Raw genomic sequence first — 137416 nt, 5'->3', positions numbered from 1 at the left:
TTGAGCCACCAACCTTTCGTGGGCTACCGCGGGGCGCGAGAGCTGTCGGAACGGAAGTTGGTGCGGAATGTGCGGCGCAGGGGTGACGTGTACTTCAACACCGGCGACGTGCTGACCATGGACGAAGAAGGCTTCCTTTACTTTCGCGACCGCCTCGGGGACACCTTCCGGTCGGGTCCCGGCCGGGACTGGGAGAGCGGGTGGCAGGGGCTTCCTGGTCCTTTGAGGGAGCCGGGCTGAAGAGGCGGGACTTCCGGGCCCGGGGGCGTGGCCTCTCGAGCCTGAAGGGGCCGGAGTTGGGCAGAACCACCTATCAGATCTTGCAGGGGGAGGGGCTTGGCGGGCAAGAGGCGGGGCCTCCGCTTTGCCACGGTTGCGTTCACTAGCATTGGATTCGACCACACAGATGGAAAGGTGAGAACGTGTCCACGCGGGAGGTGGAGAGCGTTTTGTCACTCGTGGACTTCCTGCAGGAGGTGAACGTCTACGGTGTGTCTGTACCAGGTGTGGAGGATCTGCCTCATCTTAAACCTCCAACGGCTTTGTGGGCAGAGGGGTGTTACCCAGATTTTACAGGTGGGGGAGCTGTTGGGGTACAGCCAGTGAGCAGAGGTGGGCCAAGTGAGAGGGTCAGCCATGGGCACCGTGAGTTGGGTGATCCGAGAATGACTGGCGTGTTCCCCAGGCTGTGAGGGCAAGGTGGGCATGGCTGCCGTGCAGCTGGTCCCGGGCCAGACCTTCGATGGGCAGAGGATGTACCAGCATGTCCGCACTTGGCTCCCTGCCTATGCTGCACCCCATTTCATCCGTATCCAGGTGAGCTCAGGGTGGCACAGTAGGTGGATGGGAGGTCTTGGCCAGGGCCTCACAGTCGGGTTATGCTTACTGCCCCTGCAGGACACCCTGGCAATCACAAGCACATTCAAACTGGTGAAGTCACGTTTGGCGCGCGAGGGCTTCAATGTCGGCATCATTGCTGACCCCTTGTTCATGTTGGACAACCAGGCCAAGGCCTTCCGGCCCCTCACGGTGGACATGTACCAGGCTGTGTGCAATGGAACTTGGAGACTCTGACCATTTGGCCAGTCCCCAGGACATCTGAAGTGGTAGTGCCCAATGCTGACTACTACCACTCCCATTTGCAGGGTCACCTCCCCCTACCCCAAACCTGCTGAGGATCATCATGAATCCCTGCCTGGCCATAACCCCCGTTGCAGAGAGTGAGATGATGCTAGGCCCCGTAACGGAGTGAGAATAAACTTGGACATGTACACAGATGTCTACGCGTGTAGGGGCCAAGGGCAGGCAGCCCCAAGATGGGCCCCTTTGGCATAAAGATTATTTTGTGTTAAAAGCAATAAAAACCCAGCAGATTCAGAAGCTCTTTACCTACCCCACAGATAACTACATAATGACAGGGAGGAATTTAGCAAGACCTCTTTTATCAAATTCCTGTGTCCTCTTGTTTCTGAATGGCCCAAAGACCGTTTGTTTACCAAATATTTACTCTTTCATTTTCCTTTAAATTACATTATTTCCTATTGAATTCCCGGACATCTATACTTTTCTCAGTTCAGTATGACATGTACACCTCATTTTGCCTGTCTTTGGAATTTTATGGCTGTATGTATTCCCCATATGTACCAAATTAAATTTTATTTTCTCCTGTTAACATGTCTCGTGTCAATTTGATTCTTAGTCAAGCCAGAAAGACCTTGAAGGGCAGAAGAAATTCTTCCTCCCCAACAGTGGCTGGAGATACAAGCAAGGAACTCAGGGCTTAGTGCCTCCAGAGACCTTACTTCAGGGTCCCCCATCTCCCCACCAGCCTTAGGGAATGGCTCTGTCTAGGCAAGGCCACCAGTGAGGGAGGAGCCAGTAGCCTCAAAGTCATTCCAGGATTGAGAGATGAGGTTCACTCTATCTATAGGTCTTCTTGTGGCCCCTGATGGGCTGACCCCAGGCCACCAGATGTGGATATGGTTGGGAAGGTGTAAGGAGAAGTGCCATCGTGGTGACATGACAAGGCATTGAACTAAGCTGAGAAGGAGCAGCAGCAAGTAACTGGGAAAGAGTGTCTTTGGCAGAGAGCATCTGCAAAAGCCCTGATGCGAGTCCTGTGGGGAGGGGTGTGGGGCAGATCAGAGCCCTCTGGAAGATGAAATCCAGTGTGCTAGGGGCCAAAAGAGCCCTCCAGGCATTGTGTGAACTGTAGGCAGGAGCATGCTTTTGCTGGTTTCAGGAAAGTGTTGTGCACTGTCGGGGGCTTTAAATGTTACTTGATCACTATGGAACTATAGTCTGTGGGCCAAGGGAAAGTGAGTGTCAAAGGCTTTGGAAGTATAGTCCTCAATGTCTCAAGAATCAACAGTGCTTCCACGGGAATTAGGATAAACACAGATGGCACTGAACCTCTGGGAAGTGCAATCCACCCCATGTCAGGGGCTACAGGTGCCGCCCAGGCATCTTAAGAGCTGGAGCCCTGGAAAAGGGGAATAACACGTTAATCCTCAGTGGTCTGTGCTCTCTCCATGGCAGGAATCGCTGCCTGCACATTACAGATGTTGTAGGCTGGGGCACAAGGCTGGGGTACACGTGGGTGTGAAGATTGAGACGTAGGCCTTGAGAGCTCCAATACCAGAAGTGACACCTGGGTCATTGTGGGAGCTGTTAGGTAGAGGCCAGTGATCACAAAAACTCTCTGGTGTGTAGCCCAAGCAGGATCAGAGGACAGGCTGCTAGTTTTCAAGCCCTCTGGAGTTCTGCAGCATAAGCCTGTAGGGGCCACCCTCCACTTGCCCCAGCGCCGACTCTGTATGTGGCTCTCACCAGATCGAAGTCCACCCATTCCCATCCAACCCTAGCTTCAGAATGCCATCGCCTGACACCTCCTACTCCATCCTCATACTTGTAGGTTTATGTTCTAAACATACTCTTCCCTGTTGTTTCAGTGGCTTTCTGAACTAAGTGAGATGTGTGTTCAGTCCATCTTGACCTAGAAAGCCAGGGAAACTTTTACACTCACAGCCTGCTCAGGGTTAAGAGCAGCCTAGCGGGAAAGAGCCCAACATGACCACAGAAGTTTGGAGGAGGGCAGTGCAAGGCCAAGACGTGGGGAGAGGCAGGTGATCCTAGTTGCTGTTTCCATGGGGTCAAGGTGGGAGCCACTGACCAGTCCTGGGAGAGGTGGCCTTGAGGGTGGAGGAAGTGAAGGGTAGCAGAAGCCAACCACACAGACGGGAAGGAGACTGGTGGGGAGATGGGAGAGGGCATCAGTCTCTGCTCGAGGGTCAGGAAGACTCAGGTTGGAAACTGGACTCCAGAGCTTCAGTAAAAGACACAGAAAAGGTCGAACATGACTTGTTGAGTACCCACTTGGTGTTTGACAGATGCCCTTGATCCTGAATCCCATGGATTTCCCAAAACAGGTGTCGATCAGTTAGAGCGGGGGTTTGTCTGCATTTCACAGCTGTGGGGACTAAGGCTCTGACCTACTCAAGGCACCCTCCCGGACGTGAATCTGGGGGAAGACGGGATGGGGATAAGGCCAGAGTGTGGACCAGAGCAGAGAGAGGGGAGTCCAGGAGGGGTGGACAGTGGCTCAGGGTAACAAGAATTCTGGTTCAGTGGACCTATACTCCAAGGATCATGGGGAGCCAGTTCCAGCAAGACACCTCTCACTGCCCCATCTCCCCTCTTTGTAGGACTTGTGCGGTTCCAGAGATAGAAGATAGGTCTCCACCTGCTAGCAGGTGGAGAGTGGGGGAGACATGTCTTTGCTCATTCTGTATGACAGATGGCTACCAGACCTTGGAGGTGATGGGACGAGAGCACCCCCTTGTCTCAGGCAACCGAGCCTGGATCTACAAAGATGCATCTCATGGTAGAGCTGAGACTTGGGGCGTCCTCATGATGTCTACATTGCTGAAGTCTCCGAGCAGACTCCCACAAACCTCTGGCTACCATGAAGAAGAGGTGTCCCAGCCCCTCATTGGGGGACAGGCAAGCAGCAACTCTGCCCTGCTTTGAAGGACCTGCACTGAAGCCAAGGCTTCAAAGCTCTGGGATGATGACACTTAGGACTGTGCCGTTAAACCCTTCTGAACCATGACCTGGAGGCTGGGAGGGGAGGCTGAGGCTGTGGACTTCCACAGTGCTGTGCAAGGATTTACACAAGGTGCATCCATTCCAACTGCTAATTTTTGCTCTTTCTTTTTTGTTCCCAAGTAGAGAGACCACTAACATCCCTGGGTGTGAGGACTGACGGCAGGACGGGCCCTGGCCTGTGAGGGCCACGGGGAGAAACAAGGAGTCCCATGTGGTCTCCTCCAAACCTGTTGTCACGATCACCTCTCGTCAGGGCGGGGGGAATATAAAGGCTCCGGCAGCGGTGCCTTTGGTAACAACGGGACGTGGCCAATGCTGAGGCTTGGATGAGAAAGTGAATGAAAGAGCATGGCTCAAGACCTATCAGTCTTCATGCCTGTCTCCCTCTCCCCACCCCAGGGACCGCCCCCTCTGCTTAGCCCACCCACTGTGGGACTGCCACGAGCGGGCAGGCAGGCCTGGCATCACCCAGCTCTCACACTGGCAGACCCGAGCATGGCGGTTAGAACCCCGGGGGCAGATTGGTGAGCTGTCTGGATGCTGGGCCTGTGGCCTGGATTCAAGTCCTGGCTCTGCTGTGCACAACTCACATCCCCTCTCTCTGCCTCCATTCCCTCATCTGAGGAGTGGGGATACCAGCCACAGCAGCCACCTCACAGGGCTGGCAGCTGGCACACGCTGACCCTTCGCAAGACCCTGCCTGTCAGGATCCCTCTGTAGGCCTGAATCTCTCTCCCTCTCTCGTCGGTTCTTTCCCCCAGAGGTGGAAGCTAAGACAGAGCCCAAGGCCAACACCTGGCCCCCACATGACCTCCTAGCCACTGGGTCCGCTCTCAGGAGGCCCTGGAGGAAGCGAGGTCTTGGAAGAGTACCCGGAGGGTCGGCCTGGCGGCCAGTTTGTGCAGGGACAGGGGAAACTTCTAGGACTGCCTCCCCAGCGTTCCAGCAGTCCCCCTCCTCACCTGAGCACCCACAGTCATAACAGGCACGAAACGGCACTCTACTGCCGAGTCTCTGCCCTGCCCAAGTCCCAGCGTCCAAATGGGGGGAATGTGCCCCTGCGAGATCTGCAGGCTGACCACTTAGGGTTGGAGTGAGCCGTAGCTGAAATGGCAAACGTCGTCACCATGTGCAGACAGACCGACAGTGCACACACGGGTCTTCTCCAAGATGTGGGTATGCAGGGAACGTGGGTGTTTTACGACAAGCCTGGGAAGGCTGGAGCTGTGAACTCAGGCTTCAGCAGGCTTCGAAACTGCGGCTGGACCTGAGGCAGAAGTGGACCCCGCTTCCCTCCCCAGTGAGCCCTCTGATGACACCACCGAAGAAGGCCTGGCCTGGGGGGTCAGGCCTGCCCCACGCCGGGGTCTGCGCACAGGTTTCTCTCCCGTGTGGATCCTCTGGTGGTGGAAGAGGGCCGGGCGCTCGCGGAAGGCGCGGCCACAATGTGCGCACACAAAGGGCTTCTCACCCGTGTGGATGCGTCGGTGGCTGAGCAACACCGCGCCCTTGGCAAAAGCCTTCCCGCAGTCCCCGCAGCGGAAGGGCCGCTCGCCCGTGTGCAGCAGCTGATGCTGCGTGAGGTTAGAGCTGTGGCTGAAGGCGCGGCCACACTGTGCGCAGGCGAAGGGCTTCTCGCCTGTGTGCACACGCTGGTGATTGGAGAGTGAGGAACCCTGGCTGAAGGCGGCACCACAAAGGGCACAAGTATAAGGCTTCTCACCAGTGTGCATGCGTTCATGCTGGATGAGGTGTGAGTTGCGGCAGAAACGGCGGCCACACTGGGCACACGCGTAGGGCCGCCCGCCTGCATGGATCTTGCGGTGCTGGCTGAGGTTGGAGCCGTGGCTGAAGGCCTTGCCACACTCACTGCAGCGGAAGGACTTCTCGGCTGTGTGTATGCGCTGGTGCCTCACCAGTGAGGAGCTATGCCGGAAGGCCTTGCCACAGGCCGGGCACGCGTAGGGCGTCTCACCACTGTGGATGCGCTGGTGCTGCGTCAGGTGCGACGTCTGGCTGAAGGCCTTGCCGCACTGCGCGCATTCGTATGGCCGCTCTCCAGTGTGTGTGCGCAGGTGCTTGAGCAGGTCCGAGCTCTTCACGAATACTTTGTTGCACGCCCTGCATTCGAAGGGCTTCTCCCCGGGAAGGAGGCCAGGGCCTGGGTGGAGGGCCTTGCCCAGCTGATCCCAGGTTGGGGACTTGTGGGTATCAGGGAGTCTCTGAGGCACCTCGGGAGCCAAATCCTTTCTTCCTTCCCCGCTAGCATGACTAACCTCAAGTACTGAGATGCTTGGGAAGACTCTGTGGGGCGCTGCCCACGAGTATGGCTTCTGCCTCTGGGATGCCCTCTGGTGTTTAGCTGGTTTGTGACCTTCTATTATGGCCAACTCCCTGGCTTGGCCATCCTGGTTAGTCCTCAGTGGGGAGGTCAGCCGCAGACTGACACTGGCCTCCCCACCGCCAGGACCTAGCAGGAGCCGTTCCCAGTAGATTACAGACACCCCTGTGGGTTTTTTCTCCTGAGAGGGGGAGGTGCCCCGCCAGCCCTCCAGGCTTTTCCCACGCTCACAGATGCCAGCAAAGGGGAGGACCCTCGTAGGTGCTGGAGGGGAGCCGTCATGGAAGGCCCCTGGCAGTTCTGCTGCTCCTGGAACAACCCTGTCGTATGCCAGGTGACGGGAACCTGAAGGCACAGAAATGGTAGACCCTGGGTCATGCTGGCCGAGACGGGATGACCGGGGCAGGCCTAGCGGTCAGACAAAGGGGATGCCAAGGACCGTGTGCGAGCTGGGGAGGAAAGCAGCAGCCAGACCAGTGTGCATCATTCCCTTCTGTCTCGGGGGACTCCTCCAGCCTCCTTTTGCTCCTTACACGGATGGCTACCTGCCGCTATAGGCTTTACTCACAAACTCTGTTTCCCCGCTGCCTCTCCCCTAGCATGGTCAACTCCATGAAAGCAGGACCAGGAGCGTCCTGGTAAAGGCTGTGCCCCGGTGCCCGGAATGGGGTCCCACGGGAGCTCCCCCTTGGTGGGCGAGCCAAGGCCAGAGCCTCCAGGAGGGGCTGACGGTAGAAGGAGAACAGGACGGAGTCAGGTGGGAGGCAAGAGATGAGAGTGTCCAGGAAGGCAGGGAAAGGGGGACAGAAGCGTGGCCGCCGGTGGGCCCAAGCTCACACCCTCTGAGTCCCCACTCACCAGGGCTGGGCTTCCTGTGAGCATTCCTGGCTGGCGTCGCAACTGTCCCACCGAGAACCCAGGGCTCCTCGCCACGCTCAAGCTGGATGACTACCCGGGGTCTTGAGGCAGAGAGTCCTGTGAGAAAAGACAAGCAAGTGAGGGGCCAGGCCCAGCACAACAGAGGGCAGGAGTCACGACTTTATGGGACATAGATGGTGTCATCCGTGCACCCAAGAAGACCACACCACAGGGCAGGACTCACAGGAAAAGTGCAATGGTCCCTGTGAGGAGAACCGTGTTGGCAGCAGCAGATGAAAGGGGCCGAGGCTGAACACAGAGGCGCCACGGCGGCACAGGGACACTCAGCCAGCTGGTGTGAGGCTGCTCATAGGCCAACAGGAGATATGGGGTTAGTGCTGGCAACAACTGAGCTTCCCGTGGAAAACCCAGGGCCTTACCCAGCGAGGCCACAAGTGTGAAGTTCTCCAGCATCACGTGGCAGTACAAGGCCCTCTGGGCTGTGTCCAGGAGCTCCCACTCCTCCTGGGAGAAGTACACGGCCACATCCTCAAAGGCCATCAGGCCCTACAACAGCGGGCAGGGGAAGATGGACACGGTCTAAGCTATGGCTCTAGGACCCAGGACCCACCTCCCCGTCCCAAAGGCTGCCTTTCCCCATGTCCCTCAGAGGCTTACCTTCCTCCCCCCCCCCCTCCGCCCCCCCAGGCTCTGCAACTCTGCAGACGAAACTTCTCTCCTCTCCCCTACACCCTACCGGTCCAGGGCACAGATGCCTTCTCGGCCTCTCCACTGGCCACTCACACAAGGCAGCCAGAGCAAGCTCACGGCCTTCAGATGGCTGCCACCCCAAGGGCAGGCCCAGGTGCCCACCTGTGCTCCAGCCTTTGCACAAACTGACCCTCCCCAGACATGCCCTTAACTGTTCCTGTAACGAGCAGTTGTACAAGTCCCAGCTGTGGACCTGCCCAGGCCTGGAGGGACGCCCCCTTCTGCTGAACTTGCCTGACATCCCAAGGCTGCTCCTCCAGCATGAAGGACTGGCTGGCTGATCCCCTCCAGTCACTACAGGAGGGGGCCCAAGGATCTGGTGAGCACACAGGAAGCCAGTCTCCTCCTCCCTCCATGACCACGCCCACCCCTCCCCCCATTTCCCTGGCCAAAACCCTGCCTTAGGCCGCTTGACTTCCTCCCAGAGCCCCAGGGGCTACCAGCCTGTCTTCACCTCCCTGGAGTGCTACCCATCCCTGGCTGAGTCCACAGGATTCCTTCCTCCTCAATGTGATTCCCAGGCCCTGCCGGCTCAGAATTATCAGGACTGTGTCCTCGGACATCAGCAATTCCAGGTCCACGTGATACCTCCACTCCGGGACAGCACAGATTCCCTGATCTTACTCTGAAGCCTGCTTTCCCTTCAAATGCCTGTGTCCGTCTACAGCAGTTCTGTTCTTCTGGGTGCTCAGGCCAGAAAACCTGGCACTGTGCTCCACTCGGGCCACTGGCTCCCACGCCGCACCTGAGACATCAGATCTCTCCAGAATCCGACCACTTTCCCCATCTCCACGGGCCCGGTGTGCCGCAGGTGCCGTCTTCCGCCACCTGGGCTGTGGCAGCGCCCGGCCCCTGCACACGGCCACCCCCGCTCTGCGTCGTTTCTCCGCCAAGCAAACCGTGGGATACTTCTAAAGACCCTAACTTAAAGCACGTCCAGTCTCTGTTCGAATCCTCCCCCGGCTCCCGACACAACTCCTCAGCCTGCCATTTCTCCCCCGTGCTCACGTCGGGAAGCTCGGTTCCCGAAGCACCTAGGCTCCGTCTCCCCTCCCCGCTTTTGCACGTGCGGGACCCTCCGCTCGGAACTTCCTTCTACACCTCACTCCCTTGGCTGCCCGAGGTGGGGATCTCACACGTGCACGCTCCACTGGCCTGAACGCCGGGGCCCAGGACGCACCGACAGGGGAGACAGGACGTTCGGGTAAAGTCCCTCCCTGAGCCGAGACTCGGGTCCCTCCCGGGCGGGATCTAGCTGGCTGGGGCGGGAGGGGGTCTTACGCTTCCTCCACTCACCTGCGCCGGGTCCGTCAGCGCCGCGGTCGCCATCAGAACCTGTACTTGCGGACGCGCAGAAAGCGACGGCTACGCGGACGTCCCGGCTCCGGGCCTCAGTCTCTCCGCCGTCTGGGGCACAGACGCCCAGGACGCCGTCTCCCCGGCCGCCCGGGGGTCGGAGAGCACGTGACGCGGGGCACCGCCCCACAGCCCCGCGGGGCGGCCCGGGCTACACCCGGAGAAACCGAGGCTCGGCGGGCGCGACCGTCGCCGGGGACCACGGCGTGCGCCTAGCGGCCCTCCGCTCGCGCCCTCGTCGCGGCCCTCGCCCGGCTCTCCGAGGCTCCTGGAAGGCCGACCCGGACCCGCCGCGCTCCAGTGCCCAACACCGGTGTGGCCCCACGCCCCGCAGCGAAGTGACAGTCCCGGACGCCGGAAGTCCAGCCCCCGCAAGCCCTCGCTGGCCCAATGCGCGCCGCGGACGCACGCGCGGCGCCTTCTGGGAAGCGTAGTTCCCGCCCGCCCTGCGGCCGGGTGGGCGGAGCCCTTTCCGACGTCCGTGGCCACGGCCCGGCGGCTCCGCGCAGCGCGCTGGGAAATGGAGTCCCGCGGGCGCGCCCCCGCGTCCGTGGGCCGGTGCGCCTGAGGCGGGGAGTCGCCTGGCTGGGCGTCCTCCGCTCGGGGTCCCGGGAGCCCGGCCTGCACCCAAGCGGCCCCGAGGCTAAACGCCGGACTCGCAGAAGCGGAAGCGGCTGAGGTCCCTGGAGGCGACCCCAGCCTGGGGCTTTAAGGACAAAGCCCAGTGGGAGGGGCGGGCTCAGACCGGTGGCGCTCGGGCGGCGAGCCCGGGAAGGCCGACCCCAGCTCCGCCTCCGGAGGCCTGTGCTCGGGTGTGGCCTCTGTGTGGCCTGTGAAGGGTGGACACCAGTTTGGCAGCCCCTACACCCAGAGGTGCAAGCCCCCAGCCTCAAGTTTGCTTGAGTCTGAGTTGTTCTCCGAGACGTCCCTGAAGCACCTGTTTCCCTTGCTAAACCGGCCGCGCACCACGTACTTTCCCAGATTTGCTCGTCTTGGGTCGTCTAGGTGTTGCGGGCACATCACGGTATCGATTCCTGGGTCCTTTCTCCCTGGGACAACCTGAGTGTCTGTCGCACATAAAAACCAAAGGAAAGGCGGTCTCAATGCCCTCGGACGACCGCTGGCGCAGAGTAAGAGAGCTCCCTTTGTTGCTCCACGGTGAGGGTTGCTGGTTTTTCAGGGTCCTTCATCTTCATTCACAGGTGGTACGATAATGTTCCCCAGTGCCTGTTACCCACTGTTTTAAGGAAGTACGGAATTAATCTGTGTCACGTTCGTTCATTCTTTCTGCCTGCCTTCCTCCCTCCCTCCCTCCTTATATAGGCACCTATCTCAGCCATAACTGTCCTTAGAATGCAAATCCTCGAGATGCACGAGAGCACATCAATTTTGGAATATTCGTGTGTAAATATTGCTCACTTTGAAAGAATTTAAGAAAATCTAATATATTAAACTCGTGATTTAACCAAAAGCTTGGAGACATTAATATTTCAGGCACTGTTTGAATGTTTGGAGACACTTAATTTCTTAAAACTTCTTATTTTAAAATTATCCCTATAGGGACGCCTGGGTGGCTCAGTCGTTAAGGGTCTGCCTTCGGCTCAGGTCATGGTCCCAGGGGCCTTGGATGAAGCCCCGCGTCGGGCTCCCTGCTCCGCGGGAAGCCTGCTTCTCCCTCTCCCACTCCCCCTGCTCGTGTTCCCTCTCTCGCTGTGTCTCTCTCTGCCAAATAAATAAATAAAATATTTAAAAAATAATAAAATAAAATTATCTCCATAATGTATAATTAGACCAGAGGGATCTTGATTGCCTGATATTTAGAGAAATGCTAATTGTTTGATAAATTCATAAATTAATGAATTGGAAATGAAATAAAAATGGCAACAAGTCTTCCTCTGTACACAAAATAGCTCCACATCCCCGGCTCCAATGTCCCCTGAACAAGACTGTACTGCGGGGTAGGGGTGGGGGCAAAGGGGGCTGTTGTCTGGGGCAGGTGGTTGGACCCTAACCAACCTGGTTGGACCTCTGAACAGTCCAGGTGGGCTCTTGTGTGAAATGTAGGCAAGCCTCTTACCAGGGGATACATTCTTACAGGCCTCACCGGCCGCAGCTAGGGAGATGCAACAATTATTCCCTCCCATCTCTGTGAGAGAAGGTCTACACTGTTTCAAATTGGCAGCATCAAATGAGATGTTAGTAATTCTTCTGTATCTGGTGTTTCCAAACCCACATGCTTCAAACTTGCATAAAATATATGTACATGTCCAGCTGGATGCAGAATGCAACATGGAGGCGGGGAGGCGCCTGGGTGGCTCAGTCAGTTAAGTGTCTGACTTCAGCTGAGGTCATGATCTCAGGGTCCCGGGACCAAGCCCCGTGTCGGGCTCCCTTTCCCACTCTTCCTCTCTCTCTCTGAAATAAATAAATAACATCTTTAAAAAAAAAGGCAACATGGAGGATAGAGGAGTCAGAGCTTAGGCCCAAGGTAGGTCAGGCTGACCTGAGTTTGCAGCTGGGTTCCTCTGACTAACCTGTGTGATCTTGGGTCCCGATGTCCCCTGTCTGTGACTTACGTTTCTTCACATCTGAAGTACTGGACTAAGAATGCACAGCGTGGGGTTTTGGGGAGTACCAACATTCAGCTCCCGGCCCAGGCTGCCTTGCATTAATGTTGGGCACCTCTGTGACTTGTGGGAAACCCCACACCTGTCTTGGGCCACACCCCTGACAGTGTGACAGCCCTCCATAGCTGGGAGTCAGAAAGTGCCTCCAGGCATCAGCACCCTCTCACCCTCCATCTAGCTCAGAGGGTTCCACGCTTGACTGCTGCAGGAACCAGAACCTCACTTGCTCCTGCCCTACCTTTCATCTCTCAGGACAGCTGGTTGTGGAGTGGCAGGGATGAGGAAGCTGGTACTTCCAGCCATACCTCAGGTGTCTAGCCTGCCCAGGCCGGGCTTGGAGTTGCCAAGTGTTCCCAGGTGGGTGCTCCTATTAGAAGGTTGCCTCATGTTCTAGATGTTCCAGGGCTTATCCTGACAGACTGGGTGTCTTTGTTCATAGGTCTGGATGGCCTTAAATTGTTGTGGGCATAAGACATTTGTAAAGAACCGTAGAGTTGTTATTAAAGAAGAGAAATTTGTCATACTTTGTGATCTACTTTGAAATACTTAAAAATAATATACTGTATTGTTAGTATTCATTTTCTTAACTCTGAAAACTCAGAAATCAATTTTTTTGGAAAAAAAGTTGTTTGAAAAGTAACTGTTAGAAACTAAGTTAAAGATTTGATCCTGACAATTGTAGAACTTCACATTTGGCTCTGTAGAGTCTTCTAATTGTTGGCTAGGTCTTTGCTTCCTCTTGTGTATACATCCCTCTATTAAATATTTTACTATAAAGTATATTTAGGTATTTCCTGGTGGCTGTGCATAGGTATTTGTTCTATTGAGAGCTCCCCCCCCCCCCGGTCTCAATATGGATTCTCCAATTCTCCGTCACCAACTGGCTGTACAACAGTTCGATTCAGTTGTGACACAAACTGCCCAGAGTCAACACAGATCCCACAGGTTTAGGGTTCAGTCCCACAGGAATAGCCCCACTTCATATGCCAGCCAAAAGTGGGGTGCCCAATCTACTCACATTTCTGCCTAGCACAATACTAATCTGTGGTTCTCACATCCCCACAGTCCTGCCCTAGGTTTGGTCATTCATTAGAACAAATCACTGAACTCAGCAAAGTGTTTTATTTACTATTCCCTGTTTATTGTAAAGAATGCAACTTAGAAACAGCCCAAGGGAAGGGATGCGTAGGGCAAGGTACCAGGGTGGGGAGGTGGGCAGGGCTTCCTTCTCAGTGCACACCACAATCCCAGCACCTTGATGGATGTGTTCACCAACCAGGAACTGTGAGAGATTTTATGGAGTTTCAATTATTGATGAAATCATTGAGCATTTGTGATTAAAGCCAATCCAGCCCCCTCTCCCTTCCCCAAAGGTTGTAAGTAAAACAGTGGGGGTAACCCTGTGGTCACAGGCTTGGTTCCTCTGGCAACCATCCGCTATCTTGAAGGCCCCTTTCTGACCCAAGTCACCTCATTAACATCAATTCTGGTTTGGTTGAAAGGGCAAGTGAGGTTCTGGTTCCTGCAGCAGTCAAGCATGGAACCCTCTGAGCTAGATGGAGGGTGAGAGGGTGCTGGTGCCTGGAGGCACTTTCTGACTCCCAGCTATGGAGGGCTGTCACACTGTCAGGGGTGTGGCCCAAGACAGGTGTGGGGTTTCCCACAAGTCACAGAGGTGCCCAACATTAATGCAAGGCAGCCTGGGCCGGGAGCTGAATGTTGATACTCCAAACAACCATGAGCTTTTTTTTTCTTTTTTTAAAGATTTTATTTATCCATTTGACAGAGAGACACACAGCGAGAGAGGGAACACAAGCAGGGGGAGTGGGAGAGGGAGAAGCAGGCTTCCCACGGAGCAGGGAGCCCGATGCGGGGCTCGATCCCAGGACCCTGGGATCATGACCTGAGCCGAAGGCAGACGCTTAACCACTGAACCACCCAGGTGCCCCTTTTTATTCTTTTTAAGATTTTATTTATTTATTTGAGAGAGAGAGAGAATGAGTAGTGGGGAAGGGGAGAGAGAGAGAGAGAGAAGCAGGCTCCCTGTTGAGCAGGAAGCTTGATGTGGGGCCTCAATCCCAGGACCCAGAGATCATGACCCAAGCTGAAGGCAGACGCTTAAGAAACTGAACCACCCAGGTGCGCCTCGACCCCTTTTTAAAAATAGTCCAAAGTTGATATCTTTTTTGGTTTCCTATTTTGCTTTTGCTTTTTTGGGTTTTCCTTTTCGGAAGGGCTTTTATTTTTATTATTTATTTATTTAATTGTTAAGTAGACTCCATGCCCAGTGCAGAGCCCAATGTGGGGCTTGAACTCACAACCCTGAGATCAAAACCTGAGCTGCGGGGTGCCTTGGTGGCTCAGTCGTTAAGCGTCTGCCTTCGGCTCAGGTCATGGTCCCGGGGTCCTGGGATCCAGCCCCGCATTGGGCTCCCTGCTCAGTGGGAAGCCTGCTTCTCCCTCTCCCACTCCCCCTGCTTGTGTTCCCTCTCTCGCTGTGTCTCTGTCTGTCAAATAAGTAAAATCTTCAAGAAAACAAAAACAAAAACAAAAAAACCCTCAGCTGAAATCAAGATTTGGCTGCTTAACTGGCTGAGCTATCCAGGAACCCTGAAAGGGGCTTTTATTTTTTTATTTTTTAAGATTGTATGTATGTATGTATGTATTTGTCAGACAGAGAAAGAGAGAGAGAGCACAAGCAGAGGGAGTGGCAGGCAGAGGGAGAAACTAGCTCCCCGCTGAGCAAGGAGCCGGTTGTGGGACTGGATGCCAGGACCCTGGTATCATGACCTGAGCCCAAGGCAGCAGCTTAACCAACTGAGCCACCCAAGCGTCCTTGTCAGGTATTTCCAGTGCAGTTCCAACAACCCATCTCTGGAATTTAGGATTCTCAACTCTTTTTTCTTTTTTTTTAAAGATTTTATTTATTTATTTGAGAGAGAGAGAATGAGAGAGAAAGAGAGCACGAGAGGGGGGAGGGTCAGAGGGAGAAGCAGACTCCCTGCCAAGCAGGGAGCCCGATGCGGAACTTGATCCCAGGACCCCCGGATCATGACCTGAGCCGAAGCCCAGGCACCCAGGATTCTCAACTCTTTTTTTTTTTAAGATTTTATTTATTTATTTATTTACTTATTTGAGAAAGAGAGAGAGAGAGAGAGAGAGCACATGAGAGGGGGGAGGGTCAGAGGGAGAAGCAGACTCCCTGCTGAGCAGGGAGCCCGATGGGGGACTCGATCCTGAGACTCCAGGATCATGGCCTGAGCCGAAGGCAGTCGCCCAACCAACTGAGCCACCCAGGCGCCCAGGATTCTCAACTCTTAACAAAACATGTATTAAAAGGGAAGACTTCAGGAGCCTGAAGATCCATCAAAGAGGCCTCACCTTATCGTTTTAACTACAATCAACAATAAAAGGTTGGCTCATAAATAGTAACTGAAATTTGCTTAGCGTGTACTTATTCACCTTTTAATTTTTTTGAGGGTTATTTAAATGAGTGAAGGAATGAAATCATACTGCTAGCTAATTTTCATCCCTAGCCTGATCTGTTTGGTCTCCCTTGTACACCAGAGAGCCAAAAAACACCCCACAACGTTGTGATTTATCAATAAACACTGCGTGTTCATTAACACCATCCCAAGTATTAGGATTAGATGTTTAACATGCTTTATCTCATTTAATATTTTTTTAAGTTTTATTATTTGAGAGAGAGAGAGAGAGAGAGTGCGAGCGAACAGGGTGGAGGGGCAGAGAGAATCCCAAGCAGACACCACGCTGAGTATGGAGCCAGACACAGTGCGGATCCCAGGATCCTGAGATCATGACCTGAGGGAAAATCGATAGTTGGATGCTCAAACCACTGAGCCACCCAAGCGCCCCCGTGTTATCTCATTTAATTTAATCATCACAACATCCTCACGCATCGTTATCCCCATTTTACAGTTGAGGGAAATTTCTCTAAAGTTCAACTAGAGACCACCCCATTCCAAAACTTTTCGTGGAATTGTGTAAGATGAGCTGGTTTCAAGTCCTAGGCTCAGCCACGTACTAGCTTCAGAATAGGGGAAGGAGAGAGGGAAGATGCGCAACGGGATCCAAGCTCCGTCGGAAGGGTCAAACCGCACCACGGAAGTGGAAGCTCTTTGCAAACCCTTCCTTCCTTACCGAGGGCTAAACAAAACTGGCTCCCCCGCGGAGGTACAGGGGTGGATTAAAAGTTGATCGCGAACAGCTTAGAGAAGTTGCCCGTGGCGCTTCCAGGACCTCTGATTTGGGAGACCACCGCCTCGCAGAAGCCCTTCCTCAGCCGGGCCGGGGTCCGGGGTCGCTCCACATTTCCCAAGCCCCCGGATGCCGAAGGCTCCTAGAGGTCCCTGGCAGACGCAACTCGCTAAGGCGCGGACCCGCGGAGATCTAGACCTCCCTCTCCTGAACATCGACAACTGGGGCAGTGGGCGTAGGCGAGGTTGATCTGAATCCTGGGTTCCACACTCTCCTTAGCGATCCCCGAAAAGAAAGAAGCAAACAAAAAATGGAGCCAAGTTTTCTTATCCAACTTTCTACTCTCTCCCACGGGGGCTGGTCTCTTTCTCCCACTTTGGGCCAGGACTCCTCCGGCCACGAGCACACAGTGCTGCAAAGTACCCCCGACCACAGCAGTGGGGACGCTGAGGCTTCCCGAGGTCTAACCTCGAGCGGGGCTGTTGAGGCCTAGCCCCGGGCCGGGCTGTCTAGACAGCGTACGCTCTAAGCCCCGGCAGTCCAGTGAGCGCACCGAGCCCGGAGCCTCCCGCTCCCCAGCCCCGGCGCCAGGAGCACGCGCTCGCCACCTCTGCGATCCCGCGGCCCCGCCACCCCTCGGAGCGCCTCGGAGCGTGTGCGCCTCGGGCCCGGAACGTCGCGCTGGGGGAGCGGAGATGCCTGAAAGGGGCTTTTAATCAATAGCAGAAGATACTCCTATGACTCAGGACATCCCAAGAGTTTTAGGAGTGCTGTGCCAGAAATCAGGGACAGAGACCAAATATGTACTTGTTATTATACCGTATCTGTAATGGTGGGTCTACCTTTCATGTTTTTCTCTTGATTTCTATGAAAAAGAGACTGAATGTGGGGATTTAGCCAGGAATGAGAGGAGTAACAAGCAGGTGGGGGTGGCGGGGGTGGTGGGGAGCCAGCCGGCCGCGCGTGGGATAGGGAGTCGGATTGGCCCCGGCGCTCAGAGCGGACCCCCTCCTATACCAGGGAACGAACAACTAGGGCAATCAGATGACCAGATGAAGCGTGTTACTTGCGTGCGCTGTCCAATGACAAAACTGGAAAATTTAGTCATGAGTTTGAAAGCAATCCATGGATCGGGGCAGTCCAGTGCCTCACAAGCAGGGAAGCACTCTTCCCAAGGGATTTGGGGGCCCCGATAAATGAATTATTCGGGCCTACCGTGTTGTAGATACTGCTGCCAGCTCCTCACACGTGTCCACTCATTTATCGCTCGTGACCCCTGTGAGGAGGGTGCTGTTGCTTGTCTCTGTGCCTTTCCCAAGACCCTTGAGGAAGGAGTAGTGTGGCCGCAGAACCAGCCTGCTCTGGAGTCTTCTGGCCCAGGTTCTGGAAGAGCCGCCTGGGCACCGAGGGAGCTGTGAGGTAAGCCCCAGGTGGCCGAGGCCTCCGATGAGAGAAGTCCAGGTGGGACGCGGTCCCTAAGTGCCGCCAGGTGTGCTGTGGGCCTGACGTGAGCCACAGCAGGTGATGCCCCCGAGGCTGCGAGAGCCATGGTGTCTCTGGGCATTGCGGTGCCGATTCCGGTTTGGCAATCTTTTCCCACAGCGGGCCACGCATGTGATTATCTTCCAGGAAATGGTCGTTCCTGTTGTCACTGTTTCTCTGCCCTGTGGGGCCTAAGGAACCTCATGTGAGCCCCGAGGGAGCACAGCCCCTTTGTGGCACCAGTGTACACTCAGGTCTGTGCCCACTGTGGTGCAGTCTGCGCCCCTGAACAGAGCAGGTTGTTAGCTTCTTTCACTCGCTTGCACCTCAGTTGTACCTTTCAGGAGAGACTCTGGCCAGCAAAGGAGCCGGACCTGTGTGAACATAGCAGCAGAGACACAGGCTGGCCACTCCTGCTTTGGCCCAGGCCGACCTTCCTCTGGTGCACACAGTAGATTCCATATCGTCTGACAACTGGTACAAGGCCCATTCTCCTGCCCTACACACAGTAGGTCCTTTTTATCTTAAGGCTGTTGTAACCTCTGGTACCAGAGACAGCCTAGATAGAAGCTTGGAGTGGTTGGATGAAGCAGCAGAGGATGACACTGGCCACTCCCACTGCGACCAAGTGCTCCTGCCATGTCTCGTCACATCTGTTAAGACCTTCTGGCCCTGCTCTCCAGCCTTCCCTGGGCTTCTGTGCCAAGCTGCTCATTGCCTGGTGGCAGCCTAAGCCTCTATATCTACTTCGCTTGTATGTATGATGCCGTGAGTGGGTATTAAGTGGTCGTCATTCCCCTGATGAGGAGTATTGCATTCCTGTGTACCCAGTTCAAGCGGCCCCAAATAGTGAGGCTGTGTCATTGCATTTCCTAGCAGACAAAGCTAGCATCTGGGATGTGGACTGAAGGACTCCACTCAATCAACAATATACCACGTGCTGAGGATGCATGGGGTGCGGTGCAGGGACATGTGGTCGACTAGAACCTGGGTCTTTGGATCCCAGAGCTTGTAGAGTGAGAGGTGGCCACTGACAGGCTGTGTGGCCTGGGGCAAGTCCCTAGAACCACCCGTCTCCTGTGGATTGGTTTCCTTCATTGTAAAGTGGCACTGATGATTGCGCCCACCTTGAAAGACGTTTGTGGAGATTAAACCAGAAAAGTGCAGGAAAGGACCCCACAAGAGTTACCTGTTGTCTCCGAGAATGGCATCTTGGCTCTAGCAGTAAGAGCCTATTTCTTCATCTGCATGTCCATCCCACCTCAAAGTGTCATTGAATGGGATCGTCGTCAACAACAGGAGTAAAATGGTACCTGACAACCCTCATGGGGACCCTTGGGGCCAGACCAAGGCCAGTACTTGTCACTTGACAGCCTGTCTCCTCATCACATCTCACAAGGCGGATTGTAATCTTGTTTCCACTTCATGGTGAAAGAAACCCTGGCTGAGAGAGGTGCTTTAGCCATGAATTATTTAGCCTACCCCATCATTGCCAGTATCAAGTCGGCGGGCAGAGATAAAAAGATCTCACCGTGGATCCGGAGATTTACAGGTTCACCAGCACCTTATACAAATCCCTGCTTCCTCAAGCCCAGCCAGCTTGGGGCATTCACAGTTTTTGCTGTTACATTTGCAAGGACTAAAACATAATTATTTACTTTTTATATTCCCCACCCCCAGGGTAGAAACTCAGTTAATTATTATTAATTTGATAGATCAGACACATATTTTTTCTTTTTCTTTTTTTTTTTTTTTTAGGTAAACTCTACCCAACATGGGGCTCAAACTCATGACCCTGAGATCAAATTGCATGCTCCACTCACTGAACCAACCAGGAGCCCCAGATCATAGGCATTTTTTTCTCTCTCCCGCTTTGATCACACACATACTTTATTCTTATTTAATTCAGTTGATCTTTCTGCTTTTTCTTGTGCCATACCACTCTAATTAGCATAGCTTTGTAATAAGTTTTAATATCCGATAAGGAATTTTCTCCTTACTTTTATTTCAAAACATGCTTGGCTAGTCGTCTTAGTCTGTTTGGGCTGCTATAACAGAATGCCACTGACTCAATGGCTTATAAACCACAGACAATTATTTCTCACAGTTCTGGAGGCTGTGAAGTCCAAGATCAAGGCCCTGGCCGATTCCGCGTCTGGTGAGAGCCTGCTTCCTGGTTCATAGATGGCCATTTTTTTCACTGGGTTCTTATGTGGTACAAGGGGCAAAGGAACGTTCTCAGGCCTCTTTTATAAGAGCACTACTTTCATTCATGAGAGCTCTGCCCTCCGAATCTAATCACCTCCCAAAGGCCCATCACCAAATACCACCACATTGGGGATTAGATTTCCACATGAATTTGGTGGGGACACAAGTATTCAGACTGGAGCGCCAGTCAAGTGTCAGAACTCTCCCCTGTTCTACCTTCCCTCTCCCCACAAAAACCCCCACTGTTTAGGAAGAGCAGTGAAAGATGGTAGAGGGCACCATACTTTTGTCATGTTCTTTTAGAGTGGCTGCTGTTGCGGGAATCCCTGTAGTGGGTGGCGGACACCCTTGCGGGTGGACCATGAATCCCATGAGTAACAGCTCTTGGCCTAGGGAGTAAATCACGCCTGGCACACAAGCGAGTGAGTTTTCGGAATACAGTCAGCTGCTACAGTGGCGGCTCAGATGGTGAAGTTTCTTAAGGACGACTAAGTCCACGGGGTCTTCTTGCCCCATCTTTCCCTGACCGCTCATGGTAAGTGCCCCACCCCACCCCTTGCCTGTTCGGGCCTATGCTTTCAGGTTTAATGGGTCAAGATGAGTTTTTCTCTTTCAGCAAATGAATCATGATGATAAACGGTGTTGGCAATGAGAGGCGTCTCATGGTCACCTCCCTCCTCCCTCTTTGGCTCTTCTCTCTAGACTGTGCTCGTCCCTGGTGAAGGTGCTCTGAGGACGCACGGACATGGTTGCTGGCTACCCTGTAGTGGGGCCCCGGCTGAGGTGGTGTCTCCTGTGTTTCCTAACACGCCACCCATCCAAGGGAGGCCAAGCAGAGCCTCATGGGTTGGAGCCATGGGCCGGGTCTCGCTGTGGGAGGTTGGATGACAGGAGGCTCATAGGGAGGAACTTCTAAGGAAGGGTGTGGGGGGGGGCACCTCTGGGAAGGGTGGACTAGGCAGAAACTTCTGGGAAGGGAATGGGGTGGGGAGACCTTCTGGGAAGGGTAGGGGAAGTTCTTTTTTTTTAAAGATTTTATTTATTTATTTGACAGAGAGAGACACAGCGAGAGGGAACACAAGCAGGGGGAGTGGGAGAGGGAGAAGCAGGCTTCCCGCGGAGCAGGGAGCCCGACGCGGGGCTCGATCCCAGGACCCCGGGATCATGACCCGAGCTGAGGGCAGACACTCAACCGACTGAGCGACCCAGGCGCCCTGATAGGGGGAGTTCTGATCATAGCTTGAGAGGGCGGATTTGAAGGGATAGCAGATGTGGTAGGAGGGGAAAGCTCCAGGGTGCGTCCAGTGCTGGGGAAGAGGGGGGCTACCGGCAGACTACTACAGGGGCAGGACGGGATGGGTGGGGCCTTCACAGAGTGGGAAGCGGATGGAGCACATACACACGGCCAGACACTTGCTCAGATAGCGTTAGTATCGCCGAGACCACGGAAAACACAAGTCTCCTGTGAAAATGAACTGCCTCCTTGAGCACCCATGGCCCACTAGGAGGGGTCTACCCATAGGCATCTGCCATTGTGGGAGGAGGCCGCGGCCTGTGCAGGCCCCAGAAAAAGCCCTTGATTCCCCAAAAGATGGTGCCCACTTGAGAGGAATTGGAGTTGGCGATGGGCATGGGTTGGTGGGACTTCCTAGGTGTGGTTCCAGATGGTAAACAGGATTATGTGGATGAACATCTGTTAATTTAGAAGTTATCTATTTTAAGGTGACCTGAAACAATGTTTATTTGTTTATTGTATGATGTGAAGCTTGCTTTAAAATTAATGTACGGGCTTTAAAATTAATAGGGCTCTGTGCTCAGCACAGAGTCTGCTTAAGACTTTCCCTGGGGCGCCGGAGTGGCTCAGTCGTTAAGCATCTGCCTTCAGCTCAGGTCATGGTCCCAGGGTCCTGGGATCGAGCCCCGCATCGGGCTCCCTGCTCCGCGGGAAGCCTGCTTCTCCCTCTCCCACTCCCCCTGCCTGTGTTCCCTCTCTCGCTGTGTCTCTCTCTGTCAAATAAATGAATAAAGTCTTAAAAAAAAAAAAAAAAGACTCTCTTTCCCTCTCCTTCTGCCCCTCCCTGACCTCACATGGGCGCGTCCTCTCTAAAAAAAAAAAAAAAAAAAGTCAAAAACAAAGCTGATGCCGCAAGGAGGAGTGTTTGGGTCCACTGATCTAGGGCACAGTGTGTGTCCAGCCCACTGCCCTCACAAGGAGACCTGGCCCCTCCTGCCATGGGAGGGGCAGAAGGAGAGGGAGAGAAGCAGATTCCCCACTGAGCAGGGAGCCCGATGTGGGGCTTGATTACCCGATCCCGAGATCATGACCCGAGCCGAATCAAGTCAGGTGCCCAACTGTCTGAGCCACCCAGGTGCCCCTTGGGCATGACCATTCTTGTACATGTACTTGTTTCGAGTAACTGTTTTCAATTCTTTGGTGTATGTATCTGGAGTGGTGACTAAAGCTTTAGCAAGATCCCTTTAACTGTGTGGGGCAAACGGAGCATGGAGGGGAGGACGTGGTGGGGGGAAGCCAGTTCAGTTGAGAGGCTAGAGCTATGACGTGAAGAACAAAGATGGTAGCAGTGGAAGAGTGAGGGGTGGCCAGATGGTGAACCCCAGATGAAGATCATGGGGGCCCCCTTGGTTTCCGCTCTGCGCACCTAGAGGGATGGAGTTACCACTGAGTGATATGGGAAGTGGCTGGAGGGGTAGGTGGCATTGAGCCAATGAAGTCTAAGCTGTCTGGAGACTTCTGGGTGGGACCCAAGGGGCAGTTAGCCATGGGAATCAGGAGCTGAGGGTGACGTGACTGTGGTGTAAGGGCTGGCCAAAGTGGAAGGGAGGGAAGGGCATGTCCTTAAGGCAGGGAGAGCCAAACAGGTATGAGGGATGAACAGCAGTCTTGTGGATGGAGACGGAACTTCTTGGGAATGTGTTCCCACTCTTCTAGTGACTCTGGGTTTGAGCCTGGGTCCCCCTTAACCCTGGGCACTAATGGAATCCTGCCTGTTCTGCCCCCTCCCCTGAATCTGTTCAAAGCAAGGATGGAGAGATGATCTAGGCCTGGCTGGACAGGCGTGTCCCTGTCTTAAGGACCTATGACCTTTGAGGACATGGCCTTAACCAGGCCTTAACCAGGAAGAAGTGGGGGCAGTTGGAGCTTGCCCAGAGGACCCTGTACTGGGAAGTGAAGCTGGAGAGGCTTTAGAGCCCCACACTGCTGGGCGAGGCCAAGCTCTGTCCCTCCCTTCCATTTGTGCCTAAAATTGAACAGTATTACGTGTAGCAATCACTTGCTCTTGGTCATTGCTGTGTGCAGAGTATTTCACTGCATGCATAGCCAGTGTAATTATCCACACCGCTGTGGGTGGGTGTATCAGTAAGTGCCCAGTCAGGAGGCAGAAGCCGTACAGTATTTTGAACAGGGTAAATTTGATATAAGAAGTTATTAACTATAGGGGTGCCTGGGTGGCTCAGACGGTTGAGCATCTGACTCTTGATTTTAGCTCAGGTCATGGTCTCAGGGTAGTGAGATGGAGCCCCACATCTGACTCCGTGCTCAGCAGATAGATTTAGAAATAAATCTTTTTTTTTTAAGATTTTTTTTTTGACAGAGACAGCAATGCATCCCCTAGAAAAAAATCTTTTTAAAAAAGTTATTGACTATAGGGACGCCTGGGTGGCTCAGTTGGTTAAGCGGCTGCCTTTGGCTCAGGTCACGATCCCAGGGTCCTGGAATCGAGTCCCACATCGGGCTCCCTGCTCAGCGGGGAGCCTCCTTCTCCCTCTGCCTGCCGCTCCCCCTGCTTGTGCTCTCTCCCTCTCTGACGAATAAAATCTTAAAAATAAATAAATAAAATTTATTAACTATAATAGGGGAGTAACTCTTTTAAAATCCTAGGGCTGAGAGAGAGTGCCCAAAGTAAGAATAAACCTTCAAGTGGGAGCTCTCTCAAGGTTGGGGTTCAGACTTTGTTGGGGAACGGGTGTTTGCAGCATACTGGGTGGCCGAGAAATTCTCTGGGTTGCCCAAGCCAAGCAGGAAACACCTTGGTGTGGCGGTGGGCCGAGGTGATAGGGAGGTACACAGAGGGAGTTAAGGTACGACTGCAGGTCCGAGGCCTACAGCATGCAGTATCTGTTGCAAGAGACATTGGGAAGCTGCTTGCCAGCAGGGTACCTTGGGGTACGTGGTATCCACATCAGGAGGGTACCCTGGTGAGGTGGTTACTAGGTTGGGCCAAGGCTTTGAGCTAGCCAAAAAGAATGCCTACTTTGGGCAGAGTCTTCCACATGTACTGCTATGGTAGCCGGTAGAAGAGAAACAGGAAGACACCTTGTAGTTTCCCTCCAGTGCCCTCTACTGACAAAGCTTAATATGTTGACTGCAAAGGAGTACCGACTACAAGGTCCAGCCCATTAATGCAGACAGGTAATGATATGGAGCGGAGAGGCAATACATTGATAACTGCAGTGGGCTTGGGCTGTTTTCTGATTTTTTCGCTTTTATAGATAGTTGCTCTAAATGCTTCTGTACGTGTCTTCTGGCGCTCAAAAGCATTCATTTCTTAAGATCTTATTTATTTGAACGAGAGAGAGACAGAGTGATCGAGTGAGCTGCAGGAAGAGCAGAGGGAGAGGGACAAGCTGACTGTGCTGAGCGCAGAGCCCGACCGTGGGGCTCAATCTCACAACCCTGAGATCATGACCTGAGCTGAAACAAGCATTCATTTTTGTTGGGTGCATGCCCAGAAGTGGAAATGCTGAGTAAGAGTATACATAGATTTAGCTGTGGCAGATACTGCCAAGGTTTTCCAAAGTCATTATTTGCTTCATTTATTTTTTTTTTAATTTTTTATTTATTTGCTAGAGAGAGACACAGTAAGAGAGGGAACACAAGCTGGGGGAGTGGGAGAGGGAGAGGGAGAGGCAGGCTTCCCACAGAGCGGGGAGCCCGATGAGGGGCTCGATCCCAGGACCCTGGGACCATGACCTGAGCCAAAGGCAGACGCTTAACGACTGAGCCACCCAGGTGCCCCTCATTTCTTACTTCTAAAAATTTTATTAAAAAACACTATCACCATTTTATTCCACACTCCCAATTCATCACTGGATGCAGGCCAGTTTTATATTTTTGGCCATGAGCAGTACTAAATCCATTAATAATACATGGTTGTATTGAGTTTTCTATGCTGTTTAACAAATTGCCACAAACTTAGTGGCTTAAAACATCAATTTATTAGCTCACCGTTCTGCAGGTCAGACATCTGGGAGACATTGGCTGGGTTGTCCGCACACAGTATCACAAAGCTGAAATCAAGACGTTGGCTGGGCTAGGCTCTTATCTGGAAGACCTGGGAATTACCTGCTTCCAAGCCCTTTCAAGTTGTTGGCAGATCGCAATACTTTGTGCTTGTAAGACTGAGGTCTCTGTTTCTTTGCTGGCTGTTAGCAAGGGGTTGTTCTTACCTTCCAGAGGGCCACGGTGTGACTCCCTCTGTCTTCAAAGCCTGCAGTGGTGCATCAAATCTTTCTTACGCTTCAACTTTTTTTTTTTTAAAGATTTTATTTATTTTATTTGAGACAGAGAAAGAGAGAGGAAGAGAGAGAGAGCATGAGCAGGGAGAGAGGCAGAGGAGGGAGCCTGATGGGGTGAGCAGGGAGCCCGATGTGGGGCTCGATCCCAGGACCCTGGGATTGTGACTTGAGCCGAAGGCAGACACTTAACCAGCTGAGCCACCCAGGCGTCCCTAAAAAATATTTTCTGTTGGAGAACTGCTTGGTGTTGTGGGGGTAGGGGAAGACTTGGAATTGGCTCAAGGAACCCAGTGTTGTTTTAAGGCAAAAGGGAAACAAAAGTCCCATGCTCTGTAGATGCAACAATCCTACTTTGGGAGACTTACTCTAAGGGAAATAAGCAGAGTTGCATCCCAAGGGTATGCTTGGGAGTGTGCATCACTGGTGATGCACTGGGTACCATGGGGGTGAACAACGAACTATCTGGGCTTGGTAGGAAATGACACTGCTGGATAGAAAACGGAATTTTTACCCAGGCATTAAAATACATTTTTAATAACCGGGAAATGAGTGAGAAGAGCATGATCTATGCAGTAGCTCCACAAGATTTATAAGACGCCCCCACGTGTGACTCCTGGAAGAGTCACTGACACGAGACAGTGGAACTCGGGGTCATTTCCCTTACCTGTGCTCTCTTGTACAGTTCAAATTAGTCCAAGTGATCACAAACTACTTTTAAATCACATGGCCCCAGTGACATCTGTTTGTGTACCCTTCCTCAGTGGCCACCCTCCTTTTCATCCATACTTGCGAAGGAAGTCCCCTTAGGGTCCACTCAAGCTGAGACTCAAGAGCTCAAAGGCCAAGGAGTCCAAGGAATGACATGGTGGCCGAGGAACAAAGGAGGCCAGGAGGCCAGGACTGCTGGCCCTTCTTGTGGGTCCAGCTGCCAGGCAGGAGTGGCACTGCTGATGTTCTGACCAGCAGAAAGCAGAGATCAGAATTCCCACGCAGAAACTTCCCATTATAAAAGTGGAATTTTTAAAAACCTCAAAACGTGGAGGGTCGTTAAGTTTTCCATCCGCCTGCAAACAGAAGCAAAGCATGCTCTTCTGAGCTTTCAGCACCTTCCACACCAAGACATCAGGCCCAGAAGCTTCAGGAAGGGTGGAAAGGGGCAGTTTCTGAGCATCCACCTGGGGCCACTAAGGTCCCAGGGGTAGCGAGAGTCCTTAGCCTGTCAGCCTGCATCGGGTCACAGCTGGGGATCTCAGAGCTTGGAAGTCACCAGGCTTAGGCCGTGGGTTCCAAGCCAGGCCCCACCAGGCAGCTTCTTTTACTTACACCCAGGTGGCTGTTTTGGGGAGACTGAAATGGGGCAGGGGACCCTCCTGGAAACTCTGATGCACAGAGGCTGAGCAGCCCTGGGACGGCTGGAACCAGAGCCCCGGGAACTGTGTCCAGGCCCTGGAGGCTCCAAGGCCCCCAAGATGAGGCCGCCTTCTCGAGCCACTCATGGGGCTTCCGGCCGGTGGCTCTTCCTGTGGATGACCAGCTGGGACTTCCAGTCGAAGCCACGGCCGCAGTCTCCACAGAAGTGGCGCCGCTGACCCGCGTGGCTCTTGCGGTGGATGACCAGCTGCGACTTCCAGCTAAAGCTGCGCCCACACTCCTCACACGCATAGCTCCGGGGCCCTGGGAGCACGCGCCGGGGGTACCGGGGTGTGCCTGGCTCCTGGGAACCCTGTGGCAGCTTCTGAGCACCCCCGACGGCCAGTGCCGGGGCCCGCGTACCCTGCCCATCTGCATGCGTCCGGTGGTGGATGACAAAGACTGATTTCCAGTCAAATCCTCGGCCACACAGCTCACAGGTGTAAGGCTTCCTCCTCGGGGCACCAGGCTCCAGCTCTGCTCCCAGCATTGCCCTGGCAGACACAGAGGCCCCAGACGGGCCCTCCCAGGCGACAGACCCCGGGCCCCGGGGTGGCTGGGCCTCTGGGCAGTGGGGCGGACCCTCGCAGTGACTCTCACTCTCATCTCCTGGGGGAAGGAGAGGTGGCAGTCCCAGATAGCCCAGTGCCCTTGACATTGGCCCACCCTCTCCCGCCAGGTGTGTGGGGCGGACAAGCTCCCACCCCACCAGAGAACAGGTGGTTCAGGTCGCATGGAGAAGCACTCACCCGGGTGGAGGTTTCTTCTACCCTCTGTCCCTGTACACATGGCCCCCGGCCCCGACTCAGCCCGTGCCTCCGGCGGGGGGGCTGGTATCCCTGCTGGGGTGAGGGACAGTCAGGTAGCAGTCCTGGCATGGGGGCGGGTGAGGGGCTCTTGCATACTAGGGGCAGGCTGGGGGCCCTGGTAGGTGACACGGTGCCCCCAGGTAACGAGCGGGAACTCGGGTAAGCGCTGGGAGACGTGCACAGGGAAGGGCCGGGCAGTGAGCCCTACAGCCAGTGGTATGCAGACACCAAAGGAGGGGTCATGGCTGGTCCTCACCCAGGGAGACCACCGTGCCATACTTCTCCAGCATTGCGTCCCAGTACAGTTCCTTCTGTGACGGGTCCAGTAGCCCCCATTCCTCCTGTGGGGATGTGGCCCATCACCCTTGGTGCCTGTCCACCCCCCATCCTCTGCCCTGCCCTGCAGTGACCTACCCTGCCTGTGTCTCCCGGTCACAACCTTACTAATTACTTGAGGAAGCAGGCAGATTACCTAAGGCTCTTTTGCTTGATAAAGATGAAGATGAAAAGGGTGTGTGAAGGTTGGGAAACAGGACAGAGAGGAGCTGTCTTCCAGCTCACTGGGGGGATGCTGTTAGCACCTGTCCCCCTCAGAAGCCCCACTCCCATAGTCTAGCCAGACAGACTGGAGCTGAGAACCCCTTGATGGGTTCTGGGGGAAGCCTGGGGGGGGGGGCCTGATATGACTGTCCCCACCTCCTTGCCTTGAACAGTGTGCTGCATTGAGAGCAAAAGGCCTGCGGACCCAAGGGGATCCAGCCACCTCTCCCCAAGCCTCTGGTTACAAAAGTAACAGAGATCCACCTTGGGGGAGCCGCTGAAGGCCATCAGCATTCCTAGATGTGGGGACCTGGCTGTGGGAAGGTTGAGGGCAGGAGAACTCACATTAGGAGGTGCAGCCAAGCATCTCAGGGTTCAGATGATGTGTGTGGGTGGGGCGGTGGGCTGGCTCCTGCCTGTTGCCAGAGGGTGAGCTCTGGTGGTCGAAGCAGGACCCTTGTGGACTTTACCAGGGGATGCACTCCCTGTCCCTGGCTTCTGCTCTCCTTGCCTCCCAAAATCCCATCATCTGGGGCTTTGCTGGGGTGGGAAAAATAATCCTGACAGACAAACCACTGGAGGTCCAGGCACAGGGAGGAGACAGCCACGTGAAGCCACAGCTGGAATGCTGTTGGCTGGAGATCAGGCGGCTTTGGAGGCTGTGGCCTGCCCACCCAGCTGTTTCCCACTGTGCCATCAGACTGTGGAGAGAGCCCGGAAGAATTTTTTAGCCTCCAAGCACATCTCAACCAGCTCTTCCACCGGGAACGCTCCCCAGTGGAGTGGCTTAGGAGAAAAATTGCTGGGAGAGGGACAGAAGTCCCGCTGTCCACACTCAGGAACCAAGCACTCCAGGTAGCAGGGGCCTCAGTGGAGCCTCCATGCCTCGCTGGCCACAATCCAGGACTGGCTGGGCTTTGAGGAAAGCCCCAGGAGAGAGGAGGCTGCAGGTTGTGGCTTAGCTATCTCCATCCTGATCTCTGGTGGACTAGGGAGGCCAGACGGTTGTGTGGTGCTCAGGCTTTCTTGCCAAGGTTCATCGTCTTGACCCCTCCGCACATGCACATGAGAGTTCAAATCCCCAAGTACCCGTTTAAGACTGCTGAGTGCTTCAAAATCCCCAATTTCTCTGTAAATGAGGAAGCCAACCCCTACCAGGCCCACTCACTCCAAACCAGATTGCATGGCCTGAGGCCCAAATTTTTCCCAATTTTAGAGAGACCACCAGCTTGTCCCTGTCCTGCAGGATCTGCAGGAGGAGCCTGATACCAACTCCATTTCTGGGCAGCAAAGAGCACAAAAGCTGCTAGCCAAGAAGCCTGAAAAGCTGACAGAGCAGGGTGGCCACCAAGGACACACTCCTCCTACTGGGTGCCTGTACCTCCCTCCTGGGGCTGCTTACCTGAATCCTGGGTGGGTGGAAGGACGTGGAGGCTGGTTCCCGGTGTCCAGGGTGCCCCTCGTGGGACTGGGCTGGATCTGGGGGGTTGGAAGGTGCTAGGAAATGAGGCAGATGAGGGTCAGGTGCCGCTCCTGCGAGCCATGGCAGGTGAGCTGGTGTTGGTGCCGCAGCCTTGGCCTTCCTCTGCCAGGAGGCAGGAGGCTACTGTGTGTGCCAGTCACACGGCAGGCAGCCCACCAGCCCTTTCCTCCTGCCTCCTGGGGACCCAGCTCTGCAGTCTGCAGTCCTTCCTGAGTCTGGGGACATTCACACTCCCTCCGGGAGCCCCCCAGACCCTGTGTGGCTCCCACTCTCACCCATCTCCTGCCCATCAGCATCTGGCTCCTCCTTCACGCTGCAGCTAAGCTGGGCAGACTTCTCCACGTGGGTGTCCTGTGAGGCCTCCCCAGAGGTTGCCCTGAGGAGCTCCACTGTCCCTGAAGGGTGGGAGCTCCCCAAAGACTCCTCTGTCTTCTGTGCTGCCGGGAGCACCACTTGCTTCAGGACATGGGCTGTGATCTGAAGGGAAGAGGAAAGTCATAGGGGCTCCAGTTTGGCTCCTGACCCTCCAAGAAGTCAACGTTGGCCACACTCACCCAGCCCAGCAGCTGCCCAGGGTCATGCTGCAGGCCCTCGACCAGGGCTACGGCCTCCTCAGGGCTGCCGGGCCGCTGGGCCCGCACCCAGGCCTGAATCTCGGGAGGCAGCGTGCCCAGGAACTGCTCCAGCACCAGCAGCTCCAGCATCTGCTCCTTGGAGTGCGCCTCGGGCCGCAGCCACTGGCGGCACAGCTCCCGGAGCCGGGCCAGGGCCTCACGGGGACCTGCCACCTGCTGGTAGCAGAATCCCCGGAAGCGCAGGCGCGCTGCCTCAGGCTGGTCCAGGATAGCCACGGGGTCCACAGAGGGCAGGCGTGGGGGGCCCAGTGGGGATGGCATTGTTGTACCGGGTGTCTTCTTGCAGCCAACAAGAGGGACCTGCAGGAAAGGAGGCGTCAGGGTGCGGGCAGACAGGCCCAGCCCAGGGGGCTGAGGCTGGTTGAGGGAGGACCCTGGCCCAGGGATGCCTGCGGCTGGGAACGCTTCGTGGAGGTGTCACAGGAGCTGGCCGCTGACAGTAACTGTGGGCCGGAGGAAGCCTTGTGGATGGATGCTTGGGAGGCAAGTTGTCCAGTGGAGCTTCCGCGAAACTGCAGGGGGTGACGAAGAGGGAGGCAAAAGGAGTCATCGCGGGCTTCCAGGGTCTGACTCATGAGCCAGGGAAAGTGACAGGCGGAGGCCGAGGGACAGGCAGCCAGGGACTGGGTGAGGCCATCATCCCTGGTGAGCGGGGGCAGCGAAGGTGGGAAGAGGCAGCAGCGGGATACGGGGCCATGCTGGGCTATGGCGGGGTGCGCGTCCCCACGATCTCCAGGGCGTCGGGACACGCTGACTCAAGGGGGCCCCCGCGGGGCCGGCTAGAAGCAGGACGCACGTCTGAGCCATGGGCCGAGGAAGGGGCTGTGTGGACTCCAAGACGCCGTGCTCGCCGACCAGCGCGAACTGCGACCGACGCACGCCGCCCGAACCAAGCACGTGAAAAGCGAAACGAAACAAAGCAAAGCCACGAGTTGCGGGCGCTGTGCCCCGACCGTCAAGAGGGTCTGGCATGAAGCAAGGCCACCGGCGGGGCCCGTCAGACCAGCTGGACCCGGCCTGAGCCCCCGGAGTCCGTCTCCCAAACGGGAGGGGACAGAGGCGGGCTCGCCAGGGGAAAGGGAAGCCGGGCTGGGGGAGCGGGGGCCGGGCCGAGGCCAGGAGGTGGAGCGCGCAGGGCGCGTCGGGGGGGAGGCGGGCTCTCCGGAGAGCGGGGAGCCCCGGGCGGCCGGGTCCGCGGGGGAAGGAAAGAGCCGCGCCCCGCCCAGCCGAGCCCGCGCTCGCCTCAGCCGCGGCGCGGCGCGGCGCGGCGCGGCGCGGGCGCCCGGAAGCCCCTCCGGGGAGGGGGCCCCGCCGGCCCGCCCCTCCGCGCGTTGCCATGGCGACTGCGCCCTGGCCAATCACGCGCCCGCACGGCAGGGACCGCCCCCTCCCTTCGGACTACGTTTCCCGTGAGACTCAGCACGCAAGGACGGGCGCGGCCTCCGCCCGCGGACGCTCATTTCCAAAGGCCTCTCACGACTGAGAAGAGCTCCGGTCCTCGGAAGAGTCGCAGAGTTCGGGGGCTCCCTCCCCTCACTGGCGACCGCTCTTCCTTTGCATCCGAGCCCTAGACTCACCGACGGCCGTGACGGACGGTATGTTAGAATCCTGCGCATGTGCACAGTGGGCCCGGCGCCTATTGGCAGGTGAGGTGACGGGGGAGGAGCGCGACCTGACGGCCATTCAGAGCTAGCGCCCCACCCAGGCCCCTCCCCCGCGCTCCTCTGGGGGCTTCGTTCTCGTCGCTGAGCAGGCCTCTTGGTCTCCGCTAGGGGACATCCGCCCGCCTCCCGCTGTTTCCAAGGCAACGGCCAGAGCGTCGCCCGGTCCTCCCGCGAGGCCGGAAGTGACGGCCTGCGCAGTGTAGGTCGGCGGAGACTCGCCTCCAGGTGGTCCCAGGAGGAAGCAGGGTCCGGACCCGCAAGTCCGGCCTAATGTGTGGACTTTCTCCGACAACCCCGGGAAGGATTCCGGCGCGGACGGTGCTGGGGTCCTTCGTTGGACCTCCGCTGAGCGCCCTGCGGACATCGCGAACGAGGACCAGGGTGGGCACTCACGCACCCACGAGGAAACTGTCCCGTGATTTATACCCTCGGAGTCTGACAGGTTTTCAGATGTCAGTGCTGCAAAGTGAGGGATGAAGGCTTTTGTCCACCTTGTGGGACGCTGCCGACCTTCTGCATGGGGTACCGGAACTAGTAACCGTGATCTTCCAAGAATCACACTGTGGGAAGGGGTGCTTCGCTTCCAGAGGTCAAGCAGCGGAACCATGGCTCATTCAACCCTAAAGTGCATATGCCTGCTTTGGGTTCTTGTGGTACCTAGGAATGCCTAGCTGCCAGCACTCAGCGAAGAGCAGTGGTCCTACACTGATTGAAAGCTCCGAGCATCTGCACGGCTGGGGCGTGTCAGCTCCTCTGCGCGTCATCAGACTGAGCTGTTTTGTGTGTGTGCGTGCGCGGGGGGGGACTTAGGTCGTCCCTCGGGAACCGTAAGGGCTCCCCAGAAACGACGCTTCCACCACCCACTCTGTGGCAAGAGCTGGCGCTCTAATAGCGTTGGTAGCTCTCCCCGAGTCAGCTTTGTCTGAAGTCCCCTCTCCCAGGGGGCTGCTGGTTTGCATGCTTTCTGGAGTTCTGCAGTATAAGCCTGGTGGGACCTCTGTCCACTCCCCCCAGTGCCAAATCAGTACTTGGCTTTCTCTAAATCAGAGCTAGGTCCCACATCTGCATCTGCTTCCAGTCCCAAAATGCCACTGCTGTGGACCCGTTTCACCACCCTCATTCTTGTGGGCTCATATTTTTAAACACTTTCGTCTCTGTAGCTTCGGTGGGTTTCTGAACCAAGTGAGATGCGTATGTTCACACCACCATCTTGCCCCAAAGAGCTCAAAGGGCACTTTTACACTCAGCCTGTTGAGGATCAAGAGAAGGACTAGCCTGACAGGACAAGGCTCAACATGACCACAGAAGTTTAGGGGAGGGCAATGTAAGGCCCAAGACATGGGGGAAAGCAGGTAATCATGGTTATTACCGTTCCCGTAAGACCGGAGTGTGGGCCACTGACCAATCCTAGGTACTGGGAGGTGGGTTTGAGAAGGGTAGAGGAAGTGAGGCATAGCAGGGCCCAAGCACCCAGGGGAGAAAGAGCTCAATGGAATGGGGAGGAGACTGGTGGGGAGATGGCATAGGACATCAGACCCAGCTCAAGGGGTCACGAGAGCTCCAGGAGCTTCAGTCCAAGACGCAGAAAAGGTTGGGTATGACTTGAGTACCCACTTGCTGTTTGACAGTTGCCTTTGCCCCTGAATCCCATGGGCTCCCAAGAACTATCAGAGTGGGGGTCCATCTGCATTTCACAGCTGTGCAGACTGACAATGGCACCCTCCTGATGCCATTCTAAGGGAAGGTAAGATGTGGGTGAGGCCGGAGTGTGTACCAGAGCAGAGCAGAAGGCATGGGTGCAGGAGGGGTGAACGGTGGCTTGGAGGCCTGTAGGGGACCAGAAGACCTGGCACAGAGGACCTGCATCTAAGGGTCTTTGGGACTGGGCTCAGCAAGACTCCTCTACTGGCAGGATTAGTGAGATTCCAGAATAAAAGAGGTCTGGCCCTGCTGGCAGGGAGTGAGAAGGGGAGGGCGATAGGTCTGTGGGCGTAGTACATGACACACAGATGCCAAACCTTGGGAGGTGGTGGGACTGGAGGACCCACCAAACTGGAGTCAATCTTTCTGGCCAGTGTTGGTGACCGCTGCCTAGAATCCCTGGCCGGGATGCACAAAGACTCATATCCAGATAGCTAAGTCCTATTTGGGGCCACCCCATGCAGTCCACCCTGCCTAGATCTCCTGGGCTGACCCCACACCTCTTGCTGCCAAGGAGATAACAGGTATCACAGAAAGTGGGCCTCAGGCTACATAGCTACCCTCTGGCCTCTCAAAGAGACATGAGTCAAAGCCAAGTCCCTGCAGCTCTGTGACAACACACACTGATGTGCTAAGATGAAACAGGCATCAGACTGTTACCATGCACATGTTCGACAAGTTTTTATCAGGAAGCCTCTCTGGACTGTGCCGTTAAACCCTCCTGAACCATGACCTGGAGGCTGGGAGGGGAGGCTGAAGCTGTGGACTTCCACAGTGCTGTGCAAGGATTTACACAAGGTGCATCCATTCCAACTGCTAATTTTTGCTCTTTCTTTTTTGTTCCCAAGTAGAGAGACCACTAACATCCCTGGGTGTGAGGACTGACGGCAGGACGGGCCCTGGCCTGTGAGGGCCACGGGGAGAAACAAGGAGTCCCATGTGGTCTCCTCCAAACCTGTTGTCACGATCACCTCTCGTCAGGGCGGGGGGAATATAAAGGCTCCGGCAGCGGTGCCTTTGGTAACAACGGGACGTGGCCAATGCTGAGGCTTGGATGAGAAAGCGAATGAAAGAGCATGGCTCAAGACCTATCAGTCTTCATGCCTGTCTCCCTCTCCCCACCCCAGGGACCGCCCCCTCTGCTTGGCCCACCCACTGTGGGACTGCCACGAGCGGGCAGGCAGGCCTGGCATCACCCAGCTCTCACACTGGCAGACCCGAGCATGGCGGTTAAAACCCCGGGGGCAGACTGGTGAGCTGTCTGGATGCTGGGCCTGTGGCCTGGATTCAAGTCCTGGCTCTGCTGTGCACAACTCACATCCCCTCTCTCCGCCTCCATTCCCTCATCTGAGGAGTGGGGATACCAGCCACAGCAGCCACCTCACAGGGCTGGCAGCTGGCACACGCTGACCCTTCGCAAGACCCTGCCTGTCAGGATCCCTCTGTAGGCCTGAATCTCTCTCCCTCTCTCGTCGGTTCTTTCCCCCAGAGGTGGAAGCTAAGACAGAGCCCAAGGCCAACACCTGGCCCCCACATGACCTCCTAGCCACTGGGTCCGCTCTCAGGAGGCCCTGGAGGAAGCGAGGTCTTGGAAGAGTACCCAGAGGGTCGGCCTGGCGGCCAGTTTGTGCGTGGACAGGGGAAACTTCTAGGACTGCCTCCCCAGCGTTCCAGCAGTCCCCCTCCTCACCTGAGCACCCACAGTCATAACAGGCACGAAACGGCACTCTACTGCCGAGTCTCTGCCCTGCCCAAGTCCCAGCGTCCAAATGGGGGGAATGTGCCCCTGCGAGATCTGCAGGCTGACCACTTAGGGTTGGAGTGAGCCGTAGCTGAAATGGCAAACGTCGTCACCATGTGCAGACGGACCGACAGTGCACACACGGATCTTCTCCAAGATGTGGGTATGCAGGGAACGTGGGTGTTTTACGACAAGCCTGGGAAGGCTGGAGCTGTGAACTCAGGCTTCAGCAGGCTTCGAAACTGCGGCTGGACCTGAGGCAGAAGTGGACCCCGCTTCCCTCCCCAGTGAGCCCTCTGATGACACCACCGAAGAAGGCCTGGCCTGGGGGGTCAGGCCTGCCCCACGCCGGGGTCTGCGCACAGGTTTCTCTCCCGTGTGGATCCTCTGGTGGTGGAAGAGGGCCGGGCGCTCGCGGAAGGCGCGGCCACAATGTGCGCACACAAAGGGCTTCTCACCCGTGTGGATGCGTCGGTGGCTGAGCAACACCGCGCCCTTGGCAAAAGCCTTCCCGCAGTCCCCGCAGCGGAAGGGCCGCTCGCCCGTGTGCAGCAGCTGATGCTGCGTGAGGTTAGAGCTGTGGCTGAAGGCGCGGCCACACTGTGCGCAGGCGAAGGGCTTCTCGCCTGTGTGCACACGCTGGTGCTTGAAGAGTGAGGAACCCTGGCTGAAGGCGGCACCACAAAGGGCACAAGTATAAGGCTTCTCCCCTGTGTGCGTGCGCTCATGCTGAATGAGGTGTGAGTTGCGGCAGAAACGGCGGCCACACTGGGCACACGCGTAGGGCCGCCCGCCTGCATGGATCTTGCGGTGCTGGCTGAGGTTGGAGCCGTGGCTGAAGGCCTTGCCACACTCACTGCAGCGGAAGGACTTCTCGGCTGTGTGTATGCGCTGGTGCCTCACCAGTGAGGAGCTATGCCGGAAGGCCTTGCCACAGGCCGGGCACGCGTAGGGCGTCTCACCACTGTGGATGCGCTGGTGCTGCGTCAGGTGCGACGTCTGGCTGAAGGCCTTGCCGCACTGCGCGCATTCGTATGGCCGCTCTCCAGTGTGTGTGCGCAGGTGCTTGAGCAGGTCCGAGCTCTTCACGAATACTTTGTTGCACGCCCTGCATTCGAAGGGCTTCTCCCCGGGAAGGAGGCCAGGGCCTGGGTGGAGGGCCTTGCCCAGCTGATCCCAGGTTGCGGGCTCCTGGCCAGCAGGGAGTCCATGAGGCTTGTGGCTAACTGCACTCTTTCCTCCTTCCCCAGAGGTGAGACCAGACTCAAATTCTGGAATTTTGGGGAAAGCGCTTCCAGGGGCCTCCCGCCCATATGGCTTCTGGCCCCCACATGCCCTTGGCTGCTTGCCTGGCATGGGGCGGGTCACAAGGGCCTTCTCTCTTGGTGGGCTCTCCTCGACCGTCCTCAGTGGGGAGGTCAGCCGCAGACTGACACTGGCCTCCCCACCGCCAGGACCTAGCAGGAGCCGTTCCCAGTAGATTACAGACACCCCTGTGGGTTTTTTCTCCTGAGAGGGGGAGGTGCCCCGCCAGCCCTCCAGGCTTTTCCCACGCTCACAGATGCCAGCAAAGGGGAGGACCCTCGTAGGTGCTGGAGGGGAGCCGTCATGGAAGGCCCCTGGCAGTTCTGCTGCTCCTGGAACAACCCTGTCGTATGCCAGGTGACGGGAACCTGAAGGCACAGAAATGGTAGACCCTGGGTCATGCTGGCCGAGACGGGATGACCGGGGCAGGCCTAGCGGTCAGACAAAGGGGATGCCAAGGACCGTGTGCGAGCTGGGGAGGAAAGCAGCAGCCAGACCAGTGTGCGTCATTCCCTTCTGTCTCGGGGGACTCCTCCAGCCTCCTTTTGCTCCTTACACGGATGGCTACCTGCCGCTATAGGCTTTACTCACAAACTCTGTTTCCCCGCTGCCTCTCCCCTAGCATGGTCAACTCCATGAAAGCAGGACCAGGAGCGTCCTGGTAAAGGCTGTGCCCCGGTGCCCGGAATGGGGTCCCACGGGAGCTCCCCCTTGGTGGGCGAGCCAAGGCCAGAGCCTCCAGGAGGGGCTGACGGTAGAAGGAGAACAGGACGGAGTCAGGTGGGAGGCAAGAGATGAGAGTGTCCAGGAAGGCAGGGAAAGGGGGACAGAAGCCTGGCCGCCGGTGGGCCCAAGCTCACACCCTCTGAGTCCCCACTCACCAGGGCTGGGCTTCCTGTGAGCATTCCTGGCTGGCGTCGCAACTGTCCCACCGAGAACCCAGGGCTCCTCGCCACGCTCAAGCTGGATGACTACCCGGGGTCTTGAGGCAGAGAGTCCTGTGAGAAAAGACAAGCAAGTGAGGGGCCAGGCCCAGCACAACAGAGGGCAGGAGTCACGACTTTATGGGACATAGATGGTGTCATCCGTGCACCCAAGAAGACCACACCACAGGGCAGGACTCACAGGAAAAGTGCAATGGTCCCTGTGAGGAGAACCGTGTTGGCAGCAGCAGATGAAAGGGGCCGAGGCTGAACACAGAGGCGCCACGGCGGCACAGGGACACTCAGCCAGCTGGTGTGAGGCTGCTCATAGGCCAACAGGAGATATGGGGTTAGTGCTGGCAACAACTGAGCTTCCCGTGGAAAACCCAGGGCCTTACCCAGCGAGGCCACAAGTGTGAAGTTCTCCAGCATCACGTGGCAGTACAAGGCCCTCTGGGCTGTGTCCAGGAGCTCCCACTCCTCCTGGGAGAAGTACACGGCCACATCCTCAAAGGCCATCAGGCCCTACAACAGCGGGCAGGGGAAGATGGACACGGTCTAAGCTATGGCTCTAGGACCCAGGACCCACCTCCCCGTCCCAAAGGCTGCCTTTCCCCACGTCCCTCAGAGGCTTACCTTCCTCCCCCCCCCTCCCCGCCCCCCCAGGCTCTGCAACTCTGCAGACGAAACTTCTCTCCTCTCCCCTACACCCTACCGGTCCAGGGCACAGATGCCTTCTCGGCCTCTCCACTGGCCACTCACACAAGGCAGCCAGAGCAAGCTCACGGCCTTCAGATGGCTGCCACCCCAAGGGCAGGCCCGGGTGCCCACCTGTGCTCCAGCCTTTGCACAAACTGACCCTCCCCAGACATGCCCTTAACTGTTCCTGTAACGAGCAGTTGTACAAGTCCCAGCTGTGGACCTGCCCAGGCCTGGAGGGACGCCCCCTTCTGCTGAACTTGCCTGACATCCCAAGGCTGCTCCTCCAGCATGAAGGACTGGCTGGCTGATCCCCTCCAGTCACTACAGGAGGGGGCCCAAGGATCTGGTGAGCACACAGGAAGCCAGTCTCCTCCTCCCTCCATGACCACGCCCACCCCTCCCCCCATTTCCCTGGCCAAAACCCTGCCTTAGGCCGCTTGACTTCCTCCCAGAGCCCCAGGGGCTACCAGCCTGTCTTCACCTCCCTGGAGTGCTACCCATCCCTGGCTGAGTCCACAGGATTCCTTCCTCCTCAATGTGATTCCCAGGCCCTGCCGGCTCAGAATTATCAGGACTGTGTCCTCGGACATCTGCAATTCCAGGTCCACGTGATACCTCCACTCCGGGACAGCACAGATTCCCTGATCTTACTCTGAAGCCTGCTTTCCCTTCAAATGCCTGTGTCCGTCTACAGCAGTTCTGTTCTTCTGGGTGCTCAGGCCAGAAAACCTGGCACTGTGCTCCACTCGGGCCACTGGCTCCCACGCCGCACCTGAGACATCAGATCTCTCCAGAATCCGACCACTTTCCCCATCTCCACGGGCCCGGTGTGCCGCAGGTGCCGTCTTCCGCCACCTGGGCTGTGGCAGCGCCCGGCCCCTGCACACGGCCACCCCCGCTCTGCGTCGTTTCTCCGCCAAGCAAACCGTGGGATACTTCTAAAGACCCTAACTTAAAGCACGTCCAGTCTCTGTTCGAATCCTCCCCCGGCTCCCGACACAACTCCTCAGCCTGCCATTTCTCCCCCGTGCTCACGTCGGGAAGCTCGGTTCCCGAAGCACCTAGGCTCCGTCTCCCCTCCCCGCTTTTGCACGTGCGGGACCCTCCGCTCGGAACTTCCTTCTACACCTCACTCCCTTGGCTGCCCGAGGTGGGGATCTCACACGTGCACGCTCCACTGGCCTGAACGCCGGGGCCCAGGACGAACCGACAGGGGAGACAGGACGTTCGGGTAAAGTCCCTCCCTGAGCCGAGACTCGGGTCCCTCCCGGGCGGGATCTAGCTGGCTGGGGCGGGAGGGGGTCTTACGCTTCCTCCACTCACCTGCGCCGGGTCCGTCAGCGCCGCGGTCGCCATCAGAACCTGTACTTGCGGACGCGCAGAAAGCGACGGCTACGCGGACGTCCCGGCTCCGGGCCTCAGTCTCTCCGCCGTCTGGGGCACAGACGCCCAGGACGCCGTCTCCCCGGCCGCCCGGGGGTCGGAGAGCACGTGACGCGGGGCACCGCCCCACAGCCCCGCGGGGCGGCCCGGGCTACACCCGGAGAAACCGAGGCTCGGCGGGCGCGACCGTCGCCGGGGACCACGGCGTGCGCCTAGCGGCCCTCCGCTCGCGCCCTCGTCGCGGCCCTCGCCCGGCTCTCCGAGGCTCCTGGAAGGCCGACCCGGACCCGCCGCGCTCCAGTGCCCAACACCGGTGTGGCCCCACGCCCCGCAGCGAAGTGACAGTCCCGGACGCCGGAAGTCCAGCCCCCGCAAGCCCTCGCTGGCCCAATGCGCGCCGCGGACGCACGCGCGGCGCCTTTTGGGAAGCGTAGTTCCCGCCCGCCCTGCGGCCGGGTGGGCGGAGCCCTTTCCGACGTCCGTGGCCACGGCCCGGCGGCTCCGCGCAGCGCGCTGGGAAATGGAGTCCCGCGGGCGCGCCCCCGCGTCCGTGGGCCGGTGCGCCTGAGGCGGGGAGTCGCCTGGCTGGGCGTCCTCCGCTCGGGGTCCCGGGAGCCCGGCCTGCACCCAAGCGGCCCCGAGGCTAAACGCCGGACTCGCAGAAGCGGAAGCGGCTGAGGTCCCTGGAGGCGACCCCAGCCTGGGGCTTTAAGGACAAAGCCCAGTGGGAGGGGCGGGCTCAGACCGGTGGCGCTCGGGCGGCGAGCCCGGGAAGGCCGACCCCAGCTCCGCCTCCGGAGGCCTGTGCTCGGGTGTGGCCTCTGTGTGGCCTGTGAAGGGTGGACACCAGTTTGGCAGCCCCTACACCCAGAGGTGCAAGCCCCCAGCCTCAAGTTTGCTTGAGTCTGAGTTGTTCTCCGAGACGTCCCTGAAGCACCTGTTTCCCTTGCTAAACCGGCCGCGCACCACGTACTTTCCCAGATTTGCTCGTCTTGGGTCGTCTAGGTGTTGCGGGCACATCACGGTATCGATTCCTGGGTCCTTTCTCCCTGGGACAACCTGAGTGTCTGTCGCACATAAAAACCAAAGGAAAGGCGGTCTCAATGCCCTCGGACGACCGCTGGCGCAGAGTAAGAGAGTTCCCTTTGTTGCTCCACGGTGAGGGTTGCTGGTTTTTCAGGGTCCTTCATCTTCATTCACAGGTGGTACGATAATGTTCCCCAGTGCCTGTTACCCACTGTTTTAAGGAAGTACGGAATTAATCTGTGTCACGTTCGTTCATTCTTTCTGCCTGCCTTCCTCCCTCCCTCCCTCCTTATATAGGCACCTATCTCAGCCATAACTGTCCTTAGAATGCAAATCCTCGAGATGCACGAGAGCACATCAATTTTGGAATATTCGTGTGTAAATATTGCTCACTTTGAAAGAATTTAAGAAAATCTAATATATTAAACTCGTGATTTAACCAAAAGCTTGGAGACATTAATATTTCAGGCACTGTTTGAATGTTTGGAGACACTTAATTTCTTAAAACTTCTTATTTTAAAATTATCCCTATAGGGGCGCCTGGGTGGCTCAGTCGTTAGGCGTCTGCCTTCGGCTCAGGTCATGGTCCCAGGGTCCTGGGATGGAGCCCCGCGTCGGGCTCCCTGCTCCGCGGGAAGCCTGCTTCTCCCTCTCCCACTCCCCCTGCTCGTGTTCCCTCTCTCGCTGTGTCTCTCTCTGTCAAATAAATAAATAAAATATTTAAAAAATAATAAAATAAAATTATCTCCATAATGTGTAATTAGACCAGAGGGATCTTGATTGCCTGATATTTAGAGAAATGCTAATTGTTTGATAAATTCATAAATTAATGAATTGGAAATGAAATAAAAATGGCAACAAGTCTTCCTCTGTACACAAAATAGCTCCACATCCCCGGCTCCAATGTCCCCTGAACAAGACTGTACTGCGGGGTAGGGGTGGGGGCAAAGGGGGCTGTTGTCTGGGGCAGGTGGTTGGACCCTAACCAACCTGGCTGGACCCCTGAACAGTCCAGGTGGGCTCTTGTGTGAAATGTAGGCAAGCCTCTTACCAGGGGATACATTCTTACAGGCCTCACCGGCCGCAGCTAGGGAGATGCAACAATTATTCCCTCCCATCTCTGTGAGAGAAAGGTCTACACTGTTTCAAATTGGCAGCATCAAATGAGATGTTAGTAGTTCTTCTGTATCTGGTGTTTCCAAACCCACATGCTTCAAACTTGCATAAAATATATGTACATGTCCAGCTGGATGCAGAATGCAACATGGAGGCGGGGAGGCGCCTGGGTGGCTCAGTCAGTTAAGTGTCTGACTTCAGCTGAGGTCATGATCTCAGTGTCCCGGGACCAAGCCCCGTGTCGGGCTCCCTTTCCCACTCTTCCTCTCTCTCTCTCAAATAAATAAAAACATCTTTAAAAAAAAGAAAGCAACATGGAGGATAGAGGAGTCAGAGCTTAGGCCCAAGGTAGGTCAGGCCGACCTGAGTTTGCAGCTGGGTTCCTCTGACTAACCTGTGTGATCTTGGGCCCCGATGTCCCCTGTCTGTGACTTACGTTTCTTCACATCTGAAGTACTGGACTAAGAATGCACAGCGTGGGGTTTTGGGGAGTATCAACATTCAGCTCCCGGCCCACGCTGCCTTGCATTAATGTTGGGCACCTCTGTGACTTGTGGAAAACCCCACACCTGTCTTGGGCCACACCCCTGACAGTGTGACAGCCCTCCATAGCTGGGAGTCAGAAAGTGCCTCCAGGCACCAGCACCCTCTCACCCTCCATCTAGCTCAGAGGGTTCCATGCTTGACTGCTGCAGGAACCAGAACCTCACTTGCTCCTGCCCTACCTTTCATCTCTCAGGACAGCTGGTTGTGTATTTCTTGGCTTGAAATTGTCAGGCAGTATTGGAATTTTCCTTCTGGTCACCAAGGATGCTACATTTAGATTCAGAGTGAGGTATAACCCACTGGCACTGTGCTAGTTCCCGCTGAGTACACTGAGGGAATTGAAGGCATTTTCCTTCCGCAGGAGGAATTTATAATCACATTACTTCATCTTAGCAAAATAGAATAATTAGAAAGATTTTGCCTTGACTGAATATTGAATTTTGTAGTTCTGTGTAGACTGGTGCAGCTAGCCTCTTAAGCTGTGGCATACCCTCATTGTCTTATGAGGTTCAGCATCTGCCTATCCTACAACTCAGCAATTCTTTTAGGGATTTATCCACAGGAAATGAAAGCACATGACCACAAAATCCTGGTACATGAGGGGCACCTGGCTGGCTCAGTCAGCAGAGCATGTGAACTTGAACTTGAGGTCGTGAATTCAAGCCCCACATTGGGTATAGAGATCGCTAAAAAATAAAATCTTTTTAAAAATCTCTTAAAAAAATCCTGGTACATAAATGTTCATAGCATCTTTATTCATAATAGCTAAGGTTGGAAACAGCTCTGATGGGGAACAACTGGTGAGTGGAATAAACATGTAGTAAATAGTATTTCCTACAATGACGTAACTACTCAGTAATAAATAATGGTATATGTTACAACATTGATGAATCTCCCAAAATTCTGGTGAGTCAAAGACCACACAAAACAGTCCATATGGTATAAATTATTCCATTTATATAATGTGCTAGAAAAGACAAAACTAACCTATGATGGCAGAAAGCAAGTCCTCAGTAGTTGTCTGACACATGGGTTGGAGGTGACCGAGTGGGAAGTAGCACAAAGTGAACTGTAGATGTAATGAGAATGTTCAATATTTTAAGTGTGGCCATTTCACAGGTGTATACATTTGTAAAACTCACTTACACATTTAAAAGAGCATTTTGGGGCATCGGGCTGGCTTAGTCGGAAGAACATCTGAATCTTGATCTCCAGGTCATGAGTTTGAGCCACATGTTGGGTGTAGAGATTACTTTAAAAACTTAGGAGCATTTGGGGCGCCTGGATGGCTCAATCCGTTAAGCATCCAACTCTTGATTTCAGCTCAGGTCATGAACTCAAGGTTGTGAGATCCAGCCGTGCATCGGGCTCTGTGCTCAGCAGGGAGTCAGCTGAAGATTCTTCCCCTCCCTCTGCCCATCTGTATTGTATGGGTGAAGGTTTCTATGATTTGTCCTGCCTAACCCACCACCCTGACTTGCACAAACGCAGGTAGGCTAAAGAATGTTGTTTGTGAGACTTGTGCTGCACAAGTAACCTCGGGAGTCTGGGTAGTTGACATTAGCTGGCCTCCAGGTCAGAACCGGTCTTTCCGACCTGGACACTAAGAGCTATAAATTTTGCCTTGTATCTCCTCTGGCTCTGGGCTGGGCTGGCCCCCCAGAATGGAATCTGGGAAGAGAGACAAGTATATGGCCCAGGCTCCTTGAAGATGTAAAGACATGATAACATAGAAATGCAGCCCACTTCAAACTGCACATAGGCAAACACATGTTTAACTTTAGACCCCGTCATTTGCCCTGTAAATACGGCCCTGATTGGGATGGTCAGTTGAAAGTCTCACCTGAGGGGAGGACGCGCCACTTAGGCCTCTCAGTCAGAAGTCCAGCATGGCTGTCTCCCTGGGGCTTCCCCAGCTAATGAGGTTGGATGTTTTAAGTACCCAATTTAATGTAATTTGTCTTGTTCTACTTTACTGCTTACTATTGTCCTCATCTGTGTGCAGATTTCCCTTCTTTCTGTTTCAATTAGATTTTTATAATATCAATAAAGTGCTTTCCCCCTTTGAAATTGGGAGTAGGGCTGCTGTGAACCTGGATGTTTAGCACATCCTCCCCTCGCTTTCTCTCTCAAATAATAAACAAATCTTTAAAAAAAATTAAAAATTAGAATTTTATTGTATGTAAATTAACAATGTTGACATAAATGATGCCAGCATTTATAAAATCAGGACATTCTACATAAAAACCCATATCTCTGTCTTTTCTTGAACATCTGAATACAGAGCGACTGTGTATTGATCCATTTCTCTCTTTCTCTATACACTGGGAGGGCCATTTTACTTCCTTTTTTCTTTCTTTCTCTTTCCTTCCGTCCTTTCTTTTCTTTCTCTTTTTCCTCTTCTCTTTTCTTTCATAAAGTACACTCTATGTCCAACATGAGGCCTGAACTCACGATCCCAATATCAAGAGCCACATGCTCTACTGACTGAGCCAGCCAGGTAACCCAGTTCTTTCCTCTTTATATACACAGGTCTACATGTCCTGGAAGCTCTGCACACCCCATGCAGCACGACCATAGACAATGGAGCAGGTGAGTCCCTTTATTTTTTTAAAGATTTTATTTATTTATTTGACAGAGAGAGACAGCGAGAGAGGGAACACAAGCAGGGGGAGTGGGAGAGGGAGAAGCAGGCTTCCCACCGAGAAGGCAGCCCAACGTCGGACTCGATCCCAGGACCCCGGGATCATGACCTGAGCCGAAGGCAGACACTTAACTGACTGAGCCACCCAGGCGCCCCAGGTGAGTCCCTTTAAACAGACTATGTCCCCTCTAGTTTTTCAGGGACCCTCCTCTCTCTGTAACTTCATGGTGCCCCCCCCTTTTAAGATTATTTCATTATTTGAGAGAAAAAGAGAGAGAGTACAGGGTGGGGGCAGAGGGAGAGGGAGAAGCATACTCCCCACTGAGCAGGGAGTCTGATGTGGGGCTTGATCCCAGGATCATGATCTAAGCAGAAGGCAGATGCTTTACTGACTGAGCCACCCAGGCGCCCCTTCATGGTGTTTCTTTATCCACATATCTCACGCACTTGGCCCATGCAGGTCTTATATTGTGATACCTACACATAGGGGTCCAGCCTCCCAGGGTTATGGGTCCTGGTCATGTCCCAGAAGTCAGCTTCTCCTCAACACTTCTAGGGAAATGAGAAATGCTCTAACAAGGAACCCACTTCTTTCTCATTTCTGACAATGGATCAACTACCCCCTTTATCACAAAGAGCTCCAGGTTCCTAAGTCACTCTGACCTAAGGTCACAAATTTCAGCGTGTAGTGCTCTTCATATAGGAGGCCTAGGGGTAGTAATACAATAATGTCACAACTGGACAGAGGCATGCACTGCAATCCGCAGTCCCCCCTGAGGCAGATGTTACGGGGATCCCCCAAAAAACTTGCTCATTTTCATGCTGGCAGATCTCAATATCTCAACATCTTCCTCATGATAAATAAAGCAATAGAGATTTTATTTTTTAAGTCATCTCTATATCCAATGTGGAGCTTGAACTCACAACTCCAAGATCAAGAGTTATATTCTCTACTAACTGAGCCAGCCAGGCACCCCAGCAATGGAGATTTAAAATGATTTTTAAAAATAAGGCATTTATGGGATGGCTGGGTGGCTCAGTCCTTTAAGCATCTGCCTTTGGCTCAGGTCATGATCCCAGGGTCCTGGGACTGAGTCCCGCACTGGGCTCCCTCCGCAGCAGGGACCCTGCTTCACCCTCTGCCTGCCATTCTCCCCTGCTTGTGCTGACAAACAAATAAGTACAATATTTTAAAAAATTAAAAATAAGGCATTTATCATCAGTCAAGAGTAGTCTGAGAAAGCTGGTTTGGGGGTGCCTGGGTGGCTCAGTGGGTTAAGCCTCCGACTCTTGGGGCGCCTGGGGGGCTCAGTCGTTAAGCGTCTGCCTTCGGCTCAGGTCATGATCCCAGGGTCCTGGGATCGAGCCCCGCATCGGGCTCCCTGCTCAGTGGGGAGCCTGCTTCTCCCTCTCCCACTCCCCCTGCTTGTGTTCCCTCTCTCACTGTTGTCTCTCTCTGTCAAATAAATAAATAAAATCTTAAAAAAAAAAAAAAGCCTCCGACTCTTGATCTCAGCTCAGGTTTTGATCTCAGGGTCGTAAGTTCAAGCCCCACACTGGGCTCCACACTAGGCATGGAGTCTACTAGAGGAAAAAAGAAGAGAAGAGAAAGAAAAGAAGAGAAAGGAAAGAAAAAGGAAAGCTGGTCTGAATGTTAATTCAGAGGATCATGAAATTCATCACGGTTATTACACACAGAGTTGATATCTACGAAGAGAGGAAACTTTCCCAGAATCCCTCCAGAGACTCCTCAGGTCCCCTTGTCCAGAGCTGGCATGTGTCCATACCTAACACAGTCATGGATGATAGATATGAAACCCCACCCCAGCTCAGGACAAGGGGGATTCCCTCCAGGGGAGCTCAGCTGCAGACTTCCCTGAGCAACACAGGCATGACCACAGCACAGTCCAGGCGCCACAGATGCTTGTCCAGATGCCGGCAGATCACAGACACAACACAACCAGACAACAGAGGCTTTCCTGCTGCATTAAAGAGTTTGACTCCATTTCTGATGCTTGACCGCTGACTTCTTTCTAAACCTCATGTTCCCTTTCCCTTTTGGCTCCTTATATGGACAGGTTTGACAGGCAAGTTTGCATGCTCCTTCTCCTTTGGCACCTTAAATGTCACAAGTCTCCAGCCTCCATGCAGCAACTTTTCCCCAGCTCCTTCCCTTAGCCACCAAGGTCCAACCCACTCCCCCGGACCTGCTGCTCTGCACAGTCAGCCTAGACCTGCTTGTGACTGTCCAGATCTCCCCAGGAGTCCTCTGTGTGAATAAACTTTCTCTTAAATTCTCTTGGTATGGGGCGCCTGGGTGGCTCAGTCGTTAAGCGTCTGCCTTCCGCTCAGGTCATGGTCCCAGGGTCCCGGGATCGAGCCCCGCATCGGGCTCCCTGCTCTGCGGGGAGCCTGCTTCTCTCTCTCCCACTCCCCCTGCTTGTGTTCCCTCTGTCACTATATCTCTCACTGTCAAATAAATAAATAGAATCTTTAAAAATAAATAAATTCTCGGGCGCCTGGGTGGCTCAGATGGTTGGGCGTCTGCCTTCGGCTCAGGTCATGATCCCAGGGTCCTGGTATCGAGTCCCGCATCGGGCTCCCTGCTCCTTGGGAGCCTGCTTCTCCCTCTGCCTCTCTCTCTCTCTCTCTCTTTCTCTCTCGCTCTGTCTCTCATGAATAAATAAATAAAATCTTAAAAAAAAAATAAAATAAAAATAAATAAATTCTCTTGGTGTATACAGCATCAGCTTCGGAAGTAAATTTCGGTGGGGGTCCATGGCACGTGTGTGGGGTGACCACCAAACATCCACATACAGATCACTTCCTCAGGGGAGTGTTCTGGTGCATAAGGTTTAACGGCTGCTGGAAGTTACCTCATGAACGCTGCGCATGCAGGGCTCATCCTAGCTGTGATTCCTTTCATGCTGAATGAAGCCACAGTGGTAAACCACCCTTTTCTAGATTTACTGCACTCATGTGCCTCCCTCTCATGCACTGGAGCTGAGCAACGTGCCGCCTGGGCTGAAAGCTTTTTGACACTGACTGCAATCCTAAAGGCTTTATCTGGTGTGAACTCTGGTGTTTAATGAAATTAAATCTGCAGCTAAAGGCTTTCCCACACTCGCTGCACTTGCAAGACCTTTCTCTAGTGTGAGCTTTTTCATGGTGAATAAGGGTGGAGGGCTGGCTAAGTTTTCCCACATTTAGTACACTTGTAAGGGCCTTCTCTAGCATGAACTCTATCATGCAGAACAAAGTAGACACCCTGGCTCAAGGCTTTGCCACATTCTAAAAAAATATATACATTTTACTTATTTATCTGAGAGAAAGAGAGACAGCACAAGCAGGAGAAAAGGGCAGAGGGAGGGGGAGAAGCAGACTCCCTGCTGAGTAAGGAGCCCGACGCAGGGCTCAATCCCAGGACCCTGAGAGCATGACGCGAGCTGAAGGCAGATGCTTAACTGACTGAGCCACCCAGGTGCCCCAAGGCTTTGCCACATTTGGTGCACTCATAGGCCTTTCTTGTTTGCAACATCTGGTGTGGAATTATGTGGAATTGGTGGTTGAAGGCTTTCCCACATTTGCCACATTCACATGGCCTTTCTTTGATGTAAACAATCTGGCGCTGAACAAGGGCTCGGGTTTCACTAAAGGCTCTCCCACAATGGCTGCACTCATAGGGCCCTTCTCCAGTGTGAACCTTCTGGTACTGCATAAGGTTAGACACGTGGCCAAAGGCTTTCCCACATTTGCTACACTCAGGGCCTTTCACCAGCATGAACCTTCTGCTGCTGATTTAGAGTATAACTTTGGCAGAAAGCTTTTCCGCACTCCGTGCACTTGTAAGGCCTTTTCCCAGAGTGAATTTTCTCATGCTTTTTCAGTTTACATGTGTGGCTGAAGTTCTTCCTACTCTCCTGACTCACATAGGATATTTCTCTAGTGTGAATTTTTTGGTGACTAACAAGCACTGATTTCTTCTTGCAGACATTTCTATTTGCTGGACATCTATATAGTCTCTCTTCAGGGTGAGTCAGGTGGCTAAGGAGGGTGGAGCTCTTCACGAAGGCTGTCCCCCATTTGCTGCATTTGAAGGGCTTCTCTGCAGTGTGGACTTTGGGAACTGCCCAATATTGGGGCTGGGTGGGAAGGCCTTCCTGAGCTTGGTGCTCCTTAACGGCTTCCTATCACCGCGGGTGGGTGGGTCTTAGGTCATGGCTGTCTAGGACATCCTTACATGTGCACAGCTTTTCTGTAGCATGCACTCATCACAGGTGAGAGGTTTCTCTCCATACTGAAGTCAGCTGTTTCAGTGGAAGGTTTAAGTGGAACCAGAATTCTCTCCTGCACGCCCCACACGTGTGCAGTTTCTGCCCAGGTCTGTTTCCATGCTTCTCCAGGGACAAAGTCTCTGAAGACTTAACCACCTGGGTTATAGGGGTGGACCTTCTGGCTAGAAGGACCCGCACTGGGAGTCCAGACCTGCGATACGATTTTTCTAGAAACATCTTATTCCAACAGTGTCTCCTTATCTTCCCTTCCACATGAATTACCTGAAAATAGGGAAATGCCCTTTCTGTAGGTCATGGTAGGTGGGTGAGGATGGATCCATCATTAAGTGGTATCTAATAAGCTAAGAACTGATTCCCTGGGTTCATGAGAAACAAAGGGGGCCAGGATCAGGGGGAAAAGAGCAAGTCCTGTTGGTACAGGCTCTGGCCAGGCCAGTGCAAAACATCTCAACAGGGTCAAAGATTCAATGTGGCTGGCAGGATCTGCTGCTCACCCTCTGCAAACACAATGAAGTAGGGATGCTGGGACAGGCAAACGCTGCACAGGAAGAGCCCAGACACGGATGTAACATCCAGTCACTTCTTAGGATTAGGCTTCCAAGGGTTATTTACCAAAACATGAACATATCCTAACAGCTAAACAGAAGCCAACACTGGAGGACCAGACATAGGGAGAGTAGTTACAAGATGAAACGTGAGGAAGGAGAGGTGGGAACTAGACATCAGGAAGAGGAGGCAAGAGGACGGAATGTTCCGAAAGGTGTAAGAAGTTGGACTGAGGTTGGGACAGTGACTTTGGCAACAGGACAGTGATGTGGTACAGGACCATGGCCAGCCACAATTCAACCTAGACCAGACCTCAGCCCATACCTGAATTTCACTCAGCAAGGCCCACCTCTTCTGGGACTCTGTTGTAATGGCTAGAATTGCATCTTCCCAGCTAGATAACCAGAACTCCAGGTCATGCTCCGGCAAAATGACCTTGTGGGATGGAGTGGCCACGAGTCCTGTGGAGGACAGGGCAGGTAACGGGGCCTGCCCTGACTGTTGACCCGTCTGCAGAAGTCAAGAAGCTGGCTTCATCTTTACCATTAGTGAGAAGGAAGCAGGAAGGATGTCACAAAAGGAAACTTTGAGAGGGGTTTTTCAGGAATAGCCAGGGGCTGCTCCTGGCCCTTCGTTCAATCTATCCTTTGCAAGCAATGACAACAGGACCCCCAGAGACTGGCAGTGGCAATTCTAAGGAAGTATCTGCTGGAGAAAGAAAGCAGAATCCGTGGCACAGAGACACCCTGCTATGGAGCCAAACCCAATGGCTTGTTGGAAAGATGGAGAGAACCTTGACCTTTCTCCCCAAGCCACCACAAGCCTGGGGCAGCAAAGGTGGAGTGACTCAGGGACAGCACAAGTGAGTGCCCACAACTCTGAAAAAGAACACATAAGGAGAGGCAGGAGATTCACTCAGTAAGGCTGTGAACATGAAGTCATCCAACATCACGTCCTGGTACAGGATCTTCTGGGCCAGTGAAGAGTCTCCACTCCTCCCTAGAGGTACATGGCCACATCCTTGGGTCACCAGGCCTTGCAGTGAGGAAGACAGCTGGTCCTTCAGGGCACATGAGTGGATATCTTCGAGCCCCAGGCCTAGAACCCAGGGCACCTTCCTCTCTCCCCTGGCAACCCTCTCCCCTATAACACCTCTCAGCTATAACCCCTAACTCCTCAGAAGGAACGCTAGTGTACCAGCATCAGGGCCTTCTCCTTCTCCCAAGACCCACTGGCCACTGCACTGCAGCCACTGCATCATAAAGTAGGAGGGGAAATGGATATCGTCCAATCTGTATATGCCCTATTTCCAGATGGTTCCCTGGACACTCCCCACAGTGTGACCTATGACAAAAATAGCCCCAGGTGCACAAACTTCCCCTAGGGCCCCAGCACCAAGCCGTTGTACTCACTGTTCTGCCTGACTCATGACAGACTCATCAGTTTGTGACAGCTCCTTTCTCACACCCCTAGGTCTTCTTCTTTCGTCTATGTCCTTGGATCAGCCCTCTCAACTCTCCCCAGGCGACTCTGCACGTGGCAGCCAGTGACCCTGGGAATAATAGCCAAGAACCAATTTCCAGTTGATCTTGCAACAAAACCGCCAATGCGGGGGGCACTCAGGGCTAGGGGCTACCCCTGGCCCTTCGTTCAAGGCCTTCCCCACCTGTCACGGTCCTCTCTGCTCCATCTCTCAGCTACAAACACCTGGATTCCCAAATACCCCTGGCCCTCTTACACCTCTGCCTTTGCCTGTCCTAACGCCTTACCAGGTGTGTCCCCACCTGTTCCGCCACAGGACGGCCCTTCAGGTCCCACTAGCTCCACTGTCACTGTGGATAACACATCCTGACCCCTGCACTTGCAGCAGACCGAACCGTCATTCTATAGCAGCATGCCTACAAGGCCTGAGTCCCACTGTGGAGCCTCAGTAGTGTGCAGAACCTCCCTGGACCCTTCCCTGTCACACGCTCTCACAATCTGTCCTCCCTGGGTCCACCATCTCCCAAGTCTGACCCAGAGCCACCTCCCTGGTCTAGGGCTCATTACATGCCTGGACTATTGCTGAAGCCTCCTCTCTGGCCTCCCTGCTTTGGCCCTTGCCCCTCAGTCTGTTCACACACCAGCCAAAGAAACCAGTTAAGAGTAGAGTAAGAATAAAGAGCCAGCGTTTAGTCTCCTTAAAGAAAGCCTAAGCTGCACCCTGAATTCTCCTATCAGGTTCTCTTTCCTCACCAGATGTAAGAAGGATCTGGGGTGCCCTGATGGCTCCCAGTTCAAGCTCACAAACAAGGCTCTGCATGTCTTTGTCTCCAAGCATGAAAAACCCTTTCAAGCCCCTCCCCCTCTTTTTTTGGCAGCACACTGTCCAGTAACGTGGGACACAAAGGCACAGAATGAGAGTGACTCCCATCATCGCAGACGAAGAAATGGAACCGGCAGGAATCGCACGGCACACTCACTCATTCACTAACGTTGGGGCTCCAGGACCCTGGGGTTAAGGGTACTGCCGGGCTTCTGTAAGCAGGACCCTTCACTCTCCAAAGACTTCTGGTGGCGCCGCTGTCCCCATGGTGAGCCCCTGGGGACCGAGGAGAAGCGGCGCGTTAGGGGCTGACCGCTGAAAAAGACCTCCCCCGCCCTCAGTTCCCCCTCGGCGGGTGGAGCCGGGGCGGCGGGCCGCCAGCGCCTCCGAGCCTCGTCCGCCGCTCAGAGCGGTGGAAACACGGCCAGCGCGCCTCTTCTGGGAAGGTCCCCGGGTTGGACGGGCTCTAGCGGAAGTCGGCGGACATCCCCGAGGGCGGTCCATTCCACTTCCGAGAACACCGAGGCTCGCGAAGGTGGGGATGGCAGCTCGTCGGCCCCGCCCGCAGGCGCAAAGGCCCCGGAAAGGGCCGTCCCCGCCTTCCACACTTGGAGCACCTCAAGCCCTGGGCGCCGACGCCCTATAGTTTCCAGAACGCGTCCCCAGCCCAGGGATCAGGGCCCGCGAACAGGCGCACAGCAAGTCGAGAGAAAAACCTCAGGGCGACGCCAACGCTCCGCCCTCGCCCGGCGCGGGACGCACGGACATGCCCCGCACAGCGCAGCGTCTTCCGGGCAGTGTAGTTCACACCGTAAATCCGATTTCCGCGGGGACCGTGGTTCCGGGTCACCCTGACAAGGACCAAGCGGCACCGCGAGGGATGTCGGGAACTGAGGTCCGGCGGGTAGGTTGACCTAAGGCACGTGTGAGGCTCGCCAGCGGCATCGTCAGAAAGGACCTGGCCCCTAGGCCAGACTGGGCCCATTGCGCCGGGTCCCCGTCCGAGACAGCCCTGGTGGACTTGGCATGGGTAAGGGAAGGTCTCCCAAGCTCCGCCTAACGGGATTCCAAGCCCCAGTGTCCTAAAAGCGAAACTGGGGGCGTCCTGCCTGGGGTCATCGTTTTCCCTCCAGGCTGGGACAGTGGGTGTGCGCACCCCATTTTTAGCGGCCTTGGAAGGAAGCATGGAAGTTGTTCCAGGCAGAGGGACCTGCATGTGCAAAGGCTTGGAGGCCATCCAAAGAGGAAGGCATTAGGGAAACTTTAAGTCCTTTACTTATGGTGGGACCAGAAAGCTCCAGGGGAGGTTTCATGCTAGGCCTTTATTCTGAGGGCCCCATGAGCGGAGAAGATCTGTGAACAGAGGAGGGACCTGATCTAATTTGAGCAGTATACCTTTAGTTTCCATGTGCAGAAGTGATGGGGGACCAGATGAAGGTGGAGGTGGGTGAGGACAGAGGAAGAAGGCACCTGCAATTATGGAGGCAAGCGGTGGTGGCAGCATGGACTAGGGTGGTGGTGGCAAAAAGATGTAGGAGAAGTAGTCAGATTCTGGATCTCTTCTGCAGGCAGAGCCATCTGGATTTGCTGATGGATCAAAGAGGGGTGAGAAAGAGATGAGAGGTCCAGAGGACTCCAGGTTTTTAGCCTGAGCAGTTGAAAGAATGGAACTGCCTTCCAGACACATGGGAAAGGGGAAAGAGGAGCAGGTCCCAAAGGAAAAGCAGGAGTTGGGATTGTGTCTGAGCTGCCTGGAGACATCTGAGTGGAAAGGTGTTGTGGGCAAGACTCAGAGATCTGGCGTTTTTTTGTTTTGTCTTTGTTTTTTAAAGATTTCATTCATTTATTCGACAGAGAGAGACACAGCGAGAGAGGGAACACAAGCAGGGGGAGTGGGAGAGGGAGAAGCAAGCTCCCCGCGGAGCAGAGACCTTGACGCGGGGCTCGATCCCAGGACCCTGGGACCATGACCTGAGCCGAAGGCAGACGCCCAACGACTGAGCCACCCAGGCGCCCTGAATCTGGTGTTCTTGAGAAAGGGCTGGCCGGAAGTGTCTTGGAGTGATGGGCTGAGGGCTTGGGCCAGATTTAGGAAGGAGGATCTAAGGGCCTTGGTTACAGATGGCCACTGGATGGAGGGAAGGGTCACTGAGGTCAGGACTGGGGAGCTACGTGAAGGTGGGCACAGAATGGGGACTAAGGGTAACAATCACAGATGCAGTTGGAAGGAGGCTTGGCTTCCCATAGATTTGCGGATACCAATTGCCTTTTGCCTACAGTCCCTCTGGCTGCTATGTGCGGAGGGATCTCTAAGAAGTCTGGGGTAAAAAAAAAAACAAAACATTGGAACAGATAAGGCAGGGCCCCAGGATGTGACAGAAAGACTGTCCAAAACCTATCAGGGCCAGCATAGGGGCCCAGCGTGGGATCAAGCCCTAGTGTGTCTCAGATGTGGAGCCCTGGGGGAAGTCGCTGAGTGTACTAGGGAGAGATTCCAGGGGGAGTATCAGGGAGGAAGCTGTTAAGACAAGAACTAGAGGCCTGGGTCACACACCCAGAACTCACAGCACGGTCAGCTGCCTGGATCACACACCCAGAACTCACAGCACAGTCAGCTGCCCACATGCCGTTGTTGCAAGGTTTGGTGACCCGTGATGACATTGCTGTGGTTTCTCTCAGGAGGAGTAGGGGCCCTTCAGGGGCCAGAGGGGCCTGGTCCATGATGTCACTCTAAGGACATTCTTGGGTTCCCTGTGGGGGTGTTTTTGGACTTGGGGCTGGGCACCAGGCTTCGCTTGCTGACCATGATCTTGTTGGTAAATGTCTTTCCAACTCTGTCCAGTGGGTCTGCCTGTTGAGTCCGCTGGGACCAAGGCCCTTCTGCATCTGGGTTTTAGTCCCCTGACTCCAGTAGGAGGTTCCGGAGACTGTTCCTTGCCAAGCACTCCATACTTTTATGGTCATTGTTTATTGGACCTATAAGGTTATTTTTGCAAAACTTTTCTTGGATGTTTTATCTTGTGAGGTTCCATTTTATTTCCTTCACATCTGTCATGCTTGCCCTGTGACCTGTTGTGGAACTCCAGGAGGGGTGTACTGGACTACTGTGTGGTCATCCAGCTGGAACAATGCAAGGAGCCCTAGCTGCTCACCTGGGTTGATAGGACTCCACCATGGCAGGTTCCTGCAGGCATACAGAGTGTGAGCTAGGTATGGGAATGACTTCGGGGCTGGGTTAGGCTGGTGCTTGACCAGTGCCTCTAAGTCCAATAGCTGTATCTCATTCCTACCATCTTCTAGACCCAAACTACCTCTCATCTGACTCCTGAGCATTAGCTGTCTCCCACCCTCCTCGAGCCGAGCCTCCACATCTGACCCATTCTACTTTCCCCCTGTTGCTTTCAGGTCCTTCAATTCAGCTTCTCCTTCCTGGTCAGCATAATCAAGCCCTCCCCACCCCTCCACCTTTTCAAGATGCTCACACCTGAATCCCTGAACCTGTGAGTATGTTACTTTATTTGGCAAGAGGGATGTCACACACACAAAAAGATGTTACAAATGTGATTAGGTTAAGGATCTTAGAATGGGGATATTATTGTGGACTATTCAGGTGGGCCCTAAATGGAATCACAAACATTCTTATAAGAGAGAAGCAAGAAGGTCAAAGGAAATCCAATACCTTTTCATGACAAAAACTCTCAGAGAACTAGCAATATAAGGGAATTATTTCAACATGATAAAGGGCATCTATGAGAAATCTGCAGCTAACATTATACCTAATGGTGAAAGACAGAAAGCTTACCCACTAAGATAAGGAATGAGGCAAGAATGCTCACTTTCATCACTGCTATTTGACGTTGTACTGGAAGTTCTTGGCAGAGAAATCGGGTAAGAAACAGAAATAAAAGGCATCCTGATGAGAAAGGAGGAAGTAAAACTATCTCTATACACAAATGACATGAAAATCCCAAAGAATCCATAAGAAAGCTACTGGAGCTAATAAACAAATTTAGCAAAGTTGTAGGGTACAGGATCAACACATAAAAATCTGTGTGTTCGGCGCCTGCGTGGCTCAGTTGGTTAAGCGACTGCCTTCGGCTCAGGTCATGATCCCGGAGTCCTGGGATCAAGTCCCACATCAGGATCCCAGCTCAGTGGGGAGCCTGCTTTTCCCTCTGACTCTCTCCCCTCTCATACTGTTTCTCTCTCGCTCACTCTCTAATAAATAAATAAAATCTTAAAAAAAAAGAATGATTAAAAAAAATCTGTGTATTCCTATATACCAGCAATGTACAATCTGAAAAGGAAATTAAGAAAGCTATATTTACAATAACATCTAAAAGAATAAAATAGCTATAAGAATACATTGAAGCAAAGAGATGAAATACGTGTACACTGAAAACTAGAAAACATTATTGAGAGAAGTTAAAAATATCTAAATAAGTGGAAAGTCACCCCATATTAATGGATAGGTAGACTTAATGTTGTTAAAATGTCAATGCTACCCAAAACTACAGATTCAATGCAATCCTCATCAGAATTCCAACAGCCTTTTTTTTTTGCAGAAATGAAAAAAGCTGATCCTCAAATTCATAGGAAACTGCAAAGGGACCCAAACAGCCAAAACAAACCTGAAAAAGAACAAAGTTGGAGCGGGTCACCTGGGTGGCTCAGTCGTTGGGCGTCTGCCTTCGGCTCGGGTCATGGTCCCAGGGTCCTGGGATCGAGCCCCGCGTTGGGGGGGGGGGGGTCCCTGCTCCGCGGGAAGCCTGCTTCTCCCTCTCCTGCTCCCCCTGCTTGTGTTCCCTCTCTCGCTGTGTCTCTCTCTGTCAAATAAATAAAATCTTAAAAAAAAAAAAAAAACGAAGTTGGAGCACTCACACTTTCTGATTTCAAAACTTACTACAAAGCTATAGTAATCAAAACAGTGGATAGTGGCATACAGATAGACATATACACCAATGGAATAGACTTGAAAATCCAGAAGTAAACTGATACAAAACCTATACAACTATTGCTAATTGATTTTTTACAAGGGTGTCAAGGCCATTCAATTAGTACTGAATCTTCAAAAGATGGTGCTGAGACAACTGGATATCCTCATGCAAAATAATGAAGTTGTAGCCCTAACTCACACCATATACAAAAAATTAACTCGGGGCGCCTGGGTGGCTCAGTCGTTAAGCGTCTGCCTTTGGCTCAGGTCATGATCCTCAGGTCCTGGGATTGAGCCCCATGTTGGGCTCCCTGCTCAGCAGGGGGCCTGCTTCTCCCTCTCCCACTCCCCCTGCTTATGCTCTCTCTCACGCTCCCTCTCAAATAAATAAAATCATTAAAAAAGTCTTAAAAACAAAAAATTAACTCAAAATGAATCAACAACATAAATATAAGAGCTAAAACCATAAAATTCTTAGAAGAAAACATAAGGATAAATCTCAGTGACCTTTCATACGACCTCGGATTTGTGACACCAAAAGTTAAGTAACAAAATTTAAAAAAATATATAAACTGGGGGCACCTGGGTGGCTTAGTTGGTTAAGTGTCTGACTCTTGATTTTGGAGTAGGTCATGATCTCAAGAGTTGTGAGATCGAGGCCTGTGTCGGGCTCCACACTGGGTGGAGAGCCTGCTTAAGATTCTCTCTCTCCCTCTCCCTCTGTCCCTCCCCCTCCCTCTCTAAAAGAATTAAAATAAATTTTATAAAAGATAAATTGGACTTCGTCAAAATTTAAAATGTTTGTACATCAAAGGGTATTCATTACAAACACAGTGAAAAACCAACCAATAGAATAGGAGAATATATTGGCAAATCATATATCTGATAAGGCTTACTATCCAAAATACATCAAGAACTTAATAACAAAAAGATAAACAACCCAATTAAAAAATGGACAAAGAATTTGAACAGACATTTCTCTAAACAAGATATTCATATGGCCAATAAGCACATGAAAAGATGCTCAACTCATTAGTCATTAGAGGAATGCAAATCAAAACATGAGATACCATTTCAAACCTACTAGGATTGCTATCATGAAAAAAAAAAGAAAAAGAATGGTTAGAGTGTGGAAAAACGGGAACCTCATATGCTGCTGGATGGAATGTAAAATGGCACAGCCATTATGGAAAATAGTTTGGCAGTTTCTCAAAAAGTTAAAGATAGAATTACCACATCACCCAGCAGCTTCACTCCTAGATACATACCCAGAGATTTGAAAACAGGGACTCAAACAGATATTTGTATGCCAGTGTTCATTGCTCATTAATCATAATAGCGAAAAAGGTAGAAGCAACCCAAGAGTCCATGAGCAGATGAATGGACAAAATGTGTTATGTGCATACAATGGGATACCATTCACCTATTAAAAGAATGAAGTACTGGTAAGTGTTAAAACATGGATGAACCTTGGGCGCCTGGGTGGCTCAGTTGGTTAAGTGACTGCCTTCGGCTCAAGTCATGATCCTGGAGTCCCAGGATCGAGTCCCGCATCGGGCTCCCCGCTCAGCGGGGGGTCTGCTTCTCCCTCTGACCCTCCCCCCTCTCCTGTGCTCTCGCTTTCTCGCTGTCTCAAATAAACAAATAAAATCTTAAAAAAAAAAAAAACATGGATGAAGCTTGAAAACATTATGCTAAGTGAAATAATCCAGACACAAAAGGACAGGGGCAGTTAAAGGAAATCACTAGAATCAGCAAAGTCATCGGTGGGTGGTAGGTTAGAAGTTACCAGGGGCCAGGGCAGGGGGATGGGGAGTTATTGTTTAATGGGTACAGAGCTGGGGCGCCTGGGTGGCTCAGTCGGTTGAGCCGCTGCCTTCGACTCGGGTCAGGATCCTGGAGTCCCGGGATCGAGACCTGCATCGAGTCCCGCATCGAGTCCCGCATCGAGTCCCGCAACGAGTCCCGCATCGAGTCCCGCATCGAGTCCCGCATCGGGCTCCCTGCTCGGCGGGGCGTCTGCTTCTCCCTCTGACCCTCCCCCCTCTCATGTGCTCTCTCTCTCTATGTCATTCTCTCTCTCAAATAAATAAATAAATCTTTTAAAAAAATGGGTACAGAGTTGCTGTTTGGGTGATGGAAAACTTTTGGAAATAGGTAGTGGTGATGGTTTTAGAACATGATGAATGTAATTAACGTCATGGGATTGTACACTTAAAAATGGTTAAAATGGGCGCCTGGGTGGCTCAGTTGGTTAAGCGATTGCCTTCGGCCCAGGTCATGATCCTGGAGTCCCGGGATCGAGTCCCACATCGGGCTCCCGGCTCAGCGGGGAGCCTGCTTCTCCCTCTGACGTTCTCCCCTCTCATGCTGTTTCTCTCTCTCTCTCTCAAATAAATAAATAAATAAAATCTTTAAAAAATGGTTAAAATGACAAATATTGTGTTATATATATTTAACCACAATTTAAAAAAGAGTAGTAGTAATTATGATCTGAAATTACTTTCCCCCTAAAAAAAAAGTTTTAGGTTCCTCTGCTATCTGAAAATTAAATGTCAGTGAAAACCACATTTTTGTGGAACAAGAAAGTCAAAGGAGGAAGTAGGAGATGCAGCAACAGAAGCAAGAGGTTGGAGTGATGTGAGGAAGGAAGTCATTCTTCCTCAACGACCTGGAAAAGGTAATGAACAGATTCTCTCCTACAGCCTCAGAAGAAAACAGTATGGTAACACCTTGATTTTAGCCCAGCTACTTACTTTCACACTTCTGGCCTCTAGAATTGGAAGAGTAAATTTATGTTGTTTTAAGCCATTCGGTTGGTTTATGGTAATTTGTTACGGCAGCAATAGGAAACTAGCACATTCCCTGCGTAGCTCACTATCCTGAAATGCAAGATTTTAGAGGTGGGTGGGCACTTGTCCCCTCTGGGGATTTGAAGCCCTGGTGTTACCAGCTTTCCACCCAGTTTGGCACTCCTGTCACTAGCACTGAGGCCTGAGAGAATCCCATTTGCAGACAGGCTAATGGGAGAAGCTGCCTCTCCTTTGCATGCACCTATCCTGTGGATTCGTCTGCGGGCAGGCACCCCTGTGCTGTGGCCTAGCTGGGCTCCCTTCTCACCCAATTATCAGTCTCTTTGCCCTGCCCTGGAGCCCAAGGAATCATTCCTGGGTGTGCCAGACACACACTTGTGAAGAAGTACCCAACCCAGGGGCGCCTGGGTGGCTCAGTTGTTAAGTGTCTGCCTTCAGCTCAGGTCATGATTCCAGGTCCTGGGATCGAGCCCCACGTCGGGCTCCCTCCTCGGCGGGAAGCCTGCTTCTCCCTCTCCCACTCCCACTGCTTGTATTCTTTCTCTTGCTGTGTCTCTCTCTGTCAAATAAATAAAATCTTAAAAAAAAAACAAAAAGTACCCAACCCATGCCAAGGTCATCATGAAGCATGGAGTGGAGGAGGGGCTGCTATCTGAGCAGAGTTTATCTGTACCACTGGGGTCACAGGCTAAGACCACCAGGCAGCCCTGAAAACTGGAAAGCCTACCTCAGTGACATGCATGCACACGTCTTCAAAGACACCTGGCTACACACCAAGGAAGCACCCTGGATGAAAGCCGTGACATGGGTGACATGGGGAGAGGCTCCTAGTTCAGCTTGAGCCTCCACCAGTACTGGAAGCATCACGGTGGAAAGAAATGCTGCGGAAGGGGCGTGGGTGGGCCTCTTCTGATCCCAGCCTGCAGTGCCCACTCATGGAGATGCCCTTTCCCTGCAGACCATGGAAGTAAGTCCTCCTGACAGATATGACCTTTCGGCAGGACCCCTCCTCTGACAGGGAGAAGCCATGGGGCCCTAAGTGTATAGTGACCAGGAACTGACCTGCTATGGCCAAGGAGACCTGCAGTGTGTCTACTGGCAGCTCAGGGAAAGCTGCCCAGCTTCATGGATGTGGTTAGGTCTGCACATGGCACCTGTAATGTTCTAAGGACCACTCCCTTTCTTACCTCAGACTGCTCTGGACTGTGTGACAATAAAGACCAGGTTAATTACATCACCTTAAAGCTAGGGGTATGGCTGGGGAGGCAGGGAATAGAAATGAGTCATTGCCAGCACGCAGTGGTTCTCAGTGATGATAGCAACATCTGCTTCTGAGGACACAGTGGGAGGGCAAAGGGTGACACTCTGTGGCAGTGACCTTGCCTGCTGGGTTCCGGTCTCTCTGTCTCTTCCCTAGGATCTACACCCTGTCACTCTCACTGTAGGTCTTATGGTGGTGAGCCTGCCTACAGGGGTCTGTTTTTTTCTGGACAGGCATAGAAAGATGGCTTCATCTTAATTCTCTCAATCTGTACTGCCTCCCTGCACCACTGTTTATAAAATATTTTATTTAGTTAGTTATGAGAGAGAGTGCGCTTGTGCAAGCAGGGAGAAGGGTGGAAGGACACAGGGGAGCGAGTGCGACAGGGAGAGAGAATCTTGAGCAGACTCCACGCTGAGCACGGAGCCCGATGTGGGGCTCGATCGCATGACCCCAAGATCATGACCTGAGCTGAAACCAAGAGGCAGATGCTTAACTGGCTGAATCACCCAGGTGCCCCCTCCCTGTTCCCCTTTTAAGGACCTTTGCTATTACATTGTCCACCCACCCGCCACCTCAAATAATCCGGAATAATCTCCACATCTCAAGGTCAGCTGATTATCAACTTAATTCCACCTACCATTTAAGTTCCACCTTGCCATGTAATATAACTTATTTACATGTTCTGGAGATTAAGACCTGGACATCTTTGGGGTCATCATATTCTGCCTACCACAGTACAAGAATATACTTTTTAAAAAATTTGAACATTGCCTACATGGCTACTTGCTAGGTCAAGGATAAGTGCATTTTATATTTTGATAGATGTCAACAATGATTCTCTAGAGAGGTGTTTCCAATTTACCCTTCCCTGGCAGTGCTGTGAGAGCCTTGGGATGATGATGATGACAACAGCAGCTCTCTTATTTATTCAGTAGCGTTAACCTTAAAAATAAAACAGTTACTTTACCAGCAAAAATGGGTTTATTTGGGAATAGGAGGGAATTACAATTCTGGACATGCAAGCTAGAGCAAAACTGCAGGCAAGTCTAACAAAGGAGAAGAATGTTATTTTATGCCGAGGAAGGGCTGTTCTGAAGGAAGGTCCGTTGCAGAAGGGCTCAGGGTGATTAGTTTCTCCCTGGCTGAATTGCAGGGCCCATTCATTTCCTGTAGGAGATGCAATGCACATCTTTTCCTGCTGGGGCCTGTAATCGGGGATTTCTTTCCTGAAGATTCTTCTGTTGGTAATTCTTGACTTCCAGTCGCACCAAGTGAGAGCTCCCCCTTTCACTCCATCTTAGTGAGGTTCCCCTTTACTAGGTTTCACAGCACTGCGTACCTGGCCCTGTGCTGAACACTTCCCATGTCACTTCTCATGAGTAAAGTTGTAGTATTTGTCAAATTTCATTACTGGATTTTGAGTCAGAGCTATTGTGGGAGAGCATCAGGACCCCCAAGAGCGACAAGGCACAGAACGTTTAGGCTCATCCCAGTCTCTGAGGGGGGACAATGCACAAGTGAGGCTGTTCCCCAGGGCCCCCTCAGAGCCGTCCGCCCACTCCAGAATGCGGGTCACCCGCATCTCCGAGGGAGGAAGTCTGCAGTAGCCCCTGGGAGGAAGCTAAAGCACACCGCGGCCATTCTGAACCTCGGGCTCCACTTCCCAGTGCCCCTTGCGCGGCCGCTTGGGCGTTGCCGGGGGAACTTGCGGGCGCCCCAGGCCCGGCCTATGCGGGGCAGAAACTACAGCGACCAGAAGGCTACGGGGAACGGCGGCGACCGACGAGCCAATCACAGCACAGAAGAGCCACTTCCTGCGGCCCCCCCCCGGACTTCCGGCGTCTGCCTTGTGGACGTTCATTTCGCTCTTGACAGGTCGTGGAACGGCGCCCTTGGGGACCGGAGCTCCGGGTCGGGGCCGCTTTCCGGGCGCCTCCCTGGGACCCAGCCGGGGGGACACTAAGGAGGATGAGACCACCTGCCGCGCCTCGTCCCAGCCCACCTCCTGTAAGGGGGCTGCCTTCCTCCGCACTCGCCCTCCGTCCCCTCTGACTGACGCCCCCATTGCGACGGGCGGCGGGCGGGCACCTGGCCCAGTGGAGCTGTGCGGATCGGCTGAGCACTCAGGGCCTGCCCGGGTCCGATGGCGGCGGCGGCGGCGGCGGCGGCGGCGGCGGCGGCGGCGGCGGCGGGGCTGGCGGACCCGGCGCGGGTGAGTGGAGGGCGCCCGCCGCCCTCGCTCACCGCGTCCCCATGCGCACGGCCCGGGGTCCACGACAGAGGGCAGTGGGGAGTCCCTGGACGCTCCTCCTCCACCTTCACTTCTCTTCCTTTGCTGCTGGGACCCTAGGATCACCCCAAGCCCGAGGTCCTGAGTCCTAGCCAGAGGTTATGTGGGAAGTTTCACAATTCTGGAATCCAGCGGGGCAAGACCTGGAGAGCGGTTTCAGGCATAGGGCCCGGGATGCGCAAGCGCTTAGAGAGGAGGCTGAGCTGGGGGTGTTCGGGGAACTACAGGTCTCCGTTATGCCTGGTGGGCAGGCATCAGGCCTGGAGCGGCATCCTGGGGAGCTTGGCCTGAGGGTGGCGGGAGCCACGGACGGTTTGGAGGAGAGGAGAACGGTGATCTGACTCGGGTGTTCACAGGCTCCCTTGGGCTGCAGAGTGGAAAAGAGAGGTAGGGTGGGGTAGGGTGAGGTTGAGGGGGCAGAAAGGGAGGCCCGTAAGGACGCTCTTTTACTAGATCAAGTGGGTGATGGTGTCTTGGCCTGAGTGGTGACTGGAGTTGGGAGAAGTGGTTGGATTCTGGATCTTTCTTTTAAGCCAGCCAGATTTTATGATGTGCAGCGAAGGGGAAGAGGCTGGGATAGCTCCATGGATTTTGGCCTCAGTTACTAGAAGGTGGAATTGAAGTGCACCGACTGAGATGGGGAGGTTGCTGGGTCGAACAGGTTTCAGGGAAGATCAGGAGGCAGACTTTGACCCTGTTGAGGCTGAGAAGTCCTAGAGACTTCGAGTTGGAGGTACTGAACGGGCAGCTGGACATGCAGGTCTAAGTCCTGCCGAGGAATTCCACTTGGGAGACATCCAGCCAGCAGTGGTCAGCATGTGAGCTGAGGTGGAGCTCTGGCTCGGACTGGAGAGGGGACATCTTCAGCTTATGGTGAAGGATGCCCTGCAGGGGCAGCTGAGGACTGGGTGGCTGGCCCGGGTCCTGGGCAGGGTTGGTGGGTGTCCCAAGGTCAGCTGAAGGGAGGAGGAGCCTCGAGAGAAGGTGTGTTGAGAGGAGGGTCCAGGGAGTGACCAAGGTCCCTGGGACAGAGGCTGAGGCATACTGGAGATGCAAGTGGCATGACAGTGGAATTGAGGCTCATGTTGAGTCACCTCTCTGTGGGCTCACCAGCATTTCTTGGCCACCCTCTGTGGGGCCTGAGGGTTTCAGTCAGGATGGCAGATCAGCCCCGTGGCAGTCAGCTGCGAGGGTCCCAGGCCTGGGGTGGGAGGTGGTGGGGCTGGGCTTCGTGCATCAGGAGGAAAGAGGAATCCTGAGGCTGTGATGAGGGGACAGCATGAGTAAAGGCAGAGAGACTTGGAGGTCCCAGAAGTCTTCGTGGCCCAGCCTGGATGGTTACGGGTTGAAGGCAGGACTAGGGTCAGTCAGAGAAACTGAGGGAAGGCTGGGTGCCACCTCTGGAAGTTGGGACTTTTGGAAGTCCGGGCCAGGATGGGTCCTGGTTGACCTCACCCAGTTAGCCACATTTTGGACACCCATTTGCAGAGTGATACGTAGGGCTGCTGGGAGGAAGAATGGCCCATGGGATGGTGGTGGGGTCTGGAGATGTGTGGTACAAAGATGGACGTGCACGTGCAGAGGGAGTATGAACTGATGGACTAGAGTCCTGGTCCTGGGGGCCTACGCGAGATGAGCCCCCATGTGGTTGTTCTGGGAGGCAGGATCTGGGCAGCCAAGGGAGTTGCCTGGTAGGAGGCAGTGAGACCCCACAACCAGGCCCAGCGCTTGTGGCAACTATCTGCCCACCTCCCTGCTGTGTGAAGGAGGCCACAGTGATCAGTGGGACACAAGGAGACAGTGGCACCCATGGCGTGGGAGCTTAGGGAGAAGGGTGACCTAGGAGTGTGTTGGCAGGGGTGATTTGGGGCTTAGAGACTACCCACCAGAAGGGTGGCAGCATGTAGGTCACAGGCCTAGGTCTGGATGGGTTCATCTTTGTATTTTTTTGTTAGGTTTTTTTCACTGCCCTGTGGTCTGACTTAGCTGTCCTCATCATGACAGGACTGGGGGACCTTTGAGGACGTGGCCGTGTACTTCTCCCGTGAGGAGTGGGAGCTCCTTGATGAGACTCAGAGGCACCTGTACCACGATGTGATGCTTGAGAACTTGGCGCTTGTGGCCTCACTGGGTAAGGCCCTCCCACCCCCCAGCTTCCTCTTCTAGGCTCTGTCCTTCCTTTTCTCCCAGGAACAGCTCTTTCTTCCTACAGCTGAGCAAGGGTGTTGCTTCCTCCTCTGGGCTATGTGCAGTGTGTGCAGAGCTGGGGTACAGGCACAGCCTGCTCCTTTCCCTGAGGAGCCCCAATATCTGCTTCCCTTTCTGGGGAAGGGCTCAGGACTGAGGGTCTCAGTCTGGCTGCCTGAGTTTGGCTAGAGCAGTGGCACCTCTGTGCCCAGGTTCTTCTCCCCTTTTTATATCAGACATTTCCAGGAGCCTGGCTATGTCATGGACTATAGACACTGATGTGGTTATTCCTCGTGATGACCACTGGGCTCTTCCTGTGAGATGCTCCTCGGAGGCTTATTTTGTAACATTGAGTTTTCTTCCCAGTTGCAAAGATGACGTGAGCTCCCTCTGGTCTGCCACAGGGTAGGTTGCCCTTGGCTGGCCCAGCCACTCACCCACCCTGTCTTTTTCCCAGGACTTAAAACTTTCAGGTCCTGTGTGGTTGCTCACCCGGAAAAGGACAAAGAAGCCTAACAGGGTAGACATAACTCCATATACTGCAAGAGAGGCTGGGAGGGGGTCTGGCTCTAATAAGTGGGAGCTGGAGCAGAGGTGACATGGGGGCTGGGTTCACACTGTCCTGGGCACCTGCCCTATATCCAATAGTGTTTGTTGCTGGGGCCAGTAGCCGGACCTTATTCCATTTTCCTTCCTCATTCTAGACACCACATTCTTGCCATTTCTACTTTGTCCCTGGACACTGCTCTGATCTCTGTGTCTTCCTCAGTCCCCTCCACTCCTCCCTTTACAGGGATGTCCCACATTAGCCCACAGTCAATGTATTATGAGATGTGCACATAGCCTCATATAGGCTTTAAGCACCAGATGCCTGGTTGCAGCTGCATTTTCCTGGGCTCGTGCACACCACTCTGTGTCCCCTGTTCCTATCAGAGATCTGGGGCCTGCCTGTACTGGGTCCTGCTGAAAGCTGAGGAATTGCAGTTCCTGCCTCTCCTCCCAGCCGGAACCCTACACCTGTGTTCTCACGTGCTGAATCTTCATTTTCGGTGGTTTTCCTGGGCCCAGTGCTGCACCACAAGCTCTACCTCACCCTGACTTGAACCCTCAGACTCACTGCTAAATTTGTCAAATCCACATCTGTGAAGGGGCTGCCCTCTCCCAACAAAGCTTATATACACTTCACCAGTATTTCTCTTTCAGGTTGTTGGTGTGGAGTAGAGGAAGCCCCTCTTGAACAGAGTGTTTCTGTAGAAGGAGCGCTCCATTTCAGGACCCCTAAAGCATGTCCTTCCACCCAGAAGGCTAACACCTGTGACATGTGTGGCCTGGTCTTGAAAGACATATTACACCTGGCTATGCATCAGGGAATATACCCTAGGCAGAAACCGTACAAGTGTGCGACATGTGGGAGAGGCTTCTGGCTCAGTACAAACTCTCACCAGCGCCAGGAGCACCGTGGAGAAAAACGCTTCACAAGTAGCGAACGTGCTAAGGATGTCCTGGACAGCCACGACCTCCTGCAGTATCCACCCACCCATAGCATGCGGAAGCCACACAGGAGCACCACGCACAAGGAGGCCTTCCAACCCAACTCTAGCTTCCAGCAGCAGCAGAGAGTCCACGCCACGCAGAACCCCTTCAAGTGCAGCAACTGTGGGAAAGGCTTTCTAAAGGCCTTCATGCTCCTAGACCACCTGCTCACTCACTCCAAAGAGAGACCCTGCAGATGCCCAACAGGGGGAAATGCCCCTAAAGAGAACTCCACCGTTCTTCATCCCCCAAAAAATCACACTGGAGAAACATCCCATGTGTGTACAGAATGTGGGAAGGCCTTCAGCCACCCTTTTAAGCTGAGGACACATCAGAAAGTTCATACTGGAAAACTGCATCACAGTTGCAGTGAATGCGGGAAAGCCTTCACCCGAAAACACTCCCTTGTTCAGCACCAGCGAGTTCACACTGGAGAACGGCCTTATGAGTGTGGCCAGTGTGGGAAGGCCTTCACTCGCAGCTTCCATGTTGTTCGGCATCAGAAAGTTCACAACACAGAAAGGCCTTATGAGTGCAGACAGTGCCGGAGAGTCTTTAGCTGTATCGCCAGTTTTGTTGAGCACCAGAAAATACACACTGGGGAAAGGCCTTATGCGTGCAATGAATGTGGGAAAGCCTTCATTAACAGCTCTCATCTTGTTCGGCATCAGAAAGTTCACAACACAGAGAGGCCTTTTGAGTGCAGCGAATGTGGAAAAGGCTTCCGGCAAACCTCCAAACTTATTCTGCATCAAAGGAGTCATACAGGAGAAAGGCCTTATAAATGCAACCAGTGTGGGAAAGCCTTCAGTTGCCCTTCCAACCTTGTCCCACACCAGCGAATTCATACTGGAGAAAAGCCTTATGAGTGCTCGGAATGTGGAAAAGCCTTTAGTCAAAGCTCTGCCCTCATTCAGCACCAGAAGGTTCACACCAGAGAAAGGCCTTATGAGTGCAGTGAATGTGGAAAAGCCTTCAGCTATAGCTCGAACCTTGTTAAACACCAGAAAGTTCACACTGGAGAAAGGCCTTATGGGTGCAGCCAGTGTGGGAAAGCTTTCAGTGAGAGTTCCATCCTCAGTCAGCACCAGAGAGTTCACACTGGAGAAAAGCCTTATGAGTGTAACAAGTGTGGGAAAACTTTCCGCTACAGCTCAAACCTCTCTAAGCACCAGAAAGTTCATATTGGAGAAGAGCCACCTGAGTGCAGTGGACATAGGAATGCCTTCAGCCAGAGTTCCAGCCTCAGTCGGCACCAATGAAGGTCATACCAAAGAGAGGCCTTAATATTGTGGCAAATGTGGAAAACCACTAACTAACAGGGGCATTTTCTTGTTCACCTTAATAGAGTTCACTCCTGAGGAAACTTCTGTGAAAGGAAACTTTGTGAAGAAGCCATAAGCCAAAAATTGAAAAATATCCTAACACCCCTACCAGGAGATTGCCAGATACATGGGAAGCTTTCAGAAGCTACATCACATTTTCTAATCTGTCCAGGTGCTTTGCCAGATTATGTCATTGCCAGATGCCATCTCACTTCTACCGGCTGGCAGGTCCCCCCACAGCCTGCCATCTCATCATACTCAGGGAAGGCTGATTTTGTGCTCTCTCATTCCCTGGAGGGAGACATGAGTGATGGGAACTCTTTGGGGTGGCCTCATTTTCATTTCTGCCCTGTCCCCAGTGGTTCAGGCATAGCCCTGACCTCTTTCTCTCCAGGGGGATCTGACTGGAGTCTGAGGACTTGCAGAAGTAGTTCCCTCTTTTGTGGGTATTGGTTTTTTTTGTTTTTGTTCTTTTAAGGTTTTATTTATTTATTCGACAGAGCAAGCACAAGTAGGGGGAGCGGCAGGCTCCCCACTAAGCGGGAGTGCAATGCAGGGCTCAATTCCATGACCCTGGGATCATGACCTGAGCTGAAGGCAGATGTCTCCAAATCACCCAACCCTGGAACTGCCTGTCCCCAGAGTGTGTGATAATAAAGGCCTTCCTGTTGAAGCCATTTTTAGTCTCCATCCACTGTGTGCAGGGGGAGATGGAGGACAGAACTGGGTTCTGACAGGATAAAGAGGGAGAAAGGCCTTAGTGGGAGACCTCAACTTCAACAGCAAGATGGCACACAACAGCGTGCAGTCTAGGCCCAAGGCCTTCTGGGACAGGCTGAAAGTCTCTGGGTTAAATCTTGTGTCCTGGATGCCAGAACAATCTGATAGGCCCAGAGCTTTGGACATTGGGTGTTGCAATCTAGTCCTTCCTGGGCAGCAGGGGTTGGGTTCTTTGTTCCTGGGAATGTCCCACATTCTCCAGTAGAGTTGAAGGGCCACTGTCTCCTGGGACCTGTCCATGAGTAAGGCCCCTGATGTCCAGGTTATCACTGGACGTAAGATCTTCAGGGGCCAGGTAGAACCATAAGTGGGTACAGAAACACTGGTTTTGAGGTGAGGGAGTCAGTGAGACTGGCAAACAGAGGAGATGCTATGCTTTAGTCACATCATACCCACTCACAAGAATTGTGTTCAACTCCACGTTCAGTAACAATCACATCAATGGCTTTCAGTCAGCCATGGTAGAATTTATACCACAAAAAAAATGAACAAACAATAGTTCTTTGAAAACAAACAAAAAACAACTGGGAAAAAAACACCTGATATGGAGTGTTTGCCAAGTTTGTTGACCCTGACTTTGGCCATAGGAGAGACTCAGCTCTGCAGATCTTAGGAAGTCCCGCATACTCTCATCTTGTCCTCTAGCACAAGTCCACTGACCCTTTACGATGGGCATAGCCAGCAGTATGCTGCTCACTGCTGGAGCAAATAACCTAACCTAATGGTGGTGTGGATTCCTGTAGTCTCCCTGCGCTGATCACTTCAAGGCCATCAATGCACAGGCAGGAACCCTGGGACTACAGTCCAGGACTTTTGTAGCTCAGCTAGTATTCTAGGTCAGTGTGGTATCCATGGTCTTCATCATCTGCTGTTTTTTAATGCTACTAAGACAAGGCTGTCCCTGGGTACAGGGATCAGAGAGGATGGAATCAACATTTGATTGCCCCCATTTTCTGGTTTTCCAAGAGTGAGAGATCCATATGCTTATGTGAAGCCTTTTGATTTTTGTAAATGTTGAAAACTTCTATACAAAATTCATAGGTATATAAGCAACCTATATATATGGGCTACACATGTGTTCCTGGTCCAACACTTGGAACGGTCAGAAAATAAGCAAATCAGGCTGTCAGGAGCCCAGGGTTCCCCAGCTATGAAGGCTTTTGGCACAGTGTTTACCCCACAGCATGTAGCAGGGGAGGTGGCACTGTTGTTGCTACCCCACTCAGGACCCCCCAGTTCCCTGAAGCTGACCATGTGAGGGATGGCAGGATCCCAGGCAGGCTTGTGGTCAGCCAAGCATGTGGCAGGTCTGCCTAAGTGCTCCCCGCATCCCAAGGTATCATGGCACCCCTTGGACCTTCTGGGTATAATAATTGCCTTCCATTAACGTGGGGGGCTTGGAGTTAGAACCTAAGTCCATTTGAACCTTGGGGTTTCAGGCTTCCAAGAAAAGGGATCATGGATCATCAAGAGCTCAACTCCTTGTACCCATGTGGCCAGCTACGGTCAGAGAGACCTCAAAACACTGCTCCCAATGCATGAATGAAGTCTTCTGTCTTCTACTCTCCTCACCAGGGATCTGCACACACCAACCAATTTACTGGAACCTCAGTATTTCCCTGGTGGTACCAGAACATAGCAAACAAAGGTCTGTTGGTTCTGAGTGTCTGATCTCTCCACAGTACCAACTTATGTGAAGCTCAAGTCCTCCCAGCTTGATGAAGTATCCAGGGGTCCTTGGCCTGCTCAGGCTTCTCCTTCCTGAGTGTAACAACTGCCTTGCACCAACATGGAAGGGCTGCTTGGGATTAGAGTTCAAGTCCAGCTGAGCCATGTGGAGCTCAGACCTACAATCAAAGTAGGGCAGACACTCATCATGAGAACTCAATCCCTTTTATCCTGAATGGTCACCTGTGTGTAGAGCTTATAAAATGAATTATTTTGGCAAAGAGTCCTTGATTTGGTGAAATGGCCCTGACCTGAACCTGACTTCTGCTCTCCCCATCAGGGCTCTGTGCAAGGCAGCTGGCTTGCTGTGTGTGTGTACGTGTGTAGTTGGGCGTGTGCGTGTGCATGTGCTGGAGCATCTAAAACAAAGCCCTCGTGGCTCAGCGTCTATAAACTGGGGCTACTCATGTTCATCTTGACTCTACAGGAAGATTGTCCTGTGAACCAGCCACGGAAGAAGGCAGTGTAGAGTGATGGTCAGAAGCAGCCCTTCTGATCATCTGAGCCCCAGATCTACTTAGTCCCTGAAGCCAGATGCCAACTGGACTTTTGGGTTCCATGTACCAAACAAAATAGGCCAAGGCAATTCAATAGGGAAAAAGATAATCTTTTCAACCAATAGTGCTGGAACAACTGGATAGCCACATGTAACAAACCTCTAAGTTACCTCAAGTCATATGCAAAAGCTAACTCAAAATTCATCATAGACATAAATATAAAACTTAATAAAACTTCCAGAAGAAAGCACAGTGACCCTGGATTTGGTGGATTTCTTAAATATAACAAAAAGCATAATAAGAAAAAGATAAATCAATTGAACTTGATCAAAATTTTTAATTTTTGCTTTTCAATAGTCACATCAACAAAATGAAAATGCAAGCCACAGACTGGGAAAACTGTCTGCAAAAAAATTCTGACAGAGGACCTGAATCTAGAATAGATGAAAAATTCACAAACCTAGTAAGACAACCCAATTTTTAAAAATGGGCAAAAGTGACTTGAACACTCACTTCACTAAAGAAGATATATGAATGGCAAATAAGCACATGCCTTCTACGTAAAAGGTGTTATTATTTTTTTAAAGATGTTATTTTTAAGTAATCTCCACACCCAACCTGGGGCTAGAACTCAAAACCTTGAGATCAAGAGTCACATACTCTGGGGCACCTGGGTGGCTCAGTCGTTAAGCATCTGCCTTCGGCTCAGGTCATGATACCAGGGTCCTGGGATCGAGTCCCGCGTCGGGCTCCCTGCTCTGCGGGAAGCCTGCTTCTCCCTCCCCCACTCCCCCTGCTTGTGTTCCTGCTCTCGCTGTCTCTCTCTGTCAAATAAATAAAATCTTAAAAAAAAAAAAAAGAGTCACATACTCTACAGATAGAGCCAGCCAGGTGCCCCTAAAATGTGTGCTTTTATTTAGGTTCACAACACTCCCACAGGTGTTCTATCGATAATGAGGTGGTTAAGAGTGCAGACCATGGAGCTACACACACTGTACACTGATGTACCAGCTGCTCTTGGACAAGTTACAAAGTCTCTGTGATTCCATTTTCCCTATATTTAATTGATGGTTCGTATGGCTGTGGCAGATATGAAGGTTTGCAGGTCCTGAGAAACTCTGTACAACATCACCCCACACGGACACAGTCATCAAAGCAGAGTCATGGCTGCCCCATAGACAAAGCACAGGCACTCCAGGCTGCCAGTCTCCAATCCCTATTTCCTCATACCCAGTGATTATCACTTAATATACCCACCTAGTTCTTTTTTTTTTTTAAGATTTTTTAATTTATTCATTCCAGATACAGAGAGAGAGATAGAGAGAGAGAGAACATGAGCAGGGGGAGAAGCAGAGGGAGGGGGAGAAGCAGGCTCCCTGCTGAGCAGGGAGCCCAATGCGGGGCTCAATCTCAGGATCCTGGGATCATGACCTGAGCCGAAGGCAGACGCTTAACCATCTGAGCCACCCAGGCGCCCCAAGTTAAAGTGTCTTTTTAAGATTTTATTTGTCGGGTGCCTGGGTGGCTCAGTCGTTAAGCGTCTGCCTTCGGCTCAGGTCATGATCCCAGAGTCCTGGGATCAAGCCCCACATCGGGCTCCCTGCTCCGCAGGAAGCCTGCTTCTCCCTCTGCCTCTTCCTGCAGCTCCCCCTGCTTGTGTTCCCTCTCTCACTGTGTCTCTCTCTGTCAAATAAATAAATAAAATCTTTTAAAAAAAAGATTTTGTCAGAAAGAGAGAGAGTAAGAGCACAAGCAGGGGGAGCGGCAGGCAGAGGGAGAAGCAGGCTCCCCACTGAGCAAGGAGCCTGATGCAGGACTCAATCCCAGAACCTTGGGATCATGACCTCAGCCCAAGGGAGATGCTTAACCAACTGAGCCTCCCAGTTGTCCCTGAAGTTAAAGTGTCTTTATTTACAGATGACATGATCTGTGTGTAGAAAATCCCAAGGAATCCATTAAAAGTAGTGCTTAGTTGGTTAAGTGTCTGACTCTTGATTTTGGCTCAGGTCATGATCTCAGGGTCGTGGGATCAAGCCCTGCGTCGGGGCTCCACGGTCAGCGTGCAATCTGCTTGAGATTCTCTTCCTCTCCCTCTATGCTGCCCCCTCCCCCCTCTATCTCTATCTCCCTCTCTAAACAATATATATGTATATGCAACTATATGCAATATATATATGCAACAAACAAAAACAAAGCAGAGCTGCTCAGTTTCCCATACAAATCATCAAATGAAACTAATGAAGCAATTCCATTCACAGTAGCCTGAAAAAGAATGAAACAGGAATAAGTTTAACAAAAGAAGTGCAATTCTCTGAAAGTACTGGAAGCTATAAAACAGTGCTAAGAGAAATTGGTGAGAAACATTCCATGTTAATGGATTAGGTGATTCAATGTTTTAAGATGACAGTGTTCTCCAAATTGATATACAGATTCCATGCAATCCCTATCAAAACCACAGCTGACATTTTCAGTAGAAACTAACAAGTTGATCCTAAATTCACATAGATAAAGACAACAGCCAAAACGATTTTTGACAAGGAACAAAGTTGGATTTACCTTACCTAATTTCAAAAGTTTCTATAAAGCTACAGTTATCAAGACAATGTGGCACTGCCATAAAGACAGACATACAGATCCATAGAAGAGACTTGAGAGTACCGAAATAACTTTACTCAATTGATTTTCAACAAAGGTACAATGTGGAAAGATGGCCTTTTCAACAAATAGTTTTTGGAAAATTAGATATCTACATGCAAAAAGATGAACTTAGACCCTTACCTAACACTATACATAAAAGTTACCATGGAATGGATCATAAATGGAAATATAAGAGCTAAAACTATAAAGCTGACAGAAGAAAAATAGGAGAAAAATGTTTACTTTGGGTTAGGCAAATAATTTTTTAGATATGAAACCAGGAGACAATATGTAAAAGGAAAAACTAATAAATTAGACTGTGGTGTCTAAATGGGGTGTCTCTCGATCAGATGGGGAACCCCAAATGTGGGGCGAAGATCAGGTGGAAATCGGCGGCACAGAAAGTGAAAGGAGTCACCTGAGGCAGAACAAAGGAGATAGAAGTTTACTGACTACACCACAAGGGAGCGGTGGGCAGGTCAGCACCGGCAGGGGCGGGAGCTGTTTTTGAAGGAGGAAGATAAGGAGAGTGGTGACATATGGAATTCTCCCTTTTGGTAACCGTGCCTAGTTGTAAGTAGCCCACTATGGATTCTTTTTTTCAAGATTTATTTATTTAAGAGAGAGTGAATGCACATGTGCACACGTGAGTGGGGGGTGCGCGGGCAGAGGGTGAGAGAAAGCGAGAGATTCCTGAGCAGACTCCCCCTGAGCGCAGAGCCCGGTCGCAGGGCTCAATTCCACGACCCCGAGATCATGACCTGAGCCGAAACCAAGAGTCTGATGCTCAACGGACTGAGCCACCCAGGCCTCCTGGGCCTATGGATATTTTGAGGTGAGCCGCCTGATGGGCCTATCCGTATTCAGCCAGGGGGTCACTGTGGGCTCTTTCTACATTCCATTGCTTAGGCCCGTTTGCCTAAAAGCAGCCTCTACACAGACTTCATCAAAATGTAAAATACTGCTCTTCAAGGGGCACTTGGCTGACTCAATTGGTACAGCGACTCTTGGATCTCAGGGTTGTGAGTTCAAGCCCCATGTTGGCCTTAGAGCTTACATTAAAGAAAAAGTAAAATATTGCTCTTCAAAAGATGTCATTAAGAAAATTAAAACAAGCCACAGACCAAGAGGAAATAAACACCTATACATATATATGGGGTCTTAATACAGAATATATAAAGAATTTGTACAACTCAATGATAAGAAGACAACCCAAGTAAAAATGAACAAAAGATTTGAATAGACATTTTATCAAAGAAGATAAACAGTTAAAAAGCACATGAAAAGATGCCTGACATCACTATTAATTAGGAAAATATAAATTAAAAACCCCTTGAGATTATTATTTGTTGGGTACAGAGTTTTAGTTTAGGATAATGAAAAAGTTATAAACATGTATAGCGGTGACAGTTGTACAACTGTGTGAATTAATGTCATTGAACTGTACACTTAAAAATAGAAGTTTTATGTATATTTTACCACAATTTATTTATTTATTTATTTTAAGATTTTATTTATTTGACAGAGAGAGCACAAGCAGAGGGAGAGAGAGGGAGAAGCAGGCTCCCTGCTGAGCAAGGAGTCTGATGTGGGACTCGATCCCAGGATCCTGGGATCATGACCTGGGCTGAAGGCAGCTGCTTAACCGACTGAGCCACCCAGGCGTCCCTATTTTACCACAATTTAAAAAAATCCTGAGATACCATTTCACACTCACTAGGATGGCAACACCAAGTATTGGCAGGAAGGTAGAGAAAACGGAACAGTCCTATAGTACCGGTGGGAATATAAAAGGGTAGAGAGGCTTTGGAAAACAGTTTGGCAGTAAAGAGATAAACATGAACTTAACATATGACTCAGCAGTTCCACTCCTAGGAATTGTCAGGCAGTAAGACCTTACTCTGCCCTGTGGTCCTTCTACCTGGACTTAGAATCAAATTGACAGGAGAAAATCAAATTTAATGGGCATACATACAGGGAATCAACAGACATGAAATTCCAAAGACAGTGAGGCAATATGAAGCTTACATGAGCTAAGGGTAGGGGAGAAAGCCCATCAGCAAGAAGTTGAAAGGAAAGGTTTGGAAACACAGGGTTGCTCTATTATGCAGATAACTTCCTTAAGTAAAGGGCAATCTCTGTTAAAAACTCTCTTCCTATTACAGGCCCTCCTTTCCAATGTAAATTAAGCAGTTGTGAGAAAGGCAGAGAGCTTTTCCTACAACTGCTGGGGTTTTTTTGTTTTTGTTTTTTTGTTGTTTTTTGTTGTTGTTTTTTTCAAAAGGGCCATAACCTGAGCCTAAGGCAGTTGCTCAACCAACTGAGGCAGCCAGGGTTTTGATTACTTTTTTTTTTTTTTAAGAGGCTCCACACCCAGTGCAGAGCCCAAATGCCTCACGACCCGAGATCAAGACCTGAGCTGAGATCAGGAGTCAGACGCCTGACTGAGCCACCCAGGCGCCCCCTGATAACTTTTAAGCCTAAAAAATCTTTATGCTAAAGTGGCCCATCTTGGGGCAGCCTGCCCTTGGCTCCTATAGAATCTACCCAAGCAAAACAAAAACATATGTCTACACAAAGATTTGGAAGCAAATGTGCCTACTACCATTATTTATAATAGCCAAGAACTGGAAACAATTCAAAATCTATCAATTAATGATGGATAAATAAACTGTATCCATACAAGGGAATATTATTCAGCAATAAAATGGAATAAAATACTGATATATACAAATAATATGAATAACCTCAAGAACATTATGCTAAGTGATAGAAACAAGACACAAGAGCTACATATTATATGATTCCATTGATACGAAATATCCAGAAAAGGCAAAAGTATAGAGACATAATGTAGGTTAGTGGTTGCCAGGGGCTGGGGATGGGAGTGGGTTTTGGCTATAAAAGTGTCCAAAGGAACATTTTGAGGCAATGGGAATGGGGCAAGATACTAATGGTTGTACAATCTATAAATTTACTAAAAGTCATTAATTATGCACTTATAATGGGTATATTTTATAATATGTAAATTACATTTCAATAAAGCCACTTAACAAACAGGACTATGGGCTATTCCTTCTCACAGTCCTGGAGTTCCTGACCACATGGTGATAACCAGAAGTATCCAGCCCACTAAGAGATGACAGGAATGCATAAAACACTGGTGAGGAGTACAGCTCTGGGAGATACACAGATGCTTCCGACCCTCTGCAAACCTTCATCTTGCAAGGGCCCAGACATCAAAATGGTGTGTGCCAGGCTCCCCCATGTCCTATTTCCTCACACTCAGTTTTCTTTACCCATTAACAGTACTCATTTCATTTTTTTTTTTAAAGATTTTATTTATTTAATTGACAGAGAGAGAGAGAGAGAGACAGCGAGAGAGGGAACACAAGCAGGGGAAGTGTGAGAGGGAGAAGCAGGCTTCCTGCTGAGCAGGGAGCCCGATGTGGGACTCGATCCCAGGACTCTGGGATCATGACCTGAGCCGAAGGCAGTCGCTTAACCAACTGAGCCACCCAGGCGCCCCTACTCATTTCAGTCTTATACAAACACAAGTGGGTGATATATTACTAGGATCTGGCCTTCAGGGTGCTTCCTTTCAACATTGCTGAGGTGGGAAAGACACTCCCTGAAACACAGACCATCATCTTGCTTCTTCCAGACCCACCACTACCTTTTCTAGGTGACCTCTGGGTCCGAAGCTTCAGAAACACACAGGCTTCATTCTTTGCCAGGGAACACGGGGTACAAATGTACATTGAGTCACATCTGGACAGAGATGCACCATGCCTTGCTGCTGTGCCCTCTGTGAGGTGCTATAGGGACCCTGATGACCAATCTAAGAACACCTCTGTCATGTTCTCAACGCACTCCTGCTAAACAGGACTCTAACAGCAAAGGTGAATTAACTGGTGATATATTCATTATCAAATGGTCCAGAGCAGTCTGAGGTCATGGTACCAGAGCTGGGTGATGGCAGGAATGCATAAAAACTGTTAGGAGTGCCTGAAGAAGCTTAATGAAGGCATCATGGATGTCAAAAGCAGATTTCACAAGGCCCGTAAACAATGGGAAACTTACCCAGAAGCCCTCCAAAAACTATCCCATCAGGCCCCTTGCTTAGAACAGGAGTCATGTCCATGTCAAACTCAGTCATGGGTGAGCACCATGATACCACTTCAGTGGATGCAGGGCCACCACCATCCCTCCAGGGGAAGGCAAGCGGAGAACAGGGACTGCTTATGCTGAGCAAGAGGAGGTGACCATCAAACACAGAAGGGCTTTTTCCACAGCACCCAGCAGTGCAACAAGTGGTCACAAAGTACAATGTGGCCCCTACAGGCTTCCCCACACACAGGGCAGTCATGGAGTGAGTGTCTCCGCAGGTGAGGTTCTTCTATATGAGGTACAACTTGTGACTGAAGGCTACTCGTGTAGGGTCTTTCTCAGTTATTAATTCTTTTATATTGAATGAAGTTTTTTAAATAGGTTATTTAAAATAAAATGTTAAAAAAAAAGAGCAGCTGAAGACTTTACCACATTCATTGCTTTCAAATGGATTTTTTCTAGTGAAGTTGTTGGTATTGGCAGGGCAGGAGCTGAGGGCAACTGCTCTCCCATGCTGGCTGTACACACAGGAGCTTTCTCCAGTTTTAATATTTCTACACAGAACATGGCAGGATCTGCAGCTTTTTAATCTCCTACTCACTATACTCACAATGCAGTAACTTGCTGCAAAATTGGATTAAATCTGTGACAGAAGGCTTTCCAAACATCAGCTGTACTCATTATGCCTTTCTCCGCTGGAGATTGTGTGAAACAGGTTTAATATTTTCTTGAAAGTTACTGCATTTGTACAACTGTTCTCTGATATGAATCTTTTGGCGCTAACAAGAATGGAGCTCTGGAGCAGATGCCCACATTCTCTGCACTTGAGTCCTTTAGTGCAGAGGGAAGCAAAATTTTGCTCAAGGCTGGGCCATACTCCCTGCCTTTATAAAGGCTTTCTCAAGGAGAACATTCTGGTGCTCAAAAGGAATAGAGCTCTGGCTGGAGGCTTTCTCGTGTTACTACACTCACAGTATTTGAAGATATGAATGTCCTCCTGCTTTCTCAGGATGAAGGCAAAGGTGATGACCTGCCCACCTTCCCAATGTACTTGGGACTTTTTTCCCATTCTGAAATGTTTTTGGTGATTGAACACCTCTCCAGATAACATGTGTTTACTGGGTGTCTCTTCAATGTCAGTTCTCTGTGGGTTCTGCAAAACGTTGAGTTGGCAGGGCCTGGTGATAGGCAAGAGCCGTGCAGTGAGGGTGGTCCAGCCAGTGACACTGTGTCCACTTTCCTTTGAGGGAACAAGCAGTCTCATGGAGGAACAAATTTTCAAGAACTACTTAAAGATATGTATCAGCTCAGGCCATGTTAAGGGGAGGCTACTGGTGAGGGACCCGGCCAGAAGAGGGACCCGGCCAGAAAGAGGAAGGCTATCCGGCAAAGGACACAGAGGGATCAGCCGGGGACAAGAGTCAAGGGGAAGTAGAATGGAGTGGCAGAAAGGGGCCAGAATGACAGAAAAGAGGCATGGCTACTCACTCTGGCCCCAGGGGAACAGAGGGCAAAGGTCAGGCACCCCACGAGAGATCAGCCCTACAGGCCCTCCCATACCAGTTTTGCACTGACCAGGACTGGTCCTCCAGGGGCCTCTCTGGTCAAGCTACGATTCAAGCTGCCCTGTTCAGGTCTCCTTGCCAAGTTCAACTTGGGTGACCACACTTAGGGTAGTACAGACGGTCATTCTTATGGGGGATCAAGTGGTTTGTGACAGAGCAAGGTGGGTGAGGATCACCAATGCATCTGGAGAACTGAAGCTCACACAGTGAAGAACCAGGAAAGATCTCAGCAGAAAAGCTCATTGTCCCCACAATCAATGACCAACGACCATGGTGGTGCTCATGTGCCATCACAGGGGCTGACAAGAAAACCTGCTGGAGGGGTTTTTTCCTGACAGAAAAGCAACAGGTCCTGATGGGGTTTCTCGGCCAGAAAATAACCTAGCTGGATGTGATCTCCTATGCGGGTTGTGGTATTTTTGACCCTTCACCATGATAAAAAGGTCCCAAGGCAAAAGGGAGTTGGGGTTGCTAATGCAGCAGTCTGGGAGAAGAGGTGTCAAATATGGGCCAGCACCAGGACCAGCAGCAAATCCCACGGGGAACACACTGGCCTAAGCCGGTGAGGACAGGACCATGCCTGTAGCTCCACCGTGCCTTACGAAGGAGCCCCACTTTTTCTAAAAGACATACGTACCCTTCTCCTTAAAGGTCAATGGGCTCTGCAATACCAGGCCAGGGAGCAGACGGCTGTGATCTAAGCACTGGGCACGGGACCTGGGGCCCCAGTCTGTCCTGCCAGCCACCTCCCCTTATGTCTCCCAAACCCTGTCCCCTGACATGCCTGCTCACCCTCGGAGGGTGGGCCCTCCTCCTGGATGTGCACTCTCCCCAGATCCACTGGTCTTTGGACAGTGCTTCTCTTTTTCCGCACCAATCTCCTCCACCTAGCCACTGGGCCTTTGTCTGGACGCCCCACATTCACTTCAGGGCCATTCATCTGTAACCACAATTTAAGACTCTCCTTCCAAAATGCCGTTCTCAGGCCCTTCCTTGGACTGCAGCCTGGACATCCGAAGCCAAACCAGAACTCCCTGTGTGTTCACAGGTACATGCGTCACCCCCACTCAGGTCTCCAGACAACTCGGACCCCACATCTACAAAATCTAACTGCGAATCTTCCCCCAAACACCCTTCTCCTGCCAACCTCCCGTCTCAATGGGCAGTAGTCCCTGAGCCCTCCTAAGCCCTTGGGACGACCCTTTATGCACCACTTACAGTCACTCCTCCCACGTAGCACGAAGTCCATCAACTCCATCTTGAAAATCTGACCGCAATCTGATCACTTCTCTCACGTCTTCGACGTGTGCTCCGCACCGGCCGCCACCGTAACTGTCCCGATGAATACCGCAGCCGGATCCTCATGAGCCTCCCTGTTCTCAGCCTGGCCACAGCCGCTCTCCCACCAGCGTGTTCACTCAGTCTGTTTACTGGGTATTCACTGGGATACTTTCAAAATCCTAAATCGGATCGTGGACATCCCTCTTCTATCAAAAACTATGACTGCCAGGACCCGGGGGCAGAGGCGGGACTCCTCTCACGCTCTTGGTTCCCTGCAATGGAAGACAAGAAACGTCCCGAGCGTTCTCAGGTCAGTGTCACCTCTGAGCCTTCGCACACCAGCTCCCTCTGCCTGCACCCTCTCCATCTTAACGCACTGGGCTCTGGAAGGAAGACTCGGCGCCTGCCAACGCTCCGCGCTCCTCAACATCGAGGCCTGGAGCTCCGCCGGGGACTCAGGACGCCGGGCCTCAGAGTCCAGTCGGGGGGCCCCGACACGATTCTTCTGCCGTGACTGGTCGGTCCGCTCGCTCATCACGCCCACAGGCCCGGGGAGCCTCCCGGACACAGTCCACAGGCCGGCAGCCAGGGCCCCGGCCGATCGGGCCAAAACGGCCAACGGCCAAAGAAATGGCCGGATACCGGAAGTGGCGACCGAAAGACCGCGGCCGTCCCGGAAACGCCCCTCCCCTAGCGCATCATTGGCCAGAGTCCCGCCGGCGCGCTCGGAAACGCCCCGCCCCTAGCGCATCATTGGCCAGAGTCCAGCCGGCGCGCTCGGAAACGCCCCTCCCCTGGGCGCTTCCCGGGATACGCCGAGCGCACCCTCGGTGAGGGGCTTTCTGGGTAGTGTAGTTTGCGACGCGGCGGGCGCGAGTCCTGAGCACCTAGGCGACGACCCAGTGGCACCGCGACTGGCTCAGGGGCCTAGTGTCGTGTGCGCTGCGGGCCTCGAGCCGCCGCTTGCTCAGAGTCTGGGCGTTTCTGCGTGAGCGGCAGAGGATGGGGCGGGACTTCCGCGTCGCCATTGCCCTCTTCACTTCGCGGTGGGTGGGTTGCTTGGCAGGTGGCCGCTGGGACCAGGAGATGCGGGCAGGGAAGTGCCGGGACTGTCACCGCATCGCCGCACGCACTTTCCCCCCTCCGCTAATGGCTCCTTCTTCCTGAGCCTCGGTTTCCCCAGATGTAGAACGGAAGCAACGAGCCACCACACACCGCCTTCGTCCCGCGGCCCCGGGATGCAGCTCCCAGTCCTTCGGTGCATTCCATACTGGGGAAGACTGAGGCCCTTAGTGTGGCCGTCAGCCCGCGGCCACCCCGGGCCGTGCGGGTCTGCGGGTTTGGTTGAGCCCTCGTTGTTTGTCGCTGTCGCCGCCTCGCACGGTCCCGCCCAACCCACAGACTGAGCAGGCCAGCAGCGTCGCTGATGGACCCGGGGCAGGTGAGTGGAGGGTGCCGCAGCCCCTGACCCGCTGGGATCCCTGTCCTGACTCTGGAGCCCCTGTGCGGGACTCGTCACCTACACTCGGGTCTGGAGCCCAGAGAGTCACTTCTCCTAGCGTCCGGAACCCAGGCCGGAGGTTATATGGAGGGGTTCGCCGTTAGTTGGCAACCTCCTCGGGAGCCCCCCTGGTGTAATCTGACAGCGACCCCGTAGGTGGAGGGCAGGGAGAAAGCGAAGAGGCAGGTCTCTCCAGATTAGTGGGTGGCAGGTTTAATAAGCAAGGGCAGGTGCACAGCGAGCTTGCCTCGGACAGCCGCAGAAGAGTAGACCCCACATCAGCCCCCTGAATCTTAAGTTTATACAGAGACCTTAACTTGGTTCAGTCACCTTCATCATCCAGATGGTTTCAGCACCGCATCACAATCTCAAGGCTATGTCCCTGGGGGGAGTTTCTGGGAGTGGGGAAGAATACGCGTTCCGAGGACTGGAGGTGATGACAAGCCTCCCATTGCCCAGGTCCAGCTCATACGTGGGTCAGCTGACAGTCACATCCTCTTGATGACCTCCCCCTAACATTCACATTTCTGGAATCCTAGGGGATAAGGTCCGGAAGGGTGTCCCAAGCACAGGGACCAGCATGTGCAAGTTTCTTGGAGGTGAGTGTAAGACGAAAGTGTTCAGGGAACTGCAGGTCTGTATTTTGTCTGGTGGACATAGAGAGCAGGGGACAGATATTGGTCTGGAATGGCAAGCTGAGGAGCTGGGACTCTATTCTGAGTGTGGTGGGAGTGTGGAAAGCTTAGAGCAGAGAAGGGAGGTGATCTGACTCATGTCTTTTTTTTTTAATTAATTAATTAATTTATTTTTTAAAAGATTTTATTTATTTATTTGACAGAGAGAGACACAGCGAGAGAGTGACTCAGGTCTTAATAAACTCCCTCTGGATGCCGAGTGGAGAACAGATTTGGTCAGGGGGCGGTAGAGGTGAGGTTGGAGGCAGGAAGACCCCTCAATGGAGTGACTGCAATAGTTCAGGTGTATGTGCTTTTGGACCAAAGGTGGAAGTAGGAGAAATTGTTGGCTCTTGAACTTTTTAACTAGGGTGGACTAGATTTCCTGATACGAAGCAGTGAGATATGAGGGTTGGACTCAGATAGGTTTTTCAGATGTGGAAGTTAGAGTGAGTAGATATCAGGGGGAAGGTAAAGATTTGGGTTTTGGCCATATTTTATTTGGTGTATCCTACAGACTCCCAGATTGAGGTACCAAGTATGCTTTATATCAAGTCCAGGCTGGAGACATCCAAGGGATGAAGACTTGTGTGTGGACATTATGTGTGGCTGTGGGTTGACCAGAATGGTGATCAAGCCTCTGACCAGAGATTGGACCTGGGATGACAAAATGAAGCATGAAAGTAACAGAAATAGGGTGACAGTGGGGCCTGAGGTGAGACCGGTTTACGTCTCTATAGCTCACCAGGTTTTTGTGGCCATCCTCCTTGGGGACTGGGGTGGGGGAGGGAGTGGGTGTCAGGCTGGAGGATAATCAGGGGTAGAAAGGGTCAGTCTAAGCTAAGAGCCCCCAAGCCAACGGTGGGGGGCAGTAGATCTGGCATTTGTCTAGTAGGAAGAGTGAGAACAGCTATGACGGGTGAGGGGACGGCATGTATAAGGGCAGAGGTGGAAGAGGGCAGTGGTGTTTAAGATCTCCTCATGGTTCTGCAGAACTGAAGGCTGAAGCAGCAAGGCTAGGAGGGGAGGCATTAACTAGAAGTGAAGGTTGTTTCTGGCAGTTGTGGTTTTTGGAGATGTGGGGCAAGCCAGGCTCAGTGTTGGATCCTGGTTGCCTTTGTTGGATAGGCCATGTGCATAGTGGGTCATAGAGACTAGGGAGATGCCTGTGGTGTGGACAGGGAGAGGGGTGGGGACTGGGGGGGTAGATATGATGATGGTACAGTCGGAAGAGTGACATGTACAAGGTAAGGGAATGTGAACCAGTGTGCTCAGGGCCCTGGTACTAGAGGCTTAAGGGAGAAGAGAGAGTCTGAATTTTTTTATACTTGGGAGGTGTGATCTGGAGAGGCAAGAAACACGACACAAGAGAGCTTGTTTAGTGTGGGGAGGGGTTCCTGGCCAGCCCAGAGCTCAGACAGCATCTGTCTGCCCACCTGCTTTTTGTTCCTCTGGATTGTGTTGGCTTGGATACAGTGACCAGGAGTGGGGCTACAAGGAGAGAGGGACCCCAGTGGTGCCAGGGCCTCTTATCTCCTCTGAGATGGGGGCCTGAGGAGGAGGAGGAGCTGCAGGTGAGTGAGGGAAGGATGGACTGAGGGGGTCACAAGAAGAGGGTGCCAGTGGTAGGTGTAGCAGAACTCTGAGCCATACATCAAGGGCCTGGATGACTCCATTTAACTATTTTGTTTCTTTGTTTTTCAGCCCATCTATTGGCCCCCTGGCTTAGCTGTCTCGTCATCACAGAGCCCAGTGACCTTTGAAGATGTGGCTGTGTATTTTTCCAAGGAGGAGTGGGGGCTTCTTGATGCAAGCCAGAGGCACCTGTACCACAATGTGATGCTGGAGAACTTTGAGCTCATGACCTCACTTGGTAAGGCCTTTCTGCCCCACCCCAGCATGGTGACCAGCTTCTGCCCTTTTGCCTTCTTCCCATAGAAAGTTTTCTGTTCATCCCAAAGCTGAACCCCAGGCACTGGTTCTTACCAGGTTTCCTGTTATAGGTGTTGTGGGTGCTGGGACTGGGCTGTGTGCATTCTCCATGTCTCTCAACAGCCTCATGAATAGTCCCAATAGCTGTTGCCCAGGGGCCTTGTGGGAGCAGAGGTTGGGGATCAGGCACCTATCATCTGCCTGACGGATCCCACTAAGCTTGACCAGTTCATGGCTGGGTGACCCATTATGGGGCCATGCCTAGATTCTGTCCCTTCTCCCATGAGACTTTTTTTAAAAAAATAATTTTATTGAGTATACCACAAAGTTCATACTTTAAAGTGTATAATTCAGTGATTTTTAGTGTATTTGCACAGTTGTATAAATATTACCATAATCTAGTTTTATTATTATTTTTTAAAGATTTTATTTATTTATTTGACAGAGAGAGACGTAGCGAGAGAGGGAACACAAGTAGGGGGAGTAGGAGAGGGAGAAGCAGGCTTCCCGCGGAGCAGGGAGTCTGATGCGGGGTTCGATCCCAGGACCCTGGGATCATGACCTGAGCCGAAGGCAGATGCTTAATGACTGAGCCACCCAGGCGCCTCAGCATAATCTAATTTTAGAACATTTTTATCACCTAAAGAGAAACTGTGCCCATTAACAGTCACTCCCCATCCTCCCTCATCCCTTCTCCCTTAGCCTTAGGCAATTGCTAATATACTTTATGACTATGTATATTTGCTTATTTAGCATTTCGTATAAATGGAATCACACAGTATATGTTTTTCTGTGAATAGCTTTCATTTAGCATCATATATTTGAGGTTTATCCATGTTGTAGCACATATCAGGACTTCATTCCTTTTTACGGCCAGATAATATTCTATTGTGTAGATATACCACAGTTTGTTTATTCATTCATGGGTTGATTGGGCATTTGTCTTGTTTCCACTTTTTGGGTGTTATGAAAAATGTTGCTATGAATATACAAGTACAGGTTTTTGCATAAGTATGTTTTCATTTCTTTTGGGTAAATAAATAGAAATGGAATTGCCAAACTGTTTTCCAGATTGGCAGCACCATTCTGTATTTCCACAGCAGTGTATGAGTATTCCAATTTTTCTACTTCCTTATCAACACTTACTATTGTCTGTTTTCCCATAGATACCCTAGTGGGTGTGAAGTGGTATCTCATTGTAGTTTTGATTTGCATTTCTTTAATGACTGATGATGTTGAGCAACTTTTCATGTGCGTATTGGTGCGCGCGCACACACACGCACACACATACACACACCTCCTTGTCCTTCTCTTTGTCCTTGCCTTTAGTAAGGCCTCCTTTATTCTGTAGCTTGGCTAGGCCCTGTCCTGCACAGTAGGCTCTTCACTCTTATTCTGGGCCCTTGGCCTGTCACCATCCCTTGGACCCATTCCTGTATATGTCAGCCACACATTTCTAATGAAGTCACCCTTTCCACCAAGTAGAACACTCAGTTTGCCAGAAACTTCTCTGCTTTCAGGTTGTTGGCATGGAGTGGAAGATGAGGGGGCCCATTCCAAGCAGAATACTTCTGTAGAAGGGATGTCACAGGTCAGGATCCCCAGTGCAAACCCTTCCACCCAGAAGGCTGACACCTGTGCTATGTGTGGCCCATTCTTGAAAGACATTTTGCACCTGAATGAACATCAGAGAATATATCCTGAGGAGACCCTCTACACATGTGGAACATGTGGAAGAGAATTTTGGTTCAGTGCAAACCTTCGCCAGCACCAGAAGGAGCTCAGTGGAGAAAAGCCCTTCAGATGGGACAAGGACGAGGATTCATTTGTGGAAAATCTTACAGTCCGCCTATCAGAGAAGCTCTTCACTTGTGGGGAAGGTGGTAAGGATGCCTTGGACAGCCATGACCTCTTCCAGCACCCAGCCATTGACAGCAGCAGGAAGCCACAAAGGAGCACAGAGTGCAGGGAGACCTTTTCACACAGCTCTAATCTTGAGCAGCTCACAAAAGTCCATACCACACAGAAGCTATTTAAGTGCAGCAACTGTGGAAAAGCCTTTCAGAAGACCTCCAGCCTCCTCAACCACCTGAGAACTCACTCTAAAGAGACACCCTTTAGATGCCCAACAGTTGGAAATTCCTTAGAGGAGAAATCAACCCTTGTTAATCTCCAAAGATGTCATGATCGAGAAACATGCCATGTGTGTAAAGCATGCGGGAAGACCTTCACTCACCCTTCTAAACTGAGGAAGCACCAGAAATTTCACACTGGAGTAAAACATTATGAGTGCAGTGATTGTCGGAAAACCTTCAACCACAAACTCACACTTGTTCATCACCAGAGAATTCACACAGGAGAAAGGCCTTATGAGTGCAGTGAATGCGGGAAAGCTTTTAATAACAGGTCACACCTCACTCGGCATGAGAAAGTTCACACTGGAGAAAGACCTTTTGAGTGCAGCAAATGTGGAAGAGCCTTCAGCCAAAGCTCCAATTTCCTTCGGCACCAGAAAGTTCACACTCAAGTGAGACCTTATGAGTGCAATCAATGTGGTAAAGCCTTCAGCCGCAGCTCTGCCCTCATTCAGCACTGGAGAGTTCACACTGGAGAAAGGCCTTACGAGTGCAGTAAGTGTGGAAGAGCTTTTAACAATAACTCCAACCTTGCTCAGCACCAGAAAGTTCACACTGGAGAACGGCCTTTTGAGTGCAGTGAATGTGGAAGAGACTTCAGCCAAAGCTCCCACCTCCTTCGACATCAGAAAGTTCACACTGGAGAACGGCCTTTTGAGTGCACCGAATGTGGGAAAGCCTTCGGCAATAGCTCCACCCTCATTCAGCACCAGAAAGTACATACTGGGCAAAGGCCTTATGAATGCAGTGAATGTAGAAAGGCCTTCAGCCGCAGCTCCAGCCTGATTCAGCACTGGAGAATTCATACCGGGGAAAGGCCTTATGAGTGCAGTGAATGTGGGAAAGCCTTTGCACACAGTTCCAGTCTCATTGAGCACTGGAGAGTTCACACAAGAGAAAGGCCTTATGAGTGCAGTGAATGTGGGAAATTCTTTAGCCAGAACTCCATTCTCATTAAACATCAGAAGGTTCACACTGGAGAAAGACCTTATGAGTGCAGCGAATGTGGGAAATTCTTTAGCCGGAAGTCCAGCCTTGTTTATCACTGGAGAGTTCACACTGGAGAAAGGCCTTATGAATGCAGTGAATGTGGGAGAGCCTTTAGCAATAACTCTCACCTGGTTCGTCACCAGAGAGTTCACACACAAGAAAGGCCCTATGAGTGCAGCCAATGTGGGAAAGCCTTTAGTGAAAGATCTACACTTGTTCGACACCAGATAGTTCACACCAGAGAAAGGACTTACGAGTGTGACCACTGTGGGAAAATCTTCAGCCGCCTCTGCAATCTTGCTCAGCATAAAAGGATTCATACCTGAATGTAGCCTTATAGAGATGGTCCTTCTGAGAAGATCTTCAGCCAAGTCAAACTTCATGTAGAATACCCACAGAGAAGTTACCTGGATGTACCACTAGTGTGGAGAAGGCTTCAGAAGGTGGTCTGCCCTGTCTGAGCAGCCCAGGGCTGAGCTCTCTCCCCTCTGGAGCATAAAGCCCTTTCCAGCCTGCCTGGATCCAAATATTTTCAGCAGTCATCTACATATGTAGGGAGAAAACAGCTCCTTGTGCCTCCCTTCCCCTTTCCTGGAGGGAAACAGGATTGTCCTGGGCCCACTAGAATGGCTTAATTCCCATTGCCTCTTAAATGGTTAGGAAGTGAACTAACCCCATGCTGGTCAAGGGGCCTTGCGGGATGTCCAGTTTGGGCTTCTCAGATACACATTCCTCATGGATGTTGTCTTGTCTGCATGTAACCCCAATTATGTATCCAATGAGCTCACACATCACCCTCCCCTGGAACCACTTATCTTGGTGTTCTCTATTCTGCATGATAATAAAGACCTTAGTAATCAAGTCTTTTTTTTTTTTTTTTTTTTTTAGAGAGGGATGGAAGGGGCAGAAGGAGAGAGAGAATACTAAGCAGGCTCCATGCCCAGCGTGGAGCCTGACCCAGGGCTCAGGATCACAACCCTGAGATCATGACCTGAGCTGACATCAAGAGTCAGATGCTTAACTAAGTGAGCTACCCAGGTGCCCTGATCAAGACACCTTTATTTATTTATTTTAGATTTTATTTATCTGACACAGAGAGAGAGCACAAGCAGGGGGCACGGCAGGCAGAGGGAGAGGGAGAAGCAGGCTCCTTGCTGAACAGAGAGCCTAACGTGGGGCTGGATCACAGGACCCTGCGATCATGACCTGAGCTGAAGGCAGATGCTTAACCAACTGAGCCACCCAGGCATCCCTCATGTCACCTTTAATCTTGGGGGTTTTGGTGGGGTAGGTTGAAAAAAGAAGTGGGTACGGTGAGGGATGGCTGAGACAGGGCACCTAACAACATCTGCCTCGGGGTATAGAAAGAACATAGGGTTAGGGTTTGCAGTGCACCTGACGGGCTCAAAAAGTGAACATAGTGGCCTGTGTTTCAGAGTTATCTGAAGGCCCAGAGCTCACCCTGAAGAAGGAGGATGCTAGTCTGCAACATGAATGGTCTGTTGAATTAGGAGGCAGGTCCCTAGTTCCCAGAGAGATGTCTGGGTTTCCCCATCTGAGGAGCTGTCTTCTGGTTCCTAATAAGGAGATAAGACCCTAGGAGGCGGGTAGAGGCCCAGTGGATAGAGAAACAATGGGTGTGAGGTAAGAGGGAGTTGGGAGGAAATTACAGCACTGCCATTAGGGACAGACAAAGGAGCACCACGTTCTCCATTAGCTGAGGCTCTGCAGGGTAAGGCAAGTAAACTTAATCTGAGATCTACAGGGGCCATCTGGGAGCCAGAAACATTGGGTTCGGAGCAGACTGGTAAACTAAAGGGAACTTGGCTATTCTAAAGGTACATCAAAAACTTTCAGATTGGGGTGCCTGGCTGGCTCAGTTGGTAGAGCATGCAAATCTTGATCTTGAGGTTGTGAGATTGAGCCCCAAGTTGGATGCAGAGATTACTTAAAAATAAAATCTTTATAAAGAAAAAAACCTTCCAGGTGACTCTGGCCAAGTGAGATAAGAGTGAAGAACTCAAGACGTGCAGACCTGAATATCACTCATAATGGAAATCCAAACAAATGTTTTATGAATTCCTGTATTCTCCCTGACCTGTTCACCTCATGTCTGTCACCACACAGGAACCTCATCATCAAGAGGATGGAGCTCATGGTCAGGAGAATGGTTTATGTGAGTAGCCAGAGTTTGAGAGAATTGCATAGCCATGGCATTCATTACTCCACTTCTGGTAGCCACCAAGGAAGTCTGTCCTTTTTAAAGGGTGGGGAGACAACATGGTGGAGTTAATATGGGTTTCCCGGATTTCTTGGCTTTCTGGGAAGAGCCAGATATTCAGATTTTTATGTGGCTTTTGATTTTATGTTAGAAGCCGTTTCAAAAAATATTTTGTACAGTACAAAAGCAGTTTACCAAAACCTGTGGGTGGGCCATATATGTTCCCCTGGGCCCTTCCATGAGACCTGTGGGAAGAAAGACCAAGAGTTTTCTGACATGAGAGGCTTCAGTGTGCAGTGTCCATCCATACTGCATGGTGGGTGGGAAGGCAGTGCTACTGCCACCTCTTCTCAGGGTGACTTTTCCCAAAAGCCCAGCAGAGACAAAGAATGATAGCCACATTAGAGGTGGAACCCAAGATGGGCTTGCAGTAATCAAAGATTACAGCAGGGCTGCTCAAGTACTCCCTAGCACAATGAGATGTTTGGGGGAATCCCCCACCCTGCTCAGGCCTCCCTTCCTGGATGTAATGTCTTTCACCAACATGGAGGACTCATGTGGGATCAGAGTTAAAGGCCAGCTGAGCCACGTGAGGATCAAGCCTTCTAAGCAAATGGGGTAGGATAGACACTGGTCATCACAGCTCAATTCTTTGTACAGTATGGATGGCTGGTTAGATCTCATTAAATGGCCCCCAGCTCATGGCTGAAGAATCTTCTGTGCTTTCCTTGAATAGGCATGGTCTTCCACTGGGGCTCAGTACACAGCAACAAGTCTGTTGGGGAAGGAAGATGTTTAGCAGCGATGCCAGAACACTCCAGGCAAAGGTCTCAGGACTCTGACCTTTGAGCTGTTCTGAATACCAGCCTTTGTGGGGCTCAGTAGTTCCAACACTTTCAGCTCAATCAGTGCAGCAGGCCAGTGCCTACAGGTTTTTGATGCAGTCTTTATACTGACACTGACCATTCTGCCCTCACTAATGATAGCTCTCTGAGTTGCATCCAACAGTAGTTCCCTGCACTTGGACCTTGGCCTGTGACCTCCCCCATGAGGGACACTCTCCACTGTCTTCTCAACCTTTCCCCACTTTGCCACTCCTCCAATTCTGCTGCATTTTTCTCTGCAAGTTGGTGTCAGTTTCTCTCTTCTCTTTGACGCCTGAACCTTTGGCCTGATGCCAGGCCTCTGCTACACACACACACAGCCAATAAGCACATGAAAAGTTGCTCAACATCATCGGTTGTTAAAGAAATGCAAATCAAAACTGCAGTGAGATACCACTTCACACCCACTAGAGTATCTATGGGAAAACAGAAATAGTAAGTGTTGATAAGGAAGTAGAAAAATTGGAATACTCACACACTGCTGTGGAAATATAAAATGGTGCTGCCAATCTGGAAAACAGTTTGGCAATTCCATTTCTATTTATCTACCCAAAAGAAATGAAGACATACTTACACAAAAACCTGTACTTGAATATTCATAGCAACATTTTTCATAACACCCCAAAAGTGGAAACAAGACAAATGCCCAGGGGCGCCTGGGTGGCTCAGTCATTAAGTGTCTGCCTTCGGCTCAGGTCATGATCCCAGGGTCCTGGGATCGAGCCCTGCATCAGGCTCTCTGCTCCACGGAAGCCTGCTTCTTCCTCTCACCCACTCCCCCTGCTTGTGTTTCCTTTCTCGCTGTGTCTCTCTCTGTCAAATAAATAAATAAAATCTTAAAAAAAAAAAAAGACAAATGCCCAATCAACTGATGAATGAATAAACAAACTGTGGTATATCTACACAATAGAATATTATTTGGCCATAAAAAGGAATGAAGTCCTGATATGTGCTACAACAAAGATGAACCTCAAAAAATATATTACGCTAAGTGAAAGCCATTCACAGAAAAACACATACTGTGTGATTCCATTTATATGAAATGTCTAAATAAGCAAATATACATAGTCAGACACTTAACTGACTGAGCCACCAAGGCACACAAGTTCCCTGACTTTTTAAGCCTGCCTGGGGTTTCTACCCTGTGTGGTCGTCACCTCTCCCACCATTGTGGGGGGGAGGGTGGGGGATCGGGGAGAAGAACCAGTTACAGAAGGCAGCAGTGGTTTCCAACCCCAACACATGATACTGGCTGAGCACTGTGGTTCAAAACCCCTCAAGTCTAGGGTCACAGTTCTCTCTCTAAACATGCCTCCAAGTTCTCTTCTTGACAGGAAGCATAATTTTTGGACCAGGGACACATCTACAAACAACACACAAGTTTTGCTGAACTGATATCTTATTGAACTTTTGGGAAATTAGTTTCCAAAATTTTTAAAATCAAAAGACCCCAAAAAACAAAGGATATGAATACATATGTTCATTCAACCACTTCTCTCCCTTGGCAGCAAAAACAATGAAGGCCGTGGTGTGCACAGATGCCAGGGGCCCTGGCCACATCCCAGGACTGCAGGGTCTTCATTTTGGGACCAGGGTAATGGCCATGAGATGAACATCCTGCTATCCCCAGTAAGGCAACAAAAGTCAGGGACCCCTCCCCACAGAAGCCAGTCCCTCTCTTCAGGAGCCCAGTTTTGTTCTCAATCCCTCCACACACAGTGATCAGAATGCCCAATATTAAAAGTGGCTTAAACAATAAAGCTTTTATTACCATACATTCCAGGGACGTGTGAGACAGTCAGTTCCAGGGGTGGGTAAATCCATAACAGGTACCATGTGTAGTGTCAACCGTGTCCATGGAAATGATTAACTTTCTCTGGAAGCCCCCAGTAGACACAGCTCAGCAACTCTTGACCAGAGCCTGGTCACAGACATACCTAAACCAGTTGGAGGGGGGGAACGAGGCCCATTCTGGGTTTACCACTCATAATTCTTTCCTGTACAGAGTGGGGACTAAGGAGGTCTGCTGTTCCAGAGCACGTTGAGATGACTGATGCACATCTTGAGCACCTGCCAGGTGGAGGAAGTAGGATGGCTTCTATCACAGAAACCAGCAGTGACTTAACACTGCCAACAACCTCGGCAGGTTGGAGTGCAACCTAGCTCCTGAAAGCTTCCTACACGCCTGCCACCCCAGGGCACATATTGGGGTATGCTAGGTTTAGCTCTCAAATGGCTACGCTTCTCAATCTCCTTTCTGGAGTGAGGGCTTTCATGTTGAACAAGGTGCCCAGCCCTGGCTACAGGCTTTCCAACATCCCGTCTTCTTATGGCCTTTCTCCAGTGTGGACTTTCTTGTGCTGAAGGAGGGTAGAACTGTGTTTGAAGGCTTTCCCACATTCTGTACATTCATAGGATCTCTCTTCAGTGTGGAACTGCTGGTGCCGATTGCGGTAGGACCTGGTGGTAAAGGTCTTCCCACACAGGCTGCACTCATAGGGCCGTTCTCCAGTGTGAACTTTCCAGTGCTGATACAGGCCAGAGCGGGTCACATAAGTTTTCCCACATTGCTTGCACTCATAAGGCCTTTCTCCAGTGTGAACTCTCTGGTGAAGAATGAAGCTATGGTTGTATTTAAAGAACTTCCCACATTCCCTGCACTCATAGGGCCTTTCTCCAATGTGAACTTTCCGGTGCCGAATGAGAGTAGACAGAACACTGAAGGCTTTCCCACATTCACTGCACTCATAAGGCCTTTCTCCAGTGTGAATTCTCTGGTGCAGAACAAGTGCATCTTTACGGTTGAAGGTTTTGCCACACTCATCACACTTGAAAGGTTTTATGCCCGTGTGAACCTTCTGGTGCTTCCTCAGTTTAGATGGATAACTGAAGACCTTTCCACACTCATTACACACATGGGATGTTTCTCCAGTGTGAATTTTTTGGTAATTAACATGGGTGGATTTGTCCTTGGGGGCATTTCCACCTTTCAGGCATCTAAAGGGTCTCTCTTTGGGGTGAGTTATCAGATGGTCGAGGAGTGCAAAAGCCTTCAGGAAGGCTTTCCCACAGTCACTGCACTTGAAGGCCTTCTGTGTGGTGTGGAGGCCCTGCTGCTGCTGGCAATTGGAGCTGGGTTGGAAGGCCTCCCCAGGCTTGGTGCTCTTGTGTAGCTTCTCCTTGCTGTGGGTGGCCTGGTGCTGGAGGAGGCCTAAGGTGGTAGGGACGTCCTTTCCAGACTCCCCACACAGAAGGGGCTTCTCTGATAGGTAGACTTTGTAGCTCTTGATCTGCTCTGGAGAGGCTTCCTCATCCTCCAGTCTACATGGACAGCCTGAAACAGAGAAGAGCCAGTTACTGAGAGCTGGATCAGAGGGAGGAGGCACCTTCATCACAAACACATGTCAGACATACCAAAAAGGAGTCCACAGAATTGCCAGGAGGTTCCTAGGAAAAGTCTGGGTGAGAAAGGGCCGGCCCAGCAGAACGGGGCTCTGCAGGTCACAGAACAGCAAAGACCTCAGCGGGGGTGAGGACACAAGATGCGAGCAATGCAGGGAGGAGAGGTGGGATCTCCAAGTCACTGCCTGCAGGGGTTTCAGGCAGGGCCTCAGCCACTGGTGACAGGAAGCACTGTGAAGGGGGTGTGTCTGCTCAATGAAGAGGCAACTCTAACAGAGTAGCTGCTGTTCAGGTAGTGTCTGCTCAATGAAGAGGCAGCTGTAACAGAGTACCTGCTGTTCAGGTAGTGTCTGCTCAATGAAGAGGCAGCTGTAACAGAGTACCTGCTGTTCAGGTAGTGTCTGCTCAATGAAGAGGCAGCTTTAACAGTAGCTGCTGTTCAGGTAGTGTCTGCTCAATGAAGAGGCAGCTGTAACAGAGTAGCTGCTGTTCAGGTAGTGTCTGCTCAATGAAGAGGCAGCTGTAACAGAGTAGCTGGTGTTCAGGTAGTGTCTGCTCAATGAAGAGGCAGCTGTAACAGAGTAGCTGGTGTTCAGGTAGTGTCTGCTCAATGAAGAGGCAGCTGTAACAGAGTAGCTGGTGTTCAGGTAGTGTCTGCTCAATGAAGAGGCAGCTGTAACAGAGTAGCTGGTGTTCAGGTAGTGTCTGCTCAATGAAGAGGCAGCTGTAACAGAGTAGCTGGTGTTCAGGTAGTGTCTGCTCAATGAAGAGGCAGCTGTAACAGAGTAGCTGGTGTTCAGGTAGTGTCTGCTCAATGAAGAGGCAGCTGTAACAGAGTAGCTGGTGTTCAGGTAGTGTCTGCTCAATGAAGAGGCAGCTGTAACAGAGTAGCTGGTGTTCAGGTAGTGTCTGCTCAATGAAGAGGCAGCTGTAACAGAGTAGCTGGTGTTCAGGTATTATTTAAGGGCATGTACACATCTCAAGTCACCAGTGGACAGCTCTACACCGGCAGAGGCCAGGGACACATAGGTCCTGAGAGTCATGGTAGGGGTGGGAAGATGACACAGTGTGTTCAGAAGGAAGGGGAAATGTGGGAATGGTGTGTGGTCACTGGCCTCAGCACCAACACGCCAGTGCACACAGACGCCCAGCGTGCTGTGGGCTCATCAGTGAAACCAAGTCATCGCCTAGCCCTACTCACCAGGACCAGGACCCCTCCTGGCCTCTGCTCTGCTGCCCAGTGTCAAGTCCACCATGTTGGGCATCCAGAGGTCTTCTTCACTCTCCAGTTGGGCAACCACATGGGACCCTGAAGGTGCAACTCCTAGGAGAGAGAAAGGTAATAAGAGGCCAGCCCAAGCCAAGGCTTGCCCACCTCCCCCCACCAGGAAGCTCATGTCATCATGCCAACCATGAAGGAAACGGAGTATTAGAAAACAAACCTCCTCTGCACATTTAAAAACTTGTTAAGCAGGTAGACCCCATGTTGTGTTTCACTACAATTTATTTTGAAAGAAACTTACATGAAGGTAAACTGACATAAAAGAAGTAAAAAGATAGACAAACAATAATAGTTGGAGAGTTCAACTTCTAACTTTCAAGAATGGACAGAACCACTCGGCAGAAAACAAACAAGCAAACAGCACTTGACTAACACTAGAAACCAACTAGACTTAACAGACATCTATATAGCCTGCCACATAACAACAGCAGAATATGTATTCTCACGTTCTCACGTGCACATGGAACATTCCCCAGAACAGACCATTTGCTAGGACATAAAAGAGGTCTCAATATATTTCAGAGGACTGAAATAACACAAAGTATATTCTCTGACCACAAAGGAATTAAAATAGAAATCAACAACAGAAAGAAATTTGGGAAACTCACAAATTTATGGAATTTAAGTAAAACACTTCTAAATAACCACAAAGAAAACTACAAAGAACTTTGAGATGAATGAAAATGAAAACACAACATACCAAAAGTAATGGGACATAGCAGTTCTTGGAGGGAAAATCAGAGCTAAAATTCCATGCTGTTTTACTCATAACACTTCTTCTCCTTCTTCTTCTTTTTTTTTTTTTTTAAGATTTTGTTTATTTATTTGAGAGAGAGAACAAAAGCAGGGGGAAAGGGAGAGGGAGAAGCAGACTCCATGCTGAGCAGGGAGTCTGACATGGAGCTCAATCCCAGGACCCTGGGATCATGACCTCAACCAAAGGCAGACGCTTAACTGACTAGCCACCCAGGCGCCCCTACTCATAACACCAAATGTGGGTAAGGTGTAGGGCGGATGTTCCACACCACTTCAACTCTCAGACACCAACGTGGCATCCAAGGATTCAATTAAATTCTGATACTGACTACCTGGAATCAGCATCAGATCCCACAGGTTAAGGGCTCAGTCTCACAAGACTGCCCCTACTTCAGACAACAGTTGGATGTCCCAGACTCCCATTCTTCTGACCAACTAGCTATAAATCAGGGATTCCCACAATTATTGATCCCTTCTCAAGCTCAATAATTTCCTATAATGGCTCACAGAACTGAGGAAAAGAGTTTACTTAGTATTACCAGATTATTATAAAGTATACAACTCAGGAACAGCCCAATGAAGAGATGCAAAGGGCAAAGTATACCAGGGGTGGAGACGGGAGTGGGGGATGAGGAAGCAGAGGGTAAGAGGGCATCCATGCCCTCCAGTGGCACTTTCCCAGCAACATAGACGCTCTCTGAACCCTGTTATTTAGGAGTTTCTATGGAGATTTCATTATGATGTATAATTAGTTAAATCATTGGCCACTGGTGATTGCTTCAGTCTCCAGCCCCTCTACTCTCCCCAGAGGCTGGGGAGACTGGGGGACTGGAAGGATGGGGGTGGGGGTAGCTCAAAATCCAACCTTCCTATCATACCCTGGTGTTTCTGGTGGCCACTTCCTATCCTGAAGCTATCTAGGAGCTCCCACCCACCAGTCATTCCATTAGCACACAAAAGACACTCTTACCACTTCAGAGATTCCAAATGTTTTAGGACCTGTGCTAGGAATTGGGAATAAAGACAAAATATTTATTTCTTATTATGTCACAACACCCATATTTAAAATATCTCAAACCAATAGCCTAACTTTAGGCCTCAAGAAACAGGAAAAAGAAAAGCGACTGAACTCAAAGCTAGCAGAATGAAGGAAATGATAACGAGCAGAGATAAATGAAATAGAGATTAGAAAAAGAGAATCAATAAAACCAAAATTAGGATCTTTGAAAAGATCAACAAAATTGAAAAACTGCTACCTAGACTGACAAGAAAAAAATAGAAGAATCAATTTATTAAAAACAGGAATGAAAAAAGAGACATCACTAACTAAGAGAAAGGACTGTAAGGAAATACTATGAACAACTGTACATATGCCCACAAATTAGGTAACTTAGATAAAATGGACAAATTACAGGGAACTTTCCAGAACGCTCAGTGAGATGCAGAGGAGCGGTGGCTGCCCGAGCTATGCCCAGCAACGTGCTCCTTCCCACTCCCCCACACCGGCCTTGGCCGTCTCACTGGCTGTAGAAAATGGTGAAAGAAACCACTTACTATGATGTTTTGGGGGTCAAACCCAATGCCACCCAAGAGGAATTGAAAAAGGCCTACAGGAAACTGGCCTTGAAGTACCACCCTGATAAGAATCCAAATGAAGGAGAGAAGTTTAAACAGATTTCTCAAGCTTACGAAGTACTCTCTGATGCAAAGAAAAGGGAATTATATGACAAAGGAGGAGAACAGGCAATTAAAGAAGGTGGAGCTGGTGGTGGCTTTGGCTCCCCCATGGGCATCTTTGATATGTTTTTTGGAGGAGGAGGAAGGATGCAGAGATAAAGGAGAGGTAAAAATGTTATGCATCAGCTCTCAGTAACCTTAGAAGATTTATATAATGGTGCAACAAGAAAACTAGCTTTGCAAAAGAAAGTGATTTGCAATAAATGTGAAGGCCAAGGTGGTAAGAAAGGAGCAGTCGAATGTTGTCCCAATTGCTGAGGTACTGGAATGCAAATAAGAATTCATCAGATAGGACCTGGAATGGTTCAGCAAATTCAACCTGTGTGCATGGAGTGCCAGGGCCATGGGGAACGGATCAGTCCCAAATCAAGAGAAGAAGATTCTTTTTTTTTTTTTTTTTTTAAGATTTTATTTATTTATTTATTTATTTGAGAGAAAGAATGAGAGAGAGAGAGAGCACATGGAGAGGGGGGAGGGTCAGAGGGAGAAGCAAACTCCCTGCCGAGCAGGGAGCCCGATGTGGGACTTGATCCCAGGACTCCAGGATCATGACCTGAGCCGAAGGCAGTCGCTTAACCAACTGAGCCACCCAGGAGCCCTCAAGAGAAGAAGATTCTAGAAGTTCATATTGACAAAGGCATGAAGGATGGCCAGAAGGTAACATTCCATGGAGAAGGAGACCAAGAACCAGGACTGGAACCAGGAGATATCATTATTTTATATCAGAAGGACCACGCTGCTTTTACTCGGCAAGGAAAAGACCTTTTCATGTGTATGGACATATAGCTGCTTGAAGCAGTGTGTGGCTTTCAAAAGCCAGTATCTACTCTTTTTTTTTTTTTAAGATTTTATTTATTTATTTATTTGACAGAGAGACACAGTGAGAAAGGGAACACAAGCAGGGGGAGCGGGAGAGGGAGAAGCAGGCTTCCCGCTGAGCAGGGAACCCGATGTGGGGCTCTATCCCAGGACTCTGGGATCATGACCTGAGCCAAAGGCAGATGCTTAACAGACTGAGCCACCCAGGCGCCCCGCCAATATCTACTCTTGACAACCGAACCATCGTCATCACCTCTCTCCCAGGTCAAATTGTCAAGCATGAAGATATCAAGTGTGTGCTACATGAAGGCATGCCAATTTATAGTAGACCATGTGAGAAGGGTAGCCTAATCACCGAATTTAAGGTAAACTTTCCTGAGAATGGCTTTCTCTCTCCTGATAAACTCTCTTTGCTGGAAAAACTCCTACCTGAGAGGAAGGAAGTAGAAGAGATTGATGAAACAGACCAGGTAGAACTGGTGGACTTTGATCCAAATCAGGAAAGATGGCGCCATTACAATGGGGAAGCCTATGAGGATGATGAACATCATCCCGGGGTGGTGTTCAGTGTCAGACCTCTTAATAAAGCCAGTGAATAACACTGCTGGCATTTTATATGCAGTAGTGAATGACTGAAAGACTATAATCATAGCTCACTACTTGCTATTGTTTTTGTTTTAATATTCAACTACAGTAGTGTTTTAAAAGTTAACAATAAACTCAAATATAAAAGCTCAAAAAAAAAGGACAAATTACTAAAAAAGACACAAACTATCAAAATTGACTCTCAAGAAGAAATAGAAAGTCTAATTATACTTAAAAACAAACAAAACAAAAAAACTTCCCACCACAGGAGTGAAAAAAACAAACAAACAAAAAGATTCTTCACTGATGAATATTAACACTGAAATAAGAATTAGCACATGGGGTGCCTGGGTGGCTCAGTTGTTAAGCATCTGCCTTCGGCTCAGGTCATGATCCCAGGCTCCTGGGATCAAGCCCCGCATCGGGCTCCCTGCTCAGCGGGAGGCCTGCTTCTCCCTCTCTCACTCGCCCTGCTTGTGTTCTCTCTCTCTCACTGTGTTTCTGTTAAATAAATAAATAAATAATCTTAAAAAAAAAAAAAAAGAATTAGCACAAATACTTCACACACTCTTCCAGAAAACAGAAGAAAAGGGAACATTTCCCAACTCATCCATTGAGGCCAAAATTACCCTCATGCTCAACCCAAATATAGACATTATGAGAAAACTATACATTGATAACTCTTATGAATATAGATGCAAAACTCAACAAAATACTAGTAAACCAAATCCAGAAATACATAAAAGGTTTATAAACTATGACAGACTGGAATTTGTCTTAGTAATGCAAGATTGAACATATGAAAACCAATTAAGGTAATATACCATGTTAACAGAATAGAGGATAAAAATCACATGACCATTTCAATAGATACGGGAAAGCACTAGACAAAATCTAATGATCTTTCATGATTAATGCACTCAACAAACTAAGAAAAGAAGGGAATTTCCTCACCTATAAAGGGCAACTGCAAAAATTCTACAGCTAACATCATCCTTACTACTGAAAGACTAAATGCTTTTCTCGTAAGACTGGGAAGAAGACAAGGAAGTCTACTCTCACCAATTCTATTCAGTCAGTACTGAAGGTTCTAGCCAGGCCAGTTAAGCAAAGGAAGAGGTAAAAATATCTGTATTTGCAGATGACATGATGTCATGAATATGGAAAGTATCAAGGAGTCCACAAAAAAACAAAACAAAACTATTAGAACTATTCATCCCAAAGCTACAGAATACACATTCTTCTCTAGTGCACATGGAACATTCTCCAGAATAGATCACATCCTGGGTCACAAATCAAGTCTCAACCGGTAAAAAGATTGGGATCATTACCTGTATATTTTCAGATCACAATGCTTTGAAACTCAAACTCAATCACAAGAGGAAAGTTGGAAAGAACTCAAATACATGGAGGCTAAAGAGCATCCTACTAAAGAATGAATGGGTCAACCAGGAAATTAAAGAAGATTTTTAAAAATTCATGGAAACAGATGAAAATGAAAACACAACTGTTCAAAATCTTTGGGATGCAGCAAAGGTGGTCCTAAGAGGGAAGTATATAGCAAGCCTTTCTCAAGAAATAAAAAAGATCTCAAATACACAACCTAACCCTACACCTAAAGGAGCTGGAGAAAGGAAAGCAAATAAAGCCTAAACCCAGCAGGAGAAGAGAAATAATAAAGATCAGAGCAGAAATCAATGAAACAGAAACCAAAAGAACAGAACAGATCAACAAAACGAGGAGCTGGTTCTTTGAAAGAATTAATAAGATTGATAAACTCCTGGCCAGACTTATCAAAAATAAAAGAGAAAGGACCCAAATAAATAAAATCATGAATGAAAGAGATCAAAACCAACACCAAAGAAATACAAACAATTATAAGAACATATTATGAGCAACTATATGCCAACAAATTAGACAATCTGGAAGAAATGGATGCATTCCTAGAGACATATAAGCTACCAAAACTGAACCAGGAAGAAATAGAAAACCTGAACAAACCCATAACTAGCAAGGAAATTGAAGCAGTAATCAAAAATCTCCCAAAAGGGGCGCCTGGGTGGCTCAGATGGTTAGGCGTCTGCCTTCAGCTCAGGTCCTGGGATCGAGCCCCACATCGGGCTCCTAACTCGGCGGGGAGCCTGCTTCTCCCTCTCCCTCTGCTTCTCCTCCTGCTCATGCTCTCTCTCTCTCTCTCTCTCTGTGTCTCACATGAATAAATAAAATCTTAAAAAAAAAAAAATCTCCCAACAAACAAGAGCTCAGGGCCAGACGACTTCCCAAGGGAATTCTACCAAACATTTAAAGAATTAATACCTATTCTTCTGAAATTGTTCCAAAAAATAGAAATGAAAGGAAATCTTCCAAACTCATTTTATAGGGCCAGCATTACCTTGATCCCAAAACCAGACAAAGACCCCACCAAAAGGAGAGTTACAGACCAATATCCCTGATGAACATGGATGCAAAAATTCTCACCAAAATACTAGCCAATAGGATCCAACAGTACATTAAAAGGATTATTCACCACAAGCAAGTGGGATTTATTCCTGGGTGCAAGGCTGGTTCAACATTAGCAAATCAAGCAATGATATACACTACATTAATAAAAGAAAGAACAAGAACCATATGATCCTCTCAATAGATGCAGTAAAAGCATTTGACAAAATACAGCATACTTTCTTGATTAAAACTCTTCACAGTGTAGCAATAAAGGGTACATACCTCAGTATCATAAAAGCCATCTATGAAAAACCCACAGCAAAGATCATTCTCAATGGGGAAAAACTGAGAGCTTTCCCCCTATGGTCAGGAACACGGCAGGGATGTCTACTATCACCATTGCTATTCAACATAGTATTAGAAGGCCTAGCCTCAGCAACTAGACAACAAAAAGAAATAAAAGGCATCTGAGTCAACAAAGAAGTCAAACTCTCACTCTTTGCAGATGATATGATACTTTATGTGGAAAACCCAAAAGACTCCACCCCCAAATTGCTAGAACTCATACAGGAATTCAATAAAGTGGCAGGATATAAAATCAATGCACAGAAATCAGTTGCATTTCTATACACCACCACCAAGACAGAAGAAAGAGAAATTAAGGAGTCGATCCCATTTACAATTGCACCCAAAACCATAAGATACCTAGGAATAAGTCTAATCAAAGAGGCAAAGAATCTGTACTCAAAAAACTATAGAATACTCATGAAAGAAATTGAGGAAGACAAAAAGAAATGGAAAAGCATTCCATGCTCATGGATTAGAAGAACAAATATTGTGAAAATGAAAATGTCTATGCTACCTAGAGCAATCTACACATTCAATGCAATCCCTATCAAAATACCATTAACTTTTTTTCACAGAAATGAAACAAATAATCCTAAAATTTGTATGGAACCAGAAAAGACCCCAAATAGCCAGAGGAATACTGAAAAAGAAAACCAAAGCTGGTGGCATCACAATTCCGGATTTCCAGCTCTATTACAAAGCTGTCATCATCAAGACAGTATGGTACTGGCACAAAAACAGGCACATAGATCAATGGAACAGAATAGACAGCCCAGAAATGGACCCTCAACTCTATGGTCAACTAATCTTCAACAAAGCAGTAAAGAATATCCAATGGAAAAAAGAGTTTCTTCAACAAATGGTGTTGGGAAAATTGGACAGCCACATGCGGAAGAACGAAACTGGACCATTTCCTTACACCACACACAAAAATAGACTCAAAATTGATGAAAGACCTAAATGTGAGACAGGAATCCATCAAAATCCTTGAGGAGAACACAGGCAGCAACCTCTTCGACCTCGGGTGCGTGACTTCTTCCTGGACACATCGCCAAAGGCAAGGGAAGCAAGGGCAAAAACGAACTATTGGGACTTCATCAAGATAAAAAGCTTTTGCACAGCAAAGGCAACAGTCAACAAAACCAAAAGACAGCTGGCAGAATGGGAGAAGATATTTGCAAATGACATATCAGAAAAAGGGCTAGTACACAAAATCTATAAATAACTTACCAAACTCAACACCCAAGGAAAAAATAATGCAAACAAGTAATGGGCAGAAGACATGAACAGACATTTCTCCAAAGAAGACATCAAAATGGACAACAGACATAGTGCTCAACATCACTCGGTATCAGGGAAATACAAATCAAAACCACAATGAGATACCACCTCACACCAGTCAGAATGGCTAAAATTAACAAGTCAGGAAACGACAGATGTTGGCAAGCATTCGAAGAAAGGAGAACCCTCCTACGCTGTTGGTGGGAATGCAAGCTGGTGCAGCCACTCTGGAAAACAGTATCGAGGTTCCTCAAAAAGTTGAAAATAGAGCTACCCTATGACCCACCAATTGCACTACTGGGTATTTACACCAGTAATACAAATGTAGGGATCTGAAGGGTCACCTGCACCCCAATGTTTATAGCAGCAATGTCCACAATAGTCAAACTATGGAAAGAGTCCAGATGTCCATCGACAGATGAATGGATAAAGAAGATGTGGTCTATATATACAATGGAATATTATGCAGCCATCAAAAAAATGAAATCTTACCATTTGCAACGATGTGGATGGAACTAGAGGGTATTATGCTAAGCAAAATAAGTTAATCAGAGAAAGACAATTATCATACAATCTCATTGATATGTGGAATTTGAGAAACAAGGCAGAGGGGAGAGAAGAAAAAATGAAACAAGACGAAACCAGAGAGGGAAACAAACCATAAGAGACTCTTAATCTCAGCAAACAAACTGAGGGTTGCTGGAGTAGAGGGGGGTGGGAGGGATGGACATTGGGGAGGGTATGTGTTGTGGTGAGCGCTGTGTATTGTGTAAGACTGTTGAATCACAGACCTGTACTCCTGAAACAAATAATACATTATATGTTAATAATTAAAAAATGAAATCTGACTTTGAAAAAACTATTAGAACTAATAAATGAGTTTGTCAAGGCTATAGGACACAAAAATCAGTATACAAAAATCTGTATTTTTATATACCAGCACTGAAAAATCTAAAATGAAATTAAGCCAACAATTCCACTTAAAATTGCATCAAAAGGAATAATATACCTAGGAATAAATTTAGGCTCGTAAGCTGAAAACTACAAAACACTCTTGAAAAAAGTTAAAGAAGACTGAATAAATGGAACGATATCTCATGTTCATGAATTGGAAGATATTAAGATAACAATACTCCCCAAATTGATCTACTAATTCGAATTCATGGCTCAAGTTTGGCCCAGGGAGAGCCCTATAAAAATCTCCTTTGAAGGAAGGCAACACCGAGTACAGAGGGGCCATGACTTCAGCAGAGTCACAGAGACAGGGAGGGTTGAGTGGAATTTGTTGGGCAGACTGTAAATACCTGCATCCCAAGCCCTACTCCAGGAGGCTATAGGGCAACAGCTGTTGAGGCTGCTAACAAGGCTGCTAAGAAGGAGGCAGAGGAAGCACACACAGCCCAGGGCCAGTACCCATAGCACCAACCACAGGGAACTTGGGAAGGAAACAGCCGCTGTGGTGTGGCTTTAGGATGCACACACCTTCCTATGGGGAAAAGGCAGAGGTGGTCAGTCTGCCGGGGAAGAGTGTGAGAGACTTACCCAGCGAGCCAATAAGTGCAAAGTTCTCTAGCATCACATCACGGTACAGGCTCCTCTGGGTCAGATTAAGGAGCCCCCACTCCTCCCGGGAGAAATACACAGCCACATCCTCAAAGGTCACCAAGCCCTGTAATGATTGATTCAACTGAGCCTTAGGGGTCAATAGTGGGCGGAAGAGCCAACCAAAACATGGACAAAGGAACACATCCATGCCCTTGATCAGTGTCTCGGGGTCCTGCCACATGTCTCACTGACATCCTCTTTCCCTCTGAACCCTAAACCCCCGTTCCCACCCGAGGCAAACCCTCTACCTCCCTCCTCTTAAGACCCTTATCTCAGAGGACTGCCAGGGCCCCAGTTCCACTGGTGCCTCTCCTCAGTTACTCCTGGACTCCGCATCCTGCCCACAGCAACAGCAGGCTGGTGACCAGACAGGTACCATCTGTGTTCCAGCCAGACAACAGGCCCCACCCTACCTCCTATCAGCCAATTCCCTCCACGTCTCAGAGATCACCTCCCAGAGGCAACCACCCTTCTCTCTTAGGTCCCAGGACTTGGTCCCAGACCGTCCGGTTTGCCCTCCTGCCTGACATGCACGTTAAGTCTTTGCACCACAGCACGTTACAGCTCCACACCCCCCGCACAATCTCACCGTTCACCCCATGGGCAACTCACTGGAATCCCTCGCATGCTCGTTCTGCACGTGGTGCCTCCAGAGTGACACCACTGAGAGCAACCACAATCCCATCCCGCCCCAGTCGAAGCCCACTCCTTCCTGGTTCATTGCGAAGAGCATCCCCTCCGCTCTGTACTGAAGACCTCCCCACCCGCACCCGTTCCTGGCTTCAGCCCTCAGCTGGCCAAACCCCACACGGACCTCCGAGACCCCCGGCCCTCTTCCACCTCTGCTTCACCCGCCACAGCCTTCCCCGCTTCTCCTGAGCTCATTCAGAACCCAGACCCACTGGGTGGGGCCCGGGGTTGTCAAAGCCTGGGGCCCCTTCCACTCACCGGCGCCTCCTCGGCCAAAGGAAGCTGTGGGCGGAGCATGGCCGCGGCAGGCGCCGAATTTCGGCCTCTTCGGCTGAACTCCGTAGCTGCCACGCCGCTTTGGGCGCAGGAACCTCCGGCCGGCCGTGGAACCTTCGAAGCTAGGACGAAAATGTGCCCAGGGACCAGGAAGCCCCTGTGGGAGGCCCACACCCTCCGGCGCCCGTCCCGCCGGGGGCAACGCCGCGTCTCAGGAAGAGGGGTCGGTCCCGGGAGTCACAGCGCGTGCACAGCGCGACGGGGGTCCCGCCCCAGTCCTCCGCCGAGCGGCCTCTAAAGGAAATCGGCCCGCCGCGCAGCTCTGGAGATAGCCGTCCCGACCCCCGCGGCAGAAGGAGCACCTCGAGGGCAACGCCGGAAGTCCCGCCGCCTCAGCTGCCTCCGTCAACTTAGCCTCCGCGTCCCTTTAGGACCTCATTTCCCAGCTCCCCCCGCGGTGCCGCTTGCTCGTTGCCAAGGCGACGGGGGGCGCGGCCGGGCGCTCGTGCCGAGGGAACCAATGGCGGCCCGAGACAGGAGCGCTCTGGAGAGCCGCGCGGATGGAGGCGGGACTTCCGGCGCCGGACTCCTCCCTCGGAGCCACACCCGGGGGACGGACCGCGTCGCTGCGTGTGCTCGGAGGCTGAGAGGCCCGGAGGAGCCGAGGAGCCGCGGGTAGGGCGGGTGTGCGAGTGAGCGCCACGCTGTGTACGCGCCGTGAGCGCGGCCGGTGTTCCGAGCCCTGGTGTCCCAGGCCGTAGAGAGGTGACATCTTCGGCGTCGCCTCCGTCAAAGCCCGTCGTGCCCGCGACCGCGCGTGAGTCATCCCGCTGGACGCTGTGCCAGCTTCACAGAGCAGGTGACAGAGCTCAGGAAGACTCTCCAGGGGCGTCTGGTGGCTCAGTCGCTGAAGCGTCTGCCTTCCGCTCGGGTGGTGACCCCGAGGTCGTGGGATCGAGCCCCCCATCCGGTTCCCTGCTCAGTGGAGAGTCGGCTTCTCCCTCGCCCTCTGCCACCCCGTCTCCCCTCCCCCCCCCCGCCCCGCTTGTGCTCTCTGGCTCTCTAGCTCTCTGTCAAATAAATAACATCTTTTAAAAAGAAAAGAAGGGGCGCCTGGGTGGCTCGGTCGTTGAGCGTCTGCCTTCGGCTCAGGTCATGGTCCCAGGGTCCTGGGATCGAGCCCCGCATCGGGCTCCCTGCTCGGCGGAAGGCCTGCTTCTCCCTCTCCCACTCCCCCTGCTTGTGTTCCCTCTCGCGCTGTGTCTCTCTCTGTCAAATAAATACATAAATAAATAAAATCTTTAAAAAATAAGAAACGACTCTCCAGCCTGAGTTCAGTGAGCAGCTGGGGACCAGCAGCCAAGGGACCTTGTCATGAGTCGGGGGATGTCGGGGAAGATAAGCAGTTGGCTTTTCGAAGTGTTGCGTCTTCAGTGCCTGGGCTGCTGGGCTCAGGCAGATCTCAGGTGCTGGGGATGGGTCTGGCACATGTTCAGAGGACAGTAGGCTGGTAGCCTGCCCCCTGTCAAGCCATGGTGCCAACTCAAGTAGGGGGCCTCGTGGAGGAGGGTGAGCGTGTTGTTGAGGATGTCGGGGGAAAGGTCCTGGGCACATCCAGATAGGAGGCTGGCAGGAGAGGAACTCAGCCCCTGGATGTCTTGCACTGATGTCAGATGCGCTCATCCTGGAGGATGTGGTACTGAGTCTCCTGCGAAGAACAGAGCACTTAGGCGAGTCCCAGAGAAGCCTACCCCAGCGTGATGCTTCAGAACTTTGCCCTGGTGGCTTCTCTGGGTCAGGCCACTGGCTTCCTCACTCCCACAACTAGAAAACTTTGCTCTGCTCTTGCCATGTTCCCCTTGAAAACTGCTATTGGTCCTGGAGCTTGGGCCCAGGCCATGCTACCTCCTCTCCCAGGCTGCTGTGAGCAACCCCCACACATTCTACCAAGGGGCCATGAGCAGCTGAGATCAGCAATCAGAAGCCTGTAAATCTTTGCAGCAGGTTATGTCCAGCTCAGTCCCTTTGTGTAAGATCCCCAGCATTTCATGCACTGACGTGGTCATTGTTTGTGGGGCCACTGGGCTCTTTCTTGGAGACCTTCCCTGGACATTCAGGTTGTGAACATCATTGTTGTTCATGTACAGATGATCCTCAGCGGCTATAGTCTCTTAAGGGGGGTTGACCTCTCCTGGGGTGGATTCTCACAAACCTCATCAGCCCCCATGGCTCTAGGGGCTTCCACATTCCCTGTGGTTACCCTACTAGAATTGGTGAGGAAACCAGCCCTAGTGACTGCCTGAGGTGGGCTATTCTCACACCTGGTGTCTGACCCATGTTGTCTCAGATCCTTGAGCTTCCCTGACCCTCTACTGTTTTTCATCTTTTTTTTTTTTTTAAGATTTTATTTGACAGAGCGAGACACAGCGAGAGAAGGAACACAAGCTGGGGGAGTGGGAGAGGGAGAAGCAGGCTTCCCGCAGGGAGCCCGACATGGGGCTCAATCCCAGGACCCTGAGATCATGACCTGAGTCGAAGGCATACGCTTAACCAACCAGGTGCGCCTAAAATACTTTTTATTTTTAAGTAGTTTGAAAGAAGTTGCAAAAGAGTTCCCATGTACCCTTCATCCAGCTTCCCTCAATGATAATGTTCTACATAACCACAGTACATTGTCAAAACCAGGAAAATATACTAATACAATACTTTTAACTCAACTACAGACCTTATTCAGATAACACCAATTTTTTTTAAAGACTTTATTTGAGAGAGAGAGAGAACGAGAGAGAGAGAGAGCACATGAGAGGGGGGAGGGTCAAGGGAGAAGCAGACTCCCCGTCGAGCAGGGAGCCCGATGCGGGACTCGATCCAGGGACTCCAGGATCATGACCTGAGCTGAAGGCAGTCGCTTAACCAACTGAGCCACCTAGGCGCCCCGATAACACCAATTTTCACATATACTCTATGTAGTTCTGTGAAATTTTATTTTTTTTTATTTTTTTTAAGATTTTATTTATTTATTTGAGAGAGAATGAGAGAGAGCACGAGAGGGAAGAGGGTCAGAGGGAGAAGCAGACTCCCCGCTGAGCAGGGAGCCCGATGCGGGACTCGATCCTGGGACTCCAGGATCATGACCTGAGCCAAAGGCAGTCGCTTAACCAACTGAGCCACCCGGGCGCCCATAGTTCTGTGAAATTTTATCACATGTGTAGATTCATGTTACCACCACCACCACCACCACAGTCCGATACAGAGCTATTCCATTTCACAAGGGAACTTCTAACTAACCCTTAGGTCATACCCTCTCCCAATCCTGACCACCACTGATCTGTCCTCCATCACCATAATGTGCCAGTTCACAAATGTCACATAAAGGAAATCCTATAGCATGGATGGGCTACACTGTGGGCTTTTATCACTCAGCATAACGCATTTGAGATCCATCCAAGGTGTGTGTATCAGTAGCTTGTTCCTTTTTATTGCTAAGTAGTATCACATTATCCAGATATACCACAGTTTATCCATTTAACTATTGAGGGACATTTGGGCCATCTACATTGTTATTCTTACTATTATCATCATCATTGTTAGCTATCACAAATAACAGTGCCGTGAACATTCGTATTCAGTTTTCTATGAACATGTTTTCACTTTTGTATGGACATGAGTTTTCATTGTTGTGTGTGTCAAGGAGGTGATAATTGCCCAAGAATGCAATTGTAGAGTTGTACAGTAAGTGTATGCTAAACTACCAAATTGTTTTCCAGAGCAGCTGCACCATCTTACATTCCCACCAGTAATAGCTACTGAACATGTTTTCATGCATATATTTGCTATCCATAGATCTGCTTTAGTGAAATAGCTGCTCAAGTTTTTACCCATTTTCCAACTGGACTTTCTTGGTCAACTTTATTAATGTGTAACATATATAACAAAATGCACTCATTTCAAGTGCAAAATTAGATGAGTTTGGACAAATAAATAAACCCATGTATTGAATTTGAGATACTCTCTGTAGTCATTTCCTTAAGCCAATATAGTTATGTCCACCCACCTCCATTGTGCTGCTAATGGCAAGTATATTTCTGTTTGTTATAGGCCAAACAGTACAGTTATGTATATGGTTTTATATAGTTGCTTTTATAATAAGTTTAAAAAAGAAATAGCATTTATACTTTCTTATACATAATTACTGGTGCTTTTTGTTTTTTCATGTGGATTCACATCATTGTCTGGGATCACATACTTTCAGCCTTTAGTACTTCTTGGGTTGGTTGACACTGGACAAGGAGATAACTCCAAGTCCCTGCTCATCAGGAGCAGGGAAGAGAGAGTGGGAACATCCAGATCACTGAGATGCAAGCCTCAGTTGGGACTCTGTCCATTCTTTAACAAGCACATGATGTTTTCTGCTTATCAAAGAATGCTTATTAGTATATTTGCTGATTATAAATGTAATCATTTTCAGTGCCAACATTTTTTAATGGAGATACCCTAATTATTTCCAGTAGTGCCCTACTGTTAGACACTTTTACTTCAAAACAGTGCAGCTCTTAAGTTCATTGTATGACTCTCCTTGAGCCTGCCATGTTTTAAATTTGAATAGGCACTGCCTAAAACTAGCCAGCTATACTCCGAGTAGCCCAGTATGAACTACACATGAAAATCACATGATTTTCCAATGACTGTCTCTAGTCTGGCTCATTTTTTAAATTTCTGACATTTATTTATCAATATCACTCTAGTTTTTATTAATAAACATTATTTTTAGAGCACTAAGTTTTAGGTTTATGGGAAATTGAGCTGATAGTAGAGAGTTCCCATATTCCTGGTCTCTCCCTACAGTTTCCCCTACTGTTAACATCTTTAGTGTGGTGGGCGCCTGGGTGGCTCAGTTGGTTAAGTGACTGCCTTTGGCTCAGGTCATGATCCCAGAGTCCTGGGATCGAGTCCTACATCAGGCTCCCAGCTCAGCGGGGAGCCTGCTTCTCCCTCTGACCTTCTCCACTCTCATGCTGTTTCTCTCTCTCTCTCTAATAAATAAATAAATAAAATCTTTAAAATTGAAAATATTTTTAAATAAAAAATTTTTAAAAATCTTTAGTGTGGTATATTTGTTATAATTGATGAACCCATATTGATACATTATTATTAAATAAAATCTATAGTTTACATTAGAGTTGTACCTAATATGGGTTTTGACAAATACGTAATGTCACATGTGTCAGTCATTACAGTATCACACAGAATAGTTTTGCTGCATGAAAAACCCCCTGTGCTTCACCTAGTCATCCCTCCCTCCCCCAAGTCCCCATCAACCACTAGTTTTGCCTTTCCCAGAATGTCATAAAGCTGGAGTTGTACAGTGGGTGCCTTTTTCAGACTGACTTTTTCACTCAGCAATATGCATTTAAGATTCCCCCATGCCTTTTTGTGGCTTGCCAACTCAGTTTTTATTGCTGAATAATATTCCATTGTATGGATGTGCCACAGTTTCTTTATCCACTTACCTATTGAAGAACATCTGAGTTGATTCCTGTTCTGAGCAATTACAAACATTTGTGTGCCTTGCTGGATGACATGGCAGGACTATATTTAACTTTGCAAGAAACTATCAAACTCTTCCAAAGTGGCTGTACCATTTTGCATTCTCCCCAGCAGTGAATGAGAATTCTGGTTCCTCCTGCTGTATTTTGGATTTTAGCCATTCTAATACATATGTAATGATATTGTTTTAACTTGCAATTCCCTAATAGCATACAATCTTGAGCATATTTTCTTATGCTTATTTGCCACCTGTGTATCTTCTTTCCTGAGGTGTCCAGATTTTTTGCCCTTATAAAATCATGGTTGGCAGGGACACCTGGGTGGCTCAGATGGTTAAGCATCTGCCTTTAGCTTGGATCATGATCTCTGGGTCCTGGGATCGAGCTCCATGTCAGGCTCCTGGCTCAGCGGGAGGTCTGCTTCTCCCTCTGCGTCTCCCCCTGCTCATGCTTGCTCTCTCTCCCTCCTTCACTCTCTGTCTCTCTCTCAAATGAATAAATAAAATCTTAAAAAAAGAAACATGGTAGGCAGAATTCTAAGATGACCCGAAGATTTTTCCATCGTAGGGCAACCCTCTGGGGTCCCCACCCATCTTAAAAAAAAAAAAAAAGAATTTCCATCGTAATCCATGAGACTGGATGGATTTTTTTCCCCAGAACCTCCAGACAAGAACTCCGGCTAGCCGGCACCTTCATTCTAGTAGGAGCAGAGAACTTAGCCATGTTGTGCTAGAATGGTGACCTCAGTACTGTGAACTAATAAATGGATGTTTTGGTAATTGTAATTTGTTACACAGAAACAGAAAACTATTACAAGGTTGGACTTTTGGCAGTGGCTCCCTCACAAAGTCTTCTCTCTGACATGAGGCTGAATAAGGTGATAGCCATGGCTTAAAGGCTTTTGCACTTTATTGTACTCCTAAGGCCTTCAGTGTGAACTTTCTGGAGTGAAATAAGATTGGAGCTGCAGCTGAAGACTCTCCCCCTGCCTGGGTGGCTCAGTCAAGAGACAGCCTTCAGCTCAGGTCATGATCCCGGAGTCCCAGGATCGAGTCCCACATCGGGCTTCCTGCTCAGCAGGGAGTCTGCTTCTCCCTCTGACCCTCCCTACTCTCACACTCTCTCTCTCACTTTCTTTCTCTCGCTCAAATAAATAAAATCTTAAAAAAAAAAGACTTTCCCACATTAGTTGGACTAAAGAAGATATTCTGTGGTATGGAAACTTGCATGTAGATCAAGTTTGGTGCTTTGGGGTAAAGATTTCCCACACTGACTGCATTTAAAGTCCTTTTGGGGTCATGACCTTTCTGGTACTGAATGAGGTTAAAGCTGTATCTAAAGGCTTTCCTATAATTTCTGGTGTTAAATGAGAAGAAACTAAGGTGCAACATGTGCTGCCATGAGGCCTTTCTGTGTTGAGAACTTTGTGGTACCAAACACCTGTGGCTATTTCAATGAAGACTTTCCCACACCAGCAGCACTCTTACGGCCTTTCTCTCATGTGAACCTTCTGGTGCTGACTGAGACAAGAGATTCTGCTGTAGGCTTTCCCACAGTCAATGCATTCATAAGATCTTGCTCCAATGTGAGCTCTCCGGTGCCAAATGAGGTTGGAGTTTTGGTTAAAGAATTTCCCACATTCAGTGCATTTATAGGGCCTTTCCCCAGTGTGAACTTTCTGGTGCCGAATAAGCGTAGATGCGAGGCTGAAGTCCTTCCCACATTCACTGCACTTATAAGGCCTTTCCCCTCTATGAATTCTCTGGTGCTGAACAAGTGTGGATTTGTGGTTGAATGTTTTCCCACATTCACTGCACTTGTAACATTTTATTTCAGTATGAACTTTATGAGGTGTGCTCAATTTAGATGGGTGGCTGAGGGACTTCCCATACTCTTTACACATATACGACGTTCCTCCAGTGTGAATTTTAATCTGAGTAATAAGAATTGATTTCTCCCTGAAGGCATTTCCACCTGTTGAGCATATGTAGGAACTCAGTTCAGTGTAAATTCTTAGGTGGTTGAGGAGGGCAGAACTCTCCAGGAAAGATTTCCCACAGTTGCTTCACTTGAAGGGTTTCTGTCCAGTGTGGACTCCTGGGTGCTGCCTGAGACTGGAGCTGTGAGGGAAGGTCTCCCTGGTGCTGCTCAGTAGCTTCCCCATACTGTGAGCAGCTTGTTGCTGGCTGAGGCCAAAGCTGGCCTGGAAGTCCATGCCACACTCCCCACACATGAAGGGGTGTTCTGATGAGTGGGGGCCCTACAGTTCTTCACCTGCTCAAGAGGGTTCTCCTCATCTTCCACTTGACACAGACAACCTGAAAGCAGAGAAATGTCAGCTAACTGAGTGCTAGGATTGGAGGAGGAGGCACTTTCATCACCACTGCATGTCAACATACTCAGGAAGGAGTCTATGGGATTGCTGGAAGGTTCTGTGAAGCCGGGGCAGGGGGTTCTGGATGGAAGGGCTGACCCTGCAGGCTAGGACCCAGTCAGATGACAGAATGTGAAAGATCTCAACAGAGATGAGAACACGAAGAGGGAGCAGAAGAAGGAGAGCTATGGTCTCCAGGTCACTTCTCTGCAAAGGGTTTTGGCAGGGCCTTGGCTACTGGTGACAGAAAGAGACATGTGTCCAGTCCCGTGAAAAAGTCATTGCAGCACAGTAGCTGATTCAAGTGTGACACGGAAGGATGCCTCATGTCATGTGTAGAAGAGGTCCATGTCAGACAGCTCTGCATAGGTTACTGGGCTGGTTATCACCTGACTGTCTCTCAGCTCCAAATTCACCCATTTGCCTGTTCTGTGCAAATGGATTCTTTAAATATTTTTCTTTGCAAGACTGCATGATGTTAACCCTTTTTTTTTTAAAGATTTTATTTATTTATTTGACAGAGAGAGACACAGTGAGAGAGGGAACACAAGCAGGGGGAGTGGGAGAGGGAGAAGCAGGCTTCCCGCTGAGCAGGGAGCCCGATGTGGGGCTCGATCCCAGGACCCTGGGATCATGACCTGAGCTGAAGGCAGACGTCTAACCGACTGAACCACCCACATGTCCCGGATGTTAACCTTTGTTAGTAGAGGGCATTGGGAAGAAACTACAGGATGAACAGGGTTTTTTTTTCCCACTTGCTGTGTGCTCCCTTGATGGCCTGCTGCTATCTGTGCAACTTTTTCATGAGCGCTCACACCTTCTCCAGTACCCAGCCCCTCTACTCATTCCAATCCCCTGGTGATGTTAATAATACTTTATTTTGAATCTTCCCTGTTCAAAGCACTGTGCGGTTTCTCTCTGCTGACTGAACGCAAGTTGATACAGAACTGGTACTGGGAATGGTTCCAGGAGATAGCCTACAAAGATGGAATTTGAGACTGACTTAGTTGTGTTTGGGACATGAGCACAACGCAGAGCTCCCTGACAAACAGGATGACGGTAACCCAGGGCATGCAGTGGTATCAGTTAAACAAGCTACTACCTTGTGCTTTGGGAGCCCAAGTGGCTCCTGCACTTCATTTTTATGGCAGTAATGACAATTGCAAGGACTATGGTGTGGGACTGAGGGTCCTGAGTGCCCTGGAGCACTTACAGAAAGAACATAATACATTCAGTTTCTTAATCTACCAGCTCAGGCCACAGTCTGAGAACTAGATGGATTCCATGACCTCCCGACGAGAATCTGATTTCTTACAGCTGCAGGGCTGATGATGCTAAAAACCAAACAAAACTCAGTTGTGCAGGTGACTGATTTGTATCATTTGAAATCACAATCTTGCCATGTTTCTCATGTGAAAATTAGGGCACTGATTGGTAATGAATGGGACAATAAAACATTTGTTTTGTGTGTGTGTACTTGTGCTGCATTAAACTGCTAAATCTGTAGTAATTTGTTATAGCAGCAATAAAAATTACAACACCATCTCTAACTCTGTTCCACAAAAAGACACAGAAGACATTCCCTTCATTAAAATAACTGAGAAATATATTAGTGAGAGGATTGAAAATCTCTGTGGTTGCTCTCTTTTGTAAGCCAGTTATGACGGTAGGAGATGCTGCCATTGAGATGGGCTCCTCTGTTTTCTCGGGGATGATCCCATGAGTAGCAGAGGTCAAGTGGCCACACTTAGTTACCAAATACAAGCACTTAATTACCAAATACAAAGTGGGCACATCCGCCATAACAGGCAACGGGGATGTGCAGGCAACCAGAATGCCTTGGCCTAAAGAGGTCTTCGGCAGTGAGTAATTGAGTACAGCGTTCCCCAGAAAGAAATACTTGGGGGTATAGGTCATTATGCTAAGGAGGGCTAAATGCAAGCCCCTGAAGCTTCCACTCCCTGCCACGATAGAAAACCAAAAGCAATACTGCATCCCTGGAGGAACTGCAGAGACTAATGCCACCACCAACGATATGAAAGAAGCAGAGGTGGTGGTACCCATCACATCCCATTTAACTCACTAGTTTGGCCTGAGCAGAAGTCAGATGGATCTTGGAGAATGACTGTGGACCATCCATCCTAAATTTACTGTGGTGGCTCTGACTGTAGTTGCTCTTCCAGAGGAAGAACCCAGGCACTTGGCTGGCAGGCAAGGAACCGGCTGCTGCCTTCTCTTCGATACAATTTACAAGCGACACCAGAAACCATTTGCATTTATCTGCTCAAACCAAACCACAGTGTATGTTCACATTGTTGCCTCAGGATGACATCAGTTCTGCTCTGTCTTGATATTGCATAAACATCACATTGGTCCACTTCATTATGACATGCTGTGTGGATCTGATGAGCAAGAAGTAGCAACTACTTTAGATACCTTGGTAAGAAATATGCAAACAAAAGGGTGGGAAACAAAACCTACAAAAATTCAGGTTCAACTGCCTGAGTGGGTTGAGATATCCATCTAATTGTTGCACCGCACACCATCAACCACCAAAAAGCATTTGGTAGGACTTTTTGGATTTTGGAGGTAACCTATACAACATCTAAATCTACTGCTTTGGACCATCTACCAAGTCAGCCATCAGGCTTCCTGTTTTAACTGGAAGAGAGAAGGCTCTGAAGCAGGTTCAGGCTGCTCAAGCACCCAGGCCTTATGATACAGCAGACTCAATGATACTGGAAGTGTCTGTGGCAAATCAGGACACTGTGTAGAGCCTGTGGCAAGCAGCAGTAGGAGAATCACAGCACAGACCTCTAGGATTTTGAAGCCAGTCTACAGCTTATGCAGATAACTACTCTACTTTGTTTATTTTTTTTTAAGATTTTATTTATTTATTTGACAGAGAGAAACAGTGAGAGAGGGAACACAAGCAGGGGGTGTGGGAGAGGGAGAAGCAGGCTTCCTGCCGAGCAGGGAGCCCGATGCAGGGCTCGATCCCAGGACCCTGAGATCATGACCTGAGCCGAAGGCAGACGCTTAACCGACTGAGCCACCCAGGCGCCCCACTACTCTACTTTAGAGAAGCAGTTTCTAGTTTGCTAATGGGCCTTCGGCAAAGACTGAATGCCTAACCAGGGGATGCCAGGTCACCATGTGACCTGAGCTTCCCGTCATGAACTGGTATTGTCTGACCCACATAGCCAGAAATCTAACATTAAATGGAAATAGTATACACGATCAAGCTTGGCCCAAGACTTGGGTGGTCCTGCACAAAGACTTGCAGAGGAAGAGGGCACATGTGTAGCACAAAGGGGCCATGACTCCAGCAGGGTCACCGAGCTGGAGACAGGCTGAGATTGGTGGGGTCAGTTGGGTACCTGTGAAGGACCTGGACCCCAAACTCTACCCTATGAAGTCTTGAGGTAATACCTACTGGGGGCTACTCCCAGGGATGCTCAAAGAGCGGAGGGAGAGTACGCCCACCCCAGTCACAGCACCCACAGCACCCACCATAGGGAACCTGGGAAGGAAGCAGCCCCTGTGGTCCAGCTTTGGGATAGACAGAACTTCCCATGGGAAAAGGCAGAGGGTAGTCAGTACACTGTGAGAGGGTGTAGGGACTTACCCAGAGAGCCGACGAGCTCAAAGTTCTCCAATATCACATCATGGTATAGATGCCTCTGCGTTACGTTAAGGAGCCTCCGCTCCTCCTGGGAGAAATACACGGCCACATCCTCAAAAGTCACCTGACCCGGCAGTGATGGGTTCAGCTGATCCTAGGGATTGATGATGGGGCAGAAAAACCAACCAGAGGGACACATCCAAGCCTTTGACATGGAAGGGTACTATCCTATCTCTCACTGACAGGCTCAACAGCCACCACCACCACCACCACATCCTGATGCTTCCTTTTCCCTCCAGAACTCTACCTCAGAGAGAATACCAAGGTCACAGTGCCATTGAGGCCTTTCTCCTCATGTTACTATTAGAGTCTGTATCCAACCCACAGCAACAACAGGATGGGTGCCGTCTGTGTTCTGGTCCAGGCACACAGGCCTCAGCCTTTCTCCTCCCAGCCCATTCTCTCTGTGTCCCTCACATCACACCTCTCAGACGCAACTAAACCCTCACTCACCACTCTTCCTTAGGGCCAGATGTCTGCTCCCAAGGCCCTTCAGTTGGCCCTCCCACCTATCAGGCACATAACATACTCAGCAGCCTCACAGTTCTGCACCCACACCATTCCAGCCCAACCTCACCAGTTCACTCCACTGACAACTCCCTGGCTTCCCCACATGCCACTCTCCACGTGGTGTCCTGAGAGTGCACATGGCATAGCAACCGCAACCCTATCCTGCTCCAGCCCGCCTGCACTTCCAAGGGCCCACTGCCGTTGCAACTCACACCATCAACCACCAAAAAACATTTGGTAGGACTTCTTGGATTTTGGAGGTAACCTGGCCCTGTTGCTAGCTTCAACGTTCAGCCACTCAAACTGCAACTGGATCTCTGAGATGCTGGACTTCCAACTCTGCCTTCGCACGGGCTGCGCTCTCACTTGCCGCGACCCTCCTCTCCCACTCTGAGGCATACTCAGGGTCCAGCCCACCGGGCCTGGGACACCGCCCGTCTCCCAGGTGACCTCCATCTACCACTGAATGCCTCTGCAACCCTGAATGAAAACCCTCAGGCCCCAAAGAGGGCAGATATAAAAGCCTGGGCAGCCTGCAGACAGGTGAATCAGCCCAACCCCGAGCCCATTTACCCCCTACATCCATCACGGCCACGCCACAGGCTGCACCCCAGGTCCACCTGCCGAGCAGGTGCCGGGGCTCCCTGACACTGCCCTTCTTCATTCCCTGCTAACATAGGCCCAGACTTCACAGTGCCTTAGTGACACCTGCCACCACCTTCCAACTGCACAGTCAGAACATCCGGTCCTCCTTGGCCCCCAGCCTCCCTTCCCACAACTCGTCCGGGCGTTCACCACCGTCCTCCCTCCCACATTGTTCTTAGTCCCACTCCCTGGCCCCGCCCTTTGGATCTTTCCAGCCCTGACCCTGCAGAATTCCAGAGCTGCACATTCAGGTGCCTAAGTTCCTGGATATATCACACTTAAAATCTCCAAAACCACACCCCAGATCTTGTCCCTGGAACCTGCTCTAGCCACCAACTTCCACATCTGTTGGCAGATGTTCCGTCCATCAAACCACTGAGTCCAAACACCTAGGCTCCTCCTTGATAGGTGTGCGTCTCTCACTGCCTCACGTCCAGCAATTGGGCCGGTCCTACTGAAGTAACAGGTACAGAGTACCAGCACCTCTCCATTGCCACCACCCTGGTGCAGCCACCCATCACCAGGAGCCTCTCATGTGCCTTCTTCCAGCACAGTCCGTAGCCAGAGGGAGTCTCCCAACGCCTGAGTCAGATCACCTCCCTCCCCTGCCCTAAATCGCCTATGGCTCCCAGCACCCTCAGAACAGAGGTCTAGATCCATTCCAGGCCCGACTCCTGCCCCGGCTCTCTGTTCTCAAGAGGCTCGGGAGAGCGCGCAGCCCGGGCGGATACCTCCGTGAGAGGCAGCCGGTCCCACAGTCGGGACGAGTCTCAGAGAGACGGAGCCAGTACTGGGAGCTCACGGCTCGGCAAAGATACGACGACGGACCCGGCCCTCCTGTAGCTTGTGTAGTAGCACCCCGGGGACTCAGCCCTGCTAGCGCGCGGGGCCTCGCGGCGGGAACTACGCTACCCAGAAGACACTGCGACGACGTCTCGGAGCTGACCAATGAGGGCCCAGGACAGGGCGTTTCCGGGAGGGCTGCTGGGGCGGGACTTCCGCCGGCCGCCTGGGTAGGTCGTCTAGCTCCAGTTCTGACAGCCCTTCGCTTCGGTAGCGAAGCGGCCCGGGAGGGCGTCCGTTGGGCTTCCCGAAGCGGCGGAAGCGGGACCGGGGACGGCACGAGAGTCGAGGAGGGGGCAGGGTCCGGCCACGCCATGAATGCGCTCTTACCGCGGAGAACGTCCCTCCTCGTGGACTCCCTGCGTCCCCAGCCGTAGTGGGACGGCCCCGGGGCTGTGCAGCCCGGTCGCGCGGGGGTGTGCTCCGTGGCCTCCGCAGAAGCCGGCACGTGCCCGGGGCCGCCCCCGAGCCGTCCTGGACTAACGGCCTTGAGACCTCGGCGGGAGGAAAAGGAGGTGTGGGGAGGAGCATCGGCAGCTGGGTGTGGGCAGAGATGTGGATGGGCCCGGGCCCTTCCCGCTGCGGGGTACCTGGCACCTGGCACCTGGCAGCTGAGACCTAGACAGTCCCTTTTGCAGAACATCCTGAGAGTGGACGCCAAAGACCCTCTGGATCCATCCATGTTGCTGCAAATGGCAAGATCCCATTCTTTTTTAAGGCTGGGGAATAGTCCAGCATATGTACACCACATCTTTTGTATCTGTGAATCTATTGATGGACACTTGGGTTGCTTCCATATCTTGGCTACTGGAAATAATGCTGCAATAAACATAAGGGTGCATATATATTTTCAAATTGTTTTCGTTTTCCTCCATAAATTACTGGACTGTGTGGTATTTCTGTTTTTTAAGTTTTTGAGGAATCTCCATACTGTTTTCCACAGCAGTTGTACCAGTTTACATTCCTACCAACAGTGCACAAGTATTCCTTTTTCTCCACATCCTTGTGGAGAAAAATAGCTGTTTTTTGTAATTAGATACTGGCCACTACACTGACAGTTGAATAGTAACTAGAAACTGCACAGCCCACAAAGGTGAAAATATTTATGGTCTGACCCTTTACACAAAAAGTTTTCCGGCTCCTGATTAAGAAGTTACAGAGGTGGGGTGCCTGGCTGGCTCAGTCAGTAAAGCTCATGACTGTTCATCTGGGGGCCATCAGTTTGAGCCCCACATTGGGCACAGACATTACTTAAAACTTAAAAAAAAATTGTTTTTTTTTTTTTAAGTTACAGGGCTGAAGAATTTAACCAGAGCTTGGCAAAAGCTGTATGTAAAACAAAAGTGGATGGAAGGATTTTGCTAGAGAGGGAAATGGTAGAGGTGGCCATACCTAACAGCTACGGTGTGACCGGCCCAGCACTGCCTGCGAGTGAAGACTGCTGGGGTGCCCCTCCAGTCACAGGTCAGCAGCTGGTAGGAGGCGGCCATGCCAAGCCCTGCAGGATAGCCAGGGGTTGCCTCAGAGCCTTCCGTTTTGAAGATTGACTAGGAAGATTCACAGACTCAGAAAATCTGTCATATTCTTAGTTACAGTTTATTTTTTTAAGATTTTATTTGAGAGAGAGTGCGTGCGCGTGGGTGCGCATGAGTGGGGGTGGGCAGAGGGAGAAGCAGACACCCTGCTGAGCAGGAGTCCGGCTCAGGACTCGATCCTAGGCCCCCAGGATCATGACCCGAGCTGAAGGCAGCCGCTTAACCACTGAGCCACCCAGGCGCCCCTTATTTACAGCTTATTGTAGTGAAAAGATATAATTTAACATCCAGCAAAGGAAAGAGGCACATAGAACAGGGACTACTAGGGTAGACTGGGCACGAACTTTCGGGTGTCCTCTCCCAGGGGAGTCACATGCAGCACTCACTTCTCCCAGAAACAATATATATGACAACACATATGGAATGTTGCCACCAGGTGCACTCACCTAACCCTTGGTGCCCAGGGTCTTCACTGGGAAATAGTAACGAAGTCGTGCAGCACCCGTGTAACTGACCTTATTCCTCAGTCTCTGGCTCATGGAGCAAACCGATGCAGCATGACCTAAAGCCCCCACCATAAATCACACTGTTGGCATAGATGACCTGGTGTGGATCGAGCCTCCAGGCGCACAAAGACACTCTTATTTGGTGGTACAGTGGGCAGGGCTGACTGCAGTGGCTCACCGAGGCTGTAGGACAGGGTAGATCCTGGGATGAATCATGCTTCCGCTACGAAACGATTAAGCTGCCTCGGCGCCTCACTAGGCCCCTGAATCGGTGCCAGCTGGCTCCGGACGGCACAGAGTGAGGGCAGCATATCCAGCTTCCTGCACAGATCTCTGATCTCAGACACATTCCTCAACAGGCCACTGGTCCCTAGCACCCTCGCCACCTGCTGCCCCCCTGCGTGCCCCCCCCAGCGGTGATGTGGAAACACTACAGATGGCAGCAGGAAGGTGCTTAGTCCAGGTCTGAACCACTACAATGCTTCACTCCACTCCTCCAAAATCGGAGAGCAACGGGCCTGGAAAAGAGTGAGCTGTTCTAATGCCACCACCCTCAACGCCCCCCCCACCCCGCCAACACCCACGGTTCCATGTTTCCTCGCTCCCTTAAGACATGGGAGCCTGGAGACAGGTAAGAACGAAGCCAGACACTCTTCGCCGTCTCTCCTTGGTTCTGCCACACTCCCTACTTGGTGCTACTGTGGCTGGCACTGGCTTCTCCCTTCCCTCACCCACACTCACAAAAAGGGTGACAGGGTCATTACCCTGAGGATTCAACCTGAACCAAACACCTGGGACTCTCTCACGGGAGAGCAGGTCCAAGGGAGTGGCACAGGGCTGCTTGGCTAGAGAAGACGGAGGACCGTGCTGGTGACTCCACTTTAGGTAGAGGGCCGGCCTCCAAAATGACCACCATGAGTCTCATTGTTTTGTATTCACACGCTCACTTAGTTCCCTTCCATAGTGAATAGGGTACCCGATAGCATATGGGGGAGATGACAGAATGTGAGGCTAGGTCATAAAAGGCACTGGGGCTTCTTCGTCTTTGTTCTCTCTTGGCTCACTTGCTCTGAGGGAAGCCAATTGCCACGTTGTGAGGACACTCAAGTAGCCCCCAGCCAGGATTGCTAGAAATTCCCCCAAGCCCCCCTGGTTTGTGTGCAGGTGTTACTGAGGAGGGAAGCCTCCTGGAGAGAGAACTTTGCAGGATGGGGGGGAAAGTGGGGAGAAAAAAACAAGGCTACCCTACCAGGATGTGGAAGTGAGAAGGTGCTTTGCAGAAAGCTCTCTGGTCCCAGTCTGAATCCACACCCTGCCCAGCCCTACAGCCTCAGTTTCCCCATATGTCAGTCTGGACACTGCCCCTCTCAGGGTCCACCGGGGGCCCCCCGTGGCCCTTGTGTTCTTGGCCTCAACACAAGAAGATGACCCGATGGCTGGGGAGGGTGAGGAGTGGACAGGGGCCTCTTTGACTCTCGTGAGGAGAGACTGGCCAGATCCCTGTAGAATGGAGCACCTGGTGTCCCTCCAGGGGCAAAGGGAGCAGAGCTGGGGGAGAACCTGGGAAAGGTTTGGGGGACTGGGGACTCCACGAGGTTGACAGGGAAGGCGGTGTGTCCAAGTTGATGGCTCCTCTGCTCAGCTTTCTGGACGTCATCTGCCATGTGAGGGCCCTCCTTGTTCCTGAGGTGTCCCCAGTGCACCCTTGGTATACAGCGGGTGCTCGATTGCTCAATAAATACTTGTAGGGGCGCCTGGGTGGCTCAGTCGTTAAGCGTCTGCCTTCGGCTCAGGTCATGATCCCGGGGTCCTGGGATCGAGCCCCGCATCGGGCTCCCTGCTCGACGGGAAGCCTGCTTCTCCCTCTCCCACTCCCCCTGCTTGTGTTCCCTCTCTCGCTGTGTCTCTGTCAGATAAATAAATAAAATCTTAAAAAAAAAATAAATACTTGTAGATTAACTCATTTTCCCTGCAAGTAAAGTGTTTATTGTCGCCCATTTTACAGAAGAGAGAACCAAAGTCTGGCACCTCTGGCACCATGCCAGGCACTGAGGTTGACTCCCCCTCTCTGGGTTCTCACAGGCACCAGGACCTATGGGGGGAGGAGCGAGCCCGCTGCAGGTTATGCAGCAGGGCTGAAGTAGGCAAAGGGAGGGCAGGGAGGGTGGCCCCAGAGGCTGGAGGCAAGGGTGGGGAGGAGGCCCCCAGCACCCTGGCCCCAGGCAACCCCTTTGTTCGTGGGCAGTGGGTGGGCAGGAGGTAGTAATTAGCAGACGGGAATGTTCAGGACCCCTGGGATCTACCATCAGCATTTTAAGGGAGGAGAGACTGGGGCCTCTGTCTCCCAGTTGGGAGAATGGAGAAGCCATACTTTCCTTACCCCCAGGAGGAAGCTAATTAGGATGAGGGGAGGGGTCAGCCCTGCCCACTGCCCTCAGCCACCCCCTTACTGCCCCAGGTCCCTCTCCTTGATGCCAGCTATTGCGAAGATACAGGTCTCCTTCCAGGAAGCCTTTCTTGAACACCCTCAGGCAGGGAGCCTTTTCTTTCCCCCCCTCTGTGCACCACCAGCTCAGGGCCCCTTTCCGACTCCCCTGGCTGGGCCCGACCTCTGCCCCTCCCCGCTCTCCCAGCCTGGGGTGGAGGAGGGAAGGGGTGAGAAGAGGGATATCGGAGACCCCGTGGTAAGCCTACCATGGCCCCCAAAGGTCGCCAGATCCTAATTCTCAGAATCTGTGAATCTGCTACCTAAGTGGCAGAAGGGACTTCGCAGATGTGATTAAATTAAGCTGTCGATCTGGGGAAATTATCCTGGATTATCGGGGCAGGCTCAATGTTGTCACAGGACCCTTATAAGTGAAAGCGGGAGGCAGGACAGTCAGAGCTTTCGAAGACGCGATGCTGCTGCCTTTGAAGACAGAGGAAGACAGGTGCCTGGTGGGCTCAGTCAGTAAACCATGGGACTCCTGATCTTGGGATTGTGAGTTGGAGCCCCATATGGCGCGTAGAGATTACTTTAAAAAATAAGAACAAAATATGAAGGAAGAGAAAGAAGCCAAGGAATATATAGCTCTAGAAGATGAAAAGCTGAGGAAATTCTCTCCTGGACTCTCCGGAGGAGTTAGCCCTGAGGACACCTGACTTTAGCAGTAAAAATGATTTCAAGACTCCTGGCCTGCAGAACTATAAGATAATTCATGTGTGTTTTTCTAAGGAACTCAGTTATTTGTTGCAGCAGTCAGCGAAAACTAATCTAGACCACCAACCCTGCTCCGGCATGACCGAGTCGTCCCCCCTTGGATGTCCTGATGGGCCCCCTCTGGCTTCCCAATCGGAAGCAGCGCCTCCCATCAAAAGGAGCTCCGCTGACATGCCTAGACCAGGGTGGCTATGAGCTAGTTGAGCCTGGAGTGCCCACAGGCATTCCCAGGCTGCCTCTTGGTCACCTGCAAGGCTGTCACTCCCCAGAAAACTATCTGGCACCCCCCGTATGCCAGGCACTGAGGACACACATATAAACAAAACAAACCCTCCAGCCCCATTCCCACCCACAAAACAGAACCCTGACCCTGGGTGAAGGGAGACAGGATGTGGGCTCCAGAGCCTGGGGGGAAACAGAAGGCCTGTACTCAGTTTGTGTAGAGGGTGGCAGCCGTCTACCCTGTGATGACTAACCCAGGAAGGCTTCTGAGAGGAGGACGGGAACCCGAGAGCCGCCCTCCCTGTAGGCTCCTGTCCAGGGCTGAGGCTTCACCTAGGGGAATAACAGCGATGCCAAAAAAAGGGTGATGGACCCCTGGAGGAGGAGGTGTCATAACTGGCCCCGAGAAATTGATGAGTGGAAATGGGGGTGATGGGGGTTCTAGCACCTAGGGAGAGAGGCCAGGATGTCTCCTAGCAGGCCAGGGAGATGCAGGAGCACCCACCCCCAAAATCATGTGGCACTGACCCAGAGGACAACCTTGTCTTTGAGCCTTGGTGACCACAGCTGCCCCACAGCGTGTCAGGAGGATCCCAGAAGCCACGACCCACAGCAGTAGTTGAGGCTCCCATTTGCAAATTGGTGCTCAGGACCGAGTGGGAGCTAATCTTAGAGGCTCAGGCCCTATGTGTCCCTCCTCAGCCCTGGCCAGGGCACCCCTGCCCCTTCAAGCCCAAGCCCCAGCCATGTGTGCAGAAAGACAACCCAGGACCAGCATGGAAACAGCTGGATCCCACCCAGACCCAACCTGCATGCAGCAGAGTGAAAAATAAACTCCACAGCCTTGGTGGGGGTGGGGAGGGCTGCAATGGGCCAGGCAGGGGTCTATGACCAGAGACTAACAGCAGTAGCAGCTTTGCCACCAAACATAGGGGCCTCCAGCCACCTGCAGTGAGCCCGCAGGGTGAGTAAATCAGAGCCTTCAGCCCTAGCTGCTAGCTGAGGACTCTCCCCCAGGGGCCGATGATGACCCAGGGGTGCACTCAGCAGGACCCTCCGCAGGGGCGGATGGTGCCCCTAGCAGGGTACCTGCGCGATGTTGGTCAGAAGGGCTCCCTAGCTGGACTCCCATGGAGACGAGGTTTAGGAGTGCCCCCCAGAAGGACCTTGTCAAAGATGGGGGTCAGGGCAGCCTGAGCTGGATGCCCACAGTGACTGGGATCATGGGTGCTCCCAGAGGGCCCTTGTGGGAATGAAGGCAGGGGTTGCTCCTTGGGAGGGTCCCTGCTCCGTGGTGATGATGCCTGGAATGATCCCCCTAGGCCTCCCCTCAGAGAAATGGGTGCTTTCCATGCACCTTGCTAAGGCCTCCCCTAGGATCAAGGCAAGTGATCCTGGCAGGTCCCCCGCCAGGAGGACACGGAGGTCCCCAGGCCCGGAGAGAGGACCTGCAGCACAGAGGCATTCACCGCGGCCCCCACACCCTCCTCCCACCCGGGGCCCGCGGAGCTCAGCCCGGGCCAGCCTCTGGCCCCCACATGCCCTCCGGGGCTCTGTCCAGCAACCCCTCAGCCTCCGCCGTGTCCTCCGCAGCCCCTGGCAGGGCGCTGTCCAGGTCAGGGCCCACGGGGCGCGGCGTCCAGGGTGTCCCCGCCGTGGGCCGTGGCGGGAACCAGGAGAACCCGGGCGCCGGGGCGAGCGCCACGAGCTGGGGCCGCACGGGGCCGGAGGCGGCGGCGTGGGGGATGAGGAAGAAGATGTAGACACCCGAGACGACGAGGCCCGCGGCCACCAGCACCGCCAGCGCCACTGCCGCGTTGAAGGCCCAGGCCGGGCTGGAGAAGGATAGGCGGCGAGACAGCGGGCGGCCGAGGCGCAGCGGCGGCGGGGGCGGCGGCGGGCGCGCGGCGCGGCCCTTGCGCGGTCCGGGCGGCGGCGGCGGCGGCCGCAGGTAGAGCAGGCCGCGGCGGCGGTCGAAGCGCACCGAGCCCTGGCGCCGCAGCGGCGGGCGCGCGGCGCGGGGCAGCAGGCCGGGCTGCGTGGGCAGCGCGGGCAGCCCTCCGCGCGGGGCCAGGCGCGTGGGCGCGCGGCACACGGGGCAGGCCACCGCGTCGCCGCCACCCGCCGTGGCCAGGGACAGGCGAGCCAGGCACTCGAGGCAGAAGACGTGGCCGCAGTCCAGGCGCTTGGGCAGCTTGAAAACGCCGTCGAAGGGTGACACACAGATGAGACAGTCCCCGGGGGGCGCGGGGGTCAGGATGGGGCCGGAGCCCGGGCTGCCGTCCCCTTCCTCTTCCTCCTGGCCGCCGTCGACTTCGCCCTCCTCCCCGCCGGGGGAGCGGGGCGCGGAGAGCGAGCCCAGGGGGCTGGGACCTGAGCCCTGAGGGGCCCGGAGGCGGCGAAGCCAGGGAGGCCGAGGGCAGGGCATCCGGACCGGACCTGCGGGGGGAGGCGGGCCGTCAGCCGGGGAAGCAGGCGGTGGAAGGGGGTCTGCGGAGGGTCAGGGACTGGACTCTGGAGGGGAGGGCCCAACAGAGCAGCGGCATCCAAAGCAGGCGGCGTCGAGCCAAGGAGCAGACAGGATAGCACAGTAAGCGACTCGCGGGGTAGAAGCGGAGAAACAGGGTGTCCGGGTAGGACGTCGAGGAAGCATCTGGACTCGAGGAGGGGCGGGGAAGAGGTGGGAGCGCAGATTGGGGCCAGGGACAGACCCGGGGGCCACCATAGGGGCCTAAGCTAGCCGGGCAGGGGAGGGGCAGAGGGGAGCTGAGGCCCCGCCCCCTGGAAGGACCCCAGACAAGCCATGGGGAGGATCCAACCTGGAGAGGAGCAAGAGATAGGGGCCTCTAAGAGAACTAGTTCGACCCTAGGGGGTCCATTCAAGACTCGAGGAGGGGCAGCTGAGGGAGCGGGCACCCAAGCCTCAGGACTGGAGCCCAGCAGCAGAGCAGTGATGGAAGCCCAGAACAAGTGCCAGAGGTTCCCCACCGTGACAGACCCCAGCGGGCCTTTGGGCTCTTCCTACCTGTCGGTGCCTCCTCCCTCTGGCTGGCACGTCCCTGCCAGTTCTGACCCGTCCTCTGCCTACCACCAGCTGCCTTCCAGGTGCCCCTCCCGGCAGGAGGGTGCTGTCTTGGTACCACTCCCTCAGATCGCAGCTTCCCAAGGTACCTGTCAGACTTGTCTGACTGCCTGGCCCGCCCCCAAGACAGGTCCCTCCAGGATGAACACCAAGCCTGACCTTGGCCGGATGTTGGGGGCGGCAGGAACGTAATGGATGGCACAGGTGGACAGGCCATTGACAGTCTGGACCAGTGGGTGGGCAAAAACCCCCCACCCAAGTCTTTCATCACCTCATGAATCCACTTTCAAGAACCTGGTGTGGCAGTGGCTCTGTGGGCACCCAGGGGTAGGCTGCCGTCATGACTACACAAAATATAGAGGAAGGGGCACCTAGGTGGCTCAGTCGTTAAGTGTCTGCCTTCGGCTCAGGTCATGATCCCAGGGTCCTGAGATCGAGCCCCACATCGGGCTCCCTGCTCCACGGGAAGCCTGCTTCTCCCTCTTCCACTCCCCCTGCTTGTGTTCCCTCTCTCGCTGTCAAATAAATAAAAAATCTTAAAAAAAAAAAAAAAAAGTACAGAGGCAGCCTGGAGCCCCTGGGGGAACCTGGCCAAAACAAAGAGGAACTTCTGGTGTCCTCGAGTGGAAGGTGGGCAGACTCCACAGAGCACTGGACAGGGCTGGCCCTGTCTGCTGGTTTAGCAGACAGGGGGCTGGAAAGGGTGGCCCAGACCACTAGCCTGGGATACCTCTCCCTGGGGCTGCTTGCAGGTAACATGCTAACATGCCTCTCAGGATGGAGGGATGCCACCCAGATCTCATGGATAAACACCAAGTCCTTCCCCAGACCAGAGTGACATCTATGCCAGGACAACCCCACCCCTCTCATTTCCAACACGCTGGAACACTGCAGGTGGCCAGGCCTGCACCCCAGGGTGCCATGGTTCTGAGTCAGTGGTGCTTCCTGAGCAGAGTTATTTCCCTGGTGAACCTGGGTCCCCACACACCAAGACAGGTCATGAATGTGGGCAGCTCCTCAGGACACTGGGACCATCCCCACTCCAGCGCCGCGCCCCCCCCCCCCAGGACAGGCACTGGCACAGGTGGGTGAGGCTGCCCAGAAGGCAGACAGGTTTATTGAAGCCACAGCGAGGTGATCAACGGTTGGACTTGGCCACACGTTCCAGCTCGTCCTTCTTCTTGATAGCATAGGAATTGGAAGAGCCCTGCAAGGAGATAGATGGTTAGTTCTGAATATTGGAGCAGCTTCCCCTTGAATTGGCCGCCACCCCCGTGTCCACACTCACCTTGGCTGCATTGATGAGCTCATCTGCTAGGCACTCAGCAATGGTCTTGATGTTCCGGAAGGCGGCCTCACGTGCACCTGTGCACAGCAACCAGATGGCCTAGGGAGCACAAGGGTCAGCTAAGCCTGGGGGCAGGGGATGCCCCCAAACCAGAGAGGCCATCGTCCTCCAGTACCCTAGGCCCACCAACAAATGCTGGCTACCATACTGCCATCCACTGGCCCAGTGAGACTGAGACAAGACATAGGAGGAGCCCACAGGCAGCACCAGGTGAAATCCAATGCCGTGTGTGCTCCTGACCGGGACCCTTGATTGAAAACGGACAGCTGCAGTGACGGAACATGAAACAGTTCTATCTCTGTTAAATTCCTTGAGAGTGATGGTGGGGACAGAGTATCCTTGTTCTTAGGAGACACCCACTAAAATGTTAAGGGGGAAATGATTAGAAAGCCTGCAACTGATTCTCAAATGGTCTATGGAAAAAAAAATACACACCCACACACAGTATGTAAAAATATACACTCAAATGACACTGTGCCTCAGGCAAATGTTGCTCAAGAGGCGGGGCCAGAACTAGTATCCGCCCTGAATGTGATGGAAATGCAGGAAGGCTTCCTGGAGGAAAGGACACTCCAGGTAAAACACACAGGCAGGACTCAAACCTTCCCACTGCCAATTTCTGCCCCAAGCCCACCTGATTCACACGGCGCAGGGGGGACACGTCGACAGCCTGACGCCTCACTGTTCCAGCTCGCCCAATGCGGGTTGAGTCCTCCCGGGGACCGCTGTTAATAATTGCATTCACCAGGACCTGCAGGGGGTTCTAGGAGAAGGCAGCCATGAACCTGATATCCAGTCCACATCCCTCCCCCATCTCCTCACCCCTAAAACCTGGTGGACCCTGGCATGCACGCCGCGGGGCAGCTGTTGGCTTTAGGGTGTACTAAGGGCATTCAGCCTCATCAGGTCTCACAGTCCTACCTCACCAGTGAGCAGATGGATGATCTCGAAGGCATGCTTGACAATGCGCACGGTCATGAGTTTCTTGCCATTGTTACGGCCATGCATCATCATCGAGTTGGTGAGACGCTCCACAATGGGGCACTGTGCCTTACGGAAGCGCTTGGCCGCATAGCGCCCTGCACTGTGAGGCAGGTACTTGGCATACTTCTCCTTCACTGCGATGTAGTCCTGGGGCAGCAGGGAGAGGGGACGGAAGGACCATGATCAGAATGGTCAGGAACCAGGGGACTGAGCATCCACTCGGGGCAGCCCTCACCCACCTGTGGTGGCTTGCCTGTGAGGGCCCTGCTTGCCACAAAAAAGTAAAACCCTAACAAGTGACTTTATCAAGTCACTAAAAAGAGCAATTCCTTGGGGCGCCTGGGTGGCTCAGTCAGTTAAGCATCTGCCTTCAGCTCAGGTCATGATCTCAGGGTCCTGGGATGGAGCCCTGCACTGGTTTCCCTGGCCAGTGGGGAGTCTGCTTCTCCCTCTGCCTGTGCTCCCTCTCTCATATAACTAAATAAAATCTGAAAAGAAGAAAAAAAGAACACTTCTGTTATAATGGGAGGGAGGGGGATGGAGAACCAAGAATATCACAACTTACGATCTTTTTGTTTTGTTTTTTAAGATTATATTTATTTATTTGAGAGAGAGCATGAACAGGGCAGAGGGGCAGAGGGGCAGAGGGGCAGAGGGAGCAGCAGACACTCGGCTGCAGAGCAGGGATCCTGACATGGGACTCCATCCCAGGACCCTGGGATCATGACCTGAGCCGAAGGCAGACATCTAACCTACTAAGCCACCCAGGTGCCCCATGATCTGGTTTTTTTTTTTTTTTTTTAAGATTTATTTATTTGATAGAGAGAGACACAGCGAGAGAGGGAACACAAGCAGGGGGAGTGGGAGAAGGAGAAGCAGGCTTCCCGCTGAGCAGGGAGCCCGATGTGGGGCTCGATCCCAGGACCCTGGGACCATGACCTGAGCCAAAGGCAGACGCTCAACAACTGAGCCACCCAGGTGCCATCCCATAATCTCAGTTTTAAGTGTTCCTCAAACTCTGTACTATGGACATTTTATTTTATTTATTTATTTTTTTAAAGATTTTATTTATTCACCCGAGACACAGAGATACAGAGAGAGAGCATGAGCAGGGAGAGAGGCAGAGGGAGAGCCAGGAGCCCGACGCGGGGCTCGATCCCAGGACCCCGGGATCATGACCCGAGCCGAAGGCAGACGCTTAACCATCTGAGCCACCCAGGCGCCCCTGTACTATGGACATTTTAAATCAATTAACTCTTGTTGTGGGTCTGTCCTGTGCACTGCAGAATGTTTAGCAGCATCCAGTATGCTAGTAGCACCCCTCTCAATTTTAGCAACTAAAAATGTATCCAAACATTGCCAAGTGTCACCTAAAAGGGGTGGGGGAAAAATCACTACAGAGAACCACTGTTTTAGTAGAATTATCCAACAATCCTTCCTATATATACATATATCGTTTCTCAAGAAAATGTCTAGAAAACACCAAAATGTTAGGGGGCGTTCAAATCAGAGGAACTACACATATGTGAAGAGAACTACTGTCAACTGTTCCACTGTAAAATACACCCAAACGTCATTCTATCACTTAACACATGAGGCACCCCACACACATCATACTTCTATAAACACAAGGCATGAAAGAAAAAGAACATGGAATTCTGACACTAGAATGACAGTCTGGTGTCTACCTGGAGACAAGCACCTGCAAAAATAGGCAAGTAGACAGGGCTCCATGCAGGGCTTTACACTGGGCAGAAAAAAAGCACAAACACCAAATGTCTTGGCAGGGTTTGGTTAAAATGTCCAGCTCTACGGTAGAGTCTTGCACATCTTTCAAGACAAGAGCATTCTGGCATGACACTGACTTCTGCTTCCCCAGCCCCTAAGAGACCACTAGGGAAAAGTGAGAAATTGTTTTTACATTTTTTAAAAGATTTATTGTATTTAAAAGATCTTATTTACTTGTCAGAGAGAGCGAGCACAAGCAGGGAGAACAGCAGGCAGAGGGAGAAGCAGGCTCCCTGATGAGCAAGGAGCCTGATGGGGGACTCTGGGATCATGACCTGAGCTGAAGGCAGACCCTTAACCGAGTGAGCTTCCCAGCGTCCCTGTTTTTACATTTTTAAAAGGATGCATAAAAAAAAAGCAAGGATGTAAACACATATGTGACAGAAACCCCATCTAACCTATAAAGACAAAAATACTCACTATCTGGCCCTTTAAGTCTGTGGACCTTGCTGAACAAAGCCGTTAGGGGAAACAGTTCTACAAAACATCCAGGATGAAAAACAGGACTGAATCCTCCACTAGGCATAGTGCCTAGATCCCATGATATTTTTTTTTTTTTAAGATTTTATTTGTTTTTTGACAGAGAGAGACAGTGAGAGAGGGAACACAAGCAGGGGGAGTGGGAGAGGGAGAAGCAGGCTTCCCGCGGAGCAGGGAGCCCGATGTGGGGCTTGCTGAGCTGAAGGCAGACGCTGAACAACTGAGCCACCCAGGCGCCCCTCATGGTATGTTTTGACACAACAAAAAATGTTTTCTTTTAAAGTGAAAAAAAATCAAATCCAAACTTTGTCTTTATACCAATGCAGTCACAAAATAGAATTTCTTTTAATGAAGGGCCCACAAAAAGTCCTAATGAGGCCCATACTGTAAAACAGTATGAGGGTTAAGATAAACTGGGAGGACTCCTAATGATTTCCTGATTTCAAAACCTACTAAAAAGCTACAGTAAATCAAGACAGAGTGGTACTGACTTATGGATAGATTTACAGACCAATGGAAAAGAATTCAGAGTCCAAAAATAAACCCATATATCTATGCTCAACTTTTTTTGAAAGATTTTATTTACTCATTTGAGACACAGAAATAGAGAGCGAGCATGAGCAGGGGGAGAGGGAGAGGGAGAAGGAGAAGCATGCTCCCCACTGAGCGAGGAGCCCGATGTGGGGCTCGATCCCAGGACCCTGTTATCATGACCTGAGCCGAAGGCAGACGCTTAACCATCTGAGCCACCCAGGCGCCCCATGCTCAACTTATTTTCAACAAGGATGCCAAGACCATTCAATAGGGGAAATAATCTTTTCAACAAATGGTGCTGTTGAGACACATTTATATAATGTACAAGAGAGATGTAAGTTAGACAACATATAGCCTAAATTTGCTAAGTAAAACACACAAAACTCCAAAACCAAAAATCAAATAGGGCTGGGGAAACTGGATTTCCAGATGCAAAAGAATGATCTGAGACAAAACAACAACAAATGAACACCCCAAACTAGGGTGTGTGGGTGGCTCAGTCGGTTAAGCCTCTTGCTCTTGGGTTCGGCTCAGGTCAAGATCTCATGGGTTGTGGGATCAGGCTCCTCTCCCATCGGGAAAGCCTGCTTGAAGACTCCCTCTGCCCCTGCCGGCACTCTTTCTCTCACGTAAATAAATAAATCTTAACAAAAACAAACAACAATAAAAACACAAAGAAAAACAGAACCAAAACATGCACACAAAAACCCTGTGGGATGTGATGCTACCCCTGAGAAAGGAACCATCTTGTGTAGCAAACGATTAACAAAACACAAGGGAGGGGGCCTGGGTGGCTGAGTCGTTAAGGGTCTGCCTTCGACTCAGGTCACGATCCCAGGGTCCTGGGATCGAGCCCCGCATCGGGCTCCCTGCTCGGCGGGAAGCCTGCTTCTCCTCCCACTCCCCCTGCTTGTGTTCCTGCTCTCACTCTCTCTCTCTCAAATAAATAAATATTAAAAAAAAAATTAAAAAAACAAACACAAGGGAAAAACAGACATGGTGCGTGTGGTGGTCCAGGGACCCCTCCTTTACCTGTGACGTCTTCGATTCTACAGCAACAAGTTTCAGGTCACCCCTCCTGAAAGATTCCCTGTGTGCCCCCAAACCCCTAACTGGGGAGAGCACAACCACCATACCCCCTCACCTGCAAGGAAATGTCATTGATCTGAACGTCATCGGTGCTCCATTTCCCAAAGAGCTTGATGTCAGGGGTCTCCGCCACTGCAGGTGCAGCTGTCTCCCACTCGGTCATCCTAGGAACACAAACTATCAGAGCCCAGGCACACCCACCACTGTGAGGCTGACCCGCACGCTGTGAACGGGAAGTACGTGGAACCAAGAAAGGCTGTAAACATCTGCGTCCATCTTTCTGCGTCCTAGAGAAGCCACTTAGCTGCCATGTAAGCAAGAAGCATCCCTCTCACCGACGACCCCGGGAACCAAGAGCTGGCAGGCCCGGGTCAACAGCGGCTGCACGGACCCTCATCTGGAAGGGAGATGCCAAATACCCTGACGCCGCCCCCGCTCGAGCTCAAACCCCAGCCGCGTCATGAACGAGCTCTGCCACGCCGGGAGAGTCAACCTGCTTCAGACTCTGCTTCCTCTTGAATGAAAGGGAAACGTTAACCTGCCACCAAGGGTCAGTACACGAACTCTGCACATTCCCGAGGCAAAGGCTACAGTGCGTGTCCGACACCAAGGACGTACCAGGACCTGCTACTGACGAGAAACCGGCGGACGTGCCGGAGAGCGCATCGTGCATCTAGGAGTAACGGAAACCTCCTACCTCAGCTCACCGCGGCAGGGGCCAAACCGCGGGGCACGGTACGGAGGTGCGGGACACCAAGGAAAGCCCAACTCTCCTGCGCCTCCGCGTTCCTCAGCACCTTTTCCGGAGAAAGAGGGGGAACCCCCCACCCAAGGGAAGCCCCGAGCCTCGGGGGTCGCTCACGGGTCCTCAGAAAATCCTGAATCATTCCTCGGACCCCCGGAGCCGGCGGCGGCCTCACCTGAGGGCGCAGCCGGGGCGTCACAGTCGATTAGCGCGCACCACGCGCTGCCCGGGCACAGACAGGAAGAGACCGCGAACCGCGGGCCGAAGCTTTTAAAGGGGGTGAAAACTTCCGGGTCAGTGGGGATGACGCGTGTGCAAAAAAGACACCGTATACTCAAGGACCAATCCGGAACAAGAATGTAAAAGCGCCCTCTGGGCCAAACGGATCACGACAATCCCCTGCGCCCGCGCACTTGCAGAAATGGCCCCACAAGCGTGCCTGGCGGACGTTCTAACATCCAGTACTTGCCCGTTCTTAGGGGCCCTTGCACAAGCGCAGAGATCTCCCTGCGGCCAAGGCCGCCATGTCTAACGAGGGCACAAGTCAGGCTCGCCCTCTTGGCCCCGCTGGGCCGCTGATTTCACGCCCCACCTGCCGCCGGTTTCGAGTGCGGTAGCCAGTTCGGCACCTCTCTTTCTTCGTCCAGGTCACGGCCACTTCACAGACAAGCGCAGCTGCAGGCTCGGGGAAGAGGAGTGGGCCTGGCGGTCACGACTGCGCCTCGCTGGGCCTGGCCTCCACGTGCATGCGCGAGTTCCTCTCGCGGGTCGGCCTCCCCCCACCCCCCCACGCACGCTCGGGTTCCTGCCGGCCTGAGCCTCGCAGAGGGGACCCTTTCCAGCTTCATCCGATGCCAGGGTACCCCCATCTCTCTACGACCCCTGCAGTTCCTGCCGCCTTTCGTCGCGTGCGGGCGGAGGTTGGGGAGGAGCCCTGGACCTGGGGCCAGGGGCTGTGCCCAGCAGGTGAACTGGGCGGGGCAGCCTCCACTCTGATACATCTGGGTCCTGTGTTGATTCCGAGGTCACTGGACGGGTGCAGGGGGTCGGCAGTGGTGGCGGCTGTAGCCCCACCCATTGACCAGGTGGCAAGCGTCCCCACCCACTGACCAGGTGGCAAGCGTGAAGAGTTTGTGCCTGCAACTTCACACGCTCCGCCTGTTTGGCGACTGCTCAACCTACTCCCTGGAGAGGAGCTGGGACGTGGACTAAGTCCAGGTGGGCTCCCCAGAGGCAGCGACCGCTGTGGTTGCTCACCCGTGCTGGCTGGCAGGAGGATAATGTGGCGGCATCTGGTGGTTTTTCTCCAGGGCTGCATGGGGCTCCTCACCTCCCGGTTCCTACCTTTGCCTCCAAGGGGATGCTCCCCCTAGCCAGACCCCAAGGAGCACAGCCACTTGACTTAATAGGTCCTCTGTAGATCCCCAGTGACCCCATTTGCCCACTCTCTGAGCATGCCCGTAGCAGGTGCTCAGCATCTGCCTTGTTTACTGTTGATTTTAAGGGCTAGCCCCT

General features: G+C 51.6%; 10 protein-coding genes, 1 long non-coding RNA gene and 1 pseudogene across 17 annotated transcripts in view; 5 read left to right on the top strand and 7 right to left on the bottom strand.

Moving 5' to 3' along the window:
• SLC27A5 (solute carrier family 27 member 5) overlaps positions 1 to 1666 on the top strand; it is a 7648-nt gene extending 5982 nt beyond the window's left edge. The window contains exons 7-10 of the mRNA XM_028093370.2: positions 1 to 170; positions 407 to 504; positions 686 to 816; positions 898 to 1666. The exon at positions 1 to 170 is cut by the window's left edge and continues 29 nt beyond it. Coding sequence (XP_027949171.2) covers positions 1 to 170; positions 407 to 504; positions 686 to 816; positions 898 to 1074 — 576 coding nt within the window. The 3' untranslated portion in view covers positions 1075 to 1666. The remainder of the gene's footprint in view (positions 171 to 406; positions 505 to 685; positions 817 to 897) is intronic.
• Positions 1423 to 9823, bottom strand: LOC148163319 (uncharacterized). Its single transcript, XM_088027006.1, has 4 exons — positions 9374 to 9823; positions 7747 to 7873; positions 7307 to 7423; positions 1423 to 6793 (listed from the first exon to the last, which is right to left on the bottom strand). Exons 1-4 carry the CDS (start codon positions 9404 to 9406, stop codon positions 5340 to 5342), a joined length of 1731 nt encoding a protein of 576 aa, XP_087883132.1. The 5' UTR covers positions 9407 to 9823; the 3' UTR covers positions 1423 to 5339.
• Positions 9824 to 25131: 15308 nt separating this feature from the next.
• ZNF446 (zinc finger protein 446) lies at positions 25132 to 31999 on the bottom strand. 4 transcript variants are annotated; one of them, XM_088027011.1, is made up of 7 exons: positions 31961 to 31999; positions 30303 to 30683; positions 30024 to 30225; positions 29668 to 29762; positions 27982 to 28066; positions 27666 to 27758; positions 26906 to 27525 (listed from the first exon to the last, which is right to left on the bottom strand). In XM_088027011.1, the coding sequence occupies exons 1-7, from the start codon at positions 31997 to 31999 to the stop codon at positions 26999 to 27001; spliced, it is 1422 nt and encodes a 473-aa protein (XP_087883137.1). In that variant the 3' UTR covers positions 26906 to 26998. The 4 variants fall into 4 exon arrangements, with proteins under 4 accessions (XP_027949184.2, XP_087883136.1, XP_087883137.1 ...); XM_088027012.1 differs by having other exon boundaries at positions 27666 to 27755; XM_028093383.2 differs by lacking the exon at positions 27982 to 28066 and having other exon boundaries at positions 25132 to 27525; positions 31961 to 31989.
• Positions 32000 to 34404: 2405 nt separating this feature from the next.
• LOC114200933 (uncharacterized) lies at positions 34405 to 81858 on the bottom strand. 2 transcript variants are annotated; one of them, XM_088027005.1, is made up of 5 exons: positions 81604 to 81858; positions 81164 to 81498; positions 38116 to 38242; positions 37676 to 37792; positions 34405 to 37162 (listed from the first exon to the last, which is right to left on the bottom strand). In XM_088027005.1, exons 3-5 carry the CDS (start codon positions 38234 to 38236, stop codon positions 35709 to 35711), a joined length of 1692 nt encoding a protein of 563 aa, XP_087883131.1. In that variant the 5' UTR covers positions 38237 to 38242; positions 81164 to 81498; positions 81604 to 81858; the 3' UTR covers positions 34405 to 35708. The 2 variants fall into 2 exon arrangements, with proteins under 2 accessions (XP_087883131.1, XP_087883130.1); XM_088027004.1 differs by lacking the exons at positions 81164 to 81498; positions 81604 to 81858 and adding an exon at positions 39743 to 40280.
• Positions 54746 to 57106, top strand: LOC114200972 (uncharacterized). Its single transcript, XR_003607562.2, has 4 exons — positions 54746 to 54919; positions 55367 to 55490; positions 55686 to 55780; positions 56846 to 57106. It is a non-coding gene; the product is annotated as an uncharacterized LOC114200972 (long non-coding RNA).
• Positions 63475 to 69298, top strand: LOC114200938 (uncharacterized). The gene is made up of 3 exons (XM_028093341.2): positions 63475 to 63681; positions 65588 to 65714; positions 66974 to 69298. Exons 2-3 carry the CDS (start codon positions 65681 to 65683, stop codon positions 68563 to 68565), a joined length of 1626 nt encoding a protein of 541 aa, XP_027949142.1. The 5' UTR covers positions 63475 to 63681; positions 65588 to 65680; the 3' UTR covers positions 68566 to 69298.
• A 228-nt stretch (positions 81859 to 82086) lies between the features above and the next one.
• ZNF132 (zinc finger protein 132) lies at positions 82087 to 89319 on the top strand. 3 transcript variants are annotated; one of them, XM_028093288.1, is made up of 4 exons: positions 82087 to 82667; positions 83267 to 83326; positions 85106 to 85274; positions 86854 to 89319. In XM_028093288.1, exons 1-4 carry the CDS (start codon positions 82653 to 82655, stop codon positions 88782 to 88784), a joined length of 2175 nt encoding a protein of 724 aa, XP_027949089.1. In that variant the 5' UTR covers positions 82087 to 82652; the 3' UTR covers positions 88785 to 89319. The 3 variants fall into 3 exon arrangements, with proteins under 3 accessions (XP_027949089.1, XP_027949091.1, XP_027949088.1); XM_028093290.1 differs by lacking the exon at positions 83267 to 83326; XM_028093287.2 differs by lacking the exons at positions 82087 to 82667; positions 83267 to 83326 and adding an exon at positions 84013 to 84116.
• Positions 89320 to 93300: 3981 nt separating this feature from the next.
• Positions 93301 to 106907, bottom strand: ZNF584 (zinc finger protein 584). Its single transcript, XM_028093353.2, has 4 exons — positions 106769 to 106907; positions 105758 to 105884; positions 96167 to 96289; positions 93301 to 94897 (listed from the first exon to the last, which is right to left on the bottom strand). Exons 1-4 carry the CDS (start codon positions 106805 to 106807, stop codon positions 93891 to 93893), a joined length of 1296 nt encoding a protein of 431 aa, XP_027949154.1. The 5' UTR covers positions 106808 to 106907; the 3' UTR covers positions 93301 to 93890.
• Positions 98518 to 100142, top strand: LOC114200966 (dnaJ homolog subfamily A member 1-like; annotated as a pseudogene).
• Positions 106908 to 113815: 6908 nt separating the features above from the next.
• On the bottom strand, positions 113816 to 120920 carry LOC114200987 (uncharacterized). Its single transcript, XM_028093382.2, is given in 4 exon segments — positions 113816 to 114592; positions 114595 to 114650; positions 118335 to 118485; positions 120459 to 120920. Coding segments are annotated over 4 exon segments (1446 nt in total).
• A 6396-nt stretch (positions 120921 to 127316) lies between these two features.
• RNF225 (ring finger protein 225) lies at positions 127317 to 128279 on the bottom strand. The gene is given in 1 exon segment (XM_028093362.2): positions 127317 to 128279. A coding segment is annotated over 1 exon segment (963 nt).
• A 1743-nt stretch (positions 128280 to 130022) lies between these two features.
• On the bottom strand, positions 130023 to 136182 carry RPS5 (ribosomal protein S5). The gene is made up of 6 exons (XM_028093364.2): positions 136077 to 136182; positions 135212 to 135320; positions 131203 to 131412; positions 130916 to 131044; positions 130222 to 130320; positions 130023 to 130140 (listed from the first exon to the last, which is right to left on the bottom strand). The coding sequence occupies exons 2-6, from the start codon at positions 135317 to 135319 to the stop codon at positions 130072 to 130074; spliced, it is 615 nt and encodes a 204-aa protein (XP_027949165.1). The 5' UTR covers position 135320; positions 136077 to 136182; the 3' UTR covers positions 130023 to 130071.
• Between the last annotated feature and the right edge of the window lie 1234 nt (positions 136183 to 137416).

This window comes from Eumetopias jubatus, unplaced genomic scaffold (genome assembly GCF_037043125.1).
Source record: "Eumetopias jubatus isolate StellerSeaLion01/CBP00866 unplaced genomic scaffold, mEumJub1_p1.0 scaffold_10, whole genome shotgun sequence".
Taxonomy (NCBI): domain Eukaryota; kingdom Metazoa; phylum Chordata; class Mammalia; order Carnivora; family Otariidae; genus Eumetopias; species Eumetopias jubatus.
The sequence above is the reverse complement of the archived record's forward strand: the minus strand, read 5'-3'. Positions and strand labels throughout refer to the sequence as shown.

What these genes read in the sequence shown, in the direction of transcription:
- ZNF446 (XM_028093383.2), bottom strand. Translation starts at nt 30,644, where the DNA reads ATGCCATCCCCACTGGGCCCCCCACGCCTGCCCTCTGTGGACCCCGTG. An exon ending in TGCTGATGGGCAGGAGATGG is followed by an intron (nt 29,763 to 30,023) that starts GTGAGAGTGGGA and finishes CTCATTTCCTAG; the next exon opens with CACCTTCCAACCCCCCAGAT. An exon ending in TAGAAGAAACCTCCACCCGG is followed by an intron (nt 27,526 to 27,665) that starts GTGAGTGCTTCT and finishes TCCTTCCCCCAG; the next exon opens with GAGATGAGAGTGAGAGTCAC.
- LOC114200938 (XM_028093341.2), top strand. Translation starts at nt 65,681, where the DNA reads ATGCTTGAGAACTTGGCGCTTGTGGCCTCACTGG. An exon ending in GGCGCTTGTGGCCTCACTGG is followed by an intron (nt 65,715 to 66,973) that starts GTAAGGCCCTCC and finishes TTTCTCTTTCAG; the next exon opens with GTTGTTGGTGTGGAGTAGAG.
- LOC114200933 (XM_088027004.1), bottom strand. Translation starts at nt 39,775, where the DNA reads ATGGCGACCGCGGCGCTGACGGACCCGGCGCAG. An exon ending in CGCTGACGGACCCGGCGCAG is followed by an intron (nt 38,243 to 39,742) that starts GTGAGTGGAGGA and finishes CCGCTGTTGTAG; the next exon opens with GGCCTGATGGCCTTTGAGGA. An exon ending in TCACAGGAAGCCCAGCCCTG is followed by an intron (nt 37,163 to 37,675) that starts GTGAGTGGGGAC and finishes CTGTGCCTTCAG; the next exon opens with GTTCCCGTCACCTGGCATAC.
- RPS5 (XM_028093364.2), bottom strand. Translation starts at nt 135,319, where the DNA reads ATGACCGAGTGGGAGACAGCTGCACCTGCAGTGGCGGAGACCCCTGAC. An exon ending in CCCTGCGCCGTGTGAATCAG is followed by an intron (nt 130,321 to 130,915) that starts GTGGGCTTGGGG and finishes TGTGCTCCCTAG; the next exon opens with GCCATCTGGTTGCTGTGCAC. An exon ending in AGCTCATCAATGCAGCCAAG is followed by an intron (nt 130,141 to 130,221) that starts GTGAGTGTGGAC and finishes ATCTCCTTGCAG; the next exon opens with GGCTCTTCCAATTCCTATGC.
- ZNF132 (XM_028093287.2), top strand. Translation starts at nt 84,027, where the DNA reads ATGGTGATCAAGCCTCTGACCAGAGATTGGACCTGGGATGACAAAATG. An exon ending in GGGTGACAGTGGGGCCTGAG is followed by an intron (nt 84,117 to 85,105) that starts GTGAGACCGGTT and finishes TTTGTTTTTCAG; the next exon opens with CCCATCTATTGGCCCCCTGG. An exon ending in TGAGCTCATGACCTCACTTG is followed by an intron (nt 85,275 to 86,853) that starts GTAAGGCCTTTC and finishes CTCTGCTTTCAG; the next exon opens with GTTGTTGGCATGGAGTGGAA.
- LOC148163319 (XM_088027006.1), bottom strand. Translation starts at nt 9,406, where the DNA reads ATGGCGACCGCGGCGCTGACGGACCCGGCGCAG. An exon ending in CGCTGACGGACCCGGCGCAG is followed by an intron (nt 7,874 to 9,373) that starts GTGAGTGGAGGA and finishes CCGCTGTTGTAG; the next exon opens with GGCCTGATGGCCTTTGAGGA. An exon ending in CACACTTGTGGCCTCGCTGG is followed by an intron (nt 7,424 to 7,746) that starts GTAAGGCCCTGG and finishes CTTTTCTCACAG; the next exon opens with GACTCTCTGCCTCAAGACCC.
- ZNF584 (XM_028093353.2), bottom strand. Translation starts at nt 106,807, where the DNA reads ATGCTCCGCCCACAGCTTCCTTTGGCCGAGGAGGCGCCG. An exon ending in TGCACTTATTGGCTCGCTGG is followed by an intron (nt 96,290 to 105,757) that starts GTAAGTCTCTCA and finishes TCTCTCTCCTAG; the next exon opens with GAGTTGCACCTTCAGGGTCC. An exon ending in CAGGAGGGGTCCTGGTCCTG is followed by an intron (nt 94,898 to 96,166) that starts GTGAGTAGGGCT and finishes TCTCTGTTTCAG; the next exon opens with GCTGTCCATGTAGACTGGAG.